The 122185-nt window shown below is 38.6% G+C and overlaps 4 protein-coding genes across 4 annotated transcripts in view; all 4 read left to right on the top strand.

Annotated features, from left to right (window-relative positions):
* The first annotated feature begins 8983 nt into the window (after positions 1–8983).
* LOC130238130 (uncharacterized) lies at positions 8984–36715 on the top strand. Its single transcript, XM_056469035.1, has 25 exons — positions 8984–9029; positions 9115–9141; positions 11881–12282; positions 12784–13173; positions 13272–13343; positions 15924–16313; positions 16471–16860; positions 16948–17034; positions 19768–20148; positions 20230–20304; positions 22785–23186; positions 25131–25520; positions 25614–25685; positions 28669–29055; positions 29163–29555; positions 29651–29734; positions 30669–31049; positions 31131–31217; positions 34181–34306; positions 34383–34567; positions 35033–35190; positions 35324–35569; positions 35734–35896; positions 36111–36213; positions 36581–36715. The coding sequence occupies exons 1-25, from the start codon at positions 8984–8986 to the stop codon at positions 36685–36687; spliced, it is 5544 nt and encodes a 1847-aa protein (XP_056325010.1). The 3' UTR covers positions 36688–36715.
* Positions 36716–43424: 6709 nt separating this feature from the next.
* Positions 43425–67037, top strand: LOC130238128 (uncharacterized). Its single transcript, XM_056469034.1, has 17 exons — positions 43425–43470; positions 43557–43583; positions 48546–48944; positions 49407–49796; positions 49899–49970; positions 50079–50468; positions 50587–50973; positions 51071–51148; positions 54497–54877; positions 54959–55033; positions 56581–56706; positions 56783–56967; positions 57621–57778; positions 65512–65757; positions 65964–66126; positions 66341–66443; positions 66739–67037. Exons 1-17 carry the CDS (start codon positions 43425–43427, stop codon positions 66843–66845), a joined length of 3333 nt encoding a protein of 1110 aa, XP_056325009.1. The 3' UTR covers positions 66846–67037.
* A 16377-nt stretch (positions 67038–83414) lies between these two features.
* Positions 83415–109504, top strand: LOC130238213 (uncharacterized). Its single transcript, XM_056469134.1, is given in 20 exon segments — positions 83415–83478; positions 83644–83704; positions 83794–83820; positions 88227–88625; positions 91419–91808; positions 91924–91995; positions 95772–96158; positions 96254–96646; positions 96741–96824; positions 98218–98598; positions 98680–98766; positions 105008–105105; positions 105107–105134; positions 105211–105395; positions 107527–107626; positions 107629–107685; positions 107819–108065; positions 108291–108453; positions 108669–108771; positions 109092–109504. Coding segments are annotated over 19 exon segments (3354 nt in total). The 5' UTR covers positions 83415–83478; positions 83644–83658; the 3' UTR covers positions 109199–109504.
* Positions 109505–118835: 9331 nt separating this feature from the next.
* The window catches only part of LOC130238127 (pancreatic secretory granule membrane major glycoprotein GP2-like), a 13699-nt gene continuing 10349 nt past the window's right edge, over positions 118836–122185 (top strand). The window contains 12 exon segments of the mRNA XM_056469033.1: positions 118836–119040; positions 119043–119123; positions 119220–119344; positions 119346–119459; positions 119544–119616; positions 121180–121202; positions 121205–121291; positions 121293–121430; positions 121432–121455; positions 121457–121565; positions 121646–121692; positions 121694–121733. Of these exon segments, the coding sequence (XP_056325008.1) occupies positions 118836–119040; positions 119043–119123; positions 119220–119344; positions 119346–119459; positions 119544–119616; positions 121180–121202; positions 121205–121291; positions 121293–121430; positions 121432–121455; positions 121457–121565; positions 121646–121692; positions 121694–121733 (1066 nt within the window).

The following is a 122185-nucleotide window of genomic DNA, read 5'->3' as shown; positions in this document are numbered from 1 at the left end:
CTATACTCAAGTAAAAGTACAAGAACTTGAGGACATTTTTACTCAAATAAAAGTAACAATCTTAAAAGTTAGAGTAAATAAGTATCTGGAAAACACTTGTACTTGTGTGAAATTTGGTATTATAGCAAGTTAAAAATCTACATAGTTATCAAATGACCATTAACAGGGTTCAAATAGGCATAATTTTGACACTACTACGTGTTTTTTTATGTAGAAGCTGGAATTCATGTACAGGTTGCGATGTCAGTTCAATGTTCAGCATAGGTCTCAAACTGGATTCCTGGAGGCCCACAGCTCTGCACAGTTTTGCTCTAAGCATAATCAAACACACCTGATCAAACTAATCAAGGTGTTTATGACTACTAGGCTGCATCCAAAATCGCATGCTTCCATACTATATAGTATGCTAAAAACAGTATGCGAGCAGAGTAGTCTGAATTTATAGTATTGGAAAAACAGTATGCCAGAAGTACCTGGATGACCTACTACTTCTGGTGAGATTCTGACGTGCGCATCTGATGAATGCTACACTATCCCATGATGCACCATGAGAGAATTCATGAATGTGAGTGAAGTGTCGCAATTGACGTGGGCAGGTCATGATGATGATGATGACAACATAACAGATGTACTGTAGTATGTCCGAGTATCATTCATACTACTCACATTCATATAGAACGCACTTTTCTAATGGTCATGTTGTAATTCAAATTGAAATGCAGTACCCGCTGAGTAGTAGGCAATTTCAGATGCAACCTCAGAAACTATTATGCAGATGTGTGTTGGAACTAAACTGTGCAGAGCTGTGGCCTTCCAGGAATTGAGTTTGGGACCATTGACGCAGTGTGCATTGCGTTGTGAAACTATTCTGTTTGATATCTTGGAGTGAAAACAGATTGAACTTGAGGCCGTAGGTGATCTGGGGTGCGTTTCCCAAACAATGACGTAACTCGCAGCTGAACTATCATGGTACGATGCATCATTTGGGAAAAGAACGATGTAGTGACGAGTGTTTCCCAAAAGGCATAGTTTCTCTGTTGCAGATCCATCGTTTAAACCATGTTAGTTATAACGTAAAACACCCATAATGATGCTCTAAACGGGGCGCAGGAACTACTTCTTTAGAGAAAACCCTCCTAATTTCTTTGTGCAGATTATATTGTTTTACACAAAGATGCATTTAAAATAAAATCCTACAATAGATTTGGTAAAATCATGCACTCGCTTTCTATATTAACTGAAATATATGGCACATATAGAGCCTGTGTTTGCTTTACAAATATTATTTAGAATGATACACCTATTCTAATATCACATATTATTATATAAATAAATAATGAGGCGATTTATCAAGAAATGTTATAATTATTAGGCATTAGGCTATGTATTAGGAATGAAAAAAAAATCATACTTTAATAATAATATTAATAATTATGATGACGATGATTATTATTATTATTAAGTAGGATATTGTTTATTTGTTTATTTTTAAAAAGTTTACTTTTACAATTTGACACTTGTAAACCACACACAGAAAGTTCTAACCAGCAGGCCCGTGTCATATATCGTACAGATACTTAATAAATAACCTACTATAAATTAAAAGAATATTGTTTTCACAAGCTTTGGAGACGTAACATAAATTCCGCTTTTAAATAATAGGTCAGCTTTCGCTATGAGTCTGTGTTCAAAATGACGGGTAGTTACGGGTCACCTTTATCAGGCTTGCGTTTCCACTACCACTACTTTGCTGGGCGTGGTGTGTGACAGAAAGTTTCAGTCAACGTCATTCTCGCTCGAGGAAATGTCTACAATAAAGCTGTACAGGTCGCTCACATATCATATGAGAAACACTTCTCACAAAACAGATGCTTCATACACATAAATACTTGTGTAGAAATGTTTATTACTAACTTTCTATGAACATGAGTTGATTATAACTGCAGATCAATGACAGTGCGAAACAGCCTACTGTAACGTCTGTAATTATATCAAATAACTAAATAAATGAACATATATAAACACATACAGCCCCTTACAGTCTCCGATATGTTCCCAACTACAGAAGAACTACATATAGCAGACATTTCGTCAGTATTTAGGTTAAAAACAACACAAATTATAGCCTACAGTCAGTGAAAACCTCTCATCTGTGTATGTAATCTTCAGCAGCACATGTAGCCTCTGTTAGAGAGTAATTCCATCATTCCCGGTTCATATTAGTCCAAAAGGTGAAGATAATAAGTTAGTTATACATGGCATTTTGTTCATGTTTGCTGAATAATAATGTGCTCCTTTTTTCCGGCTTCTCCTTTGTTTCTTCACGCTTCACTCTCGCGTTTGTCAGTGTCTGACAGGATCGGGTTTCAAAAGCACGTCAATAATCAAGCGCAGGTTATTATCATCAGCTCAAGAAGTTTGTTATTTCAGATATAATGTTAGACGCGCGCGAGCGCTAGCAAGAAAGAGAAACCGCTCGCGCCTCAGACTGGCTCGTAAAAAACTACGGGGCACAGGGTAAATCTGCTCTTCTTCTTGGCTTTGTGGCTGTTTATCAAGACGACGACAAGGTTTGTTTGAGCCCGGGTCGACCATGGCTCGTTATTATATGTATTTATAATTCTGCTAAAATCTCTCGCTGTGTTTTTCAAACATGGCGGGTTTTTTGTTTTCATTCTGGCTTGTTGTGTAAGCGAATGACGTATCTCTGTAAACCAATAGCGTTCAGCTGCGCGTGTGGCTCCGCCTTTAGGTACCCTTTCTCGTGTTTGGTACCCTTTCGAAAGGGTGCCGAAAAAGTGGTACGGTATGGTTCGGTTCGGTATGCTTTTAGACAGTGGAAACGGCCATAAAAGCGTACCAAACCAAACCGAACCGTACTGTACCACTCAGTGGAAACGGGCCATATGTTTCAAACTACAGCTCCAGAGGTGTAGTTGCGAGTGCTCAAGTTTGCGACGCAGTTTGCGAATGTTGGTTGGAGCGACGGATTTGGGAAACGGCAAATCAACAAACTATGTTTGTAACGACGGAACTTGCAACCTTAGTTGGCTAACGATGGTTTTGGGAAACGCACCCCTGATCTGATAAACTCACACGTCTTCAGCCATCATTCTAACACAGATGCTCTATAGCAACCTTTAATGACACAACTCTCCAACGCGACACTTTGCAATATTTGCAAACAAGTGATATGAATCATATTTATTATGACATTATTACAGCGGACAGCAAAGATTCTTAATGTAAAGTAAGAGCTAAGTGTTTTCTCTAAAAATGTATCAAAAAGTATGAGTTACCTAACAATTTACTGAAGTAAATGTAACAAAGTAAATGCAATTTGTTACTACCCACCTCTGCTCCCATGTGCACAGATAGGTTATGGCTCATATACGTGTAAGCAGGAAAGAATCACATGGATTATGATTTACTCAGATCAGATTCAGGCAAGGGCGTAGGTTTGCCCTATATGCTGCTATTTTTTATTTAACTGTGATTAAAATATATTAATAATCCTGTTTTCGAACAATTCATTAAGTTTTAGCTCTGTAGTCAAGAAGAGTTCAGGTGGTTTAAAAGACCATTATTATTATTTTGGAATTTTTCTTCTTATTATTATTTAAATAGGAAAGTTGAATATTCTTGCCAGTTTGTTATTTATTTAGATTAGATTAGATTAGATTCAATTTATTGTCATCACACATGTACAAGTACAAGGCAACGAAATGCAGGTAAATGGAACCCCCCGATCGTGCACAGACATCACAACTCCAGGGAAGACAGGTCACGGGAGGTGGAACAGGAAATAAAATAGACAGGAAAAAGAGGCAAAAAAAAAGTCCCTCTCACCTTGCTCTTAAGTTAGAGCACCGTGAGATCAGGGATAAGAAAAAGCCCCAGCAATCTAGCACAAAAACACACCGACAAGACATAACATTGCCACAGGGGATGGGAACAGGGGGTGTGGAAATAGTCCGGTAAGGGCGGGCAGCCATCAGGTCCTGCAGCCATGGAGGCGCTGGTCGCAGACCTGCTCACCCCCTCCAGTGGGTGAAAGCATACGAAGGCGTTGGATTGGGGCCAGGAAGTGTCGTGCTATGTATCTGTGTGTGTGTGTGCGTAAGCCTGTATAGTCCAACAGGTGTCCTTGACGGGGAGCAGGAATTTCAGAGCGTCTCCTTATCTTGCTATCCGGGAGAAGTTGTTTTCCTCCAGCCGAGGCCGTCTGGCAGGAGAAAAGAAAACACAGGGAAGCCGAAAGAGTGGAAAGATACTTCAACTTTAGGTCAATACCTGCCAATTTCACAGATATTTAATGTCCATCACATGTCTCCAGATCTGGCCAAATTTTGTTGCAAAGCTGCTAACTTCACCCCGATGTTTTCCAGTTTGCGATCTAATATTGCAGTCTGATTATTAGCAAGCCTGCCCATCAGCGCTTCAATCAAGCCGGCCAGCCTGGTGGGGTTTTGAGCAGCACTGACCGCTTTCATCATTCGTCGATACGCCAGGGCCCCGCATAAGCCCATCAGCAGAAACCCTGTTATCAAAGTTCCGAATAGGTAAATGTCTTCAATATCCTCCAGAGACAGAGCAGCCAGGCACAGGACGCGCCACTTCTCCCACCCGTCCATCACGTATCCAGCTGCAAACGTCCCCGCAGGACATGTGGGCTCTCCCGAGCCCAAACTTCTCGTCGAGAAGATGGTGTCAATCGCATTCAGAGACCAGTTGATCAAATCCATAATTCCTTACTTGTTTGGATAGCAGGGCACGGAGAGTCTCAGAGATAGAATAAGACAAAGACAAGAGGAGCTAGCGAGGAGAGATATGGGACGGAGAGGGAAAAAGTGCGACCGCCTTCGCCGAGAGCCAAAGAAGAAGATTGTTTCAACTGAAATTGGACATGCTACTCTGAGAGATTAGGAGAACTGGCGGGATCATACACTTCAGCTGTTTATTCTGCAGTTAGTTTTCAAGGGCATAATATTCACAGGGATGAGAACTTTATAAATAAAAAATGTTTTTAATAGAAAATATTTTTAATAGAAAATAAATAATTTTATTGCTAATAATTCAAATAAATGCATTGTATAATAATGGATAATAATGCAAATAAATCCAAATGTGTTTATCCAATAGATTGAATAAATAAATGAACATGCTGTCACTGCTGAAAAAAACCCAGCTTAAACCAGCCTAGGCTGGTTGACTGGTTTTAGCTGGTTCACCAGCCTGGTTTTAGAGGGGTTTTGGCCATTTCCAGCTTTGTCTTAGCTGCTCAGGCTAGAAAATGACCAGCTAAAACCAGCTTGAATAGCCTGGTTAGGCTGATCAAGCTGGTCATCTCCCAGCTAAGACCAGTCAACCAGCCTAGGCTTGTTTAAGCAGTTTTTTTTTAGCAGGGGTGCTATGTAGAATAAATAATTTGAGCTAAGTACTGAGGAAATATAGCTACTATTTAAAAGTAAAATGAATTTAAATGAACTGTGTGAAATCTGCCTTTTTAAGCACGTGTTATAACTAACCCTCTGACTGTTACAACCTGCCCCACTGGTGGGGTAAATAGTAACATTTTTACTCCTGGCACTTTTGGCAATACTGCACAGAAACCGAAGATCCAGAAGTCATACTTTCAGAGCTCATTTGTATTAGAGGCTTGTGTGTTGCTGGTGAAACAATTAGGTTTGTCTAAGCCTATTACTTTGTTCATACTTTGCACCATCCTCTTTTGTTCAAGTCTGCTATAACGACAGACTGTGCATTAAAGCACAGAGAAAACACAAGCATTAACAGCAAGATGGACTCATAACGAACTTGAATTTATGTGAGTTACACTTTAGTTTAAAAAAAAAACACCTTATGTACACCTTTTATTTTTGCTGCCACTATCCTCACTTGTGTGTCACCCAACACCTTATTCTTGCAAGGGAAAAAAACAATCCACTGCAATTGGCGCCGCTTGTATCTGAAGGAGCCACAGCCTCTCACATCACACAACCAATTTCTATGGTCGGTAGATATCGATGGGGACGTGTCCCCTCCATCACCCCTGGATTCAGGTCTTGTTCATATGTGGAAATGTATGCAATGTAAATCAGATAGGCCTACATGTCCTCAGATTTTCACCTCTCAATTGTCAATAAAAATGGTAGTGATTGATGTTGACTCTGATGCTTTCATTTCAAATCCGAGATCTGCACAAGTCCCAAACCTTAAATCTCATAAGGACACACAAAAAAAAGCTTTTATATTGTCTTGTAGCACAAGTTGATGTATTTAAGCAGTATTTAACAAGAGAGAAGGAGTGTGAGAGCAACATCCACCATGTAAACAATATAAACTAATAGACTGTAAAACAATTGCATGCAAAAATCACACCATGGACATGGCATTTAAATGGTTACAAGCTTTAAAAAAGCCTAGATTAAAGGGAGATGGCCAGATGATGATTCTGTATGTAACAGTATGTTTCTGTTTTCTAAATGTTGATGTACTGGTTGTATTGTTCTATGGTAAGGGTGTCCAAACTCGGTCCTGGAGGGCCGGTGTCCTGCAGATTTTAGCTCCAACTTGCCTCAACACACCTGCACGGATGTTTCTAGAAAGCCTAGTAAGTGCTTGATTAGCTAGCCCAGGTGTGTCTGATTGGGGTTGGAACTAAACTTTGCAGGACACCGGCCCTCCAGGACCGAGCTTGGACATGCCTGTTCTATGGTAAGGTGAAGTGCAGTTCAGTTGTTGCTTAAATCTACACAATTGATCTTGTATTGTTCTTGGTCTTAGCTGAAGAGAAAATGAAACCTAAAAGTTTCATTCGAGACAGATCTATTTTAAAAGTCATGTCAGAACAGTACATTATTCATTACTCAGAACAATGTTGGCTTTCATTGAATGTTGCTAAATCTTATGTAGTGTAATGGGAACATGTAAGAGAATTAGAAAGCAAAAAATTATACAAATAATTTGGAATATTTTTTGTAATTTCCTGAACGCACGAAAGTGAAGAGCTGGGGATTAGGGGCCCCTTAATAGTACCTCCTGGGCCCATTAGTTAGTGGCGCCCCTGTATCCTAACATGAGTAATGTGTACCTAATAAAGTGGCCACTGAGTGTACAGTATATGCAAATGACAGTGTATATGAGAAGCAGTGCTTCCTAAATATAACAAGTTCACAAAGGAAAATCAACATGGTGTCACCTCTAGATGAAATATGAAGCAATAAACCTTCTGCTGTTTATTTACTTACAATAAATTACGATTAAGGTTTATTCCAGCTTAACTCCAAAAAGTTGCTTGTGTTTTTTTACAATAATTAATTATTTTTAATGGTAAATACAATGGTAAACATGAATATAACACTATAGTGTTTCTTGCCTTAAAGGAACAAATGATGTTTAACAGAGCAAGGAAATTTTCACAGTATGTCTGATAATATTTTTTATTCAGGAGAAAGTCTTATTTGTTTTATTTTGGCTAGAATAAAAGCAGTTTTTAGAAATTTTGGAGGGAGCGGGGCTTGTCAGATACTGGAGAGCATCTGCTGGTCAAAAGATTTGATCAGAAACTGAAGAAAAATCGGTAAACAAAATCTGCAAAAACTGTAAGCTTTGGATGTTTCTAAATGTGAATTTTGTCACTTGGAGCACACTAGCTTATAGATTATTGCATTACTGGCTTATGATACTAAAATCTATAAGACTTTATTTTAATTTCACAGGACCTTAAAAAACAAAGGCCGAAGCTTATTATTCACCTCAAATTAATTGATCAGCACATTTGACATGAGCTTTATTCCATTCTGGCATTATAAATAATACGTCATGGATAATATTTGTAAAGGTTTCTGTTTTTCTTTTCATTGTTGGTACCGAATAATAGTTTTAATAACTAATAACTGACTTATTTTATCTTTGCCATGATGATAGTAAATAATATTTGACTAGATATTCTTCAAGATAGTAGCATTCAGCTTAAAGTAACATTTAAAGGCTTAACTAGGTTAATTAGGGTAATTAGGCAAATAATTGTATAACAATGGTTTGTTCTGTAAATAATCCAAAACAAATATTGCTTAATACTGGCCTTAAAGTGGTTTTAAAAATAAATTAAAAACTGCTTTCATTCTAGCCAAAATAAAACACATAGGAGTTTCACCAGAAGAAAAAATATTAGAGGAAATACTGTGAAAAATGCTTGCTTTGCTAAACATCATTTGGGAAATATTTGAAAATAAAAAAATTAGACTGTATATATTAAAAATAAAAAGGAATTACTGTACATAAAGTATATATTTTTTAATTTACACATCACACAAACATCATCTTACTTGCCTGATTGCATCCCTTTAGTGTTTTATAACGAATAACCATTCTTCACACAAATGAAAGTGTTTTGGTGTATTTACAAAAGTCTTGAGGTTCTATTTTTGTAAGGACGCCTGCGAGAAGGAAAGATGAAACTGGCTGGTCATCATTCCATCTACATTTACATCTGTTCAAGCACAAAGTGAAAGAATGTCACAGTGACTGCAGACAAATGCAGAAGTCAATCAACTTAAGTTACAAACATTCTGATCACAGATAAAAAATGAATAACTGGTTCAAGGTTGTTTTTCTAAATGTACTGGTTCCAGTAAACGTGCACCCACAGGTATTACTAAAGGCACGGACATGACTATTAGATCCATAGTTGATCATCATCATCATCTCTGTGTTGATCATCATCATCATCTGCCTGAGTTTGCTCAGCTGCAGCATCTGACCTCAGGTAAAGCTACTTCTCTTATTCAGACACTTTAAAGACTCTTCTGCTTTTATTGGGTCAAACTTATTGAGTGAAATATTCATTTTATTTATTTGTGAACATTAATTCAAATTGTTGTAATATTTAAAAATAAATCTACAAAAACATCTCATCTGAATGTATGTTGTGTGTGTGTGTGTGTGTTTGTGTGTGTTTGTGAAGGTGTCATTCGTCACTATGAAGTTTTTCATTTCACTGTGTGTGTCGCTGCTCCTGATTCATGGTGAGACTTTTATAAAACGAGACCTTTTCAATCTGAATTGACTTTAAAATACTTAAAAATAATTATGATATTGTTTATTTAACAGGTGAAATAACCAGTGGACAAACAACAGGTACAATTACTTTACTACTTTCTAATTTTGACTTCTCCCTATTCCTATCCTATTCTTTGGATAAAAAATAGAAATTAAAGAAATAAAGGAATTATATACTTAAACACTGGCAAATATCAGGTTGATAGACATTAGGGCTGCACAGTTAGTTAAAGTCTGAGTTAAAGTTACCTCTCTTTCAGAAACAGGCTTGACTTACCCTGCTTTCTCCAGTTTAACAAACCTGCCATTTTGAAACGGAAAACCCAGAGTTTCTCTCATTTCAGGCTTAACATACTCTGAGTTTTCACTCAACCTTTTTTCAGAAACAGGCCCCTGATCAAAATTAAACAGAGTTATAGTAACTCTTAAACGGATAATTCACCCAAATTGAAAATTCTGCCATTTACTCGTCTTCCACTTGTTCTTAACCTGTTTGAGTTTCTTTCAACACAAATAAAATCATATATATATATATCTTGTAAAAAAACAAGATAACACTGAAGAATGTTGGAAACCAGTATGACTTTTTATTTATGTACTTTTTATTTATGTACTGATGACTATTTCCAACCTTCAGTTTTTTAAATTTCACTCGACTGTTTCCAACATTTTGCTTTTAACAAGAAAATGAAACGGGAAAAAATAACAGGGAAATCAAAAACTCATAATCGATTGGAATCACTTGAGAGTGAGCAATCAGCCTGATCTCATGAGGAAACATAACTACTTCAAATGTTGTCATTTTAGTGGCTAATTTGTACAAAGTCATATAAAAAGTATGAGGTTCCATCAAAAATGTACGATTTTTAAAAGATGTTACCAAACCCTGACCCTAAACCCAACCATCACTGGGGGATGAGCGAAGAGTACTAAAATGTATGAATGAGATTGCAGAAAATTCATACGTAATAGCCACTGAATCAAAACTCTACAAATTGCTGTGAGATACTGTTGGAGTAATCAGGTAAGTTCTTCAAATTCTACTTGAAGCAAAAGACAGGACGATGAAGTGCATTTCATTTTTAGCTGAACTGTTCTATTTGATAGTATAACTGAACAGTATAAAGATGTGAGCTCTCTGTGCTTCTGTTAAAGGAGAGATACTGTCCTTTTATTTATGAATGTCGGCATCAACAGCAGCAATATAAGTGGTGATATGAAATATTGCTGCAATATGAACTAAAGAATAGCATGTATAGCACAAACACCATGCTTTGATGCAGTTAAAAAATGAAGTGACTGGTAATTACTTCTAGTATTTGAATTTTTAACAAGTTAAACAACAAAGGTTTCATGTTTTTGAAACAAGACAGATTTCTGGTAAAATGTAAGACTTTAATAGAATAGGGTTGAAGTGGAGTAAAAGTTAAGCAAAAACATTTTAAAAAGTCAATCTGAAGGCTGACTGCAACCTGAAGAATGGATATATACAATATATATATATATATATATATATATATATATATATATATATATATATATATATATATATATATATATATATATATACAGTTTAAGTCAGAAATATTAGCTTTTCTATTTTAAATATTTCCCAAATGATGTTTAACAGAGCAAGGAAATGTTCACAGTATGTCTGATAATATTTTTTATTCAGGAGAAAGTCTTATTTGTTTTATTTTGGCTAGAATAAAAGCAGTTTTTAATTTTTTAAAAACCATGTCAGCATCAAAACTATTTGCCCCGTTAAACTATATTTTTTCCGATAGTCTACAGAACAAACCATCATTATACAATAACTCGCCTAATCAGCTTCCAGAAATGATCAGATGTGCTCCAACATTAGGCACATTCAAATCAAGACTGAAAACACATCTGTTTAGCTGTGCCTTTACTGAATGAGCACTGTGCTACGCCCCACAGATCACACTATTGTATTTTTCTCTTCTTTTTCATTCTTTTACAACACATTTTATCTGTTTTTATGCTTATTTATTTTATTTTTTAAACAATTTTTATTATTTGTTTTTATTTTTCTTATACTTGTTTCTTTTATTCCTGTTTGTAAAAGCACTTTGAATTTCCACTGTGTATGAAATGTGCTATATAAATAAACTTGCCTTGCCTTGCCTAATTACCCTAACCTGCCTAGTTAACCTAATTAACCTAGTTAAGCCTTTAAATGACACTTTAAGCTAGAAGTGTCTTGAAAAATATCTAGTCAAATATTATTTACTGTCATCATGGCAAAGATAAAATAAGGTTATTAGAAATGGGTTATTAAAACTATTGTGTTTAGAAATGTGTTGAAGAAATCTTCACTCTATTAAACAGAAATTGGGGAAAAATAAACAGGGGGCCTAATAATTCAGGAGGGCTATTAATTCTGACTTCAACTGTATATATATATACTTCAACTGTATGTATATATATATATATATATATATATATATATATATATATATATATATATATATATATCAAAGGTTTAGTTCGTTTGCAGCTTTGATGATATTAGTGTCCGCAGAGAGGCTTCTCAAGGGTTATTTAAGCAACCAGAGGGTTTCTAAAATACTTTTTAAATACTCTTTATTTTCTATTTTAAAAAAAAGCTATTTTAAACTAGAAACCATTGACTTCCATCATATTCATTTTTTTCTAATATGGATGGATTTTTTAGAAACAACTGCTACTATAATAAATATGCAAGACAGTACATCACACACTATCATACACAGTGGTGTTTGTTTAGGTTAACACTGTATAACACTATCTTTATTGTCTTGATTCTCTCAGTAGGCCTATATACTACTTCCAGCTTTGACCCATGTTATGAATATAACACTCTGGATAATTTTTGGCGAACTATAAGACCAATGTACTTCAATGACCGTGATGACACACTACTTGAATGGAGCGGCTGGTATCGGCTGTATCTGAGTGGACAAAATGCCCAGATGTCTGAGTGGTGCGTGACTGATATGAGCTGTGGTGGTTACACCGGACTGTATCTCAACGGTTCTCATCCAACACTTGAGGATGGAGTGGTGACCCGTGACGTTTTGGGAAGTCATATTTGGTATAACGAGTGTGGAAAATACAGATCCACATCCATCCAAGTCAAAGCCTGTCCAGGAGATTATTACGTCTATGAACTCGTCAAGCCAGATTTGTCGATACCCAGACCTTCATACTGTGCAGGTGCAATGTGATAATTTTTAGATTTTAGATTTAGATTTTGTTTAATTGCTTAAAGAAATTAAAGGTTTAACCAGTTGTGTGCAATTCATTAATAATTCAGCAGATCACCCCATACACCTATTTATAATTTACCTAATGCTCAGATTATTTACTAAGCTTCTTAAAATCGCAGCTCTTACACTTTTTTAACAGTAAATATGCATACTGTATTTGATCATATTGAATTTTTATCACACAAGGCATTTAGATTTGAAATCCATGCTTTACCCTAAAATGCTTGACCATTTGGGGTGCAGTTAATTTAGTTTATCCAGAGATGCTAGCTCTTATTTCGCTGGGCTGTGAAGTGCATATACAATCTCCCGCTTGCCATCAATGATTCAAAATGAATTACTCAAAATCATAAAAGTTACTCATTATTGTGTTTTTGGTTCGAACATTCTAAACTTCCATGTGTGTGTACAGTATTTAATCATTACTTTTCCAAACTCTCCATGACAGTTGCTTTCCCAAGCATCAGCAGTGACCCCTGCTACAACTATGAGTCTCTGGATCGGCCCTGGAGAGCCAACAATGAAACTGTAGAATACATTTGTGATGAATCTTTCTCCTGGAGGGGCTGGTACAGGCTTTTCTACAATGGAATGAACATCCAGATGCCAGAGACCTGTTCTAGTTCATACAGCTGTAATGCATACATAGGTCTATGGCTTAAAGGTCATCATCCACAGATAGAGGATGGAGTGGTGACCAGAGAGGTCTGTGGTCATTATAACTGGGGTGGCTGCTGTGATTACAAGACAAAACCCATCAGAGTGAAGGCATGTCCAGGAAATTATTATGTCTATGAACTTGTAAATCCACAAATCTGGTGTTCAGGATACTGCACAGGTACTGTTCTTTCTTCCACAAGTCTTTAAAAGATTTAAATGATTGCAGTAACGGCTATGCAGTAATGTGTGTTTTTGTTCGTTTTGCTTTTTAATAAGACGTCAGCAACATTTCACAGGTGGTTTCCACTGCAAGTCCAGATATACTAACTGGATCCACTATCACCTTCAGTAAGTAGTGTGAATTCTCTCTCTCTCTCTCTATATATATATATATATATATTTATATATATATAATGCAAACGGCTGAAGAGTGAAAAGTACACAGGTTTGCAAACCTCACCTAAAGTTACTAATAATGGCGCAGATGACAGTGATCATGACATGAGGTAAATGTTGATCCGCCAGCCGAGATCAATCGAGTGTTTTTGGAGAAGGTGCCCTAATCTCGATGCGTTGCATTCACTGTGTGTTCATCGCAAATGTCCGCTAATTGTAAAATCTAATACTGTACACATCATCACCAAAGAAGCTCGCCTTTACTAAGTTTACACTGAAACTGCAGCTCATAACAAAGAGCGGTATTGCGCCGGTGGTCATCGCGAGAATTCTGCTCTGCCTGCTCATATATTAGTGCGGCTCACTTGCCAGCTTTCCACAAACACAGAAAAATGAAAATCAGCGCGAAAGGGGACTGAGAATTTGCAATGACACAAAAATTAAAAGTTTTAAAGAGTGATAGAAGTGAGACTTTACTTTCTTTTGTCCGTTCTTTCTTGAGATGTATATATTTTTTATTTAGTTACTGATGACTGCTTTGCAGCTTTCAGCATTGAATTGAATGATTTAGGATAGTCTTTCGTTTGTTTTGTATAGCAGAAATATTAATTATTAAATTGACATGCATATATAAAAACAATAGAGCAAAATATGTATTTCTTACTGCAATGCTTAATTTTTGTTTGATGCAAACCATAGATTTATTTTTCATAAAGTAACAGACTTTTTATAGCAGATAACTCGAATTCAAGCATATTCAAGGATGAAAATGAGTAATGTAATTCATTGTTAGTATTATTGTCATTTTCATCATCATTAATATTTAATAATTATTAGACATATATTTTGGAATTATTGCACACAAATATCAATGTCATCTCAGCATTAGTTAGATAGTTGTTTCTGTTTATGTTAGTCCTAATTGATGCTGTTTTACATTTAGACATTTACATTTTGTCATTTAGCAGACGCTTTTATCCAAAGCGACTTACAAATGAGGATAAGGAAGCAATTTACACAACTATAAGAGCAGCAGTGAACAAGTGCTATAGACAAGTTTCAGGTGTGTAAAGTCTAAGAAGCAAAGCATTAGTAAAAATTTTTTTTTTTTTTTTTTGAGAGAGAGAGAGAGAGAGGGCACAGCTAGAGGTATAGCCAGAGAGGCAGTTGCAGATTAGGAAGGAAAGTGGAGACTAAACAGTTGCGTTTTTAGTCGTTTCTTGAAGACAGCAAGTGACTCTGCTGTTCTGATGTAGTTAGGGAGTTCATTCCACCAACTGGGCAGATTGAATGTGAGAGTTCGGGAAAGTGATTTCTTCCGTCTTTGGGATGGAACCACGAGGCGACGTTCATTCACAGAATGCAAGTTTCTGGAGGGCACATATATCTGCAGAAGTGAGAGCAGATATGAAGGAGCCAAGCTAGAGGTCACTTTGTAAGCAAACATCAGAGCTTTGAATTTGATGCGGGCAGCAACTGGCAGCCAGTGCAAACGGGTGAGTAGCGGAGTGACATGTGCTCTTTTGGGTTCATCAAAGACCACTCGTGCTGCAGCGTTCTGAAGCAGCTGAAGAGGTTTGATAGAGTTAGCTGGAAGCCCGGCTAGCAGAGAGTTGCAATAGTCCAGTTTGGAGAGAACAAGAGCTTGAACAATGAGTTGAGCTGTATGTTCAGATAGGAAGGGTCGGACCTTTCTGATGTTGTAGAGTGCGAATCTGCAAGATCGAGCAGTTCTAGAAATGTGGTCAGAGAAGTTCAGTTGGTCATCAATCGTTACTCCAAGGCTTTTTACCATTTTGGATGCAGTGATGGTTGCTCCGTCCATCTGGATTGAAAAGTTATGGTGAATAGTCGGGTTGGCAGACACTTCAAGCATTTCCGTTTTCGTGAGGTTAAGCTGGAGATGATGATCTTTCATCCAGTGTGAAATGTCTGACAGGCAGGCTGAAATGCGAGCTGGAACCGAGGGATCGTCAGGGTGAAAAGAGAGGTATAGTTGGGTGTCATCAGCATAGCAGTGGTAGGAAAAACCATGTTTCTGGATGACTGTTCCTAAAGATGTCGTGTAGATAGAGAAGAGAAGTGGCCCAAGAACAGAGCCCTGAGGTACCCCAGTGTTTAGATGCTGTAGGTTGGACACTTCTCCCCTCCACGACACCCTGAATGATCTGTCCGAGAGGTAGGAACTGAACCATTGAATAACAGTGCCTGTTAAAATACAATATATCCCTTAAAATACAATTTGCAGTGGTGCTCATTCATTTTTGGTGGGTGCTCCCAAATTTTTTTCTGGTGCTCTTAAATATTTGAAGTTGGAGTTGGGAGCACCGGTGCTACCAAGTAAAAAAGTTAATTTCGAGCCCTGTGTGTATATATATATATATATATATATATATACACACACACACACACACGCGCGCGCACACACAATAAGATGAATATGGATGTTTATAACGGGTGGAGTCACAGGTGGGATGATCTATGGCTTCTTTGCAAGGTCCTAGATTTGATCTTATCATTTCTCACTAACAGATTATGACCCTTGCAGTTACTACAACACGATTGACAACTACTGGAGAAACACACATACTTCCTGGTCTGTGTATAATGATGTAAATGGATTTGATAACAATCATGAATGGGGTGGCTGGTACAGACTCTTTATGAACGGATTGAGTGCTCAGATGCCGGACTGGTGTGCCACTTATATGACATGTGGAGGATTTACTGGTCTGTGGCTTCATGGATCTCATCCTCGACTAGAAGATGGAGTTGTTACTCGTGAAGTTTACGGCTCCCGTGATGCTCAGTGCAGTCGCTACAGATCCAACCCAATCCAAGTCAAAGCTTGTGCTGGAGATTATTATGTCTACAAGTTTACCAGACCGCCTCTTTCAATCCCAGGTCCAAGCTATTGTGCAGGTATATTCTTATTTACATAAATTCTTATTTGTCAGTTTATTGTATGAACATTCATTTGACACCTACCAAACAGACCTTTTAAACATTATCCATTATCTTATATTTGGAAATCTATTCTTCAGTATTTTCTGCTTGATTTTTTTTTCTTGTATAATAGTGTCTTTTACCACGCCAAGTGTCGACCCCTGCTACAACTATAAGAGTCTGGATGAACCTTGGAGATCCACTGATTACTCTTACTATTATAACCCTAAATGTGATTGGAATGAGGCATGGGATGGCTGGTACAGGCTGTTCTACAACAATCAGAGTGCTCAGATGCCAGAATCATGTGTAAATGCAGGCATGTGTGGCACTTATTACCCAATTGTGCTCAATGGATCCCACCCTCAGCTGGAAGATGGAGTGGTCCTCCGTCAGGTTTGTGCTTCTGGATGGAGCAGCTGCTGTGCTTACACAGCTGAGCCTATAAGAGTCAAAGCCTGTCCTGGAGATTACTATGTGTATGAGCTTGTGAAGCCAATGTTTTGTGGAGCTTACTGTGTTGGTGAGCATTTCTTCATGTGCACTTCAGTCTTGTACTTTTTCTGGATTTGTTTGAAAATATCTTATTATGACATAAAAATGTTCTTAGTACCAAAAGTTACAAACCAGTCCAGCACAGAAGTGACAACAACCCAGCCAATCACATCCATAGACTTCATTACTCCACCAACCACTGGTAAATATTTCTTTCTTTCTTGTTTGCATTCTTCACAGACCTATTACATTATGTTGATCAATGCACAGAAATTAGTAGTTTCTTTGGAAACAAATTAGGTTTTAGTAACATAGATTACCCAAATCAAACACAGCTAACCCAACTAATCAAGGTGTTCAAGACTAGAATCTATTAAGCTGCAGTCACACTGGACTTTTCTCCCCATTGACTTCCATTTATACGCACGCGAATGTGTGAGACCAAAAACGCAAGGTCATGCGTCAAGTTTCGCAGTTTGCTGGGTTGTAAAGTTCAAGCTTGGTGAACTCTGACCTTCAAAATCGCATCACATGACTGCGTGAGACCAATCAAGGTTCAAAACATGACCTCTCTATACAGAAATGGAAAACATGGAACAATTTCTCGCTTTTTTTAATGTCTAATTATCTTGTTTAATCCCGCCTCTATTCGCAGCACCGCATGACAGAATTTCACAAGCTCAAACTCAAGTGTGACTGCAGCTTTAAGCAAGTTTGCATTGGAGCTGGTTGGAGCAAAACTCTGGAGAGGTGTGGTTTGAGTCCAAGGGGTGCTTCTCAATTCTTATTTGTGCATCCTTGTTTTCCCTCTCCTCGTGTCTTAGCTCCGCCCCCTCAGCATTCGAGGGAAGGACGCAAAAAAATGATGAAAGTGTAGTAGAGGTGACAGACGCTAGAGGCCATGGTCTTTAGCCTCCTGTTAGATTCACTGACTCCCATACGGAAGGTCGCCGGTACGATCCCAGCTCAAAGTGGGTTGGGTGGTGTAGGACCGGCAGGGTGCATTGGTGCCATGACCCGGATGGAAGTGAGGTTTAGGGGGTAAGTGTAGCAGAGGCCAGCTAGGGAAGTGCTGTGCAGGTAAACCTCACTCCTCTGATCTCTGAAGGTGCTCTAGTGACAGACGCTAGAGGCCATGGTCTTTAGCCTCCTGTTAGATCAACTGACTCCCATACGGAAGGTCGCCGGTTCGATCCCAGCTCAAAGTGGGTTGGGTGGTGTAGGACCGGCAGGGTTGCATTGGTGCCATGACCCGGATGGGAGTGAGGTTTAGGGGGGTAAGTGTAGCAGAGGCCAGCTAGTAAGTGCTGTGCAGGTAAACCTCACTCCTCTGACCTCTGAAGGTGCTCTAGTGACAGACGCTAGAGACCATGGTCTTTAGCCTCCTGTTAGATCAACTGACTCCCATACGGAAGGTCGCCGGTTCGATCCCAGCTCAAAGTGGGTTGGGTGGTGTAGGACCGGCAGGGTTGCATTGGTGCCATGACCCGGATGGGAGTGAGGTTTAGGGGGGTAAGTGTAGCAGAGGCCAGCTAGTGAAGTGCTGTGCAGGTAAACCTCACTCCTCTGACCTCTGAAGGTGCTCTAGTGACAGATGCTAGAGGCCATGGTCTTTAGCCTCAGTGTTAGAGCAACCGACTCCAATGCGGAAGGTCTCCAGTTCGATCCCAGCTCAGAGTGGGGTGGGTAGTGTAGGACCAGTGGGGTTACACAAGGACAGAGAAGTTAAATCAAGCTAAATGGTATATCCTTGATTCCTTTAGCATCATTTCAAAGCCTCAACATTTAATGAATACTGTTCACTGATTTTGCTTGCACATCCGGATTCTTGAATATTACAGATAATAATCATTTACATAGTAATAGTTTTAATCTCCATAAAACACCACATTTGTCTGTATTTTTTATTTTACTTACGATTATGAATTATGCCGTTATTAACAGCTTTGTGCTTAAAATTATATTAAATATAAAATGAGAGGAACTGTAAAAATAAAGCACATGAACAATAACTTTATACCTAATTTTCACATTAATGAGTATTGGATTTATTTAACTGTAGTTAGTTATTTTTGGTGCAGAAGTGACTGGGGAGGATGAAATTTACACGCGTCACTCATGCCTCTTCAGAAAGCCTCTTTTCTCCTTGATAAATTATCAATTAGGGGAACGAGATGTCCTAAAAGATGGCTGAGCTTGATCCGTTTCCGTGTTGGCGGACGAACGAGAGACGAGGAAACGAGGAAGGATATTGAGAAGCACCCCCTTGCTACACTGTTCATGTAGCATTGTTATAAACTAGTGATCATTATAGCCAATCCCATTCACATTCTATTAAGCACATAGACTCAAGTGCCAGTCACCAGGAGTCCAAATGCAAAGGAGAAATGCTGCTACAGTCACATTTTTATAAATTTCAATAAACACTTGTAGAAGATGGTAGCTCTGACAACATTACCGGTGTCACAACCCATTGTTAACACCTACTGCTTGATAAGAAACCCCAGTCTCATGATTAATAGACACCTATGCATCATCGCTACCGGGGACACGATATAGATATTTAACCCAGAAGTTTAAATTTGGGGAAAATCCCCCAATATTATATATATGTATATATATATATATATATATATATATATATATATATATATATATATATATATATATATATATATATATATATATATATATATATAAAATTATTATACATATGCAATCTTAACAGATGTTCCACAAACAAATCTGTTAAAATCTCAGGCAATTATGTCCAGGTTTGCTAACCCTTTAATGACATTACTCCATCAACACTATAGTGTAATTGTAGTTTGCTGTTCTAATCAGTGAGCATGAAATATAATGCTGCCTGTTTAGTGCTCTGTCATGGGATGACAAATGCCAAAACTACTATAACTAATGAATACGCTCCCAACAGCTCCCCCTGTTGACCCCTGCTACAACTACTTCATCCTGGATGATCCATGGAGATCCACCAGCAATCAATATTCCTCTCAGTTAATGTGTGACAGTGCGGTGAGCTGGAGCGGCTGGTACCGTCTCTTCATTAATGGTCAGAGTGTTCAGATGCCAGACACATGTGTTGATGAGTATAGCTGCGGCACTAATGCTCCACTGTGGTTGAGCGGAGGACATCCAACACTTGAGGATGGAGTGGTCTCTCGTAATGTCTGCGGACACTGGAGCAACAACTGCTGCTATTTCCAGTCCAATCCCATTCAAGTCAAAGCCTGTCCTGGAGGTTTTTATGTCTATGAGTTTGTGAGGCCGACCACCTGCAATTTAGCATACTGTGCAGGTACTGGACACACATTTAACTCTGCCTTCTGTTTATGTTAGAGATGATGGCTTCCTGTGTGACATTTATTTGTGTTTCTAGATGTGAGGTTTAACACTAGCTACACAACTGACATACCAGAGACGACCACAACAGAAACCACAACTACAACAACTGGTAATGTAATGTGCTGTATCACAATCAGGATTATTGAGTGTCAGAATTTGTTTGTGTACTTAGTAGTGATATATTTTGTAATGCAAAATAAATGTTAGCAATTATGCAAAACATAGTGAGCACAGACTACAAGTTTGTAGTCTGATAGTTTTTCAGATAGAATGTAAAGAATTACTTATGTTATTATAATATTAACAATTTGTCCTTTTAGGTGACAGAAATCCTAAGTATATTTGATAAATGTTGAATGATGATTCAAACTGTATTTCATTGGTAAAAGTGTAATATATATAGATACGGACTCAGGTTTTTAAATACTTTAAAGGGGTGGTCTACAATGATATCATATTTTAAACTTTAGTTGATGTGTTATGTAGTGAACATAAACAGCATCTCTGAAGGTAAGACGCTCAAAGTTCAATGCAAAGGGAGACATTGGTTTTTTCAGAGTTAGCTTAGCAAAGCCTACAATAAACAAATTTTGGGGACTACAAAAAATACTTCTGGGCCTAGTGAGATCACAAACGTACTTTTACTGCGCACACACACTGCGCAGCTAAGGGGCGTGGCCAGAGGTGCTGTAATGTTACAGCAGAGATAGAGCTAAAATTCCGTCTAAAGGCTGCTATTTCCACAGAGCTTCGTCTGTTTCTGTATTTGGGCTTCTAAAGGACACGACACAAAGATAGAAGTGCTTAAAGTTCAATATTAATTATGTTCCAGAGAATTATAAAACACATATCAAGCATGATGTGACAAAACACAGCTCCCAGAATCTCTCGTAGTTCAGTGCTGGATTCGATTAAAATCTCCTCAAAGAAGGAGCAGCTCCAACAAGCAAAAGCTGTAACTGTGAGTTTTTATTTGTTAAAATTGATCATGACATGTACAGTGTCTAGCGTTAACGGTATGTTGTAGCAAAGATGTAACAACGTGAAATGCTGTTTGGCTGTTTAGCTACAAATTCATATTTATCCGTCATACTGCTGTAAACACACACACACACTTCACCAGCGTGTGCGTGTCTCTCTATAGGCAGCTTTTCCTGCGTTTTACATCTCAGATAATGAACTCGCAAAAGATATGTGAACGATTCATATTACTTACACAGGCATATTCTGAATATATGTGAAAGACGTTGTGTAATGAGTTAAAAAAATACACAGGAGAGCTCACATAACTCATGTAGCAGCAGAAAAATAAATCAAGGCATCCCACATCTTGTGCTTTATTGTTCTGTCAATGTTCTATCATGCATTTCTCGTGTTACACGCGTCTACGGACAGTTCACACACACACACACACACACACACGCACACACACACACACACACACACACACACACACACACACACACACACACACACACACACACACACACACACACACACACACACACACGCACACACACACACACACACACACACACACACACACACACAAACACACACACACACAAAAAATCTCTCTTAAAGGAGCCGCACCCCATTTTCACTTGTTACAGACACTTGTCAGATGTTATTTTAGAGAGCGGGCAGGAGATTGACCGACTGTTTACACAAAACGCGCGTGCTTGTACGGGCGTGACGTGGAGCCGATTCTCAAATCGCAGCACATTATGACACATGACCAATCAGAGTCACTTGAGGGCGGGCCTTTCAGAGGAACTAGGAAAATGCCAGTCATTTTCATTTTAGCTGAGTAGCTGTGTATAATCAAAGTGAGATGTATAAAAAAAAATAACCTGATTTCCTTCAAGTGAAATTACATTCTGGAGCAGCCCTTAAATAAAAATGTCCTGATGTCAAAATCAGACAAAAATGATTTACAAACTAAGGGGTCCATTGCTATAATGCAGTTGCACACCGGATGCGAATTGCAACGCAGCGACAGGCATTTTTGAATTGTAACCATAGGTTTCTATCAGGGTACGCACACCAGCATAATACATGTGAATGTGCGCGTGCGTGTGTTTTGTTCCAACTGTCATGTGCACGGTGCATCCGCTGTGCGACCCCCTTAAACATGGAGTCTGATTTAGCTCTGTTGATCAGTGACTGCAGGATAAAGAACATTACGCTGGATGCCAACATTACCCACACTAAGGCCAAAAATCTTTATGAAGCTTTTGTTGACAGCGATGAATGCTTGTGCCTGACAGCAGGTTTTGATCTTTGGTTTCATTCTATAATACTGGACTTATTTTCTAAGAAGGTTTGAACTTTGAGAGTGTTTAAACAAGAGAGAAAAGTGTGAAAATGTTAATACCTGTCTGAGAAAAGTGTATAAAGTGTGTAGTGATGGGCTTTACAGCCTGAAAACATCTATAATAACTGTTAAAAAATAAAGCAGACTACTTCACAGATTTCGCCTATCGCAGGTTAAGTTTAAATTGTAACTCTGTGATTAACAGGGGACCACAGTAATGCAGTATCATCCTAGATTCATAGATTATTTTATTTTTGTCTCTATTCTCTCAGAAAGTACAACTTCCAGCTTTGATCCATGCTATGATTATAACATTACTGATGACTACTGGAGAGATATACAGCTAAATGAGTACCTTATTGACAACGATGACACTCTTATTGAATGGAGCGGCTGGTATCGGCTATATCTGAATGGACAAAGTGCCCAGATGTCTGAATGGTGCGTGACTTATATGGGATGTGGTGGTTACACTGGACTGTATCTCAATGGTTCTCATCCAACACTTGAGGATGGAGTGGTGACCTGTGACGTTTTGGGAACTCAAGCATGGTCTAACCAGTGTGGAAAATACAGATCCACGTCCATCCAAATCAAAGCCTGTCCAGGAGATTATTACGTCTATGAACTCCGCAAACCAGATGTGTCGATCCCCAGACCTACATACTGTGCAGGTGAAGCTGTAATTCACTTATCTTTCAGGCCGAACTTAACCTATATTTCAAAGGATTGCTTAATGATTTTAGCATTGATTCGTTAGTTAGTGATAGTGGTGTGTGCAGTCCATTAACCATAAGTCTTTCATGCTCCCATATCACTCATAATAACATCACCTTCCTTGAATTAATGACCTAAATTTCAACTGTATGTCCTGTTTTTTGCAAGCACTCATTGGATTTCAAGGTTTCATGAGATTGGAATGACATGAGGATGAGTAATTAATAACAAAAAGACATGGATACAATTCTACTCACATTAAAAAAAATTTCATTCATAGAACATTTTCATAATTCACCTGATCTCCCCCAGAAGATGAAATACCAAAATATGTTTGCTTAATATTAGTTGTATGTGTGCACTTTACATTGCTAAAGATCCTAAACTGTAAATTGCACACTATATAATGTTATATAACATTTTGTGCGCTAATAATCGGGATGCTGTAATGATTGTTGCATACACAGAGATAAGATCCCAAAAGCAGTTTTTTTGAACAAAGGAATGGTCATCAATGCAATGGTCAATGGTCAACACGAGTAAATAGGAACAACAGGGGTAATCCAAAGCGTAATCCAACAGAGCAGGCAAAGGTCAGGGCAAACAAACAATAAACCAGAAGACAGTCCAAAATCAATACGGAAACCAGGAACAAGAATAGGCTTTGGTAATGCACACACTACACCAGGGGTCACCAAACTTGTTCCTGGAGGGCCGGTGCCCTACAGATTTTAGCGCCAACTCTAATCAAACACACCTGAACAAGCTAATCAAGGTCTTACTAGGTATACTTGAAACATCCAGGCAGGTGTGTTAAGGCAAGTTGGAGCTAAACTCTGCAGGGACACCGGCCCTCCAGGACCGAGATTGGTGACCCCTGCACTACACATAAGGTGCGTCCCAAATCGCTTACTTATGCACTATTTTACGTCATTTTGTAGTATAACTAGAGTAAGTAGTGCGTTCACACTGACATAACAACTCTAAAAATAATAAGGGCACTTTTATTATCTGGATGATGCACTCATTCAACTGGTAAAATGAAGTGTGTAATGATGGATGCTTCACACACTCAACAGTCGCAGCTTTGCTCACGTAGTGGAAAGGGCGGAGCTATCGGGCGCGTATGTTGGATTATTTTATTTATTTTTGGATTGTGAAAGCAAAATTATCTTATGAGAGTGATTATAGCACCTACCGATGGTGACACGGTTATACTCAGGGCAGGTATTTGATAGTTTGGTCATTTATTTCACTAATTTGGCAACCATCAAACATCAGGGAAACGGTTTGAATTTCGGCTTATTAAAAAAACCCATTAGTGTTCCATTTGGGATGATACTACATACAGTAGTGAATAGTGCATAAGTGCATAGTGTATAGTGTGCCATTTGGAATGCAGCTATTGACAAGACTGAGCAAAGATTGTGTGTGGACCTGGTGCTTATAGTGTGAGTAATCATTGTACTGCTGCTCTATTTGTACTACAAAATATAGGTGAAACTTCGTGGAGCTTTGTATGATTTCATATGAACCACTGAGATCATATATGTCATATATCATTATGTTTTAGGTTATTGTCGAAACTGTAAAGATATCAGGACTGGCACTGTATTTGAAGGGTCAGAGAGTGCTTAGATTTAATCTACATGTCTTAATTTGTGTTCCAAAGATGCAAGGTTTCATGGGATCAGAATGACACGAGGATGATTAATTAATAACACAATTTTCATTTTTGTGTCCAATTACTTTTTACCATCATTGCACATGAATGTGTAATTATCTAAATAAAACATTACTGTATCATGTAATACATTCTCTTCACTGAGAATGTATCACATAATACAGTATTTTCTTCAGTGTAAGTACAGTATGTTAACAGTACTTTTACACCATCACAGTTGCTTTCCCAAGCATCAGCAGTGACCCCTGCTACAACTATAAGTCTCTGGATCGCCCCTGGAGAGCCAACAATGAAACTGAATATTTCATTTGTGATGCTTCTTTCTCCTGGAGTGGCTGGTACAGGCTTTTCTACTATGGAATGAACATCCGGATGTCAGAGACCTGCATTACTGGACCCAACTGTAACACAGGTATAAATCTGGTACTCGATGGTCCTCACCCTCAGATAGAGGATGGAGTGGTGACCAGAGAGGTCTGTGGTAGTCATTACTGGAGCAGCTGCTGTGAGTACAAGACAAGCCCAATCAGAGTGAAAGCGTGTCCAGGAAATTATTATGTCTATGAACTTGTGAATCCACAAATGGGGTGTTCAGGATACTGCACAGGTATCCCAACCTATCATTTTTTAAAAGAGGCATAAATACTTTTTAAATGATTTTTAAATAAATATTTTTCATTTGTTTATTTATTTTTTTTAGATGTCAGCACTATTTCACAGGTTGTATTGACTGTAAGTCCACAAATAATCACTGGATCCAGCATCATATCGAGTAAGTTTTAAACATATCTGAAACATGTTTAACAGAAATAAATGACAAAATAAGCACACCTTTAAAGGGGAAATGAAGCACTCAGTCAAGTTTACCTTATTTTGTACATTGGATTCCACTTTAATAAAAATATATTAAACAAACTTGATTATTGTAATTATTTAGCAGAAAGCGGCATGTTTTAATATAGATTTTAAACCTAGGGCGCCTCCATCTTGGAATGTCACTGTGTCTGACGTCATGGGGTTGGTTGAGTTTTGTCTGCTGAACGGAAACAATGGAAGTAAAGGAGACTGTAAAGCCTAATTTAACCCAATGCGTGAAGATGTGGACACAGAGCTGCTGCAAATACAACAAATACAAGCATTTAAGTGTCTTGAGTAGTGTATTTTTCTTTTGTTCTTTCGTTAGATGCGCTTTGGTCCACTCCCTCACGCTGCCCCAGCGCTGCCCCAGCGCTGCCTGACATTTACATTCAGACTAATGCAACAATTAAAGTCATACATGACTTCACACTTTACTAAGTCACATCTGTCCACAACTTCGTACATTGGGTTAAATTAGGCGGTCCAGTCTCTGTGTTCAAAATAAAAGAACAATAGAATAAATATCTATACTTTTGTATTAGACACACATCTGATGCTTGTATTTGCAGCAGCTCTGTGTCCACAACTTCACGCATTGGGTTAAATTAGGCTTTACAGTCTCCATTACATCCACTGTATCGGTTCAGCGGATGAAACTCAACCAACCTCGTGACGTCAGACACAGTGACATTCCAAGATGGCGGTGCCCTAGGTCTAAAATCAATAGTAAAACACGCCATTTTCTGCTAAATGGTTACATTAATCAAGTTTGTTTAATATATTTTCATTAAAGTGGAATCCAATGTACAAAATAAGGTAAACTTGACTTAGTGCTTCATTTCCTCTTTATTGCATGGACTTTTAGTAATGCATATTAATTAATAAACAAACTGAAAATTATGAAAAGAAGTGTACTTCAAGTTCATTTAACATTTAAGGAATGTTGGAATGTTTTAAATATATATATATATATATATATATATATATATATATATATATATATATATATATATATATATATATATATATATATATATATATATATATATATATCACATATTAACATCCATGAACTAGTAGTATAATTGTAAGTATGCTACTTGATTACCCCTTGAGACTAAATTGACAATCTTTTGGTATATAAAAGATAGACTTTTAAGAGTACTATAAGTGTAAAAGTAGTAAACAGCTATATCATGACATTTTTCGTTTGTACTGCAAGTGAACTGATGAGTATATTAGTAGTATTTATTTTTTAAACTTTATTTTTATTTCTTATTAAGGAAGAAAATGGAAAATAAAAATACAAATACAAATAAAAAAAACTCTACCATATTGGAACTGAAATGAACAGTTGACTGGTCATATATTTTCTTACAGGTCAAATTATCAAATACATTTAAAGATCAGTTTACACTGTATAAAGGTATTAGAACAATTACTTTCTCCCAATATTGCAGGTACATGTGTTTGTCTAATTGTAGTTTTAAAGAAAAAGTCATCCTCTCCATATGTTGAACATTAGAGACAATATCCAACCATTCAGATTGTGTAGGGGGGTCGAGTTGTAGCCACTTTCATGTTACAGTTTTCTTGCTGGTTGCTAGAAGTATTTTTAATAAATACTTGTCTTGGGCTGTCTCGTCCCTGTATGAACAGAGTAGGAGTCTGGTTCGCATTGTCAGCAATAAGTCAGACTTGTTTACAGTGCATGTTGGGCACCGGGAGGGCTGCCCTTTGTCACAATTCTGTTCATAATTTTTATGGACGGAATTTCAAGGCGCAGCCTTGGGCTGGAGGGGGTCCGGTTCGGGGACTACAGGATTTTATCTTTGTTATTCGCAGTAGATGTTGTTCTGTTGGTCATTACACAGGTGACACATTACTTGACGTAAGCACATTAAATCAAATAAACACAGAGGAGCACATAGAAAAGAAAACACTTGAGACAGGGGGGACAAAGAGTGCATAAAACGTAGGCCTGACATTATGAATAAATACATTTTAACATTTAGGCCTTAGTAAAGCATTTACATTACTACGGGCATTTAAAATACCCATGAAATCAAAATGAACTTTATATGTGTATATATATATATATATAAACAGAGAAAGTCTTATTTGTTTTATTTTGGCTAGAATGAAAGCAGCTATTAATTTAAAAAAGAAAAAACATTTTAAGGTCATAGTTATTCACCCCTTTAAGCTATATATTTTTTTCGATTGTCAACTGAACAAACCATCATTATACAATAACTTGCCTAATTACCCTAACCTGCCTAGTTAACCTAATTAACCTAGTTAAGCCTTTAAATGTCACTTTAAGCTGTATAGAAGTGTCTTGAAGAATATATAGTCTAATATTATTTACTGTCATCATGACAAAGATGAAAGAAATCAGTTATTAGAAATGAGTTATTAAAACTATTATGATTAGAAATGTTTTGAAAAAAAATCTGCTCTCCGTAAAACAGAAATTGGGGGAAAAATAAACAGCGGGGCGAATAATTCAGGGGGGCTAATAATTATGACTTCAACTGTATATACATGGGCGTTGATAGGCCAGTTTCAAAATTCTACTTAGCCCCCCTAAAAAAAACTCTCACCCCTATGACTTGGCTCCCTACTTTTCATCTCTAACTCACATAATATACCATAATACTATAAAAAATACTATAATACTAAATAAAAAAAAATCAAGTTTATTTAAGTGCAATATTAATTATATTTCTGAAAACTACTTTTCAGAGAAGTACTTGTAAAGTAGACTCAATGCATAATTTACTTTTTTTGTAAAAAAAATAAAAATACTTATACACTTGAATAAATTAGTGGTTCAGATTGTGAAGCTCCTCACTGAAATATAACTTGTTGGTTTTGATGTCTTATTAACACAGATTATGACCCATGCAGTAACTACAACATACTAGACAACTACTGGAGAAACACACACAATACCTGGACTATGTACATAGATAAACACGATGACACTCTTGTAGAATGGGATGGCTGGTACAGACTCTTCATTAATGAATCGAGTGCTCAGATGCCGGACTGGTGTGCCACTTATATGTCATGTGGAGGATTTACTTCTCTGTGGCTTCATGGATCTCATCCTCGACTAGAAGATGGAGTTGTTACTCGTGAAGTTTACGGCTCTGTTCATGATCAGTGCAGTCGCTACAGATCCAACCCAATCCAAGTCAAAGCTTGTGCTGGAGATTATTATGTCTACAAGTTTACCAGACCAACAGTTTCAATCCCAGCTCCTGTATATTGTGCAGGTATTACCTTATCATTAACATTAACATTATTTTATCCATAAATAATCTGTAGAATAATATATATTTAATCATACATTTTTTTATTATTATTTTTGTTTTTATGACAGCATCGTTCCTCACCCCAAGTGTCGATCCCTGTTTCAACTATACCAGTCTGGATGAACCTTGGAGATCCACTGATAATTCTTATTATAAAACCGGACACATTAGATGTGATTATACTGAGTGGAATGGCTGGTACAGGCTGTTTTACAACAATCAGAGTGCTCAGATGCCAGAATCATGCGTAAATGAAGGCATGTGTAACACTTATTACCCACTGTGGCTCAACGGATCTCACCCAGAGCTTGAAGATGGAGTGGTCCTCCGTCATGTTTGTGCTCCTGGATGGAACGGCTGCTGTGGTTACACATCCTACCCTATAAGAGTCAAAGCCTGTCCTGGAGATTATTATGTGTATGAGTTTGTACAGCCAAGAGTGTGTGCAGTTTACTGTCTAGGTAAGTATATACTTATATCTAATTTAGCCAGATATATTTATAGAAACATAATTAAAAAAATTTAATAAAATGTTCTTAATACCAAATATATGCAGTAAATCAGTCCATCACATCAGTGTCCAGAACAACAGCATCCATCCCACTCACTGAATCCATTACTTCACCAATCACAACTACTGGTAAAGTATGGCCTTGCTTCCTTTTCACAAATATTAGACAAATAAAACACAACAAATTGCTGTTAGGTGTAGCTTTAGGGTTGTGGTATGTGTAAATAAAACATGATAGGTTGAACTATGTGTCATGTAAACTCCAGGAAGTGTGTACAGCTCTCGTGGAGCTGGCTCTGACCTCTACTTACACGTTACATAAACTGCAATAGTTCTCTGTTCTAGTCCGCCATAGTTCACTTGGAATTAATTCCTACCACATTGAAAATTAGGTTGCACACACACACACAAATATATATATATATATATATATATATATATACATACAGGGCAGCATAGTGGCGCATTGGGTAGCACAGTCACCTCACAGCAAAAAGGTCGCTGGCTCTAGTCCTAGCTGTGTCAGTTGGCATCTCTTCGTGGAGTCGGCATGTTCTCCCAGTGTTGGCATGGGTTTCCTCCGGGTGCTCCGGTTTCCCCCACAGTCCTTACACATGTGCTATAGGTGAATTGATGAACTAATTTGTCCATAGTGTATGTGTGTGAATGAGTGTGTATGGATGTTTCCCAGTGATTGGTTGCAGCTGTAAGCGCATCCGCTGCGTAAAACATATGCTGGATAAGTTACCAGTTCATTCCGCTGTGCCAACCCCAGAATAAAAAAGGGACTAAGCTGGAAAAAAATTAATGAATGAATATATTTCTTGAGAGAGAGAGAGAGAGAGAGAGAGAGAGAGAGAGAGAGAGAGAGAGAGAGATAGATAACTCTGATTAATCATCTAAGTACTGAACTTTAACATGTTAACATTTCAGATTTTAACATTTTTGCACACCCCAGAAAATAGCATGCATAGCATGTATTTATGTGCATAGACAATGGGGTAAGAGTTAAAATTGATAGCATTTCTGTAATAATATAAATTATAAATGTTCATCTCAACAGCTCCCCCTGTTGACCCCTGCTACAACTACTTCATCCTGGATGACCCATGGAGAGCCACCAGCAATCAATATTCCTCTCAGTTAATGTGTGACAGTGCGGTGAGCTGGAGCGGCTGGTACCGTCTCTTCATTAATGGTCAGAGTGTTCAGATGCCAGACACATGTGTTGATGAGTATAGCTGCGGCACTCATGCTCCACTGTGGCTGAGCGGAGGACATCCAACACTTGAGGATGGAGTGGTCACTCGAGATGTCTGCGCTCACTGGAGCAACAACTGCTGCTATATCCAGTCCAATCCCATTCAAGTCAAAGCCTGTCCTGGAGGTTTTTATGTCTATGAGTTTGTGAAGCCGACCACCTGCAATTTAGCATACTGTGCAGGTACTGGACACACATTTAACTCTGCCTTCTGTTTATGTTAGAGATGATGGCTTTCTGTGTGACATTTATTTGTGTTTCTAGATGTGAGGTTTAACACTAGCTACACAACTGACATACCAGAGACGACCACAACAGAAACCACAACTGAAACCAGAACAATAATATCTGGTAATGTAATGTGCTGTAACACTGTGCTGTGATTGTTGCTCAGAAAAACAGACCACATGCATATGAGTATCCAGTGATGTAAAGTAACAAATTACAAATACTCAAATTACTGTAATTGAGTATTTTTTTTTTTCTCAGGAACAGGTATTTGCTAAGTAGTTTTAAAAATGTGTACTCAACTTCCCCTTGAGTACATTTATAGTGCTGTATCGGTACTTTTACTCCACTCTTTTCCTTCTACCTGCAGTCACTACTTTATTTATTCTCGTTTATGGTGATTGGCTAAAGTAGAAAAATCTGTCCTTCGATTCCTGTCCAATCAAATCGAACATAGAAAGTAAATTGCACTATACTGAACAATCTCAAGACATGGGTGCTTTATAAATGCAGCAAACCTTTTGAAAGCATTAAAAATGTCCTTTACATGCGTTGATCCAGAGACTGTTTATACAGTGCAACCAGAAAGTATTCATTCACCTTTTCCACCTTTTTAATGTTCAGCCTTATTCCAAAATGAATTAAATTAATTGATTTCCTCAACATTCTACACACAATCCCCCATAATGACAATGTAAAAAGAGTTTTTGACTTTGTTGCAAATTTATTACAAATAAAAAAGCTGTAAAATCACATGAACATCAGTATTCACAGCTCTAAATTGAGCTCAGGTACATTCTGTTTCCACTGATCATTCTTGAGATGTTTCAGCAGCTTCATTCGAGTTCACCTGTGGTCAATTAAGTTGATTGGACATGATTTTAAAAGGCTCACACCTGTCAATATAAGCTCGCAGGGTTGATAGTGCATGTCAAAGCTCAAACCAAGCATGAAGACAAAGGAATTGTCTGTAGACTTCCGAGACAGGATTGTCTCGAGGCACAAGGCTGGGGAAGGTTACAGAAACATTTCCGCTGCTCTGAAAGGCCCACTGAGCACAGTGGCCTCCATCATCCATAAGTTGAAGATGTTTGAACCACTAGGACTCTTTCTAGAGCTGGCAGGCCGTCTAAGCTGAGCGATCAGGGGAGAAGGGCCTTAGTCAGGGAGGTGATCAATAACCTGGTGGTCACTCTGTCTGAGCTCCAGCGTTCTTCTGTGGAGAGGGGAGAACCTTACAGAAGGATTGCAGCAATTCACCAGCAATCCACGAATCAGGCCTCTATGGTAGAGTGGCCAGACCGAAGCCACTCCCTGTCTGGAATTTGCCAAAAGGCATCTGAAGGACTCTCAGACCATAAGAAACTAAATTCTCTGGTCTGATGAGACTCAAATTGAACTCTTTGGAGTGAACGCCAGGCGTTACATTTAGAGAAAACCAGGCAACGCTCATCACCAGGCTAATACCATCCCTACAGTGAAGCATGGTGGTGGCAGCATCATGCTGTGGGGATGTTTTTCAGCAGCAGGAACTGGAAGACTAGTCAGGATAGAGGGAAAGATGAATGCAGCGATGTACAGAGACATCCTGAATGTTGTGCCAAGCTTGTGGCATCATATTCAAAAAGACTTGAGGCTGTAATTGCTGCCAAAGGTGCATCAACAAAGTATTGAGCAAAGGCTGTGAATACTTCTGTACTGTACATGTGATTTAGCAGCTTTTTATTTGTAATAAATTTGCAACAGTTTCAAAAACTCTTTTTTCACATTTTCATTATGGGGTATTGTGTGCAGAATGTTGAGGAAATCAATGAATTTAATCCATTTTGGAATAAGGCTGTAACATAAAAAAAGTGGAAAAAGTGAAGCGCTATGAATACTTTCCGAATGCACTGTAGACTGCATGTCAATGATAAGAAAATGAAGGATATTGACTGAATGATGACTGAAATCGCCAAACAGTCTTAAACAATCACTAAATGGAACAAAAAAGAATGGAAGGAAGGGCAGAACAAGGAATGGAAGTAAGGGTCGAATGAAGGAAGGAAGGACCAAATGAATGAAGGAAGGATTCAAGGAAGGACTGAACAAACAAAGGAAGGAAGGAATGAAGGAAGGAATAAATGGATGAACAAAGGACCCTAAGGAAGGAAGGAACAAAAGAATGAATGAATGAATGAATGAATGAATGATAGAATGAATGACAGAATGAATGATAGAACGAATGAGTGAGTAAGTGAGTGAGTGAGTGAAGGAATGAAAGGAATAATGAAGAAAGGAACTAACGAATGAAGGAAAAAACAAACAAACGAATGAATACAGTACATAATGAACAAACAATGGAAGGAAGAAAGCAAGGAAGGAATGAATATAGGAAGATTAACTCAATGCATTAAGACTGCTACGTTTACACATCTCTTCACAAACTGCATGTAAACGCAGCAACTTTTCACAGTGTAATACTACTCACTACTCTTGAGTACTTTTGAAAGGTCTACTTTTTACTCATACATTGAGTGATATTTACAACAGAAACTTTTACTCACAGTACAGTTTTGGGCAAATAATGGTACTTTTACTTAAGTATGATTTTTCAGTACTCTCTCCACCACTGTGTATCAGAATCTGTTGCTTAAATTTTACAGGCATTGTGTTTATATTTGTGGGCTTAATAGACTTTTTACATATTGCAAAATAAATGTTATGATTATGCTAAATATTGGGAGCCAAGTTTGTGTTAAATTTTAGGTAAACATTGCACTACCAAGATATTTTTGTAAATAATGTCATATGAAAGGAGTTTAGTAAGCTTTTACAAGCAGTAAAAGTCAAGTAGAAAACCAAAAAACAACAACTTTTGAATTTTCTTTGTATAGTGAATCAGAAAAAGTAAGGATTTAAACACATGCACAGTTAATATGGAGTTATATGATATAATCATCTTTTTGAAAATAGGGGATTTCTTTATATTTTACAGTGTTGTGAAACTGTTTTTTGATAACTGATGAATGGCTTGTAGCTTAAACTAATTAAGCTTTTGTTAAACTACCCTTCTTATAATGAATATTACCAACTTGTACTTCTAGATGTCAGAAAGCCCTGTTCTGAACTCAACTGCTCCAAAGAGGAAAGGTGTGGGATGAAAAATGGTGTTTATGGCTGTTTATGTAACAAAGGCCACCAAAAACAGCGAGCACCTCAAGACTCCTTTGGTTAGTGTGTGATTCTACAATAAAATGTGAAATAAAAGGTGTTTTTGTGTCATTAATGATCATGTGTTTCTCTCAGATTTCAATGAGACCTGTGAGAGCAGCTCTGGCTCCATGTCTGTGTCTCGCTGTCAGCTTTTTGAAGCTGGTTTTTCAGCTGAGCACTTACACCTCAATGACCCCAGCTGCAGAGGAACCGTCCAGAACGGCAGAGTGGAGTTTAACTTCGACAACGATCAACACATCTGTGGCACAAATCTTGTGGTACGATCAACTACCTGTGTGTTAAATCTGATTTCATACTACTGGGCTATTGAATGCTTGAGTCTGATTCGCTGAAGATCATTTTAAATGTACGTTTACACCAGATACGGATTAAGCGTCAAGTGTGAGTGATTTACATGTTAAGTCAATGCAAAGACACAATTAGACATCCTGGGTCGCTGTTCATGCGAATGAGGTGGCGAAAATGACGTAAAAAAGTTTATTAAAAATAGCCAAATATTAGGAATGGCCCAAACAGACTTGCTATAAACTTCTGAAAGTCGTTCATTCAGTGATGAAGAATGGAGAACAACATGCCACCAAATACACTGACACTTTTGCCCGCATTCTCCACCAATATTATATAACACACTATAATTTCACTTGACAACTGGTGTTGTTCTTTGAAATAAAATATTAAACTCAAGCTAAATAACAAATAAAATGTCTATGTGTTGTCCGCAGGCCAACGGCAGCCACTTCATCTACAGTAACTATATTGTGGGGACGCCGGGAACAGAAGGTCTCATCAGCAGAGTGAGAATCCTGAAGCTTTCTTTCAGCTGTGTTTATCCTCAAACACAAACACTTTCCATGAACATGGAGATCAACCCACTGCAGAGGTGCCACAATACACTCATTCTGGTTTCAGTTGGACTGTTTTATTATTTGTAATTGGTGTAGTTTGTCAAATTAGACAATTTTACACGCGTTAGTTGTTCATTATATATATATATATTTTTTTTTTTTTAACAGCAATGTGCACAAGGTCCTCCCCAGTGGTGAAGGGGTCTATCAGGTCCGGATGGTCCCGTTTGTAGATGAAGACTTTACTCAGCCCTTCACTGGTAGAGTGGATGCAGAGCTGGACCAGGAGATGCATGTGGAGGTTGATGTTGAGGGGGTCGACAGCCGCCAGTTTGCCCTGGTGATGGACACGTGTTGGGCTACACCTGTGAATGACCCTGATTACAGTCTTCGCTGGGATCTCATCACTGAAGGGTAAAGACTTTTGAATAAATAATAATCCATGTAACTCTTTTCAGTGTTTTTGACATTCAACATTCCAGTCGTTGTGAAATGATTGACCAGAAATTTTCACTTCTGAGTTGAATGCGTTTGATTAAATAATTAGGTTTGTTGATTGTGGTTGTTGATCTTGTCAGGTGTCCCAATCCTGAGGACGACACAGTGAAGCTGCTGCAGAACGGCGTCTCCACAAGCAGCCGTTTCTCCTTCAGGATGTTCATCTTCACTGCAAACTCCACTAAGCTTTACCTGCACTGTGCTGTTCACCTTTGCCTTCTGTCCAGTGAACAATGCTCAACGGTGAGTTTAAAAAGTCTTCAGAATCTCCCACTGATGTTTCAACACTAAACACACACAGGGAGATATTATGGTGTTGAGGTTTAATGATGAAGGCTGTTAAACATGTTTGTTCTGCCCTCTGCTGGGGATTTTGTGCACTCCTGTTGGTTTTGTGTTTGTTCAGTGATGTTTATCAGGGATTTGCACAGCTGGATTTGACTCTTTTCTCTTCTAGAGCTGTAACTCTGGACATCATCGGAGAGAGCGCAGGGCTTTGGATCTCCATGACAGTGCTTCACTATCTATGGGTCCTCTAGTGTGGTCTGGAGGAAACACAGGTCAGCATTTCATATGTCTGAGTGCAGTATTGGGGAAGCGGTTCTGAAACTGGAGCTCCATAACTAATAAGTAGCTTAAAGTAACTAAACTACTGTTAATCCACCCTTCTAAAAAGTTACTATCTAAAAGTAGCTAGTTACATTAAAGCTAGTTCTTCCCACAATGACATATAAAACAAATAAGGTAATCAATCAGTGTTAATAATAATGCAATACCATTCTGATGTCAAAGCTTATTAATCACACAGTTTTCAATCTTCTCAAACAGACAAAATGCAAATCTACAACAGATGCAACAAATTCATGTTTGATTCAGCTGTTAATAATCTTTTATTTCATTAGACTGAATGATATTCTCTGTTCACAGATGTTCAGTTTCTCCCAGACCAAGTGAAGGTTTCTGAGGCTTCTTGTCTGTGTGCTTCTCTGGTGCTGTTGTTCATTCCTCTGATGAGTTTCTTCACCCTTTCCTAGTTCATTGCCACATAAAGTGCAACATTTAGTTTGGCTCATTTAATTGATGTGGAACATGTTGTGGTATTTCTTATTTCATATTATTTTATGAGGGTTAGCAATGTACTTGACAATATTTTACATAGTTTTTTTAACAGGAGGTTATTTTTTTACTTTATTTAGGAGGATGTGCTATAGTCAAAGAAAAATAAAACATGCCAAAACATTATGGTTGATCTGTTGTTCTGTTTCATGTTTTTCAAAGTTTGACAAAATGTAATTAGTTAAGATAAATTGTTTTGTAATAACATTACATGTTAAATAATTCAGGCAATTAATACAAGGACAGAAAGATTCTGTAGGAATGAGTTTTAAAGCACAGCGGTTCGAACTGTAGTTCTGCCGAATGACTAAAAAGTTATCAGTATTGATGGTTAAAACTGTACATTCTAGTCAAACCATCCTTCTGTAATCTTATACCAAAAATAGAAATAAAGGCAGTATTAATAGCTGTAAATGTGGGAGAGCGTTGATATTATGTGATTGTATTGTGTTGTAATATGGAACAGTTAAGTGTTGATGTTAAATCAAAAGTAATTCACAAATACTTGAAAATGAAATGATTTAATGACAATAATTCTCTATGGTTACAACTGAATTCATTACAAAATAACTGTATAAAATGATCAAATATGAAATGATAAAACATATGATATTGTACCCAGCTTAAATGTAAAATTAAAGTTACCAGAGGTAGAAGGAGAGACACAGGGGGAGGGAGAGAGAGAGACAAAGAGAGCAGGCCCAGAAGTTAGCCTGATTGCAGTAGAGTCAGAGAAGATAGACTCCAGAGGAGGAGAGGAGCAGAGGAGGAAAGCAGACCAGGAAAAGACAGACCAGGCAAAAGAAAAGAGGCAGAGCAAAGTTTTACACCTATTTTGTATCTTTCTTGACCATGTGACTAAAGCCCAAATGCTGAGACATTCAAACTGACCAATCAACATGCGACCACATCGTAAAACCCCCAAAGTCCACACACCAGGCCCTGATCTTATCAGTATCTGCCTTTGGAGTCAGTATGGACCTTCTTGAGTCAAAAATACATGTTTTGTCATAAACAAATGCATATAATAATTTAGCCTCTTACAATTCATATAGTGAATGAGGAAAAATAAATATTGCAAAAATTTCATTCAGTTTTTAAGTTTTTAAGGCTCACTCCCATTGCAGAGCGAGAGGGGAGTTTGAGCTCTGGTAGATCTCCAAACTCCCCCGTCGTAGTAGCTAATGAACAGATAGTGATTGCTCTTAAAACATAACTACTTACTAGGTGCATGTCTATGGTGCAGATTTGGATTAGTCATTTAACTTAAGTTGCATGTTTGTGGACTGTGGGAAGAATCCGGGGAACCCGGTGGAAACCCACGTGAGCACGGGGAGAACATGTACAATCTGCAAAGAAACGTCGGCTGGCTTGGAAAGGACTAAACCAGTGATGTTCTTGTGGTGTGGCAACAGTGCTAACCACTGGGCCACCGCGTCTAGGAAAAAAGGAAGAGCAGGGGTGGAAGGGGGGATTCTTCAAAACGAAGATGGCTGTCATATGGAACTTATGGTATTTATAGTGGCTTAGGAATCATCTGGTATAAACGACAAGATTCAAGTTTCAACCAGCGTGAAACCATAAAAAAGTGCCATTTCTCTTCTGTGTTTTCTTCTATAACTTCCAAAACCATTAATATTGTCTGATCATTGCAAATATCTCAGTAACCACTGTAAAAAAAATGTTTTATGTACAGAAGAAATGGAAAGCACATTGGCTGTAAACCTGTGAGCATCTGTCCAAGCAGAGATAGAAAGAACATCCTTCTAAATGGCAGACGTATGCAAAAAAATAAAAATCTTAAATAAACCTGAAGCATACAATTTCTTGATCCACACACACCAGGATGCATTTACACTTCATGGTACAAGTGAGCCAATTCTGAATTGTTTCTCACATACAGGTAGGTAGAGTATCCAAAATCTATACTCAAGTAAACATAACAATCTTAAAAGTTAGAGTAAATAAGTATCTGGAAAACACTTGTACATGTGTGAAATTTGGCATTATAACATGTTAAAAAAATCCACATAATTATCAAATGACCATTAATAGGGTTCAAATTTTGCATTCCTAATTGTAATAAAAATGGTAGTAATTGATGTGGACTGATGCTCTCATTTCAGAACCGAGATCTGCACAAGTCCCAAACCTTAAATCTCAAATACAAAGGCACAAAAAAGCTTTTACATTGTCATGTAGAACAAGTTAATGTATTTAAGCATGTTAACAAAAGAAATCGAGCGCGACAGCAACATCTGCATGTAAACAATATAAACTAATATACTCTAAAACTATTGCATACATCACATGCAAAAACCACACCATGGACATGACATTTAAATGGTTACTAGCTTAAAAAAGCATTAGATTAAAATAAGATAGCCAAATGAGGAAGATTCTGTCACAAACGTAAAATAAAATAAAATCCAACCCTGTGAACAGATCAATGTAATGGAGAAAAAGAGTGATCTTTTATTATCTCCGCTATCAGTCAGCGCCTGCTCCTTTTTTTCCAGTTATTTGCGTGTTTGCTGTGTAAATGCAGACATTGGATACAAGTCATATTTAAAAGATGATAAAAGCGAGTCGTCATAAAAATCCGATACGGTCACAAAATCCGAACTGACCATAAAGATCGCCCTTGTAAATGTAGCCTAATATGATTGCAAGACCTGCAGTTCATCTAAATACTTTCAGCTGCTGAAGACAGAATGTGAAAGTTTGCTCTCCAGCAGCTTTAAGAGCTAAAGCTAATCATTTCACAGTGAGAAACAGAAGTCAGATGGCTTCATAATCTGCTTTTTGGTGCCACTTACTTCATTGCAGGATAAAAGAAAGATTACAGCTAGTGTAAAAGCCTTGCAATCGTTTTGATTATTTTTCATAATGTTGGTATTTAAATGTAATCAGTGTGTTTGTGTTTTCAGTTCTAAAGGTTGTGTAGAATGTTGATGTACTGGTTGTTCTGTTCTAGTTGTACTGTTTTAAGTCGTTGCTTAAATCACACAATTGTTTGTGTTGTTCTTGGTCTTAGCTGAAAAAGAAAGTGAAATGTAAAACTTGGGCGAGACAGATCTATTTAAAAAGTCATGTCAGAACAGTACATTATTCATGATTCAGAACAATGCTGGCTGTCAGTGAATGTTGCTACATCTTATGTAATGTAATGGGAACACGTGAGAGGCTGAAGTTTCAGCATGTTCATGTCAGAGCAGAAAAATTGTAATAGGATATATATATAAGCAGATTTGTTTCAGCACATTTCTAAACACATTAGTTTTAATAACTCATTTCTAATAACTGATTTATTTTCTCTTTGCCATGATGACAGTAAATAATATTTGACTAGATATTTTTCAAGACACTTTTATACAGCTTAAAGTGACATTTAAAGGCTTAACTAGGTTAATTAGGTTAACTAGGCAGGTTAGGGCAAGTTATTGTATAACGATGGTTTGTTCTGCAGACTATCGAAAACAAAAATAGCTTAAAAGGGCTAATAATTTTGGCCTTAAAATGGTTTTTAAAAAATTAAAAATTTCTGTTATTCTAGCCAAAATAAAACAGATAAGACTTTCTCCAGAAGAGAAAAAAATATTATCAGACATACTGTGAAAATTTCCTTGCTCTGTTAAACATCATTTGGGAAATATTTAAAAAAGAAAAAAAAATTCAAAGGGGGGGCTAATAATTCTGACTTCAGCTGTATATATATATATATATATATATATCTACAGATGTGCAGAGAGCAGTTTGTGACTGAAAAGAGCACATCTTTATCATAGCAGCAGAATCTCAATTTAGTGGAATATGCATTTAAGAAAAAACTGTCAAAATATTCATTTATGGCTTTCTAATTTTCCGTAAACTTAAAACACTTATTACAACTTGACCAACTAATATTATGTAACATTTTATGCTTGACCCTGGTTTATTTTTAATAAAAAATGCATTCCCTCAATTTTTTCAACTGATCAGAATGCTCTGAGAGGTGAGCACAGACTCCTCTGAGCACCTATGTTTCAGCAGTGGAGAACATTTGTTATTTACTCATCCATTTAAGTTTTTTAATTCCCCTAATATTTTTTAACAAAATACCATCTACAAGACTTTGCCATGGTCTGTAAGAGTCAAATGAACACAAGAGCCTTCAAATTACATGACCATGTCCTATTGATATATCTAATATATATTTGGGCGGAGTTAAAAAGTTTGAGCACATATGTGAAGTTTCACTGCATTGACCGCGGGCACGCGCGAGCGATATAGCGAAGTGAAATCGCATCTGTGAGGAAGAAACTAGCAGGAAAATTCGGGGTAGCTGGATGTCAGAAACACACAATACCTTGGCCCAGCTTGGACAGAAGAAAGTGTCTGTATGCCTGAGATTTTCACCATTGCAATGGCTCATCTGTCAGCGGTTTACATGACGCTGGTGCATGTCTGATGAGCCGCCATTACGGGAAGCACCACCTGGTGGTGGCTGGCTGTACTGTAGCTAAAGCGGTTATCTGCTGCAGTCAGTGTGATAAACTTATTAATTAATTCAGATGTCTTGTAAATTTAGATAAATATCTTGGCGCCAGAGTATGTATCGCAGTCAGAAATAACACGATAAATGGGCATATATTTTGTCCCACCACTCATCCACAACTCAACAAACTAAAACTTAAACGAAAGTCACCCAGTCATTTCATGCACTTTGGGGGGCCCCCTGGTGGCCACAGGGCCCTAAGCAGCCGCTTAGTTCGCTTCTGCCTTGGGCCAGCTCTGAATTAGGTTAACTAGGCAAATAATTGTGAAACAATGGTTTGCTTTGTAGACAAGCCCTACTGGGCTCTACTGACAAGACAAGACAAGCTCTACTGGGGCACGTACCCCCTTCCCATCCCCTATATATATACTATAATACACTATATATATATATATATATATATATATATATATATATATATATATATATATATATATATATATATATATATATATATATATATATATATTTATATATATATATAAGAATACTTTTATTTATAATAAATATAATATACATATGTATATTATATTTATTATAAATAAAAGTATTATTATTATACAATTATTCTTCAAAATAATCTTAAATGTAACTGGAAAACAATGTTAAGACAACTGGATTGATATGCTAAGATCATTTAAGAAATTACTTTTGCATAAATATTAATTTAATTTGAATGAAATTATATAGACAATTCAATAACATACAAAAAAAAAAAAAAAGATGTGTTATAGAATTATCTGTTGTAGGCTTGACACATGGGAGATAATTGGGTTTGTTAAGTTTTACCTCCCTGACTCGTCATCCCTCCTTTTTGCTTCATACAGGAAAAATCTATCATCTATCATCCATCATGCTTGGTAAGATCACCATTGTATTGTTTAAACTTTAGTTTTGTCCACTTCCAAAGCTAAAAAAGACCGTTACGCTGGTTTTACAACGCATGAGCGGCTCGTAACAAGCAGGTAGCCTGCTTTTTTGGCGCGCATGTTAACTACCGGGACTCTCAGAAGAAGAGCAGTGCGTGCCAGGGCAGCGCGTGCCAGGGCAGCGCGTGCGAGAGGCGCGCGTGTTCTCTGCGCACACACAGAGATGCCTCAGTTTGCTTTTTGATTACATTGCTTTCACCAGCGTTGGTTCGGTTGCACATAGAGAATAACGTCTTTATTTCGGAATTACCACTCTTAATAAATACACTTGCATATGAAGTAAATCATATCTCAATGCATTTACTGGGGCACTGGAGATTTTCACTGGGGCACGTGCCCCAGTGAATTGGGTCTAGCGACGCCCCTGGACAAGCCAAAACAAATGTTGCTTAATATTGACCTTAAAGTGGTTTTAAAAATAAATTAAAAACTGCTTTTATTCTTATGAAACACATTTAAATAAATAAAAAAAAATGTACTGTACATAAACTCTATATTTTTTAATTTGCACATCACACAAACACCATCTTACTTGGCCACCTGCATCCCTTTAGCGTTTTATAATGAATAACCATTCTTCACACAAATGAAAGTGTTTTGGTGTATTTACAAAAGTCTAGAGGTTCTATTTTTGTAAGGACGTCTGCGAGAAGGAAAGATAAAACTGGCTGCTCATCATTCCATCTACATTTACATCTGTTCATTTACATCTGTTCAAGCACAAAGTGAAAGAATGTCACAGTGACTGCAGACAAATACAGAAGACAATCAACTTAAGTTACAAACATTCTGATCACAGGTCAAAAATGAATAACTGCTTTAAGGTTGTTTTTCTAAATGTACTGGTTCCAGTAAAGTTCCACCCACAGTTATTACTAAAGGCATGAACATGACTATTAGATCTGCAGGTGATCATTGTCATCTCTGTGTTGAATCTGCCTGAGTTTTGCTCTGCTGCAGCATCTGACCTCAGGTAAAGCTACTTCTCTTATTCAGACACTTTAAAGACTCTTCTGCTTTTAACGGGTCAAACTTATTGAGTAAAATATTCATTTTATTTATTTGTGAACATTAATTTAAATTGTAGTAATAATTAAAAACACATCTACAAAAACATGAATGTATGTCGTGTGTGTGTGTGTGTGTATGTGTGTGTGTGTATGTGTGTGTGAAGGTGTCATTCGTCACTATGAAGTTTTTCATCTCACTGTGTGTGTTGCTGTTCGTAATTCATGGTGAGACTTTTTTATTATAAGACCTTTTTAATCTGAGTTGACTTTAAAAATACTGCAAAATAATTATGATATTGTTTAATTAACAGGTGAAATAACCAGTGGACAAACAACAGGTACAACAACTTTCCCACTTTCTAATTTTTATTTCTTCCTATTCCTATCCTTTACTTTGAATAAAATATAGAAATTAAAGAACTAAAGGAATAATATACTTAAACACTGGCAAATATCAGGTTGATATACACTAAGGCTGCACATCTGATCAAAATTAAACAGAGTTATAGGAACTCTTAAAATGATAGTTCAGCCCAATTGAAAATTCTGCCATTTACTCGTCCTCCACTTGTTCTTAACCTGTTTGAGTTTCTTTCAACACAAATAAAATCATAAATATAAGTAAAAAAAACTAGATAATACTGAAGAATGTTGGGAAAAAGTATGGCTTTTTATGTACTTTTTAAACACTTTTTATGTATCAGTTCAAATTTCACTCGACTGTTTCCAACATTTTGCTTTTAATAAGAAATTGAAACTGGAAAAAATAACAGGGAAATCAAAAACTCATAATCGATTGGAATCCCTTGAGAGTGAGCAATCAGCCTGATCTCATGAGGAAACATAACTACTTCAAATGTTGTCATTTTAGTGTCTAATCTGTACAAATTCATATAAAAAGTATGAGGTTCCATCAAAAATGTACGATTTTTAAAAGGAGATGTTACACCAAACCCTGCCCCTAAACCCAACCATCACTGGGGGATGAGCGAAGAGTATTTAATCGTATGAATGAGATTGCAGAAAATTCATACCTAATAGCAACTAAATCAAAAAGTGACAAAACGCCGTGAGATACTGTTGGAGCAATCAGTGAGTTCTTCAAATTCCACAAAGCAAAAGACAGGACGAGGAAGAGCATTTCAATTTTACCTGAACTGCCATTTTTATTTTGTAACTGAACAGTATAATGATGTGAGCTCTCTGTGCTTGTTAAAGGAGAGATACATATAATAGATACTGTATAGTATATAGTCCTTTTATTTTTGAATCTCGGCATCATCAGCAGAAATATAAATGGTAATATAAAACACTGCAGCGATAGAAATCAAAGAATATCATGTATAGCATGAATACCATGCTTTATTGCTGTTAATTGCTTCTAGTATTTGCACTTTTAGAAAATGAAACAAACAAAAAAAAGCTTTTGGAACAAGACAGATTTTTGGTAAAATGCAGGACTTTAATAGAATAGGGTTGAACTAAATAAAAGTCAGGCAAAAAAAAAAAAGATTTTTATTATTTTAAAAATCAGCCTGAAGGCTGGCTGCAACCTGAAGAACGAAGAAACATAAGCTAGTGGATAATGAGATGCTCATGAGCAACAGGTGAAATGGGTGGAGTCACAGGTGGGATGATGATTGACAGCAGAACAGTAACACTGGCTTCACCAGCGTGATCTCAGGAGAAAATGTAAGTATTTTACGTTTTGTCAGTTTAGTGGCTAATTCGTACAAATTCGTACGAGTTCAGTTGTACGAAATTGTACGATTTTAAAAAGGAGGCGTGGCACATAACCCCACCCCTTAACCCAACCGTCATTGGGGGATGAGCAAATCGTACTATATTGTATGAATTAGATCGTACTAATTAGCCACTAAATCAAAATGTTACAAATTGCTGTGAGATTGTGTTGGCTTCACCTGCTGGTCAGAGAACAGACTGGCAGAAAATGATATTATTTTCCAGCAACATACAGCATGTGCAGCTATACTGTCAAATCAAAATACAACAGTTTTAAATTAAATTTTACTTTATCAAAAAGTGTTTACATTTAAAGGTAGAGTTCACCCAAAACTGAAATTCTGTCATCATTTACTGTCCCTTCAATTGTTCTATTTTTATCATATAAAAGAAGATATTTTGAAGAAAGCTGGAAACGGAAAACCATTGACTTCCATCATATTTGTTTTTTCCTACTATGGATGTCAATGGTTACCAGTTTCCAACAATCTTTAAAATGTGTTACGTAGTGTTCATGAGAGAAAAAACTAAACAGAAACGCTTAAAGCTTTGTAAACAACTGAGGGTGACTAAATAGTGAGTTTTTTCTTAGATTTAAAGCCAACATGGTATTTTTTGAAACAACTGCTATTATAATAATCCTAATTTGCAAAAAATCCAGATAGTAGTTTCATAATACTGTACATTTAAATTCCAGCCTTGAAAAACCCTGAAGATGTTTAATGAAATGTTTGAGATATATTGGTGGTAACTCTAAGCGTACAGGCTGGTTGGTCAGGTTTTCTCATCCATCATCAGTCCATCATCAGTCTATCATCACAACCTTCTCTATAATATAAGAAATGTTTACTGGAAAGTACTTTACTCTAGGTTTGTTCCACTTAGGGTGATTTCACACCTAGACTTTTGTTTCGGAATCTGGCGCATTTTCCCAGTTAGCACAGTTCGCTTGGCATATGTGAATCCAGCAATCGCGCTCGGATCCACGCCAAAACAATCGGTCCGAGATCGCCTGAATGAGGTGGTCTCGGCTCGATTGAAACGAACACTGGAGCAGATCGATCGTAGTGAGAAAGCCATATGATGCGAGCCAGGCTATATCACAGTGTATTATGGATATGTCATAGGCATATATGGCTATTTGAAAAGAGAATCATGAGTAGGGTGGAATGTCCAACCGGTAAATGTGCGTTTCATGCGAAAGTGAAAGCATGTATTAACTAGAGCTGTTTATCTGTTAGGAAAACTGACCGAACAGGAGTCTTGGTATATCTGTTATTTCTCTCTATAATGTAAAGCCAAATAACAACTGCTCTGTATGAGAACGTCTAACCTCTGATTTATATCTGGTGATGATGTCTGTGGGTGTCACGTTTCAAAATTAATGCACAGCTTTTTGCTTATAATGTCTTCTTGCTCATCATCATACATTAAAATAAGAACGCATGACAGCTGAGCGGGACTCAAAATAAATCGTGAAACTCTGACCAATGTGAGGAGAGTTTATTCACATGTGACTTGTTTTAGCTCTTTTGGTCCATTTAGATACTGTACCGTGTGAAAGTGAACCAAGAACAAAGCAACATTGTACCAATTTTAATCCCTGTTCGGAACAAGAGAATTGATCCACAGTCACAATCAGTTTAGATGGATGATGTAATGCTTAAAAGTCCGGGGATAGTGACCTCTGCTGGCCAGTGAGGGGAATGACTGGGACCGAATCGGTAACAGAATGGAAGAAAAAAAACGTCTGCATTTCACGATGCAGGTGTCTGTGGTGTGCACTGACTCAGTGGTGCAAAGAGTATCAAACAGCCGTGGGTGTGTGCGTGTGTGTGTAGACTATCCTATCGCAAAACGCGGCAAAAAGTCCTACATGACTGTAATAGTTTGATTGTGGTATTTACATGTCTGTACTGCACTTCAATAATGCGACTAAAATCAGCATACTCTACATGTCTCAATTCGATTTCTCTTTAGTTTGATCATCACCTTAATCGGATTAAATTAATCAAAAATCGCTGTTTACATGGTTAACTCTTGATCAGAGTGTTATCTTAATCACATTAAAATCTGATTATTGGTGTCCATGTAAACGTACTCAATGACTATGTTTACATGGACATCAGTAATCAAATTATTTGCCTTAATTTGAATAAGACAATAATATGATTAAGGTGTTTACATGAGTTGCTTCTTAATGTTCCTTTCATGATCTCATTTTACATGTTATAGCACATAATTTGATTAACGTCATTGTGTCACCGTGCTATCCACATTTCCTCTGGAGTTTCATGTAATTTCGGGTGTTTCACTCTTAATTTGTCAACTTTAACTGCAGTTTGGCACTTTCACCTTCAATCAGGAATATTTCCTGCATGCCCCCCTTGACAAACAAAATATTGGATGCGAGGAAATGCTGGAAGAGTGCAGTTTTAATGGAATTTTTCATACCGCACATCGTATTGGAGAAAAAAAACCTCAGAATGTCTCAGTAGATGCAGAGACTTGGTAGATGCAGAGAATAGTGTCAAACAGCTATGATTGTACAGACAATCCTGTCCCAAAATGTGGTGAAAATCATACGCGGCGAAAATTCTACACAACGGTAATACTTTGATTAAGGAGCAGAATTTACAGAGGATCTTTCAGTCCATAATATTGTAGCAATATTACTGTAAACTTAATAACTAAATAATTTTGACTAAGGTATGTCTTTAAAACTGAAAGAGTACTGTTGAAGATGCTAACTAAATTTGCCATCTGAATAAACATAAACAAAGAGCACTGATCACACACTTACTGAATCTGTAGAGACAGGACAATCAACACCAACTGGAACCGCGTCTTTTTTAAAAGAAGATGAGTGGTAAGACTTCCAGATGGGAAAAACTTTCGGGTAAAAATGTTCCTTACAAAAATATTTTGTCAACCGGGGTTCTCAACATGGTAAAATGGAAACAAAACCTTTGTTGTGGCTCATTTATAAACCAAACACTGACGACCATGTATCTCCAAACAGTTCATCTTCTACTTGTTTTAATTACGGTTGGCTACACAACGTGGCGTCTCTCTGCCGTCTGAACACTGTAATAGGTAAAAACTATTTGAAGCTATCATGCATATTAGGGAAGTTGCACCTCATACACAATAGAGTGCGCTCACTGGTTCGAACCAACTCTTTCTCATGAATTAATGATGAAAACTCAAAGACGCCATGTTGTACCCATTGGTATACAGACATCCAGTCTCCACGCTGGAGATGAATTTACACAAGGATCTCATGGCCGTGAAACAGCTTCAAAATTTATTTTCAAACTGGAAGAACAAATTTGCTCGAAATAACACAAAAACAACCAATTTTCACTTTTTTTTGTGAAATATATGTGTCCTAATAGTGTTTTTAGCAGCATGGGACTCATATATGACTGTCAACAACTCCAAAAAATGTGTTTTGGTGTTTTGTGACCCTTTAAATAAATGTGCACATTATCAAGCACAGAGGTGTTCATTAAAACACTGTGTAACATTCACTTTTTTTCTCTCGATTGTCTCAGTATATACTACTTCCAGCTTTGATCCATGTTATCAATATAACACTCTGGATGAATACTGGCGAAACATAAGACAATGGTACTACTATCAACATGATGACACCATGGTTGAATGGAGCGGCTGGTATCGGCTGTATCTGAATGGACAAAGTGCCCAGATGTCTGAGTGGTGTGTGAGTTATATGGGATGTGGTGGTGATACTGGACTGTATCTCAACGGTTCTCATCCAACACTTGAGGATGGAGTGGTGACCCGTGATGTTTTGGGAACCCATATGTGGTCTAACCAGTGTGGATTATACAGATCTACGCCAATCCAAGTCAAAGCCTGTCCAGGAGATTATTACGTCTATGAACTCGTCAAGCCAGATCTGTCGATCTCCAAACCATCATACTGTGCAGGTGCAGCTTTAAATTTTTTGTGAATAATTTTTGATAAAACCAGTTAAAAGATGTTTAACCAGCAAACGTGCCCTTAATGCTCACAATGCTTAATGCTTAATTTAATGCTTAATTTACTTAATGCTCACAACTTTAAACCTATTAACAGTTTATGCACACTGTCTGTATATGACCATGCTGAATTATTATCACACAGTGCTATTGGATTTCAAAATTAATTCTTTATATTAAACTGCTTGATCATTCAGAAAGCACTTAATTTATTTTATTAAGAGATGTTACCTATTATTTCACTTGGCTTTGATGTGAATCTGCAAACTAATACTTGCCCCCTTTTGCCACAACTGATTACAATGCAATTACTCAAAATCATAAAAACATTATTGTGTTTTGAGTTGCACTACTCTAAATCATCCATGTGTGTACAGTATTTAATCATTACTTTTTAAAACTCCATGACAGTTGTTTTCCCAAGCATCAGCAGTGACCCCTGCTACAACTATGAGTCTCTGGATCGCCCCTGGAGAGCCAACAATGAAACTGGAGATTCCTTGTGTGATGATTCTTTCTCCTGGAGGGGCTGGTACAGGCTTTTCTACTATGGAATGGACATCCAGATACCTGAGACCTGTATAAACAGATTTAGCTGTAATGCATACATGAATCTGGTACTCGACGGTCCTCACCCTCAGATAGAAGATGGAGTGGTGATCAGAGAGGTCTGTGGTAATTATTACTGGAGCAGCTGCTGTGAGTACAAGTCAATGCCCATCAGAGTGAAAGCGTGTCCAGGAAATTACTATGTTTATGAACTTGTGCGTCCACAAATGGGGTGTTCAGGATACTGCACAGGTACTGTTCTTTCTTCCACAAGTCTTTCAAGCATTTAGAATGATTTCAGTAATGATTATACATTACCAGTAACGTTTATTTGTTTATTTGTTATTAAATCAGATGTCAGCACAATCTCACAGGTGGTTTCCACTGCAAATCCAGATATAATAACTAGATCCACTATCACCTCCAGTAAGTAGTATACACACACACATACACACGCACGCATGCATGCACGCACACACACACATGTGTAAATAAAGGTGCCAGTTTTGATCTGATAATCTCTCACTAACACAGATTATGACCCGTGCAATAACCACAACATACTCGACGACGACTGGAGAAGCACAAGCAGTTATTGGTCCATGTATAACGATGTAAATGGATATGATAACAACCATGAATGGGATGGCTGGTACAGACTCCTCATTAATGGACTGAGTGCTCAGATGCCTGAATGGTGTGCCTCGTTTATGACATGTGGAGGTGTTACTGCTCTGTGGCTTCATGGATCTCATCCTCGACTAGAAGATGGAGTTGTTACTCGTGAAGTTTACGGCTCCCATACTTATCAGTGCAGTCGCTACAGATCTGACCCAATCCAAGTCAAAGCTTGTCCTGGAGATTATTATGTCTACAAGTTTACCAGGCCTCTTCTTTCAATCCCAGCTCCAAGATACTGTGCAGGTATATTCATCTTTATACAGTGCACCTACCAATACAGACTTTTTAAACATTATCCATTATCTTATATTTGGAAATGTAATCTTCAGTATTTTCTGCTTGTTTTCTTTTTCTTCTACAGTAGTGTCTTTCTCCACCCCACGTGTCGACCCCTGCTACAACTATACCAGCCTGGATGAACCTTGGAGATCCACTGATAACTACAATAGCTACAATTGTGATTGGAGTGTAGCATGGAAAGGCTGGTACAGGCTGTTCTACAACAATCAGAGTGCTCAGATGCCAGAATCATGTGTAAATGCAGGCATGTGTGGCACTTATTACCCACTGTGGCTCAATGAATCCCACCCTCAGCTGGAAGATGGAGTGGTCCTCCGTCATGTTTGTGCTTCTGGATGGAATGGCTGTTGTACTTACACATCCCACCCTATAAGAGTCAAAGCCTGTCCTGGAGATTATTATGTGTATGAGTTTAAAGAGCCAAGAACTTGCTCAGCTTACTGTGTTGGTGAGCATTTCTTCATGTGCACTTCAGTCTTGTACTTTTTCTGGATTTTAATTGAAAATATCTTATTATGACACCAAAATGTTCTTAATACCAAAAGCTGCAAACCAGTCCAGCACAGAAGTGACAACAACCCAGCCAATCACATCCATAGACTTCATTACTCCACCAACCACTGGTAAATCTGTCTTTCTTGCATATTTCACAGACCTATTACATGATGTTGATCAATGCACAGCAGGGGCGTAGATTTAGAGTGGACGGAGGTGACGCGTCCCCACCAATATCCACCGACCATAGAAATGTCCCTACCAATAATTTAATCCACTTAAAAAAAATGTCAACATTAACCTAGACCATAGAGACCTAGACACGCAGAAAGACTTTAATTAGGTTCTCTCCTCGAGTCCTCCCTCCCCCAAAACACATATGGACATTTTGATTGGCTGTGCCTTTCCCTGCTGTCATGTGAGAGGCTGTGCCTGCCTTCAGATACAAGCAGCACCAAATGCAGTGAATTGTTTTTATCGCGTCCTAGAGTATGGTGTGTTGGGTGACACACAAGTGAGGATCACGGCAGCAAAAAAAAAGTGGACATAAGGTGCTTGCTTTCAACAAAAGTGTACGCCACATACTGTAAATGCAGATTCGCTACTGAATGAGTCCATCAAGATAATGCCGTTAATGACGTACAATCTATCGCTATATAGTAAACTGATATAGTCTAAATAATATGCCCTGAAAACTAACTGCAGAATAACCAGCTAACGTTAAAGTATTTGATCCTGGCCAGTTCTGCTAATCTCTCAGAGTAGCAAGTCCAATTTCAGTTGAAACTATTTGTGAGAAAAAATACAGCCTGTGTATAGGCTTAATACTGGTATATGAGACATGTTTCATTTGCATTATGGCTAGAATAAACAGAAGTCTTTATTAAACTCCCTCTTTATCAGTTTATAAACTTTTTTTAAAACAATACACTATCAGGCGTGTAGCCAGCTTATTAAAAGGGGTGGCTATTTTGTTTCTGAAAAACTAAACCTTTTTGCAGTTATTTGGTTAATTTTCTATTTACTTATGAGGTATAAATATTGCATTTTACTGACATTTTAAGAACTAATTTTGGCTGGATTATCTTGTCGGATGGTGGTCATAACCACGCTTTTTGAACTATTTTGTCAAATTGCTTACCATACTATTTTTAAGTGTGCATTTAATATAATAATAACAAACTGGCCAGAACATTCAACTTTCCTTAGTCAGAATTGGGCCATTTGAAAAATAAGAAAAATTCAATAATAATAATTTAATAATAATATTAATAACAATAATCCAATATTTGATCTTTTGAACCATCCGAACCCCCCTTGGCTACAGGCCTAAAACTTTAATAATTTGTGCAAAGAGAGGATTAATTATTAATATTTTAATAGCAGTTAAATAAAAAAATAGCATATATATATTTGCTTATTGGCAAATGTCTAATAATACTAGTAATTTACGTTTTTATATAATTTATACATACGCAATGAATGTAAGCCTGCTAACTGTGTGGTTCACATGATAGAATATAAACTTAGTTTATATATAATTAAATAATAATAATAAAAAGCCTGGGTGCAGGGCTTTTATTTTGAGGGCGACCTTACAGCTCAGATTTGGTTTTAGTTGACCAATGAGAGGAAAGTTGGTTGTGTATAATGAATTTTAAAGTCGTTTATCTGTTTTCCTAAAATATTTTTTTTTTAATTATGAGGTTTAAAACTTTTTACTCTTTTTATTATTTGGTTGTTAGCTTATTTTGTGATTATTTGTTGAAAATTTTAGCAGAAAATTTTATATAATTTTTATTAACCTTTATTCTAGATATTGAAATGTGAATTAATAAATGTTTGTTCTAGCTGAGTTACTAGTCTATAACCACCACTGATTTCTTAGTCAAGATTTACCTGCCGGTGTTGTTGCTACAGATGTTGAGGGTATAGATGTTTGTGTTCTGGCTGTTAAAGAGAGTGTGGTCATTAAATCCAGAAAAACAGATACCTCTCCAGCTGCAACCCATCACTGGGTAACATCCATACACACTCATTCATATATATATTGTTTGATTCACTCGTCCCCACCAATGTCAAGTGCAAACCTACGCCCTTGATGCACGGAAATGAATAGTTTCTTCAGAAACAAATTAAAATCTAGTAACATAGATTACCCAAATCAAACACAGCTAACCCAACTAATCAAGGTGTTCAAGTCTAGAAACTATTAAGCAGGTTTGCATTGGAGCTGGTTTGTGCATCCTTGTTTTCCCTCTCTTCGTGTCTAAGCTCTGCCCCTTGAGGATTCGAGTGAAAGACACAATAAAATGATGCAAGGACAGAGAAGTTAAATCAAGTTAAACTGTATATCCTTGTTTCTTTAGCATCATTTCAAAGCCTCAACAATTAATGAATAATCTTGAATATTACAGATAATCATTTACATTGTAATAGTTTTAACCTTCATAAAAAAACCACGTTATATCATTATTAACAGGTTTTTGATTGTGCTTAAAAGTATATTAAATAAAATGAAAGGAACTGTAAAAACAAACCACATGAACAATAACTTTATGCTTAATATTCACATTAATGAGTATTTGATTTATTTAACTGTAGTTAGTTGTTTTTGGTGCAGAAGTGACTGCGGAGGGTAAAATTTACACACGTCACTCATGCCTTCTCAGAAAGCTTCTTTGCAATTAGGGGATAGAGATGTCCTACATATATATAGTTCAGTCAGAATTATTAACCCCCCTTTGAACAGTATTTTCTTTTTTAAATATTTCCCAAATGATGTTTAACAGAGCAAAGAAATGTTCACAGTATGTCTGACAATATTTTTTATTCTGGAAAAAGTCTTATTTTTTTCGATAGTCTACAGAACAAACCATCGATATGCAATAACTTGCCTAATCACCCTAACCTGCCTAGTTAACCTAATTAACCTAGTTAAGCCTTTAAATGTCACTTTAAGCTGTATAGAAGTGTCTTGAAGAATATCTAGTCTAATATTATTTACTGTCATCATGGCAAAGATAAAATAAATCAGTTATTAGAAATGAGTTATTAAAACTATTATGATTAGAAATGTGCTGAAGAAATCTCCTCTCTGTTAAACAGAATAATTCAGGGGGCTAATAATTCTGACTTCAACTATATATATATATATATATATATATATATATATATATATATATATATATATATATATATATACATTGGGGGAATATAATAAATCTAACAGATGCTAACGCAATCCTAACTGATGTTCAACAGAAACAAATCTGTTAAAATCTCAGAAAATTGTCCAGGTATGCTAACCCTTTAAAGACATTACTTCATCAACACTAAAGTGTAATCAGTTTGCTGTCCTAATCAGTGAGCCTGAAATTTAATGTTGCCTTTTTTTTAATGTAAATTTAATGTAATCCCTGTCAGGGGATTACAAATGCCAACACTACTAGAACTAATTATTATGCACCCAACAGCTCCGCCTGTTGACCCCTGCTACAACTACTTCATCCTGGATGACCCATGGAGAGCCACCAGCAATCAATATTCCTCTCAGTTAATGTGTGACAGTGCGGTGAGTTGGAGCGGCTGGTACCGTCTCTTCATTAATGGTCAGAGTGTTCAGATGCCAGACACATGTGTTGATGAGTATAGCTGCGGCACTGATGCTCCACTGTGGCTGAGCGGAGGACATCCAACACTTGAGGATGGAGTGGTCACTCGAGATGTCTGCGGACACTGGAGCAACAACTGCTGCTATTTCCAGTCCAATCCTATTCAAGTCAAAGCCTGTCCTGGAGGTTTTTATGTCTATGAGTTTGTGAGGCCGACCACCTGCAATTTAGCATACTGTGCAGGTACTGGACACACATTTAACTCTGCCTTCTGTTTATGTTAGAGATGATGGCTTTCTGTGTAACATTTATTTGTGTTTCTAGATGTGAGGTTTAACACTAGCTATACAACTGACACACCAGAGACGACCACAACAGAAACTACAACTATAATATCTGGTAATGTAATTTTCCGTATCACAATCTGCAGGATTATTGCTCAGATTAAAGTGCTTTGAGTGTCAGAATCTGCTGCTGTTGGTCAAATGTTTACAATAGTAATACAAAAGAGGTGATGTGTGTATGTTTGTGTATCTAGTAGTAACTTTATATATTGAAAAATAAATGTTAGCGATTACACTTGATGTAGGAAACAAAGGGCCCTATCATACACCCAGCACAATAAGGCGCAAGACGTGTTTCCAGTATGTGTTGCTATTTTCAGACCAAGGCAACCTTAATTTTCTCATTTTCCATCATGTTGTTTAAATAGCAAATCCATTTTTGTGGACTCATGGGTGTTCTGGTCTAAAAGAGACGTGTGTTAAGGTGCATTGTTGACGTGTTGCAATTTTGAGGAACTAAAATAGTCTGCTCAATAGACCAGCTGAGAGCATGTTAGTTATGTGTCTCGCTTACACATTGCTTAAAACGTACAGGATGTACAGCAATACACAAATATTTCTACAAATGAAAAAGTATTAAAGGATTAATACTTATAAAATATTACAAAAATCATTATTTTCTACATAAATATAAACACCAGTGCCTCAATCATCTCCGGGGCTTTTTCAGTTTATTCATGACAATTTGCTTTTGTATAATGTTATTATTATTAGCAGTATTATTTATTATCTACATATTTATATTTGTTTTATTAAAAGCAAGCTTAGATTTGTCCACCTGTCAGGTTTTGGACCATATGGGGCACAGTACGTGTCTTTGGGCATAACTTTTTTGAGCACACTTCGTTATTATTGTTCATTTTATTCATTTGGTGTAAATTAAAACTGAATTTAGAAATAGCTCTGAAACAAATCTTAGTGCTTAACAAACGAAATTAGTTATGTAGGCTTATGAATGTCTTCAGTGAGTGCGTCCAACACAATTATTATTATCCACAAAAGAGAGAAAGTAAAAGTGAAAGTAAGGGTCAAATGGAGGAGGCTTTTTCCTAATCCTTGCTTTGCAGATGTTCTGTTTAACTGTTTTCTCACTAGTGAAGCGTTCAGTTTTTCCACTTACAAAGTCCGTCATGTAAATAGCAAATGCACCATGGCGCAACGCAACTGACTCTTAAAGGGAATTTGAGATGAGACTCTGATTGGTTTACTCTCAAAACACACCTATAACTCATCAAGAGAATAAGCTCAACCTTGTTAGCTTCAGACTATGGGCCGTTATGGGCCGTTAAAATAGAGCCCATAGATTGCAAGTTTGTGTTTAATTTTAGGTAAACGTGCATATGGAGCTAATTTATATGTGAGTTGCTTAGAAGGCATTTAAACGTAGTAAAAGTGCAGTAAAACAAAACATTTGAACTAAATTCATGTCAAGTGTATTTGTTTTGCGCTTTTCACAATTATATTTGTTCCACAGCAGCTTTACCAAAGGTGCTCTTAATTACATTACAGTTAAAATCACAAAATGTTAAGGTGTTAGCTTTATTTTGTGTACAATTGTCAGAAAACCTTTTAATAATGAATATTAATAACTTGTCCTTCTAGATGTCAGAAAGCCCTGTTCTGAACTCAACTGCTCCAAAGAGGAAAGGTGTGGGATGAAAAATGGTGTTTATGGCTGTTTATGTAACAAAGGCCACCAAAAACAGCGAGCACCTCAAGACTCCTTTGGTTAGTGTGTGATTCTACAATAAAATGTGAAATAAAAGGTGTTTTTGTGTCATTAATGATCATGTTTTTCTCTCAGATTTCAATGAGACCTGTGAGAGCAGCTCTGGCTCCATGTCTGTGTCTCGCTGTCAGCTTTTTGAAGCTGGTTTTTCAGCTGAGCACTTACACCTCAATGACCCCAGCTGCAGAGGAACCGTCCAGAACGGCAGAGTGGAGTTTAACTTCGACAACGATCAACACATCTGTGGCACAAATCTTGTGGTACGATCAACTACCTGTATGTTAAATCTGATTTCATACTACTGGGCTGTTAAATGCTGGATTCTGATTCGCTGAAGATTATTCTAAGCTGTGCCTTTTTTTTTTTGATAAGCAAACAGCTAAAGTAGCTCCAGGCAGGTTTTAAATGCATTATAATCTAGCTCCATATCACGACGAGCAGTTTGAGGGCGCCTGAAATACAAAATCTGAACAGAGGGTTACTTGGAGGAAATGTAGTATAAACCATATAATATAATCAACCCATTTAGTTATTAGAAAACATGCACATCTGATTCATGTCATGGCCACGTTACCACTTCAGGAATCCATTATTTTCTATAATTTCAATGGCCTGTTTTTATTTAACAACCCTGTCTGCCTAAGTAGTCTCCATGGCAGATCAAGAAAAGTTATGAAAATCGTCCAAATAATAAATATGGCCCAAACAGACTTGCCTATAAACTTCTCAAAAGTCTTTTAGTCAGTGATGAAGAGTGCAAAATAACATGCTACCAAAAACACTGGCCATTTTGCCCGCATTCTTCACCATTAATTTATAACACTGTTATTTCACTTGACAACTGATGTTGGTCTCTGCTATAGAAATATATATATAAAAAAAAGATATAAAAATGTCTATTTGTTGTCTGCAGGCCAACGGCAGCCACTTCATCTACAGTAACTATATTGTGGGGACGCCGGGAACAGAAGGTCTCATCAGCAGAGTGAGAATCCTGAAGCTTTCTTTCAGCTGTGTTTATCCTCAAACACAAACACTTTCCATGAACATGGAGATCAACCCACTGCAGAGGTGCTACAAAACACTCATTCTGTTTCAGTTTCTGTCACGGATTGGTCAGGCTCTCACGATCCCCACTCACGAAGATCACCATCACCTGACTTCTAATGAGCACACAGCTGCATCACATTCACGAGCACCAGATAAAAGCACAGCACTCCAGTCGCTCATTGTCCGGGCTCGTCTCGACGAAAGCGGACAACTGAGCGACCACTCAGCGTAGTCATCCTCAGCTAAAACAAACGCTTTACTTACCTGTTCTCTTTGTATTCCTCCTAGTCTTCCTGGTCCACCCGAATCGTCCTGTCTTCCAGTCCTTCCAAGTCTGTGTCATCCTCTGTCAGCTGTATCTGGTGTGTGCTGTCCATCCTCGTGTATTCCTGTTACCCAGCCACGGAGGAAAAGACCCCAACATCATTCCTGATCCTCCTGGCTATCCTTCATGTGCTCCTTGTTGTCATTTAATAAACACCCTAACGTTTCCTTACCTCTGTCTCCTGTCCGCTTCATAACAGAAGCCCGGACCTATAACGACGACAACATGAGCACCCCCGATCACTTTCAAGAGCTGGTGGACCAGTTGAAGCGGATTCTACAGCCACCAGCTCCACTTTCCAACGCACCACCAGCACCGAGCACTTCCGCCTCCACAGTTTCTTCTTCGGCCCTTCCTTCCAGTCCCATGGCCCGACCAGCGCCCTACTCAGGCGGAGCGGGGGAGTGCAATGGTTTTCTGTTACAATGTTCCCTCATATTCGAAATGCAACCTTCTCTATATCCCACAGATAAGTCAAAGATCGCCTACATCGTATCACTACTCTCTGGGCCTGCACTTAAATGGGCTGAGACGATCTGGAACCAAGCCGGGCCGGTCATGAATTCCATCACTACCTTCACGGAGTATTTCAAAGAGGTGTTTGGACGTTCTGATGGGGAAGTAGCCGCTGGAGAGCAGCTGTATCATCTAAAGCAAGGTACTCTATCTACACAGGAATATGCTCTCCGGTTTCGCACTCTAGCAGCTGCAAGTGGATGGAATGAGAGATCGTTGTTGACCACGTACCGGCTCGGCTTGGAACCCACTCTCCGAATCCAGCTGGCCACATTAGATGATACTATGGGTCTGGAGAGATTCATCCAACATTCTCTCCGATGTTCCGATCGTCTCCGTTCCTATCAACAGGACACCATCACCCCCTCGTCTGCACTCCTCCAATCGCCTGAGTCAACAGCCTCTCCAGAACCAGAACCCATGATAATAGAGTCTGGAAGACTGACATCAGCGGAACGACAGAGGAGGCTGACCCGGGGTCTGTGTCTATACTGCGGTGTCAGTGGACACACCCGTATGGAGTGTCCCCTTCGTCCCATTCGGACTTCAGTGAGTGTATTCAGTACGAATATTGAACAATGTAAACCACTTACTACCACCGTACAAATAACTACTGCCTCTATTTCTCTCCTTGTCACAGCCCTCATCGACTCCGGGTCAGCAGGGAACTTCATCTCCCAATCCCTCTGTCGTCAACTCCACCTACGTACTGAGGCGTCCTCGCATATATACCAGATACAACCGATAACCCAGTGCACTCGATCTTCGACCCGTATCCATCGACAATGCGAAGACATCCTTCTTCAAGTGGGGTTGTTACATCAAGAGAGGATTCAATTTCTGGTTCTGGAGGGTGCAAATATGGACATCATTCTAGGGCGCCCGTGGCTGGTGAAGCACGATCCCATCATCTCTTGGGGCACAGGAGAGATAAAGAAATGGGGATCTGGATGTACACCTACCTGTTTTCCAAATCTCCCTCTTCAAGGTCGGAACCCCATTTCTTTGTTTACAACATCGGTCGAGAGTCCTCCTGAGAAGCAGTCTATCCACATTCCTAAGGAGTACAGCTCCTTTCATGATGTCTTCTGCCCCAAGAGAGCTTCCCAGCTACCGCCGCATCGGCCATGGGACTGCGCGATCGACCTAGTTCCAGATGCCCAGTTGCCAAGAGGTAGGATCTACCCGCTCTCGCTTCCAGAGAATCAGGCAATGGAAGATTACATAAGGGAGGCTCTGAGTCAGGGGTACATACGTCACTCAAAATCACCAGCCGCCTCAAGCTTCTTCTTTGTGGCCAAGAAGGACGGAGGGCTGCGTCCATGCATCGACTACAGGGTCCTAAATAACGGTACAGTAAAATACCGATATCCCCTTCCTCTGGTACCAGCCGCTTTGGAACAGCTCCGAGAAGCTAAAGTCTTCACTAAATTGGACCTCCGCAGCGCGTATAATCTGATAAGAATACGTGAGGGGGACCAATGGAAGACAGCATTCGTGACCCCTACTGGCCACTATGAATATGAGGTCATGCCTTACGGTCTGGTCAACGCCCCCTCCGTATTCCAAAACTTCATTCATGAAGTCCTCCGGGAGTTTCTTCACCACTTTGTAATAGTGTACATAGATGACATCCTCATTTACTCCCGGAGTGAGGCCGAACATCGCCAACACGTTGCGGAGGTCCTACACACATTGAGAGAACATCACCTCTACCTCAAAGCGGAGAAATGCTCATTCCACCAGAAGTCGATTCATTTCTTGGGATACATCATTGACCAAACCGGTATACGTATGGATGGGAAGAAAATTGAGGCTGTTCTATCCTGGTCAGAACCCACTTCCATTAAGGAGCTCCAGAGGTTTCTTGGGTTTGCTAACTTTTATAGACGGTTTATCAAGGACTACAGCAGGATTACATCACCTCTCACTAATCTCCTCAAGGGTAAACCCAAAGGACTGGAGTGGACCAAAGAAGCAGCCGCAGCCTTCCGCCTTCTTAAGAAGGAGTTCACAAGGGCCCCACTCCTGACTCATCCTGACCCAAATCTTCCTTTCGTGGTGGAAGTGGACGCATCCACCACCGGCGTCGGGGCAGTATTATCCCAACATCATGATACACCGCCCCGACTGCATCCCTGTGCCTATTTCTCTCGGAAGTTGAGCCCGGCGGAGCAGAATTACAGCATAGGAGACAGGGAGCTTCTAGCAATCAAGCTAGCCTTGGAGGAGTGGCGTCACTGGTTGGAGGGAGCCAAACATCCGTTCCAGGTGATCACAGATCACAAAAACCTCCAATATATCAAAGAGGCCAAGAGACTATGTCCACGTCAAGCCAGATGGTCACTTTTCTTCTCACGTTTTGATTTCTCCATTTCCTATCGTCCAGGACCCAAGAATCTAAGAGCAGACGCTCTCTCTCGTTTACACGAGCATCACGATCATGAAGAACTCCCAACGAAGATTCTTCCCGAACACATCTCCATTTGTCCGATCACCTGGAACGCTCCTCCAGTCGTTGCCACTCCGGAAGCCCCTGCTCCGCCGGGATGCCCTCCTCATCGGCAGTTCATACCACCTGAACACCGGGTAGATCTGATCCACTCCTTACATACCTCGCTAGGCACTGGACATCCAGGGATCAACAATACTCTCTCGCTAGTATCCCAACGATTCTGGTGGCCAAACATGGCAAGGGATGTGAGGCAATATGTTCAGGGCTGTAAGGACTGTGCCCAATCCAAGAGCCCACGTCATCTACCCGCTGGAAAGCTCCATCCCTTGCCGATTCCGAACCGTCCCTGGTCACACCTAGGAGTGGACTTTATCACTGACCTCCCCTCGTCAGAAGGTAATACCTGTATTCTAGTCATCGTAGATAGATTCTCAAAGTTTGTCAAACTAATCCCTCTGAAAGGTCTTCCCACAGCCTTTGAAACAGCCGACAATATCTTTAATCAAGTCTTCAGGTCATTTGGTATTCCAGAAGATATTGTGTCGGACAGAGGTCCACAGTTCATCTCACGTCTATGGAAAGCCTTCTTCAAGCTCCTAGGTGTGGCCGTCAGCCTCTCTTCTGGATATCATCCCCAAACCAACGGGCAGACAGAGAGGAAGATTCAGGAGGTGGGACGGTTCCTGAGGACCTTCTGCAGTGGTCACCAGAGCTCCTGGAGCCAGTATTTGGGCTGGGCAGAATATGCCCAAAATTCACTGCGGCAACCCTCCACCGGACTCACGCCATTCCAGTGCGTCCTGGGCTTCCAACCACCGCTCTTTCCCTGGGATGGCGAACCATCTGATGTCCCCGCAGTGGATCACTGGTTCCGGGAGAGCGAGAGAGTCTGGGACGAGGCTCATCAACATCTGCAGAGGGCAGTCCGTCGAAGCAAGGTAACCGCCGATAGAAGAAGGTCTGAAGAACCCAGATACACACCCGGACAAAAGGTGTGGCTATCCACCCGGGACATACGCATGCGACTGCCCTCTCGCAAGTTAAGTCCCCGATTTGTTGGTCCCTTCACCATCGTGGAACAGGTTAACCCCGTCACCTACAAACTACAATTACCCTCTCACTACCGTATTCACCCTACATTCCACGTATCACTCCTGAAACCCTATCACGATCCTGTTCTTCCCTCCACAGAGCCTGACCACGAAGAGGAACCCCCTCCTCCACTGCTCCTAGAAGAAGGAGCCGTCTACGCAGTGAAGGAGATCTTGCGTTCCCGACGTCGTGGTGGCCAGTTGGAGTACCTGGTGGACTGGGAAGGGTACGGCCCCGAAGAAAGGACATGGGTTCCCAGAGCTGATATTCTCGATCCTAGTCTCATGGTGGAGTTTCATGAGAGCCACCCTGAGTTCCCAGCGCCTAGAGGCAGAGGGAGACCACCACGGCGTCGGAGGTGTCGGCCCTCAGGAGCGGGCCCTGGGGAGGGGGGTACTGTCACGGATTGGTCAGGCTCTCACGATCCCCACTCACGAAGATCACCATCACCTGACTTCTAATGAGCACACAGCTGCATCACATTCACGAGCACCAGATAAAAGCACAGCACTCCAGTCGCTCATTGTCCGGGCTCGTCTCGACGAAAGCGGACAACTGAGCGACCACTCAGCGTAGTCATCCTCAGCTAAAACAAACGCTTTACTTACCTGTTCTCTTTGTATTCCTCCTAGTCTTCCTGGTCCACCCGAATCGTCCTGTCTTCCAGTCCTTCCAAGTCTGTGTCATCCTCTGTCAGCTGTATCTGGTGTGTGCTGTCCATCCTCGTGTATTCCTGTTACCCAGCCACGGAGGAAAAGACCCCAACATCATTCCTGATCCTCCTGGCTATCCTTCATGTGCTCCTTGTTGTCATTTAATAAACACCCTAACGTTTCCTTACCTCTGTCTCCTGTCCGCTTCATAACAGTTTCATTAATCATGTAGTTTGCCAAATTAGACAATTTTTCACCTTTTAGTTATTTAGAATTAGTTGTCTTTAGTTCTGTGGAATCTCACTGGTTGCATTGAGGCCTTGTTTACACTATGATTAAGTTTTAAAACAATGTTTTAGATTGCAAACGATCCGCGTCCACTTTGGCATTTCACCCAGCCTTTCTGAACAACTCTCCGACCACACTACCTTTCTGAAAATGCACATCACGTGACCACAATCACACTCTAGTATGCACTGCAGTGATGAGAGCTGGGTACATTAGACTGTTTATGAAGGATCTACCGCTGGATCTAATCTCACTATATTCGTTAAACGTGATATTTAACTAATCTTGTCTCTATCCAATGACATATTCCCCGACTTTGGTATTTTGAATCTATTACTTGTTCTCAGGTAATGTATTCTGGCCGAACGCTAAGATAAGTTAGGTTAATATATTAATTTATGTAACCACGTGAACTGATTCTGCACATTTGACTGATCGCTTGCCTTTATTTCCATGTATAAACTTATTGTACGTTATACTTTTATAATAGCCATTATTGATTATTAAAACTGATATTCAGCAAAAGAGAGGGTATGTTTCATATATTTCAATGAAAAAGAAAGGCAGTGATGTTATAAGCAACGTTTTGTTATAAATATGCACAGTGAAGATGACGCTCATACAAATATGCAGCTACACGACGCCTCAACATTTTTCACATCTGTTAAGTTGCTAATAGGCAGTTCCTTAAATCATGCATTGATTTTATTGCTTTGAAAGAATCTAGCCAGGATGATGTAAATGAGGTTATAAAGTACCCTAATCCCTTTGAAAATTTACCTGACGTGTCCTAGGGAGTTTTCCACATTAAACTTGTGAAGTCTGACTTACAAGAAAAGGATGCAAGACTGAACTGTGTGTAGGCTAAATAATGTTGAGGAAAAAGCCCCAATCAGATGGTGAATGTCTGCAGCCATGCCTCCTTTTTCAGATGTCTCTGTTTTACCCCATCCACACTAACATGGAACAGCAGCGTTTTAAAGTGAATACGGCCTCTTCAGCGTTTTCAAAAATCTCAGTTTTAGGTGCTCGTAGTGTGAAAGACTGGCATAACAGTAGCAAAACGAATGTGTTTAAAACAAAAAACATATTAGTGTAAATAGGGCCTGAACCTGTCTCTCCAGTGTGCTTCTGCAGCGTGTCCTGCTGGGTTTATGAATGAACTCAGCAGTGGAGCGCAGTGGACTTTTAAAATGTTTCACAACACATTTACACTTGTACTCAGCATTGTTCACTTGTGATCGGATCATCAAAACACATGTTAATACAACAGGTGTAAATAAGGCCTAAGAGAGAAAGTCTTTTTGACTTTGGCCTGAGGAGGTCATGACAGAGTGACTGCATGAATGACAATAAAATAAAAGCCATGTTGTTGTGCAGATTTTAAGAGTTCACACTTAGCAGATGATTGATAATAAGCGGATTTGGTATGCTATCCCAGGAGAGAGCCCTGAGCTCTTAAGATCCTTGAGCCCGGGACTCCCTTCCGTTTAGTAAGGAGAGAGGGGAGTCTGAGCACAGGCATGTCTCTAGAACTACCCTGAATTATGCTAGGAAAGAGTGGAAAAAGTCAGGGTGGATGGGGGATTCTTCGAGAAGAAGATGGCTAAGGTAAAGAAATCCGGCTATTTATGTGCATTTGGATTCATCTGATTGGTGTATCATAGAATTATTAATCTGAGACCAGTCGTGGTCAATCATAAGCATGTGGTCCTCTCAAAATTGATTTCTAAAAAACTATGGTCAAACTGGTCTCGATTTACTGGTCAATCTATGTTCCTACTCTCACCTATGGCCATGAGCTTTGGGTCATGACCGAAAGGACAAGATCTCGGATACAAGCGCTCGAAATGAGTTTCCTTCGCAGGGTGGCAGCACGCACCCAGGAGCTCTGTCACCCGGGAGGAGCTCGGAGTAGAGCCGCTGCTCCTTCACATCAAGAGAAGTCAGCTGAGGTGGCTCGGACATCTGTTTCAGATGCCTCCTGGAAGCCTACCTAGAGAGGTGTTCCCGGAGACCTTCTCCCAGTGGGACATGCCTGGAAGACCCAGAACATGCTGGAGGGACTATGTCTCTCAGCTGGCCTGGGAACGCCTCGGGATCTACCCGGAGGAGCTGGAGGAAGTGTCTGGATAGAGGGAAGTCTGGGGTTCTCTCCAAAGACTGCTGCCCCCTTACCTGACCCCAGAAAAGCAGTAGAAAATGAATGAATGAATGAATGACTATGGTTAAACTGTTGATCAGCCAATATAAATAGAGATTTGTAAACATTACGTGCTCTCTATATTTTAGCACTTTTGTTTCTTCTTCTTTTGGTATTTTGAAGCAGTACTTCAACCATCCAGCAGTGTGAAATATGAATACTTGTCAATTTTCTCCTGGTCTTAAGATTTTTATCGGAAGTTTGTGTATCCATTATTCACAGCACCGTGCACAAGGTCCTCCCCAGTGGTGAAGGGGTTTATCAGGTGCGGATGGTCCCGTATGTGGATGAAGACTTTACTCAGCCCTTCACTGGTAGAGTGGATGCAGAGCTGGACCAGGAGATGCATGTGGAGGTTGATGTTGAGGGGGTCGACAGCCGCCAGTTTGCCCTGGTGATAGACGATTGTTGGGCTACACCTGTGAATGACCCTGAGTACAGTATCCAATGGGACCTCATCATTGAAGAGTAAAGACTTCTCTCTTCATTTTTTAAAATCTACTTCTGAATAAATAATAATCCATGTGTCTTTAGGAATTCTCTGAGTTTTGTATCTTTTCAGTATTTTAGACATTCAACAATCCAGTTTTTCTGAAACGATTGACTGAAAATTTGAGTTGAATGTGTTTGATGAAATAATTTGGTTTGTTGATTGTGGTTGTTGATCTCGTCAGGTGTCCCAATCCTGAGGACGACACAGTCAAGCTGCTGCAGAACGGCGTCTCCACAAGCAGCCGTTTCTCCTTCAGGATGTTCATCTTCACTGCAAACTCTACTAAGCTTTACCTGCACTGTGCTGTTCACCTTTGCCTTCTGTCCAGTGAACAATGCTCAACGGTGAGTTTAAAAAGTCTTCAGAATCTCCCACTGATGTTTCAACACTAAACACACACAGGGAGATATTATGGTGTTGAGGTTTAATGATGAAGGCTGTTAAACATGTTTGTTCTGCCCTCTGCTGGGGATTTTGTGCATTCCTGTTGGTTTTGTGTTTGTTCAGTGATGTTTATCAGGGATTTGCACAGCTGGATTTGACTCTTTTCTCTTCTAGAGCTGTAACTCTGGACAGCAGCGGAGAGAGCGCAGGGCTCTGGATCTCCATGACAGTGCATCACTATCTATGGGTCCTCTAGTGTGGTCTGGAGGAAACACAGGTCAGCATTTCAAATGTCTTAAATGCAGTGTTGGGGACGCTGCTCTGAAACCGGAACTCCAAAACTGATGAGTAGCTTAAACGAATCCAAACTACAGTTAAATCACTCTTCTAAAGAGTTACTATATAAAATCTTGTTACATTAAAGCTACTTTTCCCCATAATGACATTAAATTGTTTTTTAAACGTATCAGGCTAATCATTGATCCACATGTAGAGCCGCTCCTCAACACTGTTTGATTCAGCTGTAAATAATCTTTTATTTCATTAGACTGAATGATATTCTCTGTTCACAGATGTTCAGTTTCTCCCAGACCAAGTGAAGGTTTCTGAGGCTTCTTGTCTGTGTGCTTCTCTGGTGCTGTTGTTCATTCCTCTGATGAGTTTCTTCACTCTTTCTTAGTTTACTGACGCAGAAAGTGCAACATTTAGTTTGGTTCATTTTAATGGACGTGGAACTGGTTGTGGTATTTCTTTATTTCATAAATATTATTTCTTGAAGCATAGCAATTTACTTGAAATAATATTATACATATTTAATACACCAGGTTAATTCTATAATTATTAGGGTGTATGTGCAATAACAAAGATCAGATAAATCAGATATATTTTCAGTCCTAAAGTTTAAATAATGTATTTAAAGAAACTGTGATCTGAAAACATTGTGAGATGTTTCAAGAAATTAATATAAAGATTTAAAAGGTGTATGGGAAAAAATAAATAATAATAAATAAATAAAGTGATGTAATATTCTGCATTTTGTCCTTTTGTTGTAATTTCTCTCAGTCAATTTAAGAAAGATTACAGCTATCTTTAAAGCTGTTTGCTTATTATGGATACACAACACATGTACTACCTATAGCGCATATGTTTGGACTGTGGGGGAAACCGGAGCATCAAGGGGAAACCCACGCCAACATGGGGAGAACATGCAAACTCCACACAGAAATGCCAACTGACCCACCCGGGGTTCGAACCAGCGACCTTCTTGCTGTGAGGGGACGATGATAACCACTGAGCCACCATGCCACCTTTTGCATCAACAACTGATAACAATTCTGATTTATAGTTATTAGATTGTTTAATTTAATATGATCAAGAAATTCAATCGAATGAAGAAATTCATTAGGATGCAGCAGACCATCAGAACAAAGCAGATTCCTCCAAAGCCCCCTGAGGTGATGCTGAAGGCATGGGAGGAGAAACAGTTTTTATATTTATGTAGACAATACTATTATTTTACATTTGAATCCTTTAATTTCTCATATATAAAGATATTTCTGTGCTGCTGTGCATCCCTGAGTCTAGTAATAAGCATCATGTATGCACAGTTTGGATCCTGCTAGGCACACATATCACGAACATGCTCTGTTGCCTTTAGAGCAGCTTTTAGTTGGTCAATGCGCGGTCCGTTATGACCCGTTTCCACTGAGTGGTGCAATACAGTTCGGTATGGTTTTTATGGCCGTTTCCATTGGCCTAGCTTTTCTAAAGGGTACCTAGATGGTACCAAAAGGCTGAGACGTGAAATGTCACTAGCATGTGCAACAAACCAGGGGAATGAAAACAAAGGAAGCGTCATTTTTAAATACATAGTCGGAACATTACAGTGTAATAATATATACATATAATAACAAGCCATGGTCGAACCGAGGTCAAACAAACCTTGTCGTCGTCTTGGTAAACAGTCCCAAAGCCATGAAGAAGAGCAGAATCTGCCGTGTGTCCTGTTGTTGTTTACGGGGCTGTCTAAGCGAGAGTGATTTTACTTTCCTCAGAGAGCTCGTGATCATACGTCTATATTTGAAATAACTTCTTGAGCTGATGATAATATCTTGCACGTGATTATTGAAGTGCTTCTGACATCCGATAATGTATGAAACGGACAAATGTGAGAGTCACGTGCGAAAAAAACAAGGGAGAAGCTCAAAAAAACAAAGGAGCACATGATTGTTTCAGCAACCTAAAACATGAACAAACTACCATGTTTAACTATTATCACATATATACACACACACACACATATATATATATATATATATATATATATATATATATATATATATATATATATATATATATATATGTATATATATATATATATATAATCAGAATGATGGAATTACTCTCTAACAGGAGGTTACATGAGCTGCTGAACATTAAAGAAACAGATGAGAGGTTTGGACTGGCTGTAGGCTATATGTTGCTTGTTGTTACTGATCCCAAATAGGGACTAAATGTATGTTGTGTGTTGTTATCTCTAATAGGTAAAATATCGGACACCAGTGGCGGTTCTAGTTTGAATGGCACCTTGGGCGAACCCCTCATTTTTACCCCCCTCAAAAATAAAATGTGGGTGGAACACATGTAATTGACTCAAACAATTCAGATTGCATACAAACTGAAATTGTATTAATATTTCACTACATCTGAACCTATTTTGCCGTTTTTGCTGCAAAGTCATCTATCATATCGTCATCTAGTTCATTAAAGCAACCCAAATCCAGGGCGTTGCTTGACATAAAACTCACCTCTCCCCTACCACAAATGAATATATTTATTTATTTGTTAATTAATATAGCCATTTATTTACATTTATTATAAAAAATTGATATTATTATTAACTGGAAAACAATTTAAAGACACAACTGGAGTGATATGCTAAGATCACTTAAGAAATCTTTAGCATGAATATTAATTATGACAATTCTATAGAATATGAAAAAAAATGTTTTATAGAATTATGTGTTGTCCTAGACCCAAAACATGGCCGAGAATTAATGTTATCAAGTATTACCTTCCAAAAATAAGATCATCATCATATTAAATAAACTTCATTTCCAAAACTCTCTGCGTGCCGACACCTCTGCATAAAAGGCTGTTACTCCGGTTTCACAGCGCATGAGTGGTGTGTATTTCATTGTGCATGTAAACAACCGGGATTCACACCGGGAGCAGGAGAAGCATATGTGAAGCACATGGGAATGGTTTTCTGCATGCATGTGTCAGTTTGTTTTCACCAGCGTTGTTTCCGTTGCACATAGAGAATAACAAACTTGCGCTTACAAAAGACACCAAATGTGAATGCTCCCTAACATTGTTGTTCTGGGATTACCACTCTAAATTAATACACTTGCATGAAGTAAATTGTATCTCAAAGTTTTTACTGGGGCAGGTTTTTTTTTTTTTGTACCGTTTCCCCGTGACGCCCCCAGCAAGATGATGATCGCCCGTGTTGCCCATGCTTAAATCCGCCACTGTCGGAGACTGTAAGGGTCTGTATGTGTTCAACATTTATACACAAGTATTTATGTGTATAAAGCATGTTTTGTGAGAAGTGCTTCTCATATGATATGTAAACAACCCGTACAGCTTTACTTTGACATTTCCTCGAGCGAGAATGAGGTCGACTGTAACTTTCTGTCTATTTAAACAACATGCAAGCACTGGGCTGAAACTAGCAAAAATAAAATGCAAAAACTGCATTACTTTGTATTTCCTAAAAGCCTCTGTTGTAATTTTGGTGATGTAATTCATGCAGAAACTGTAATAAATCACTCATTGGATGATAACAGAGAACACACTAAGACTGACAGTGCAATGATGACGGTCATGTACTGTCAATACAGTAGATCAGGGGAATCTTGATCAACTGCATTTCAACATTTACTGAAAAAACAAGAACACTGACAACACTGACATGTGAACTTAAACAATGAACACACAATGAAACTGTAGTCACTGTTTGGTGGTTTCCAACCCTTATGAATTTACATTTCATCGGTTGACCATAAAACAAGATCTTGTGAAGAAAGTTGAAAATCTATAAATATTGACTTCTATTTACATTGAAATACTATGGAGATAAATGGTTATGGGTAGATTCCCACACGGAATCTGCGAGTGCAGAATTCCGCAGATTTTTAGCCCATCATTAATTCTGTTTATTTACTTGAGTAAATGTGTGTAAATCTATATTTATTCAGTTTTTAAATTTATTTCAGTAATATTATTGACTAATATGGAAATGTTCATCTGATTTATGTACAATGCAGTTTGTAAAGTAATGATTTCTGTCTTTCAGATATATTATATGAGAGACTTTGTTTACCAAATAAAGTGAATCTAATTGGATTTACATTTTAAACATTAAATAAAAGTTAAAAAGATATTATTTTTTATTTCACATCTTGAGGTTTTAGTTATGATACTCCCAAAATAATTGCACTGTCATGGATTGGTCAGGCTCTCACGACCCCCACTCACGAAGATCACCATCACCTGACTTCTAATGAGCACACAGCTGCATCACATTCACGAGCACCAGATAAAAGCACAGCACTCCAGTCGCTCATTGTCCGGGCTCGTCTCGACGAAAGCGGACAACTGAGCGACCACTCAGCGTAGTCATCCTCAGCTAAAACAAACGATTTACTTACCTGTTCTCTTTGTATTCCTCCTAGTCTTCCTGGTCCTCCCGAATCGTCCTGTCTTCCAGTCCTTCCAAGTCTGTGTCATCCTCTGTCAGCTGTATCTGGTGTGTGCTGTCCATCCTCGTGTATTCCTGTTACCCAGCCACGGAGGAAAAGACCCCAACATCATTCCTGATCCTCCTGGCTATCCTTCATGTGCTCCTTGTTGTCATTTAATAAACACCCTAACGTTTCCTTACCTCTGTCTCCTGTCCGCTTCATAACAGAAGCCCGGACCCATAACGACGACAACATGAGCACCCCCGATCACCTTCAAGAGCTGGTGGACCAGTTGAAGCGGATTCTACAGCCACCAGCTCCACTTTCCAACGCACCACCAGCACCGAGCACTTCCGCCTCCACAGTTTCTTCTTCGGCCCTTCCTTCCAGTCCCATGGCCCGACCAGCGCCCTACTCAGGCGGAGCGGGGGAGTGCAATGGTTTTCTGTTACAATGTTCCCTCATATTCGAAATGCAGCCTTCTCTATATCCCACAGATAAGTCGAAGATCGCCTACATCGTATCTCTACTCTCTGGACCTGCACTTAAATGGGCTGAGACGATCTGGAACCAAGCCGGGCCGGTCATGAATTCCATCACTACCTTCACGGAGTATTTCAAAGAGGTGTTTGGACGTTCTGATGGGGAAGTAGCCGCTGGAGAGCAGCTGTATCATCTAAAGCAAGGTACTCTATCTACACAGGAATATGCTCTCCGGTTTCGCACTCTAGCAGCTGCAAGTGGATGGAATGAGAGATCGTTGTTGACCACGTACCGGCTCGGCTTGGAACCCACTCTCCGAATCCAACTGGCCACATTAGATGATACAATGGGTCTGGAGAGATTCATCCAACATTCTCTCCGATGTTCCGATCGTCTCCGTTCCTATCAACAGGACACCATCACCCCCTCGTCTGCACTCCTCCAATCGCCTGAGTCAACAGCCTCTCCAGAACCAGAACCCATGATAATAGAGTCTGGAAGACTGACATCAGCGGAACGACAGAGGAGGCTGACCCGGGGTCTGTGTCTATACTGCGGTGTCAGTGGACACACCCGTATGGAGTGTCCCCTTCGTCCCATTCGGACTTCAGTGAGTGTATTCAGTACGAATATTGAACAATGTAAACCACTTACTACCACCGTACAAATAACTACTGCCTCTATTTCTCTCCTTGTCACAGCCCTCATCGACTCCGGGTCAGCAGGGAACTTCATCTCCCAATCCCTCTGTCGTCAACTCCACCTCCGTACTGAGGCGTCCTCGCATATATACCAGATACAACCGATAACCCAGTGCACTCGATCTTCGACCCGTATCCATCGACAATGCGAAGACATCCTTCTTCAAGTGGGGTTGTTACATCAAGAGAGGATTCAATTTCTGGTTCTGGAGGGTGCAAATATGGACATCATTCTAGGGCGCCCGTGGCTGGTGAAGCACGATCCCATCATCTCTTGGGGCACAGGAGAGATAAAGAAATGGGGATCTGGATGTACACCTGCCTGTTTTCCAAATCTCCCTCTTCAAGGTCGGAACCCCATTTCTTTGTTTGCAACATCGGTCGAGAGCCCTCCTGAGAAGCAGTCTATCCACATTCCTAAGGAGTACAGCTCCTTTCATGATGTCTTCTGCCCCAAGAGAGCTTCCCAGCTACCGCCGCATCGGCCATGGGACTGCGCGATCGACCTAGTTCCAGATGCCCAGTTGCCAAGAGGTAGGATCTACCCGCTCTCGCTTCCAGAGAATCAGGCAATGGAAGATTACATAAGGGAGGCTCTGAGTCAGGGGTACATACGTCACTCAAAATCACCAGCCGCCTCAAGCTTCTTCTTTGTGGCCAAGAAGGACGGAGGGCTGCGTCCATGCATCGACTACAGGGTCCTAAATAACGGTACAGTAAAATACCGATATCCCCTTCCTCTGGTACCAGCCGCTTTGGAACAGCTCCGAGAAGCTAAAGTCTTCACTAAATTGGACCTCCGCAGCGCGTATAATCTGATAAGAATACGTGAGGGGGACCAATGGAAGACAGCATTCGTGACCCCTACTGGCCACTATGAATATGAGGTCATGCCTTACGGTCTGGTCAACGCCCCCTCCGTATTCCAAAACTTCATTCATGAAGTCCTCCGGGAGTTTCTTCACCACTGTGTAATAGTGTACATAGATGACATCCTCATTTACTCCCGGAGTGAGGCCGAACATCGCCAACACGTTGCGGAGGTCCTACACACATTGAGAGAACATCACCTCTACCTCAAAGCGGAGAAATGCTCATTCCACCAGAAGTCGATTCATTTCTTGGGATACATCATTGACCAAACCGGTATACGTATGGATGGGAAGAAAATTGAGGCTGTTCTATCCTGGTCAGAACCCACTTCCATTAAGGAGCTCCAGAGGTTTCTTGGGTTTGCTAACTTTTATAGACGGTTTATCAAGGACTACAGCAGGATTACATCACCTCTCACTAATCTCCTCAAGGGTAAACCCAAAGGACTGGAGTGGACCAAAGAAGCAGCCGCAGCCTTCCGCCTTCTTAAGAAGGAGTTCACAAGGGCCCCACTCCTGACTCATCCTGACCCAAATCTTCCTTTCGTGGTGGAAGTGGACGCATCCACCACCGGCGTCGGGGCAGTATTATCTCAACATCATGATACACCGCCCCGACTGCATCCCTGTGCCTATTTCTCTCGGAAGTTGAGCCCGGCGGAGCAGAATTACAGCATAGGAGACAGGGAGCTTCTAGCAATCAAGCTAGCCTTGGAGGAGTGGCGTCACTGGTTGGAGGGAGCCAAACATCCGTTCCAGGTGATCACAGATCACAAAAACCTCCAATACATCAAAGAGGCCAAGAGACTATGTCCACGTCAAGCCAGATGGTCACTTTTCTTCTCACGTTTTGATTTCTCCATTTCCTATCGTCCAGGACCCAAGAATCTAAGAGCAGACGCTCTCTCTCGTTTACACGAGCATCACGATCATGAAGAACTCCCAACGAAGATTCTTCCCGAACACATCTCCATTTGTCCGATCACCTGGAACGCTCCTCCAGTCGTTGCCACTCCGGAAGCCCCTGCTCCGCCGGGATGCCCTCCTCATCGGCAGTTCATACCACCTGAACACCGGGTAGATCTGATCCACTCCTTACATACCTCGCTAGGCACTGGACATCCAGGGATCAACAATACTCTCTCGCTAGTATCCCAACGATTCTGGTGGCCAAACATGGCAAGGGATGTGAGGCAATATGTTCAGGGCTGTAAGGACTGTGCCCAATCCAAGAGCCCACGTCATCTACCCGCTGGAAAGCTCCATCCCTTGCCGATTCCGAACCGTCCCTGGTCACACCTAGGAGTGGACTTTATCACTGACCTCCCTTCGTCAGAAGGTAATACCTGTATTCTAGTCATAGTAGATAGATTCTCAAAGTTTGTCAAACTAATCCCTCTGAAAGGTCTTCCCACAGCCTTTGAAACTGCCGACAATATCTTTAATCAAGTCTTCAGGTCATTTGGTATTCCAGAAGATATTGTGTCGGACAGAGGTCCACAGTTCATCTCACGTCTATGGAAAGCCTTCTTCAAGCTCCTAGGTGTGGCCGTCAGCCTCTCTTCTGGATATCATCCCCAAACCAACGGGCAGACAGAGAGGAAGATTCAGGAGGTGGGACGGTTCCTGAGGACCTTCTGCAGTGGTCACCAGAACTCCTGGAGCCAGTATTTGGGCTGGGCAGAATATGCCCAAAATTCACTGCGGCAACCCTCCACCGGACTCACGCCATTCCAGTGCGTCCTGGGCTTCCAACCACCGCTCTTTCCCTGGGATGGCGAACCATCTGATGTCCCCGCAGTGGATCACTGGTTCCGGGGAGAGCGAGAGAGTCTGGGACGAGGCTCATCAACATCTGCAGAGGGCAGTCCGTCGAAGCAAGGTAACCGCCGATAGGAGAAGGTCTGAAGAACCCAGATACACACCCGGACAAAAGGTGTGGCTATCCACCCGGGACATACGCATGCGACTGCCCTCTCGCAAGTTAAGTCCCCGATTTGTTGGTCCCTTCACCATCGTGGAACAGGTTAACCCCGTCACCTACAAACTACAATTACCCTCTCACTACCGTATTCACCCTACATTCCACGTATCACTCCTGAAACCCTATCACGATCCTGTTCTTCCCTCCACAGAGCCTGACCACGAAGAGGAACCCCCTCCTCCACTGCTCCTAGAAGAAGGAGCCGTCTACGCAGTGAAGGAGATCTTGCGTTCCCGACGTCGTGGTGGCCAGTTGGAGTACCTGGTGGACTGGGAAGGGTACGGCCCCGAAGAAAGGACATGGGTTCCCAGAGCTGATATTCTCGATCCTAGTCTCATGGTGGAGTTTCATGAGAGCCACCCTGAGTTCCCAGCGCCTAGAGGCAGAGGGAGACCACCACGGCGTCGGAGGTGTCGGCCCTCAGGAGCGGGCCCTGGGGAGGGGGGTACTGTCATGGATTGGTCAGGCTCTCACGACCCCCACTCACGAAGATCACCATCACCTGACTTCTAATGAGCACACAGCTGCATCACATTCACGAGCACCAGATAAAAGCACAGCACTCCAGTCGCTCATTGTCCGGGCTCGTCTCGACGAAAGCGGACAACTGAGCGACCACTCAGCGTAGTCATCCTCAGCTAAAACAAACGATTTACTTACCTGTTCTCTTTGTATTCCTCCTAGTCTTCCTGGTCCTCCCGAATCGTCCTGTCTTCCAGTCCTTCCAAGTCTGTGTCATCCTCTGTCAGCTGTATCTGGTGTGTGCTGTCCATCCTCGTGTATTCCTGTTACCCAGCCACGGAGGAAAAGACCCCAACATCATTCCTGATCCTCCTGGCTATCCTTCATGTGCTCCTTGTTGTCATTTAATAAACACCCTAACGTTTCCTTACCTCTGTCTCCTGTCCGCTTCATAACATGCACAGAAATCCACAGATTTTGTCACGGTACATTGAAAACACAGATACAAAAAGGCAGGATCCAAATGCATTTAATGAAAAAATAATCGTGCAGCTAACAGAAAAACAACAGGGCATCCAAAAATCAAAGTATCAAAAGAACAATAATAAACAAAACAAGAAACTAAGGCAAGGTACGGGAACACAACACATGAACAACATACCACACAAAAACAAACGACTCAGTAACAACAAACGGGTGCAGCGTGTATAAATAGTCCAAACAATCATTAGTGACAGGATTCAGCTGTGTGTGTAATCAGTGGAAGTGAAACCTGGTGTATGTATAGTGGAATGAAGGGATCTGTAGTTCATGACTGAATTGTAGTTCACCGGCGATCTCTGTAGTCCTCAAATCGCTAGTGAACATGACAGATTTTTAGCAAAATTCTCTGCAGAAATAGCAAAAAACGTCCGCAGATTCCGTCTGGCCCTATGGGTTACAGGTAAATGAGTCATGTAAGCATTTGCAAATTAAAAAAGTAAATAAACAGATTGAATGTTGAACCATTCAAAAGCATTTGTAGCAGCGAAATGTTTCTAGATCTTTCAGTTCAGCTCATGAAAATTGGGAATATTGTAAAAAAGTATTGCTTTTATATTTTTGCTGAGTTTACCTATTGTTTCAGGCACGCTCCACACACATGTACTAATAAAGAAACTAATAAACTAGTTTTAAACTGAAACTCGGCGACGCAGTGGCACAGTAGGTAGTGCTGTCGCCTCACAGCAAGAAAGTCACTGGTTTGAGCCTCGGCTGGGTCAGTTGGCATTTCAGTGTGGAGTTTGCATGTTCTCCCCGTGTTCGTGTGGATTTCCTCCGGGTGCTCCGGTTTCCCCCACAGTCTAAAGACTTGCGGTACAGGGGAGGCTAAATTGTCCGTAGTGTATGAGTGTGAGTGAGTGTGTATGGATGTTTCCCAGAGATGGGTTACGGCTGGAAGGGCATCCGCTGCATAAAACATGTGCTGGATAAGTTGTCCATTCATTCCGCTGTGGCGACTCTGGATTAATAAAGGGACTAAGCCGAAAAGAAAATGAATGAATGAATGAAACTGAAACTCATCATTTCACATTGAAGGAATGAGAGAAATCTTTTATAAAGACATCAATTAAAGTTACTTTAAGCAAGTTGTTTTCCTTGTTATTGTTATTAGACTAATAATTTTACTGAACATGACTTGTTTTAAACTTGAAGCAAGACAGCTTCATAATCTACATTTTTTTCGTCAATTACCTCGGTTCATAGTATAAAAATAAGGATTATGAATAGTGTCAAATCTTTGCATGGTCACACTTTATTTTGATGGTCCGTTCCTTGAATGTTACATTGCATCTACATGCCAACTAATCCCTCCAATCAAAGCATCATAAGTTCCTATATATATATCCTCTTTTCTCGTTGCAACTATCTTCGTCTTGAAGAAATCCCCCCCCCCTCCCCTCCTTTCACCTTTATCCAGTATAGGTGGCCCAGCGACCAGCAGGAATTCCATCGGCTCTGGCTCCTTGCCATAGCATCCGGCATTTCTGGGTGGAGCTGGCACGCGTCCACAGGGGTTTTCCCGGGGTCCCCCATTTTTTTTTTCAAAGCCAAAATAGGCTCCACATCATAGACCACCCAAACTCAAGTCTGTTCTACTAGACATCTCGCTTTAAGGGAGTTCATCTTGGCCTTAGCTGCGGGGGAGCCTTGAGATCGCCCTGAGCTCAATTACCCCTCGCCCCACAAAGGGAGGGAGCCCTGGACTCGAGGATCCCTTGAGCTCAGGGCTCTCTCTCCCGGGACAGCATGCCAAACAAGCTTCGTAAGTCATGAGCTAAGTGTGAACTCTTGAAATGTCTGTTAAATCTCTGTATTGACTGATATTAAGCAGACAGTCTACTATTACTCAAATGGACCATCAAAATAAAGTGTTACCCTTTGCAATCCTTTTGGTTCATTTTCCATGTGTTATGATTATCAGCTATCTAGCGGCTACATATTGCTAACGGACTACAAATCCACCATTTATGGACTACAAGATCCAGTCATGCACCACACACACACACAACTGGTTCCTAATCCTGACTGATTAAATTCACACAACCGGAGGATTGTCAAAGACTGATTACATAAACTATTTATAGAGTGCACACACATACATCAGTGCTGAGTCTTGTTGAACATTATGACGTGTTTTCCTTGTTTTGCCTTGCCGTGTTAAACCCTAGCTTTGTTTTGTGCCTCCTGCCTTTTTGACCATCTGCCTGTTTATCGACCACAACTCTGGATTTCCAGTATACATCTGTTTGCTCCAGTGTTGACCATTGCCTGTACTGACCATCTCCATCGAATAAACCTGCATTTGGATCCGCACTCCCTTCGCCCAACGTAACCCCATGATGTTGGTGCTGTGACTTTCAAGTGTAAAACTGTGTTTGTTTTCAGTTCTGAAGGTTCTGCAGAATGTTGATGTACTGGTTGCATTGTTCTCTGGTAACATGAGGTGAAGTTCAGTTATTGCTTAATCACACAGAATTGTCCTTGTATTTTTCTAGGTCTCAGCTGAACAGAAAGTGATATGTAAAAGTTAGATGAGACAGATATATTTGAAAAGTCAGAACAGTTTATTATTCAGAACAATGTTCACTCTCACTGAATACTTTTACATCTTTTCATCAGGACTCTCTAACTACTAGGCCATGCTTTCAGAAAACCACCAGCAGTTTTATACTGCAATCTTTAATGATGTACGCTTAGTTAACTAGTAGTTTTCTAGTGTTTTACTGCAAGTTTACTGTAACTGTTCTGTTAGTGTACTCATAGTTAACTAGTAGTTTTCCAGTGTTATACAGTACTGCAAGTGTATTTAGCACAGTTTTTTTTTCACATAAGTACAGTTTGTTCTTAAAGATTTTTTCAAGAGTTCACAGTTAGCTGATGATTCATCAAAAGCTCGTTTGGCATGCTGTCCCGGGAGAGAGCCCCGAGCTCAAGGGATCCTCGAGCCCGGGGCTTCCCCCCGTTTGCAGAGCGAGAGGGGAGCCTGAGCTCGGTGGATCTCAGAACTCCCCGTCTGCAGTAGCTAAGGGAACACGTGAGGAAAAAAGGGGGCTAGACAAATGCTTGACTGTTATGCATGATGTATATATTTGGATGGTGGGAGGAAACCGGAGAACCCGGGGAAAACCCACGGGGAGAATATACGAACTCCTCACAGAAACACCTACTGACCTGGCAGGACCAGGGCTGGCAGTGTTCTTGCTGTGGGGCTAACAGTGCTAACCACTGGGCCTCCGTGCCGCCCGATCTATAGTGAAGGAGGAGAATGGGGAGGAAGGGGGGTTTCTTCCAAACGAAGATAAAGAGGACTGAAAACTGTGGTTATTTATAGTAGCTCATGGCTCATATGATTGGATGATACTGATTAGCTTAATACGTGACCGGCTGTGATAAATCATAAGCACGTGATCCTCTCGAAATTAGTTTATGAATAAACCTCACTTATTATTATTGGTAGTAGTCAATTTGGGATAAACTAGGAATAAAGTTATTATTGGGAATGTTTTGAATCTTTACATACACTTTAATGTCATTAATCACTAGTGTTGGGGAAAGTTACTTATGAAAGTAATGGATTACAATATTGAGTTGCTCTCCAAAAAGGTAACTAGTTGGTTTACTTTTTATGGTAAGTAATGTGATGCGTTTTGAGTTACTTTTTTTTTACATGGCTGAGAATCTCTTTCGGGACTTGCAGATTTTTAAAAGTTAAACTTCATTAAAAAAGCACACATCAAAAAATTATAATGTAGGATAATATAATCTTGAGAACTTCCTGAGCCCAGAGCAATAATGTTAATTTGCTTCTTTGTACTTTGTCTTATAAGTACAATCACAGTGCATTGAGACAATCCCCTTTTCTTTTTGGCATTCAATATAATAGGAATATGTCCATTTCCAGAAATCTAAGGCTCTGCCATCTTGGTTTCTGTCTTTTCCTGAGAGCTCATTCTCTCATTGAGAGGGGGATTTAACATGACTATTTGTTTTTTTAATTCAGCGATTTATTTTTTAAAAACCTAATTAATTAAATTAAAAAGTAACTCAAATTTGATTATTTTTTTGAGCAATCTGTTACTTTGCTCGTTAATTAGAGAAGTAATATTATTAAATCACTTCATACAAAATTATTACATCACTAATATAAATATATAGCAAAGTTAGCTGATCATTGACTCATTTGAAGTAGGCATATACTGACAATTAATCTGGCTGTAAGAATACTGAGCATGTTTGTTTTTACCCCCACTAGGGTATGCCTCAGCTATGTGTTTTAAGCAGCTTTTATAAAAAGGAATATAGAAAAACCCATTATTGGTGTTACAAAACTAGTTCGTCAGTGGAGTTGAGGATCCACGTGCATGTTAATTTAGGAGAAAAGCCAGGTAGGCAATGGTCAAAACAGGTACAAACTGGAGCAAAGAGACTATTTAAAGAGCATGGTCAAAAGCAAGCAAGAGATCAGTGCAGGTGGCAAACATGATAAACAATAAACAAAATACTTTGAAATACTTACAGAAAACAAGAAATTTGTGTGAAAGTGTGGTGTGTGTGTGTGTGTGTATATATATATATATATATATATATATATATATATATATATATATATATATATATATATATATATATATATATATATATATATATGGGATAATCAATGGCTGGCAGTGCGTTAAAGGATTTTGATGCACGACGTGGAGGCGAAGGACCACACGATGCACAGCGGAAAATATATATTCAGTTCAAACAGGTTAAACATGCAGTTAAATCTAGGACATTCCTTCAGCCACATTAAAAGAGTAAAAACAAATACAAGCCAAGTATACTTAAATTGCATTACAATACATTTTGTATATGTCAATAAACAAGTATAGGCCAAATGTACTTAGACTTTTTTGTCAGTATACTTGAAGCACAATAAAAAAAGTATTCCTGAAAATGACCTGAAGAATATTTTAGTGACTTAAAAATAGAGTGCAAGAATTCTTTCTTAGTTTTAGTTAACAAGAAGTATATTAATAGCACACTTGATTACTCTTTTTTTCAAAAGGGTAGTGCCACATCAAGAAAAATCGCAATGATTGTTTTACCTGACCTCGAAATGTCGAACAGCATAACTCGAGTTCTTGAATAATAAAAGGAGGAACGTACAAAACGTTGCTCTGCAAGAATATATCACCACAGTGTTCATTTCCTTGAACAGACACCAGACCAGATTTTTACCTCAAATTAACTTATTGGCACACTTTACATGAGGCTCTTTACATTTGGGCCTTTATAAATTCATTCATTAATTTTGCTTCAGCTTAGTCCCTTATTTATTAGGGGTTGCCACAGTGGAATGAACCGACAACTATTCCGGCATATGTTTTAAGCAGCCGCAACCCACTACTGGGAAACACACACTTTTTCACACACACACTCAAAGTACAGCCAATTTAATTTTTTGGCCAATTCCCCTATAGTGCATGTGTTTGGACTGTGGTGGAAACCGGAGCACCTGGAGGAAACCCACACCAACACAGAGAGAGCATGCATTCTCCACACAGAAATGTCAACTGATCCAGCCGGGACTCGAACCAGTGACCTTACTGTGAGGCCACAGTTCTAATCACTATGCCACCATGCCACGCCTTTGTTCATTTATTCATTTTCCTTCAGCTTAGTCCCTTTATTCATCAGGGGTCGCTACTGCAGAACTGCCAACTTATCCACCATATGTTTTACGCAGCGGATGCCTTTCCAGCTGCAACCCAACACTATAGGAAACACCCATACACTACCAATTTAGTTTATTCAATTCCCTATAGCGCATGTGTTTGGACTGTGGGAGAAACCGGAGCACCCGGAAGAAACCCACGATAACAAGGGGAAGAACATGCAAACACCACACAGAAATGCCATCTGACCCAGCCAAGACTCGAACCAGCGGCCTTCTTGCTGTGAGGCGACATTGCAAACCACTGAGCCACCATGCCGCCACACACCTTTGTAAATTCCATCATTTGTTGCTGTGTTTTTTGCCCCTTTTCAATGTTGATAACTAAATATTAGTTACCCATTCCAATGCCTTCACCATCAAATCCTTTTCCCCCCAGCTGCTTAATAAGAATTCTCAATCTTCGGCTTTTCAGATTAATAAGAAAATATGAATGACAAAAATAATGGTACAAATATATGATTCATGAGATAAATATAATGGACAATCATGTTTATGATGGATTTATGACGTGTTTTATGATGGGTTTATGTTGAGTATAAGTAGATTGTTACCAATTATTTCAACTTGATTTGTCGTAATATCCTCGAGCCCGGGGCTCCCTCCCGTTAGAAGGGCGAGAGGGGAGTTCGAGCTCAGGTAGGTCTCGAGAACTCCCCTGCTTGTCGCCGCGTGAGAAGTGTAAACTAGGGTTGTTTTCGGTGATAATTTGGTTTAATCTATTGCTATGGTATATGTTATTGGACGGTGGGAGGAAACCGGGGGACCTGGGGGAAACCCACGCGAACACGGGGAGAACATGTAAACTCCGCACAGAACCACCAACCAGCCTGATAGGAGGTTGGACCAGCGGTGTTCTTGCTGTAAGGCAACAGTGCTAGCCAATGGGCCACCGTGTCGCCCTATCTAAAAAAGGGGGAGGAAGTAGGGGTGGAAGGAGGGGGAAGTTTTAAGACGAAGATAACTGGAGTGAAAAACTCTGGTTATTTATAATGCTTCCGTAATCATCTAATGGGTCAGATTACGGAGCTAATGAGGAGCCAGCCGTGTTGATCATAAGCACGTGATCCTCTCGAAATTAGTTTATAAATAAACCACACATAAAATCAAGTAAGTTTTTTGTATTTACAAAAGTTTTAAAGTTCATTCATTTTCTTTTCGGCTTATCGCTTTATTAATCCGGGGTCGCCACAGCGGAATGAACCACCAACTTATCCAGCACATGTTTTATCCAGCGGATGCATCTCTGGGAAACATCCATACACACTCACTCACACTCATACACTATGGACAACTTAGCCATCCCAATTCACCTATAGCGCATGTGTTTGGACTGTGGGGGAAACCGGAGCACCCGGAGGAAACCCACGCGAGCGCAGGGAGAACATGCAAACTCCACACAGAAACGCCAACTCACCCAGCGGAGGCTCGAACCAGCGACCTTCTTGCTGTGAGGCGACAGCACTACCTACTGCACCACTGCGTCGCCCAGTGTTAAGGTTATATTTATGTTGAGCTGCCTGGGAAAAAGAAAGATTGAACTGGCTGGACGTCATTCCATCAGCATTCGCATCTGTTCAAGAAAGAATGCATCCATGACAGCTGCCAAATTCAGCAAAACAATCCATTCAAGTTACAGATATCCAAATCACACATCAAAAGTGAAAAACTGGTTTATGCTATTGTTTATGGTTCCAGTAAAGGCCCACCCACAGGTATTAATAAAGGCCAATTTTGAGGATTGCAGTTCAGTATCATCTGCTGAAAAGAATCTGAGTTTGCTCTGCAGCAGCATTCCAGGTAAAGCTACTTCTCTTATTGTAACACTTTAAAAACTCTTTAAACATTTGGATTTTATTAAAGTAATTTTTGCTCATTTTATTTTTTATATTTTTAAAAAATATATAAACCAATTTCCAAGCAATAACAACCAAAATAATCAATGTATGTTGTATGTGTGTGAAGGTTTTATTCGTCACTATGAGGTTTTTCATCTCATTGTGTGTGTCGCTGCTCCTGATTCATGGTGAGTGCTTTATCATGACTTTATGTGACTTGACCCCCCGCCCCCTCCCTAAATATTAAATAACTATACTTATATTGTTTATTTAACAGGTGAAATAACCAGTGGACAAACAACAGGTACATTCATTTTTTTTTTTACAATTTAATTTTCTTCCTGTGTCTATATTATGCTTTTGTCTAAAAAATTAGAAATTAAAGCACTGAAGGAATAATTCACATTTTAAACAAAACAATACAATTAAAACTAAATAAAAAAAACCTATGTACTTTTTTAAACCGTGCACCCTAGTGCTAATGCAACAAGTTTATACACATTTTTATTTATTTATTACAAAATAGTTTTGCTAGCTATGACTCTTATTCTTCAAATGGGATCAGTTTAAAGCATTTAAAACCATTGAGCACCATAAAAGTTCTGAAAAAAAAAGAAAAACATTTTTATGTTATGCAATGACATGCTTTTTTGAAAAGATTGAAAAAAGCTATCTGGGAGTTTAAAAAATGGCTAATTTTGAGTAAAAGAGAAGGTTCTGATCAAGTAATAAATGAAGAGCCATTTGGGAGCTGTAAAAGAGCTAAAGGAGAAAAGAGACATATAGCAAATGAAAAAAGAGATGTTTTTGATCAAATGTAGACGGTAACAGAATAATATTGCATGATAGCCAGGGGAAAATACAAATGAAATTAAACAACCTGAAAGCTAAAGTAATCTGGTTGAAACTTGAAGAAAGCAGGTACTTAGGCTGTTTCTCAAGGTGCGTTCTTCAGCTGTCTTGCGTCCTTGTGTTCTCGTGTAACGTCATCATCAGCTGTCAAAGTTTAGTTCCAATACTCAAGACCGCAAGAACAGAGGACGAGTGAAACTTGCTGGATGTGTTCTTGATATCGAGGACACACTGATGCAGATTTCAGCACCGATTTCACTCTAGAAGTCCCAGAAGTCATTGCAACTGGAGGTAGGAAGCGCAGCATTTTATATAGACTTATTATTAAAGTTCAGAGATATTACGTATTTACCTCAGGAGTTTCCCTAAATGAAACGGTGAATATAAACATTACCTTGGACATCTTAATAAAGGCATAAACACATTAATGGTGTTTGTTTTCTGAAACTCGTATTAAAATCTGTTTTATTTGTATTGTACAACGTATATTTATAATGTTTTTTTGCAGAGTATATATTTTGAAAAGGGGAGAAACAATAAATCGTTGTATAAATGTTGTAATGTTTAAATAATTTACAATTAAAAACGCGTCACATGACCATCAGGAAGAACGCAGCATCTCATTTGTCACAGGATGCGTTCTCTGTTCTCGTGGTCTCCAGAGTTCGATCTTCCGAGGACACCTGGCAAGACCGGTCTCCACAAGAACGCAAGTCCGTTCTGTTTTCTTGGAACTCAGAAACAGCCTTAGTTTAAGAGATGCTAATGAGCAACGGGCAGATGATTGACAGCAAAACAGTAACACTGGCCTAACTTGCTGGTCAGAGCAGAAACCGCACAGACAGAGAGAATGATATTAGACTGGCAACAAAAGATATTGAGCAATTCCAGAGTTATGGATGTGACATTTGCAGTAAAAACTCAAATTCATAAACGCACAGAAAAAGTATATGTCAACACCAAATTGAAACATCTCTTTATATTGTAACGAACCGAAGAAGCCAGGAAGCATTTAATAGTTCCACTTGTCTTTTTAATCAACTTTTGCACGTTCAGACAGAGTAAACAATGTGTTCGCTCGAAAACCCACACAGTCACTCACACAAAATTAGCATACCTGTCATATCCAATGGGAAAACCCCTCCCTCCCTCTCGAGTGCGCAGACTCGCTTTTCCCCCAAAATCTAATCCCTTACAACCCCGCATTGCAAATACAGATTCACCCCAAAATGAACACAGAACTGTCTTAAACCTTTTGTAACATGCTACAATATTTTCTAAAACAACTATACACAGAATTATCAGATCAGAAACATATCAACCTGTAAAACAAGTTTTATACTTTTAAATGAGGAAAATAAACATGCGTTATGGATGACAAAAAGAAGTTTGCAAGTTTTACAGCATACTTTGTATAAATTTAGTGAGTTAAGCTACGGTCACACCGGGCTTTGTGTGTGCGAAATTCTGTCATGCGGCACTGCGAAAAGGGGCGGGATTAAACAAGATGATTTGACATTAAAAAAGAGAGCCATTGCTCCATGCTTTAAATTTCTGTCCAGAGAGGTCCTGTTTTGATCCTCGATTGGTCTCACGCAGTCAAGTGATGGGATTTCGCAGGTCAGAGTTCACCAAGCTTGAACTTTGCACCGCAGCAACATGCGAAACTTGACGCATGACCTTGCGTTTCCAGTCTGACGCATTCGCGTGCGTATGAATGGAAGTCTATGGGAAGAAAAGTCAAGTGTGACCGTATCTTTAAACTGCACAACCCAAAAGAAATAATGCTAATCAAAAAGATAAGAGTTGGCTCTCTATAAAACAAACATGACTGATTTTATTTTCATTTAAATTTTTGCATTTATGAGGAAAAAGCTCCGTTATGGATGTGACTGATGTGAAACTGACATTTTTGTCACTTTGGTAAACATGTTTGAGTATTTCTAAAGTACTGTAAAATACAATACACAAAAAAAAAAATTGAAATGGTTTGCGCTATTTTGGTGACAACTTAATTTTTTTTCATGGCAAGGTTGACATTTGCATGGAATTGCTCTATTGTTATTTTACAGCAACATATTTGCAGCAATACTGTTAAATAAACAAAGCATGGTATAGGAGAATTAAAAGTATTGTTAATTAAACAAACTTTTACATTTAAGGTTTAAGTGAATACTTTTAGTAAAAGCCACTGTATTATGTTTAGAGACATCTGTGTTATTTATATGTACTCATTTACAATCTGCTTTCATCCAAAGTAACTTACAAGCTCATAGTAAAGTCCAGTAGAATAGTAGTAATAGAAATCCAGATACTACTGTCCATTCTAATTCATCACATCTTGAAAAACTCGTAAAGATAAATGTACTGTACACTCAAAAAAAAATCAACTAGGCATGTATTGGATTTACAAAATAAAAATTTGTCAGATTGAAAAGAACAAATCAAGTTTACGTATGTTAAATGATTAATTCATGTTATTTGAAACTGAATCAAGAAATAATCAAATGAATTTGATCAGAACATGTTGATTCAATGAGACTGAGACGCTTCAAATCGACAACTCTCACTCTGGAGAGTCACTTCGCGCATATCAGTAGGTGGCGGTAGTGCGTTTGGATGTCACCATATGAAAACAACAAGAAGAAGTATCACCGTATACACAGTGGTGGATTGTTTTTTTCCAAATGTGAATGTTTTCATGTGATACAACAGCAAGCTTTTTGCTAATTCATATTTGTTAAATATTTAATACTAAAATATTGTCACGCAATGTTACTGTATTTGTTGGTTTGTTTTTATTAGGCCAAGGTTTGCCTTACATATTCCCAATAAGATTAGTGTCCTAAAGCATAGTTTGGGAATTGGTTTTCCCAAGAGCTTGAATGTTATGCATGTTATGTTGTTGGCTATATGTTTCCTATACATTTTATATTACATATTACAATTTTGGATATTACATAACATTTTGTATCAGAATATTGAAGAAGAAATTTGTTTAAATGTGATTGGTGCCTGCTAAATGCTATAATAAAAGATGTATATATATATATATATATATATATATATATATATATATGTATATATATATATATATATGTATATATATATATATATATGTATATATATATATATATATATATATATGTATATATATATATATATATATGTATATATATATATATATATATATATATATATATATATATATATATATATATATATATATATATATATATATATATATATATAAAACATGTTTTCTGTCCTTTTGTGTTGAATTACTTAATTTTAAATCTTGCTTCATAGTATTGTCATTTAAAAAATGTAATTTAAACAACAATATTGAACAAGAAATTTACTAGCTGATTTAACAAGACATAATTTTGTTAAAGTAAAGCTTTAGTGTTACATTGAGTAAATTAGGATATTTTTAATTAGAATAACACAATACAAACATTTTGAGTCAATTAGTTGCAAAGAAGTTAGACTGACATATTGAAACCATGTTTTATCTACAAATGTGCTTTGCGTTCATACAACATGTTCAAAGCAGTTCACGTTTACTTGATTGGATTAGATGCATAAAGGGTGCCACGATTAAATCATGTTCATTCAACAATTTTTTTTTTTTTTGAGTGTATAAGAAATATTGGCGGTAACTCTGAGAGAGGAATAAAGGACACACTGTTCATCAGTTTATCTCAAGCATCTTCAGTCAATATCTTCTCTACAGACATAGATGTTTACCTGTAAAGTACTGTACTCTCGGTTTGTTCCACTGACTCAAACAAAATCTGTAAGAGTTTTAGTTTAACACTGTAAAACATTGACTTATTTTTATCTTGATTGTCTCAGGACGTACAACTTCTAGTTCTGATCCATGTTATGCATATAACACTCTTGATGACTACTGGAGAAACATTCAACAATGGTACTACAGTGGACATGATGACACGCTTATTGAATGGAGAGGCTGGTATCGGCTGTATCTGAGTGGACAAAGTGCCCAGATGTCTGAGTGGTGTGTGAGTTTTAGGGGATGCGGTGGTGACTCTGGACTGTATCTCAACGGTTCTCATCCAACACTTGTGGATGGAGTGGTGACCCGTGATGTTGTGGGAACTCATAAAAACTCTAACCAGTGTGGTTTATACAGATCCACATCCATCCGAGTAAAAGCCTGTCCAGGAAATTATTACATCTATGAACTCGTCAAACCAGATCTGTTGATCCCCTCACCTTCATACTGTGCAGGTACAGGTTTAACTCTTTATAGGATATTTCAATGACAATATAAGGTCACTGGTTCGAGTCTCGTCTGGACCAGGATGCTTTTTTTGTGTGGACAAACTAAGTAGATGTCTTGTTAAACCTTTTCAACTGAAGTGGTAGAGAGATTTATTTTAGGGTGGGTGTGATTTTTGCCAAGTAGAATGCAATGCAGGTTTACATGTGATTTATATGATTCTGGGTTTAATTAATCAATCAATCAATCAATCAATCAATCAATCAATCAATCAATCAATCAATCACTATTGAAGGCTGTTTTAACCGAACTCTTCAAATATCACAGCTTTAAAAGTTAAGCTTATCCACATGGGTTTGATTCCCACGGAAAGCAAGAGTTGATTAAATGTTGACCTACAGTAAATCCAACGCAAGCCACTTTGAATAAGCATCTTCTAAACCTTATTGACTAATCTTAATGAATGTTAACACTTTTACAGACAGTGCTTGATCATATGGAAGGCACATTTAGTTTATTCAGACGTGTTACCCCCTATTTTACTGGGGTGTGATTCTGTAAAATAGTAATGTGCGGATCAATACTAAAATATCGATATCCCAGATACCAGCTTTGTGTGTTCTAGAATCGATTATCTTATCAAAATATCGATATTTCAGTAATTTGGAGCAAATACGTAGTTTAATTAAAATAGAAATACAGCGGAAAGGAACCACAATTACCATAGTTTATTTGACTAATACCAACTTAGTCAGAACTACTTGTTCTTCCGCCTGCCAAGTCATGTGCATAATATGACACTGTACACCTGCAGAGCGCGCTAGCTAGCCACTCAGTCCACTGACACATGTTGTTCAGTTCAACTATCATTGGATATGGGTGACCGCAAGTGAAGTTATGTGTGGAGCTACTTCACTTCCATAAACTCAAACGATGCGGTTTGTGACACGTGTAGCAAACCAGTGAGGTACTGTGGTAATACCACAAACCTAATCAAACATCTACACATAAATCACAAGACAGAATATGACAACATCATGATTAGGTGGTCAGAAGAGGAAAAAAAGGAGAGGCAAAGGTGCTGCCAGGGCAGGATAGACATCGCTTTCGGAGTCCTTAACGTACGTTCACACCGAAAGCGACGAGAGCGTCAAAGTAGTCATTCATTTTCAATGAGAGCGCGTCTTTGACGGTGTGACCGTCAAGGAGAGCTGAAATCAAGGTAACTTTATGGTAATGAGCTATGACGCGGTTCGCCGGCAAGCAATCAGATTGAAGAAGTCCACCGCTTGAGAGGAGGTCAGAGAACACAGACCTGTGAACTTTGGTTCCGACCACAGTTGTTCCCAAGGGTTTGATTACGGTTGCCGGATTTTCAATTATTATTCAATTATATGCATTAATTAAGTTACTGATGTGCATTAATGTTGTATATATTTATCTTTAAAAAAGCGGGAATCTCATGCGACAGTAGAAAACAGTATTGCTGCTTCAGGATATTTCAGACATATAGACACACTGGATAATTAAGTGGAGCAAAGCCACACCACATGACACTTGATCTTCCATTGTTGAATGAATTTGATAAGAAGTGTGCAGCATTTTCACATTAGAAAGCATGTTTTATGCAGGAATGTAACTGATATGATATGCTGCAAGAACCCCTTTAAGGGGTCAATGTAGCGAATTTTGACGCTCTCGCCGCCGTAGCTGAAGGCAGACAGCGTTGTTGCCAGGGCGGCCAGAGCGACCTTGGACGCTCTCACTGCTTTCGCTGTGAACGCACAGTGAGGTGCAGCAGGCAGGCACTTTTCAGGTACAGAGGGAGAAAATGTGGCGATGTGGCTGTATTTTGGGGGCTTGGGTTTCTGTTACAATGATAAAACAATGGTAGTTCCCAGAATTCTTAAAACTTATTTGTTTAGAACTTTGGTTATGAAATAAGTAATGAAATAATTAAATGACCAAAATGTCTGCAATAGTTCAGCTTGGAGTAAAATGTGTCCCTGACCTAATTCATTCATTCATTTTCTTTTCGGCTTAGTCCCTTTATTAATCCGGGGTCGCCACAGCGGAATGAACTGACTTATTCAGCACATGTTTTTTACGCAGCGGATGCCCTTCCAGCCGCAACCCATCTCTGGGAAACATCCATACACACTCATTCCCAATTCACCTGTACCGTATGTGTTTGGACTGTGAGGGAAACCCGAGTACCCAGAGGAAACCCACGCAAATGCAGGGAGAACATGCAAACTCCACACAGAAATGCCAACTGACCCAGCCGAGGCTCGAACCAGCGACCTTCTTGTAAGGCGACAGCACTACCTACTGCGCCACTGCGTCGCCCAGACCTAATTATAATACAAAATAAATAAAAAGAGTCAATGTTTATTGTTTTAATGTTAAGATGTTCAGGCAGGCGTTTTAAGATATACAAGCTCAGATGTTGTCAATAAATATGTAAGTTGGCTCTTTTTTTGTATGATAATTCTTCATCGATAAGCAAGAAAAACCCATAATATGTCTTGTATTAAGTATGAAGTGACACTTTTAAGCACACTACTTGTTACTTTAATAATTATTACTTGTTAATTAACTGAATTAAGTATCAGTATCGGATTGGTATCGCCGATACTCACCTTCATTTTACTTGGTATCGGATCGGATAGGAAACCAGTGGTATCGCACATCACTACTGTAAAACCCTAGCCCTATGATTGTGTTTTGTATTGTATTACTTTAAACAGTCTTCTATGTGCATACAATATTTTAATAATACTTTTTCCACTCCATGACAGTTGCTTTCCCAAACATCAGCATTGACCCCTGCTACAACTATGAGTCAGTGGATCGCCCCTGGAGAGCCAACAATGAAACTGGAGATTCCAATTGTGATTTTTATTTCAATTGGAGTGGCTGGTACAGGCTTTTCTACTATGGAATGAACATTCAGATGCCCGAGACCTGCACTTCTGGACTCAAATGTAACACAGATATTAGTCTGTTCCTCGATGGTCATCACCCTCAGATAGAGGATGGAGTGGTGACCAGAGTGGTTTGTGGAAATTATGACCGGAACGTGTGTTGTGATTACAAGACAAACCTCATCAGAGTGAAAGCGTGTCCAGGAAATTATTATGTCTATGAACTTGTGAATCCACAAAGCACATGTGCAGGATACTGTACAGGTACTGTTCACAATTGCACAAGTCTTTAAAAAGATTTTTTAAAAATTCAGTAATGACCCTCTGGTAATGTGCTTTTTTAAAGTCACTTATTTGATACTTTTTTGTTTTGAATCAGATGTCAGCACTATCTCACAGGTGGTTTCCACTGCAAGTCCAAATGTAATTACTGGATCCACCATCACCATCAGTAAGTTTGTGTGTGTGTGTGTGTGTGTGTGTGTGTGTGTGTGTGTGTGTGTGTGTGTGTGTGTGTGTGTGTGTGTGTGTGTGTGCGTGTGTGTGTGCATATACAGTTGAAGTCAGAATTATTAGCCCCCCTTTGAATTTTATTTTCTTTTTTAAATAGTTCCTAAATTATGCTTAACAGAGGAAGGAAATTTTCACAGTATGTCTGATAATATTTTTTCTTCTGGAGAAAGTCTGATTTGTTTTAATTTAGCTAGAATAAAAGCAGTTTTAAATTTTTTAAAAACCATTTTAAGGTCAAAATTATTAGCCCCTTTAAGCTATATTTTTTTCCGATTGTCTACAGAACAAACCATCTTTATACAATAACTTTATATTGTCATAAATGTCACTAGCTGTACAGAAGTGTCTTGAAATATATCTAGTAAACAGGGCTTGACATTAACTTTTTTTGATCACCAGCCACTGTGGCTAGTAGTTTTCCAACAATACTAGCCACTTGCCATTTTCACTAGCCATAATTTTATTGCTGGGAAAATATATTTTATACACATAAATATGACTTTGACGTGCTAAAATTACTTGTATTTAGATTTTGCGTTATCTCCACATGCCTCCTCATTCATTTCACTTTTTGCGTGTCGTGTATGAGCTCAATAATCATGAGCAAATGGGTCATTTCATAGCATTATTACTTGTATTAATTACTTGTATTACAGTACTATTACTTGTATTTTTTTATATATATATTTATAATCTGTTTTTTGTCCTGTCTCTGTAATCCTGTTGCACTGTAGAAGCTCTGTCACCAAAACAAATTCCTCGTATGTGTGAACATACCTGGCCATAAAGCTCTGATTCTTTCTGATTCTGATTCTATTACAATTAGTTTTTATTTTACATAATTTTCAGAGCTCAAAATGAAGGGTTTATCAAATTTATCTCTGACCACACCAAACTTAAACAATTATTTCTTAGCCACAAATTTTAAATGTGTCAAAAGAAGCAAAATATAGCTGTATACTATACTTTTTATTTAACAAAACATATGCACAGTAATCTGCCCTGGCTAAAGGTTCCAGATCACCAGTTAACTACACATAAATGGGGAGTTGATCTCCCATTAAAGCCATGTTATTGTAAAAAAAATGATAATTAAACCATAATAACACAAAAGAAAGCAGGTAAAAAACATACCATGTGATAATGAAAGAATGATCACACACACACGGTTAACGTTAGACCCATAAATAATCTGTTCAAAGAATGGTCAAAGCGAAAGCAACTGCTGCTTACAATAAGTTAACTCTGGAAATCTTGAAAGCAGCAAGACTGTAGGTGCATGTTCATAAATTTTTGTCTTGTCTATTTGAAAGAGAATCGATCGCATCAGTTGTGTTTCCAGACACAGTTGACTCACGAAAGGAAACGGGAGCGCGCACGCGTTATGAACAGTCGCGCGCATCACCTCAGCTGTTATTAGGTATTCACCTGCTTTCTATAGCTCACGCGAACGCAATTATTTTGGTCAGTCGTGTTGCTTCTCAATTCTAAGATGGCCTTTGCATGCATATTGGACCATCCTTATTGTCGAACCCTGCTTTTAAGAATTATTATCCGGAAAATTTATTTTCAACCAGCCAAAGTGGCTAGTGGGAGTGTCTGTCTTACCCGCTACCGCTGAAATCTACCCACATTTGGCGGGTGTTAATGTAAAGCCCTGCTAGTAAAATATTATTTACTGTCATCATGGCAAAGATAAAATAAATCAGTTATTAGAAATGAGTTATTCAAACTATTATGATTAGAAATGTGTTGAAAAAACTCTTCTCTGTTAAACAGAAATTGGAGAAAAAATAAACGGGGGGTTAATAACTCAGGGGGTTTAATAATTCTGACTTCAACTGTATATAATTCTGTCATGACAACTCTTGGAAAGTTTTAGTATGGAATTAATAGATGTATAGTGATCAGTGCTTCCCACATATAGACTTTACTTTGGCGGGCCGCCCATATTAACTTCCGCCCAAGTATATTGGCGGTGACACATGAATAACCAACACAATCTCACGGCAATTCGTAACTTTTTGATTTAGTGGCTAATTCGTACGAATTTGTACGATCTAATTCATACAATTTAGTACGATTTGCTCATCCGCCAATGACGGTTGGGTTTAGGTGCCACGCCTCCTTTTTAAAATCGTACAATTTCATACGACTGAATTCGTACAAATTCGTACAAATTAGCCACTAAACTGTCAAAACATAAAATACTTACGTTTCCTCGTGAGATCAGGCTGGAATAACACTATTGTTATCATCCTTTTATGCTTTTTTGCATCTGCACAAGAAAGCCAAACAAGCCAAGCGATCGATTAACCAGTGGAAAATCTCTCGTTCTGTATGTTTTCTACCACAGGTTCCATGAGTGCGCGATCTGTCACTCACACAGACATGCCCTTTTCCACCAAAATGCGTCTGACTGTAGTTTCTGAAATGAAATCTCCTAAAATGTCAAGGATTCGGGATTTACTTGTGCTTTCTAAAGTTGCCGTTATTTGTATGTAATTTTGCATCACCTTTTTGTAGCTGGCTGTGCGCACAGCCGTGAGAGAAACAATAAATTAATAATCATTTAATGAACGACTCAGTCAAACTTTACTATATACTCAGAGAGAAAAAAATGACATCTAAAATGGCTGCAAAATATTTGTGAAAAATGGCTATTCAACTAGTTTGACTAAATTAAAATAATCTACACTTTTTATTCTAGTAATTATTATAATTTTTAGCAATAATGTCAATTTTTTATTCACTTTTTCCTGATATTTATTTCTCATTTGCTGTATATTTTATTAATTTAATGATGTTAATATATTACATACTTTATACATATATAAAATGCTTTAAGCAACTTTAGAGAGAGAGAGAGAGAGAGAGAGAGAGAGAGAGAGAGAGAGCCCTTTACCTGTCAGTTGGTGCACATGGGTCCTAAATAGCATAAAAGTAAGATATAATGGATTTCTTTCATTTCAACAGCTTTTTTTAAAATAACTTTAACCCATTGAAAAGAAACTGTGCATTACAGTGTCATTATACATTAAAACTTATTTTACATTAAAACTTAAAACTCACATAATTTTTTTGATTTGTCACATGTAGTTGACCATTTATGTGCTGTGGGTAAAAGATGTCTTTCAATCCAGCTACCTATATTTCAAACCTGTGGGAAGCACTGGTGATTTTGATGTGTTTGGTCTTGGTGGAATAGACCTGCTACGCTGCTGCTGCTTTGATTATTAATGCAGAGCAAGTAAGAAGACTTGCTTCCGTCAGTATATTCATAGACATGTAGTCTGGGAATCCAAAAAAAAAACAAAACAAAAACAACACTGCTGATGCGAACATAATATACACGTAATCCATGTTGTAGATCTAAACACAGGTAGAGCTGGGCTGGAGAAGAGTCTATGAAATTGCAACAACAAACAACACTGAGCATTTAAAATAATGAGGAGTAAGCTCATTGTCTGCTGAACGAACAGCAACCAATCATTTGTGCAATGTCGCCATGTCGTTGATGATGTAGTAGGAGCGGATTAGATATGCCTATCAGTCTGTGCAGCTGATAGAGTTTAATAACTCAACTGTTTAAATTGGCACCTGCACAAACTTGTAGCATCATTGGATCATGTCATGCGCATGATATAAATATTTCACAATTATTAGAACATTTAACTGACAAAATTAACTTTATCTCATCTCCCACTAACACAGATTATGACCCATGTAGTAACTACAACATTCTTGACGACTACTGGAGAAGCACACTTAACTTGGATGTGTATAACAAAGTAAATGGACATGACAACAGTCATGCATGGGATGGCTGGTACAGACTCCTCATGAACGGATTGAGTGCTCAGATGCCTGAATGGTGTGCCTCTTATATGACATGTGGAGGATTTACTGCTCTGTGGCTTCATGGATCTCATCCTCGACTAGAAGATGGAGTTGTTACTCGTGAAATTTACGGCTCCCGTAATGATCAGAGCAGTCGCTACAGATCTGACCCAATCCAAGTCAAAGCTTGTCCTGGAGATTATTATGTCTACAAGTTTACCAGGCCGTCTCTTTTAACCCCAGCTCCTGTATATTGTGCAGGTATGTTCATCTTTATATCAGACATTTTAAATATTATCTCAGATTTGAACATTTAATCATTAGTATTTGCTGTGTGTTTTCATTTTCTTCTACAGCACCTTTCACCACCCCAAGTGTTGACCCCTGCTCCAACTATAACAGTTTGGATGAAACTTGGAGATCCATTAATAGCTCTTTCTTTGATTACAAAAACCATGTGTGTGATCATTATGACTGGAATGGCTGGTACAGGCTGTTCTACAATGGTCAAAATGCTCAGATGCCAGAATCATGTGTGAATCAGTACATGTGTGGTGCAATTTATCCAATGTGGCTCAATGGATCTCATCCTCAGCTGGAAGATGGAGTGGTCCTCCGTCATGTTTGTACTTCTGGATGGAATGGCTGCTGTACTTTTAGATCCCACCCTATAAGAGTCAAAGCCTGTCCTGGTCATTACTATGTGTATGAGCTTGTCAGGCAACGGATTTGTTCAGTTTACTGTGCTGGTGAGCATTTAGTCATGTGCACTTCAGTCATTTACTGTTCTGGATTTTGTTTGAAAATTAATGATTTTGACATAAATATGTTCTTTAAAAAAAGCTACAAACCAGTCCAGCACAGAAGTGACAACAACCCAGCCAATCACATCATCAGACTTCATTACTCCACCAATCACAACCACTGGTAAATGTTTTTTCTATCTTTTCTCAGGTCTATGATATAATGGTGTTATACAATACATAACAATTATTAATATTCCAGAAAATAATTAGAATGAAATATAGCTCATGGAAAAGAGCAAAAAATATTCATGTTATAACAGCGTCATTAATATTTAAGGACATTTAAAGACATTTTAATGACAAATTAAATATTTAACTAGTTGAGGTCAAGAAAAATATTAATGACACTTATAAAATTCATGACAATTATAATGTCCTCATGGCATTCATGTTTATGACAAATTTATAACATGTTGTCTTTGTAATGTTATGATGTATTCATTTGTCAACTTGTCAAACAACGTCTTATTTGCATTTAAAATGACATAACTCAATGAATGAAACTTAATGACAGCTGTAATAACCATGTAATAAATATCCTTCATACTCACAACACATGTCATGTAATTATAAATGTTTCATGACTAGGCATGGGCTGGTATAAAATTCTGACAATATGATAACCTTTGATAAAAATATCACGGTTTCGCGGTATTGTGATTACAGTCTGAATAAATGTCTGGGTCAAACAACAAAGACAACTTTTTTCCCCTTTGAAAAAAACATATTTTATTTTTTGAAAGATTTGTTTAACAGTAAACATGTCAGGCTAAATAATTCTAACGATTAATTGACTTCTGCTGTCTTCATTAGTTTCAAAAACACAGATTTCTTTACAATTTAAAACAGCATCTTTGGATATTTTTTATCTTTGGATACTGCTGTCCTAAAAAACAAAAAAAAGTAGATAAAAAATCTTACACATAACTTAGAAACGGTATTACCAGCCTGATCTCACGAGGAAACGTAAGGTTTTTACGTTTTGTCAGTTTAGTGGCTAATTCGTACGAATTCGTACAAGTTGAGTTGTATGAAAATGTACGATTTTAAAAAGGAGGTGTGGCACCCAACCCCACCCATAACCCAACCGTCATTGGGGGATGAGCAAATCGTACTAAATTGTACAAATTAGATCGTACAAATTCATACAAATTAGCCACTAAATCAAAAAGTTACGAATTGCCGTGAGATTGCGTTGGTAATACAGAAAATTTGGTGGTTTTAGAACCTTGACTTTTCCAATCCACGGTATACCTTAAAATGGTTATCGTCCCATGCCAATTCAATACAGTCTTATGATCATCTCTTAAAGTAAAGAGTTACCAAAGACTCTTCTGCATGACATTTTACATTAATAACATTGGAGCGTCAATTCTTTGAAATACAGTGAAAAAAGTTTGCTGTCCCAATCAGTTAGCTTGAAATTTAATGTTTCCTCTTCAGTGCTTCGTCATGGGACTACAAATACCATAACTAAATAATGAATATGCTATACAATGTTTCCATTTCAACAGCTCCCCCTGTTGACCCCTGCTACAACTACTTCATCCTGGATGACCCATGGAGAGCCACCAGCAATCAATATTCCTCTCAGTTAATGTGTGACAGTGGGGTGAGCTGGAGCGGCTGGTACCGTCTCTTCATTAATGGTCAGAGTGTTCAGATGCCAGACACATGTGTTGATGAGTACAGCTGCGGCACTCATGCTCCACTGTGGCTGAGCGGAGGACATCCAACACTTGAGGATGGAGTGGTCTCTCGTAATGTCTGCGCTCACTGGAGCAACAACTGCTGCTATTTCCAGTCCAATCCCATTCAAGTCAAAGCCTGTCCTGGAGGTTTTTATGTCTATGAGTTTGTGAGGCCGACCACCTGCAATTTAGCATACTGTGCAGGTACTGGACACACATTTAACTCTGCCTTCTGTTTATGTTAGAGATGATGGCTTTCTGTGTAACATTTATTTGTGTTTCTAGATGTGAGGTTTAACACTAGCTACACAACTGACACACCAGAGACGACCACAACAGAAACTACAGCTGAAACCAGAACAATAACATCTGGTAATGTAATTTGCTGTATCACAATCTGCAGGATTATTGCTCGAGGTGCTATTAGTGTCATAATCTGTAGCTGTCGTTCAAATGTTTATTTAAGTATTTTAAAAAGATTCAAAGTGTGTATGTTTGTGTGCTCAGTACCTTTTTACATATTGCAAAATAAATGTTAGCGATTACGCTAAATATAGGGAGCATAGGCTACATGTTCGTTTAATTTTAGGTAAAAATGCTACTGAGCTGCATTAGCTAATGATTTTATATGCAATGTGCTTCAAACCCTACTGAAAAATCCACCTTAAACCAGCTAAACCAGCTTGACCAGCCTAGGCAGGCTGGGAGCCCACCCAAAACCAGCTATGTCCAGCTTAAACCAGGCTGACCAGCTAAGGCCAGGCTGGAAATAGCTGGAAACCAGCCTGGAAATGGCCAAACCGCCTCTAAAACCAGGCTGTCAACCAGCTAAAACCAGCCAACCAGCCTAGGCTGGTTTAAGCTGGATTTTTCACCAGGGAAGGCATTTAAATGTTGCAAAAAGTACAGTAGAAAAAACAAAACATTTCTCCACCACATCAATGCGCTCTTCTCCCTCTAACCACTGGCTGTCTGATGTTCTGAGAGAACAGCGCTCAGGTCAACAGAGAGAACATGGTGCAAATCAAAAACCCCTGATGACCTTAGCAGGTACCAAGCTCAGAAGGCATCAATTGCCTCCCATCTCAATTTGACCAAATCCCTATAATACACGAACAAAATGTACAACTTTTCAGATAGCCACACATTAGTCAGAATGTTCAGTACTCTGCTCTGTCCCCTTCCAACACCTCCTTATCACCTGATAATTTGGCCTAATCTATTAAACAAAGAACCACTTACTGTAAATGACCAATCTGTTTCCCAGCACGTCCAACCCAATTCTCCATCAAACACCACCATCTGTTGAAATTCCTCACTCCTTATGGAGGAAAAACTATTCAAACTTCTCCTCTCCACCCATGCCACAACCTGCCCTCTACACGCAATCTCCTCACAAGCATCATTAACACTTCACTCCGCACCGGCCATGGCTCGACAATAAGGACTGCCTGATGGCCTGGAACCAGCGTACAAGACGCTCGAGTCAGTGTACAGAATGGTTACTGGCCTGATCGGGCCAGTGCTGCCTTGTCACAAAAGTTTGGCTGCGACTGTCTATCAATTGCGTACAAATACAATCTTAGGGTGCTTTCAAACATAGACGTTTGTTTTGGAATCTGTCTTGTTTGCCTCGTTAGAGCGGTTCGTTTGGCATATGTGAATCCAGCAATCGCGCTCGGATCTGTGCCAAATCAATCCGTCCGAGATCGCCTGAATGAGGTGAATGAGGTGGTCTCGGCTCGATTGAGTTGATCGATTGTAGTGAGACAACAAAACAATCCAACAAACTAACGACCCAGGCTATATCACAGTGTATTGTGATTGTGTAATAGCCATATATACGGCTATATGAAGAGAGAATGATGAGCAGGGTGGATGTCATTCCTACCAGTAAATGTGCGCTTCATGTCTAATACGAAAGTAAAAGCATGCTGAAATATTACCGAGAGCTGTTTATCCGTTTGGAAAATTGACCGAAGTTATCTGAAAATGTTTCCATATTTTAATCTTATAATTTGTTGTATTAGGCCTATTGTGTTGTTCATTTCTGCACTGATAGCTCGAAAGAGAGATCGATCTTGCTTCATGATCTGATACATCTCAGTTCATCTGTTATTTCTCTCTATAATTTAAGCCTATAATGCATAATTCTAGCCAACGTTTTTTTAATAGATTGATTAATTAAATAGATAGATCAATTTTTACAAAACTTGACAACTGAAATGAGGCTCTGTATGAAACTGTCTGACCTCTCTGATTTATATTTGGTGACAATGTCTGTGGGGTGTCAAAATTAAAGTGCACATTTTTACTTTTAAAATATTGTATACACAACTTCTCAAACGTTTGGGGTCAGTATGATTGTTAAATATGTTAAAATAAGCTTCTCCTGCTCACCAAGGCTGCATTTATTTCATCATAAATAAATTACACATAGTAAAATTGTGAAACGTTATTGCACTACCAAATAACTGTTCAAAAGTAGTTTATCATTTAATTTAATTATTTATTCCAGTGATTTTAAAGATGAATTTTCAGCTTCATTACTCCAGTTTTCCCTTCAGAAATCACTCTAATATTAATTATTCTTGTTATTATTATTATTATTATTATTATTATTATTAATAGTAATAGTATTAAAAGCAATAATGTCCGAAATAATAATTTTATTTGAAACTACATACAATAAGAAAGCAGTTATTTAAAATTGTAATAAATATTTAACAATTAACATTTTTTTTAATACATTTAATAAATGTCGCCTTGATGAACTGAATAATTTTCCTTTAAAATATGAAAAAAAAATGCTAAACTGACCCCAAACTTTGACTAGTACCATAAATATAAATAAATAAATTATATATGTAACCCTCTTCATTGGTGTGCTTGCCCAAAATGTCTCGGCGTTGTGTATGTGTGATGGAATGAATAAGAAGAACACCAAGACCGTGGTTGAGCCAAAGAGAGCAGCTTTCTCTTAATGAACTCCTCTCTTCATTTTGTCACTCGCACAGCAGAAATGGCTCTGCAACATCTTTTCCAAAAAGAAACATAACTGAGTACATCACAAAATAACTTTAAATATTACAATGTGTAAAAAATTATCACAAATAAATTATGTAAATGTGGCTGCAGCTAATAGTCAGCTAGCTGTTCACAAACTAACTTAAACACTGAAAAGATAAACTACAACATATGACAGGCAATACTAAAAATGAAGAACCAATCAAATAAAATGCACTTTCAAACATAAAACAACATAAAATATGCTCTGCCGCATGGAAACATCTAACATATCAGAAATATCAGAAATATAATCTATCTATCAAAAATAAGCATCTCTACACATTAGTTAATGACCTAACTATAGCATATCTTTTAAAATAACATAGATGGCAATATTATTGACAAAACTAAACAGATTCTGTGTAGAGCTGGATCAATCCTCCTTACCTTTCCCACAAGGAAACACAACCGAGGCCAATCTCCCTAACGCAACACACAGCTCCCCCGGAGGAAAGGAAGAGATATAACATCTACAAACACATACATACATACATATATATATATGTTGTGAGGTATTGGTATCGCGGCTGAAAGTGAAGACTGGGAGGGGGGGGTAGTTGGTATCGCGGTTGAAAGTGAAGAGCGGGGGGATGGGGAGGGGGGAGGTTGTGGTTTAGGAGGGGGGGCGGGTGGATTGGCGCGGGCCCTTGATAATGTCTCTGGTGCCCCAATAAAAGCCCTTAGAATCTTCCTAACTCCCCCCCCCCAGTGGCCCCCCTGTGTGTGTATATACTATATATATATATATATACACACACACACACTATCAAATTTAGTTACATCACAATTGAATTTTTGTAAATTGTCAGTTGTATTATAAAAAAGGTTATGCAGAATAAGAACGGTAAGTATTACAATTATGTTTGGCTTTTGAAACATTTAAAATACTGTATGTGGCTAAGAAATAGCTATTACCTTTTTTTTCAGTGAGGCCAGTGAAAATTTTGGCAAGGCAAGTAATAATCTGAACCACTGGCCCGATCGGGCCAGAAGAAAAAATACTTAATGTTGAACCCTGCTGGCACATTCTCAACTACTTTTAAGCAGTCCTGTGAAACCCAGCTGTTTGGTCAAAAAAACAAAACAAAAAAAAAAAAATAGACAGTCTCTCTCCTTCCTTTCATTTGCAAAACACTGGAAAGAGTTGTTTTTAACCAAATTTCCCAATTTTTATATCACAATAACCAGCTGGATGCAAACAAATCAGGCTTTAAATGAGTACATTCCACTGAGACTGCACTACTTTCAGTCACTGAAGCCCTGCGTATTGCCAAAGCAGGCTCTAAATCATCCATTCTGCTTTTACTGGACCTGGCTGCTGCTTTTGATACAGTGAATCACCAAATTCTACTGTCCACCCTCTCCTCAATTGGCATCACTGGAACCCCACTCTGCTGGTTGGAGTCTTACGTCATTGGCAGATCATTCAGGGTTGCCAGGAGATAAGAGGTATCCACAGCTCATTTGCTGGTCACAGGGGTACCTCAGGGAGCTGTTTTAGGTCCCCTACTATTTTCTATTTACACCACATCGCTGGGAATAATCATCCAATCACATGGTTTCTCTTATCATTGCTATGCTTATGACACACAGCTCTCTTTCAATTCATCCGAATGATCCCATAGTAGCTGCAAGGATCTCACACTGCCTGGGGTATATCTTGGCTTGGATGAAAGACCATCACCTACTGCTTAACTGAGCAAAAACTTCTTGTCTTCCCTGCAACACCACACATTGAACATGATTTTTCAATCTACCTGGTATCATCCACCATTACCCCATGTAGTTCGGTAAGGAATCTTGGGCTGATCCTGGATGATCAGCTTTTCTTCAAAGAGACTGCTAATACAGCTCGATCATGCAGGTTCGCACTCTTCAACATCAGAAAAATCAAACACTTCTTAACGGATCATGCTTCACAACTTTCAGTCCAAGCTCTTATCATTTCAAGGCTAGGCTACAACAATCCTCTTCTAGCTAGACTCCCATCCTGCACCCTTAAGCCTCTACAGATGATCTAGAATGCTGCAGCTTGTTTGGTCTTCAATGAGCCCAAGAGAGCCCATGTAACACCTTTCTTTATCTGTCTGCATTGGATACTTGGATACCGGTCGAAGCTTGGATCAAGTTTAAAGTCATTGATGTTTGCTAACAGGAGAGTCACTGGCACTGCACCCTCTTACCTCCACCTGCTCCTGAAGGTCTACATGCGCTCTAGGAGCTTCTGGTCGGGGAGTGAGCATTGCCTTGTGGTACCATCACAGAGAGGCTTGAAGTCACTTTCCCAATCCTTTTCATTCAATGTTGCATGCTGGTGGAATGATTTTACCATACCCACAGACTGTGGATTCACTGCTAAATGGCAAATAAAACCCATCTTTTCCCAGAGCACCTAATCCCCGATGAATAAAACCAAAACCTCTATTCTCTTCCCCACCTCACTACACACCAACCCCAAATACTATTAATTCATGAAGAGTGCTGACAAGGCACATGAAGAAACACTCTCTCTCCCTCTTTCTCTCTCTCTCTTGCTCAAAAAAAAACCTCTTACACTAGCAAGTTAATTTATATAACTAGCATTACATGAGCGCATTGTCTGTTCTTGCTGAATGCCTCCTAGATTTTAAGTCACTTTGGACAAAATATTTCTTGTAATAGTTACAAAGCCAACCCAGGCTCATTCTGAAAATGTAGTCCTGAGGACATTTCTGGAGACCGCGAAATACGTCCCGGGAGGTACGTATTTTTGCAGTTTTTGGTTTTCCGAATCCGCGAGAGGTCGCTGTGTGCGCCTTTTTGGCTTCTCGGACGCCTCCCACGAGTACCGTTCGCGCCCGCGCTGTTCTCGCGTGAACCCACCAGAGGCCGCTGTCGAACGAACGTCTGTCTGTCCGACTGGCTGAATGATTGACTGGGCGACCCTCCTCCTTTCCTGAACCCAACCGATTTTTACCGATCGACCCGCCTGCCCCTAAGCCTAACCAACGATTAACAAAAGCCGTCCGGTAAAAGAAAAAATTTTTTTACCACGTTTTCAGATTTTACCACACTCTCACCCTGTTATGAACTTCTTTGCTTTATTTCTTGGATTCTGTTTTAGTCTTACCTGATTTCTGGAACCGCACTTCCCCGGACTCGAACCCGGTCTTCGTCATCATAGTTAGCTCCTCTCTGCATCTCGAGTCCGCCGACGCACAGGACGAGCTAACCGGACAAACTGGTTGCGGTGGGAAAGCCCTCCACACGAAGGTAAGCGGTCAGCCGGCAAGCGCTAAAAGGAACGGCGTCATACCGCCCCGCAGCGTTCGCTTAAAAAACTAAATGCAGCCATACGTACCTCCGGCTACATAATTCACGGTCTCCAGTAACTTCCTCGGGACTACGTTTTCAGAATGAGCCTGGGTTGTACAGAGCAGTTTCACAAAAGGTGGACGTTATTACATCATAGTTAAAATCATAAAAAAATAGTGTGTTTTTTTTGTGGTCTATTGGTCTGTTAGAAAAACTTGTAATAGTCAATAATAACAACTTGTCCTCCTAGATGTCAGAAACCCCTGTTCTGAACTCAACTGCTCCAAAGAGGAAAGGTGTGGGATGAAAAATGGTGTTTATGGCTGTTTATGTAACAAAGGCCACCAAAAAACAGCGAGCACCTCAAGACTCCTTTGGTTAGTGTGTGATTCTACAATAAAATGTGAAATAAAAGGTGTTTTTGTGTCATTAATGATCATGTTTTTCTCTCAGATTTCAATGAGACCTGTGAGAGCAGCTCTGGCTCCATGTCTGTGTCTCGCTGTCAGCTTTTTGAAGCTGGTTTTTCAGCTGAGCACTTACACCTCAATGACCCCAGCTGCAGAGGAACCGTCCAGAACGGCAAAGTGGAGTTTAACTTCGACAACGATCAACACATCTGTGGCACAAATCTTGTGGTATGATCAACTACCTGTCTGTTAAATCAGTTTTCTACTACATTCATTATTTTCAGATATACACACAACTACAGTTCCACATCACTACTTACTTCACAGCTACGACAAACAAAATCAAAACACAACACAAAGCTTTGGCTGAGATGTGTAAGAAACTAGTCCTACATACAGGTGCATTTTGAGGATAAAAACCTGACAAACATATGAAATACAACTGAACAGTGGCTTTAGCTACAGGAACTGTGGTATAAGCAGAATATTAATCAAGAACTTACAATTTTTTGAAAAAATAATGCACATCCACTTCGTGTCATGGCAATGCTACCACTTTATTTTCTACAAGTTGAATGGCATGTCATTATTTGTCATCCAAACATTTATAGTGACTGTAAAACCAACCTATTTATTGATGACTATTCTGTTTATCCCTCTAAACCAGTGGTCCTTAACCTTTTTTATCATTGCGGACTGGTCAAAGCTTGACAATTTTACAGCAGACCAGGGGGATGGGGGAGCGGGTGGTTGCTAGGACTATTAACCGTTTTCTCAGAGGATGGCAAGCTGTTACAAGTTTCAGTTATGGACAAAATTACAAAGAACAGCAGTGTTTGGGTGTTCTGAGATAACTGTTTGAGATATGAAGCTGATCGCTCAGGTCTTGTCACGTGACTTGCAGTGCGCATCACGCCGCTTGTGCGCGCAAGCCGCACACCTCCATTGAAAATAACAAACTTGCATGAACTGTAGAAAAGCGCAACTGAGAAAAACACAAACAGCCCCTAAAGGCTGCCGCCATTTGCAATCTCAAGCAGTTGATCTTCATGCACAGCTATGAAGCAGCCTGATTTGTTGACAAATGGGGTTGTGGACCTATTCTTTGGCAGTTCACTGGGTCTTTTCCCCTTAGCAAAGAAACATTCCAAAGACGTCTGCTTCTTACTCATTTTTCTGCTTTTGGGTTATATTTGGGCGCTCAAGTGACCCAGATGTAAGCAAGAGAATACTGGTAATTATTTCAAATAAAAGATTTTTAAAATAAAATGTTCAGAATGAAAATAATTCATGATTTCTTGTGCGGCCCAGTACCAATTGATCCATGTACTGGTACCGGTCCACACCCGGTGATTGAGGACCACTGCTCTAAATAGGTCAAGAGTGTGGGAGTCATCTTCGATAACTTCTCTTATTACCTCACATCAATGATATTACCTGGTCTGCTTATTTCCACCCATGTAACATTAACCAACTCTGCTCTTCTCTTACCCCTCACGCCACTACTGTTCTTGTTCATAGCCTTGACACGTCTCGATTAAATATCTGCAACTTGCATTGCTTTTGGTCTAACTCCCAAATCAATTCAATTCAATTCACCTTTATTTGTGTAGCGCTTTTACAATGTAGATTGTTTCAAAGCAGCTTCACATAAAAGGTCACAGTAATAGGAACAGTGTAGTTCAGTTTGTAGTGTTTAAGTTCAGTTCAGTTCAGCTCAGTTCAGTGTGGTTTAATAATCACTACTGAGAGTCCAACACTGAAGAGCAAATCCAACGATGCGCAGCTCTACAGATCCCGAACCATGCAAGCTAGTGGCGACAGCGGAGAGAAAAAAATAAATGAAAATGAATCACTGATGAAGAAAAATCCCTTCATATGCTTCAGTTGGGTTCAGAACTCAGCTGCTGGTATCATAGCCAGAATCTCTTTGTTCTAATCACAACACCCCTGGTTACCCTTTCATTTTTGTATTGATTTTAAAGTTTTGTTGTTATCATTCAAAGCCATCGACAGTCTTGCCCCTCCATATCTGTCTGCCCTCATTCATTTTGCTGCTCCCTCTCGTACCCTGAGATCTTCTTCCTCCCTCCATTTGTCTGTTCCCTCTGCTCATCTGAAAATATGTCAAAAATAAAAATGGCCCAAACAGACTTTCCTAGAAACGTCTCAAGTCTTTTATTCAGTGATGAAGAGTGGAGAACAACATGCTACCAAACACACTGACACTTTTGCCCGTATTCTCCACCAATAGTATATAACACACCGTTATTTCACTTGACAACTGGTGTTGTTCTTTGAAATAAAATACTAAACTCAAGCTAAATGACAAAATAAAATGTCTATGTGTTGTCTGCAGGCCAACGGCAGCCACTTCATCTACAGTAACTATATTGTGGGGACGCCGGGAACAGAAGGTCTCATCAGCAGAGTGAGAATCCTGAAGCTTTCTTTCAGCTGTGTTATCCTCAAACACAAACACTTTCCATGAACATGGAGATCAACCCACTGCAGAGGTGCTACAAAACACTCATTCTGGTTTCAGTTTGACTGATTTATTATTGGTGTAGTTGCCAAAATAGAAATTTTCACACTTTTAGTCATTGACTATATGTTTTAGGCATACAATAATATATCTATAATTTAAACAGCACCGTTGCACAAGGTCCTCCCCTCTGGTGAAGGGGTTTATCAGGTGCGGATGGTCCCGTATGTGGATGAAGAGTTCACTCAGCCCTTCACTGGTAGAGTGGATGCAGAGCTGGACCAGGAGATGCATGTGGAGGTTGGTGTTGAGGGGGTCGACAGCCGCCAGTTTGCCCTGGTGATGGACACGTGTTGGGCTACACCTGTAAATGACCCTGATTACAGTCTTCGCTGGGATCTCATTAGTGAAGGGTAAAGACTTCTGTTCATTAATCATCAGTGTTAACTCACATTTTAAAAATATTCTTCTGAATAAATAATAATCCATGTGTCTTTAGGAATCCTCTGAGATTTGTATCTTTTCAGTATTTTAGAAATTCAACTTTCCAGTTTTGTGAAATGATTGCCTGAAAATCTAAGTTGAATGCGTTTGATGAAATAATTTGGTTTGTTGATTGTGGTTGTTGATCTTGTCAGGTGTCCCAATCCTGAGGACGACACAGTGAAGCTGCTGCAGAACGGCGTCTCCACAAGCAGCCGTTTCTCCTTCAGGATGTTCATCTTCACTGCAAACTCCACTAAGCTTTACCTGCACTGTGCTGTTCACCTTTGCCTTCTGTCCAGTGAACAATGCTCAACGGTGAGTTTAAAAAAGTCTTCAGAATCTCCCACTGATGTTTCAACACTAAACACACAAAGGGAGATATTATGGTGTTGAGGTTTAATGATGAAGGCTGTTAAACATGTTTGTTCTGCCCTCTGCTGGGGATTTTGTGCACTCCTGTTGGTTTTGTGTTGGTTCAGTGATGTTTATCAGGGATTTGCACAGCTGGATTTGACTCTTTTCTCTTCTAGAGCTGTGACTCTGGACAGCAGCGGAGAGAGCGCAGGGCTCTGGATCTCCATGACAGTGCTTCACTATCTATGGGTCCTCTAGTGTGGTCTGGAGGAAACACAGGTCAGCATTTCATACGTCTGAGTGCAGTGTTGGGGACGCTGTTCTGAAACTGGAGCTCCAAAACTGAATAGCGGTTTGACTGCAGCAGTTAAGAAGCTTAAACGAATCCAAACTACTGTTAAACCACTCTTCTAAATATAAAAGTTACTATATAAAAGCTTGTTACATTACAGCTACTTTTCCCCATAATGACATAAAATTCTTTTTTAAACGTATCAGGCTAATCATTGATCTACACATAGAGCTGCTCCTCAACACTGTTGATTCAGCTGTAAATAATCTTTTATTTCATTAGACTGAATGATATTCTCTGTTCACAGATGTTCAGTTTCTCCCAGACCAAGTGAAGGTTTCTGAGGCTTCTTGTCTGTGTGCTTCTCTGGTGCTGTTGTTCATTCCTCTGATGAGTCTCTTTACTCTTTCTTAGTTTATTGACACAGAAAGTGCAAACATTTAGTTTGGATCATTTTAATGGATGTGGAACTGGTTGTGGTATTTCTTTATTTCATAAATATAATTTCATGGGGCTCAGCAATTTACTTGACATACTATTTTACACTGATTTAACACACTGTGTTATTGTTTGGGTGTACCTGTTATAGTTCTGTAACATCTTTTTTTTTTTTTTTTTTTTTTTAATACACCTTTAAGTTTAAAAAATCTAATTAAAGAAATTGTGTAGAGAAAACATTGTGTGTTTAACAGATGATTCAGGCATTTATTATAAGGTGTATAGGGTTATACTGATTCAAAAAATAAATAAAGCATAAATAAATAAATATATTCTATGATTAAAGTGACATACAGTAACATTCTGCCTTTTTTCTTTTCTGTAAATGTAAAAAGTTTGATTGCTCTCTCTGGAAACACTTTATAATACAGGTTTACAAGTATGCATTAAATCAGGTTTAACTAATGCACAGATAATCAAGGATCTAAACCAGTGGTGTAGTCCTAAAAAAAGGTGGTGTACTATTAAACTCGACCCAAATGTTAATAAAAGTAGGCAAAGAAACAACGAAAGTCAGTGTTTCTTTGATTCATTAGCTATATATATATATATATATATATATATATATATATATATATATATATATATATATAAGCTAACTTGGCAATTGGCTTGTATTTATACAGTATGTATCTAATAATTTTAATACTGAAAAAAGAGTCAATCAAGATAGTTACAACAATTTAGTTAACTTTTATTTAAGTTAACTCAATAGGTCTGTGCATACATGGAAAGACAGCTTTTTAACTTACTTTCTTTACTGGCTTATACTTTACATTTAATAGGTTCCTTTAAATATCAATCAGCCATTAGTTTTGAGTGAATGCTTGTTTTAAACCAAACTATTAGGACTCTGGCTTCTGTTGTCGCTATTATATACTAGTAGTTACCCTTTTAAATTGCATGTTGTTACGCAATTTAAGAGTAGTCTTTGCCTCATAAAAAACATTTATTATATATATATATTATATATATATATATATATATATAGTTTCTTTCCCTGTAGCGGTAGGCACGATTAAGACAATGTGAAATACTGTTGTACAGAGGCGATTATAGGATTTTCATTTAGAGCAGATCAGGAACAGATCCTTTTGGGGTAAACAAAGAAAAATGTATATACATTTACACACATATGTAACGCCATGCCAGCAGAGGGAGCTCTCGCCCGACTACTGACTCAGCTCCGCTCCCTCTGCAGTCACTTCCTATTTGTGTAGTATTTCAGCGAGAGCTAAGGTCATGCTTCTTTGCTAAGTATTGCCAGTCTACCTGCACTACCAAGCGTTTTCCAAGAGACTTTCATGACTGCCTGCCTGTGTATATGACCCTGCCTGCCTTGATCAAGTACGTTCTCTGTCTTTGCCCTCTTGCTCTGTTTTGGACTGTTTGGTGTTATACTGAACCTCTGCCTGCACTCTCACTACGTCATCTGGATTTGCCTAGTGATGGGCAAAGCGAGGCTTCATGAAACATTTGAAGCAAATGTGTCGAAGCTTCGAAACGTTTCGAAACCCCACTCTACAGTGATGCCTAGTGGTCATGTTTTATGTATTGCACTGGTTCAGTGCACTCAACAGCTTCAGCATAGAACAGTTGAGCAAATTGAGGTATTAAACCCCACTTTGTAAGACCAAATCCTCAAGTGATATAGTGAAGTGGTTAGGGTTCCTGACTACCATGCGGTGATTGTTGGTTCAAATCCAGGCTGATACAGTTATTTTGAAATGCTTTAATATCAGTTTGAGATGCTTTGTTCGTGCATCGTTCTGTTTCAACATTGGTCTGACATCCGAATGAACACTTTGTGAATAAATATGGCTTGTTTTGGTCATAAAACAGGGTTGTTTCTAGATCAGATACAGTTGTGAACAGAAGTTAACAAGAATTATTTATATTATTCATAAAATTTCCCATTTATTGTATTTTATTAACTTCTACCCCAACCCTAAACCCAACCATCACAGTACAGTAAAATATTAATTTTTGTTTGTTACAAAAATTGTTAAATTGATGGCGTATCTGCAGCTGTATCCTATCTAGACTACACCATAAACAGTAGCATGATTAAAATACATAAAATCACGATTTTGGAAGTATTTGTACAAGTCGGATTCGAACCCAAAAGTCATTTAAAGCCTCAAACAACACGCACATGCATGGTCCACTAGGCCATACGAGACAGACACTTTCATCTGACCCTGTCAGTCAAATGCAGATTCTCCAGGTCTCGAAAGTGCTTCTGAACCGATCAATGCTTTGAATCGCTTTAGGTCACGTGACCAGGTGTTTCGAAACCTTTAGTCACGTGACCTGGGTTTTTCGGATCATGCTTCGGTACAGTGTCTCGTAACACTTGCGCTTCGGGATCTCGACACTGTGTCGAAACGTCAGTTTCACATCAGCCATCCCTAGATTTGCCCCTGTGTTGTTGACTGGATTGGACCTGCTTATGTGTTGCCGACTCTCCGCCTGTTTACTCACTGATGTCTCTGCCTAAACCCTTTAATAAAACTTCTGCATATGGATTCTAATACTGTCTCAGACCCCACGTTACAACATATACATTTTGAGTAGAATTAAAAATATACACAACAAATTAGGGAATTTTAATAAGTGAAAAATAAGTGAGTATACTGAGGGTATACGCCAATTATTGATCCTCAGAAACAGCTCGTGGAAAAAAGTAAGCATACTGAGTATACGTGCGTATAAGGACTACACCACTGATATAAACTATTATTTAGTAATTATTGCATCAACAACCGAAGTCTGAATATTTAGATTTAGCAGTCATAGCAGTTCATATATTATGACAATCTCTTAATTATGTAGACTTTCATTTATTGCATAATTATTAATAATCAATAATAATTCAATAATCATTAATGAAAATCTATTCTTTATGAGTTGATGATAAATCGATTGCACATAAGTGCCCAAATTGTTTTACACCCGTATTGTATTAAGTGCTGCCTTTTATTTTGAATAGAGATGCAATGATAAGGATAAAAGAGTCTTGCTGGTTTCACTTTCTGTCTGAATGGCTGAAGAATCTGCAGCACTGGTTCAGTGTGGTGAAGTTCAGTCGCTGATCAAATGACAGAAAAATCCTTGTACTGTAGGTAGGGGGAATAGTGGACATTTTAAAAGTGGTGTGTGGTGGGGGGTCATGGGGTAGGGGGAGGGGGGTTGTAGTCAGCTGTATGAAATCCAGAAGTTTACATTATTAATCACCTGTTTCTAAATGGTCGGTCTCTAAAGGTGAGGGGGACGTATCCCCGTCCCCCCGGTTGTAACGCCCCTGATTGTAGCTTTAAGTGAAAAAGGTGAAAGAGAAACTGAAGTGGAGAGAAACTGAAATTAAACAGTCCAGCAGTATTTAGATCATACTGAAGTGCACTTAAAGTAGTTTGAGAATGCGGTGCATTAGAATTTACCTTGAAGACTTTTTATTTGATCAAAAGCCATCTTTAAAGGAGTCAGCAAACATTGATGATGTGTGATTCAGATGAAAATATACGGTCTATAGTTGATTGAATCAGCTTACTGGTACAGGTTATTAAACAACAAGTTCGTAATGTGTTCTAGAACATATTTTGTATTTATATTTTTACACAAACCAGCAAACTCAGAACAAAGCATCTGACAATTATTAAACTGTATTGTCATACTATAATCCCTTCCTTATTAATTAATAAGTAATCATGATATGTATTTTTTTATAGTTGCTTTTAAGCTGTTATTATTTTTTACATTTCCCAATACTGTCTAGAAACCATCCACGCTGTCATTGCATCACCGTAGATACAGCCTATTTTACACATTCAGGTTCAAGGTAAAATTTATTGAAAAAAATTTAGCAGTTCAAATAATCATGCCAGACAGTATGTCTATTATGACTTACATTATATATTTATATTAGAATCTGGATCTGAATCTTGTATTTAATTTTATTCTGAATTGATCATATAGAAGGATCTTAACTAAAGATTTGACTAATCATTTTTAGATTTGTGATCTCCACATTTTCGGCTTCTTTGCGGCCTATTTTCCATAGTGACACTATGATAACATGTATGAGAAGAGTCTTGCAATTCTACTTTCTGAGCCAAAGCTTTTGAAGAAGGTTGCTGCACTGGTTGAAATGTTCCTTGAAGGAAAGTTGGCATGAGTTTGTCATCAGAAATATTCATCTATTGTTCTAGCTCTGACAAGTGCAGTAACCAGTATTTAAAAAAACACACTAGACCTCAGTGTTAGAGCAACTTCTAAAACACAACTGCAGCCAATCAGCAGTAAGGGGGCGTGTCTAGCTACAATAGTTGAGATAGAAAAAGGGGTGTGGTCATGTTGGGTTATGGGCGTGTCTGTTTCAAATATCAACACTGTCAAAATTCACCACTTATTATTCAGCTATACCTAGGTATGTCCCAGATGGTCTCACTTTATATTAGGGTGACATTAATTACTATGTACGTTTTAGGATTTAAGCCATTTAGCTTTATAATTTAGTACATTGCAATTATTATGTACATATATGTTTTTACATTGTACTATTATTTAAAAACGGGATCTGTTTGAGATTAATTTCTGTAATTACATTTATAGTTCCAATGATGATGCATCCCTTACCTTAACGCAAACTTTAACCTACCCATACCAGCAGACCTGTCCCCTAACCTTACCCATATCCCACTTCAAGAGCACCAGAAATGTTGTGCAAAACTATGGGTCTGTTTACCCATGAGTTTTTCCTGATCTAACAGCTGTCTGATTTCTGAAACGGATCTACATTTGACCTCATGATGTATGCAACAAATATGATTCTGATCTTTAAATCCTGTGTTATAAGCAATTGTATCTATATGTTAATTGAAGAGTCAAACACACTACATTGATTAATTAATATTATTATTTACAGAAACATAAGCTATAAATATTATTTGGCATTCAAATTATTTCATATGCAGGCTGTAAAATATCCACTACAAGCACACATGCAGGCTCCGTGACTATTGTACACTCTCAGAAATAAAGGTACAGGAGCTGTCACTGGGGCAGTACCTTTTCAAAAGATACATATTTGTACCTGAAGAGTCCACAGTGGTACCTCAAAGGTGAATTTTAGTGCTCAAATGTTCCTAAAAAGTACCTTTGAGGTACCAATATGGACCCTTCAGGTACAAATATGTACCTTTTGTGTATAGGCTAAATGAAACATCTGTTTTTGTCATACAGATATGCGCAAGGACATCATTCAAAACTGTAAGTGTTGAAGTTAATTTGTGTATAAAACAAATATAGGTTTTAGAGATAGGCTACAGGTGTGTGCTGTGTCTCTGTTGTTAATGCTGCCATCTGATATGAAACTATTTAATTTCACGGTAAAAATGAAACTAAATGTGCATGAAAGAAACATCTTAAACTGTCACCTGTGGCCTTCTGTTGCTTAAGCATTTGCGCTTGTATATCTGATGGGCATTTTACTCACAACCCTGTGCTCTCATGTTTATTTTTTATTTTGGGAGGAGTAAAATGAAATATGTGGATTCAACCTCCAGATGCATTTAGACCAGATTAGTCTAGAAGCATCCCCAAACACCTCCTGAAGTGGTCTGAGTGCTCTGATTTATATTTGTCTCCAAATATGTTTTGGAGGGCATTTACGCTGCTCATATCATGACTGAATCACTACCCAATCAAAAATGCATGGAGTGGACAAGAGTAAACTATTTTTTTTTTGTTTTTGATTCGTGAGCACATTGTAAAAAATGCGGGGTTGATTTTGAGTTAGGACAACATGAATGAAATAAGTTACTTATTAGTTTTTACAAATTAAGTGGATTGAACATAAAACTATTAAGTTGTCCCCAAAAAACTTAAGTGTTAAGTTGTTTCAGCTCATTTTAAATAAGTAGTTCGAATAAGTATCAATATAAACAAGCAGTTGAAGTCAGAATTACTATGAATTTGTTTTTCATTTTTTAAAATATTTCCCAAATGATGTTTAACAGAGCAAGGAAATGTTCACAGTATGTCCGATAATATTTTTCTTCTGCAGAAAGTCTTATTTGTTTATTTTGGCTAGAATAAAAGCAGTTTTTACATTTTTAAAAGCCATTTTAAGGTCAATTCTATTAGCCCCTTTGAGTTATTTTTTTCGATAGTCTATAAAATAACTTGCCTAATCACCCTAACCTGCCCAGTTACCTAATTAACCTAATTAAGCCTTTTAATGTCACTTTAAGCTGTATAGAAGTGTCTTGAAAAATATCTAGTCAAATATTATTTACTGTCATCATGACAAAGATAAAATAAATCAGTTATTAGAGATGAGTTATTAAAACTATTATGATTAGAAATGTGCTGAAAAAAAATCTTCTCTCTGTTAAACAGAAATTGGGGAAAAAGTAAAACAATTCATGGGGGCTAATAATTCTGACTTCAACTGTGTGTGTGTGTGTGTGTGTGTGTGTATGTGTATGTGTATATGTATATATATATATATATATATATATATATATAGATATATATATATATATATATATATATATATATATATGTATATATATAAATAATATATAACCGCAAATGCATATCTGAAAATCTAGTTTCTGTCTGTTGAATGTAACTCAAGTGTAAAAAATCCACTTGTGATTGACCTCTTTGGTAACTTGATAAAGAGATATTCACTGTCCTGCATGGAATTCAGGCTGAGGGTTCCTAGAAACTGTAAAGCCAACATAATTATACTTGACGATCAAGTTGACAAAAAAAACTAAACAAAAACACACTGTACATCTCATGAGATGCAGTCAAACGGTACTGTTTCAATCTCAGTTCATGCTGTCCATCATTATATTACCACATTACCATACACATCATATCATCTTATAACCTTGATTTATGCATACAAGTATAATAACTATGTAATACATCAACCAGACTGAACTTTTGTTGTAAAAGGATTTTTAAAACATGCATATGCAAAGAATAGCACATTATAAATGTACAAATGTAACGTTTTTGCCTTTTCTCATTTATATATATTTCAGTATTCCCTCTTATGTTTATATAACCTAATACAGTACATTTACACAGGAGCCATTACTGTCAATTTCACAAGCAGCAGTCTGATTCTGGTAGGCCTGTTTTTTTAAAGGCCTAAAATGCATTTAAACAATTAACTGTGAATGAAATCATTTTAATTTTAAACACAAAAAAATAATACCGTTTAGTCATATGATCCGTGGTGCTATAGTGACAACTGTCTCACAGAAATATTTACTGCTGTGCACTGGCGTGACTTCACCTTCATACGCCTTAAAAATACTTGCTGTAAAACAACCTGCATGGGATTATTTAATTTTTTAGGGTCAACGGAAAGTGCAACAATGACTTTTGCATATTTTATTACTAAAAAAAGGAAATCCATCCACATTTGGTGGGATCCATACATAAAACACCCCTGCGGTCAGGAGGCCATAGTGCACATCACATGGTTAATGAGCTGTGAAAGAATGTAGAACATGCTCAAGAACATAAACTGCTGTCCCCTGTAAACGTGTGAATATTCTCTAATGTAGAACAGGATTATAACCAGAAACAAAATGATCAACCTATGGAACTCGTGTTTGTGTTCATCCTATTAAAGGAAATACATACATTAAATATATTTTTTGTGCAACTTTTTCTAATATGCACTTTTAATTTGTACAGTGTTACTTGATATTTAAGCATGATTTTCCACAAATGATGTTTAAGACTTTGCCGTTTTTTTACAAGCAAGACTTTCCATTTTAGGGTTTGCATTTGAGTTCTTAATGCATTAAAATGCACACCTCACAATACTGTATTTTTGCTTGACAACCTGCATTTCTCCAGTAGTCTAAGGCTTTTGGAGGGCACTTACACCTGCTATATCATGATCGTATATACCAAACACAATCTCACGGCAATATGTAACTTTGATTTAGTGGCTAATTCGTACGAATTCGTAAATCTCATACAATTTAGTACGATTTGCTCTCATCCCCCAATGACGGTTGGGTTTAGGGGTGGGGTTAGGTGCCACGCCTCCTTTTAAAATCGTACAATTTCGTCACGACTGAACTCGTACAAATTCGTACGAATTAGCCACTAAACTGACAAAGCGTAAAAAATTACGTTTAAGTCGTGAGATCAGGCTGGATATATACCTATCTGATTAGAAAAATGTATGAAGTGACCAGGTGTAAACAAAACAGCCCTTAAGTAATCATTAAATGCATTATTTAATATTACACACTTTAATAGGATAAACTAGCAACAGTATTTCCAATCACCCTTTGCTCACTCACTTAGAGTTTGTAGGTACTATATGATATTACTTTGGAAAAAAAAAACCTGCTCAAAAAGTTTGTTGTCGTTCCACTATTGAGCACAAACTAAAAGAACTGAAAGAATGTCTTTCTAACTTCACGTGCTCACAAGGAAGGAAAACGCTCAGCTTAATTAAGAAAGTCTTCATGTCACAAGAAAAAACGGGTTTACGGTATTGTTTCAAAAGTACGTCTGGTTCCTGTAAAAGTCCTCCCACAGGTATTAGGAGAAGCAGGAGAGAAGAGAGAGAGGAGAGAGAGAGAGAGAGAGAGAGAGAGAGAGAGCCCTTTACCTGTCAGTGGTGCACATGGCCTAAATAGCATAAAAGAAGATATAATGGATTCTTTCATTTCAACAGCTTTTTAAAATAACTTTAACCCATTGAAAAGAAACTGTGCATTACAGTGTCATTATACATTAAAACTTATTTACATTAAAACTTAAAAAACTCAACATAATTTTTTGATTTGTCACATGTAGTTGACCATTTTATGTGCTGTGGGTAAAAATGTCTTTCAATCCAGCTACCTATATTCAAACCTGTGGGAAGCACTGGTGATTTGATGTGTTTGGTCTTGGTGGAATAGACCTGCTACGCTGCTGCTGCTTTGATTATTAATGCAGAGCAAGTAAGAAGGACTTGCTTCCGTCAGTATATTCATAGACATGTAGTCTGGGAATCCAAAAAAAAAACAAAACAAAACAACACTGCTGAGCGAACATAATATACACGTAATCCATGTTGTAGATCTAAACACAGGTAGAGCTGGGCTGGAGGAAGAGTCTATGAAATTGCAACAACAAACAACACTGAGCATTTAAATAATGAGGAGTAAGCTCATTGTCTGCTGAACGAACAGCAACCAATCATTTGTGCAATGTCGCCATGTCGTTGATGATGTAGTAGGAGCGATTAGATATGCCTATCAGTCTGTGCAGCTGATAGAGTTTAATAACTCACTGTTTAAATTGGCACCTGCACAAACTTGTAGCATCATTGGATCATGTCATGCGCATGATATAAATATTTCACAATTATTAGAACATTTAACTGACAAAATTAACTTTATCTCATCTCCCACTAACACAGATTATGACCATGTAGTAACTACAACATTCTTGACGACTACTGGAGAAGCACACTTAACTTGGATGTGTATAACAAAGTAAATGGACATGACCAACAGTCATGCATTGGATGGCTGGTACAGACTCCTCCATGAACGGATTGAGTGCTCAGATGCCTGAATGGTGTGCCTCTTATATGACATGTGGAGGATTTACTGCTCTGTGGCTTCATGGATCTCATCCTCGACTAGAAGATGGAGTTGTTACTCGTGAAATTTACGGCTCCCGTAATGATCAGAGCAGTCGCTACAGATCTGACCCAATCCAGTCAAAGCTTGTCCTGGAGATTATTATGTCTACAAGTTTACCAGGCCGTCTCTTTTAACCCCAGCTCCTGTATATTGTGCAGGTATGTTCATCTTTATATCAAGACATTTTAATATTATCTCAGATTTGAACATTTAATCATTAGTATTTGCTGTGTGTTTTTCATTTTCTTCTACAGCACCTTTCACCACCCCAAGTGTTGACCCCTGCTCCAACTATAACAGTTTGATGAAACTTGGAGATCCATTAATAGCTCTTTCTTGTGATTACAAAAACCATGTGTGTGATCATTATGACTGGAATGGGCTGGTACAGGCTGTTCTACAATGGTCAAAATGCTCAGATGCCAGAATCATGTGTGAATCAGTACATGTGTGGTGCAATTTATCCAATGTGGCTCAATGGATCTCATCCTCAAGCTGGAAGATGAGTGGTCCTCCGTCATGTTTGTACTTCTGGATGGAATGGCTGCTGTAACTTTTAGATCCCCACCCTATAAGAGTCAAAGCCTGTCCTGGTCATTACTATGTGTATGAGCTTGTCAGGCAACGGATTTGTTCAGTTTACTGTGGCTGGTGAGGCATTTAGTCATGTGCACTTCAGTCATTTACTGTTCTGGATTTTGTTTTGAAAATTAATGATTTTGACATAAATATGTTCTTTAAAAAAAAGCTACAAACCAGTCCAGCACAGAAGTGACAACAAACCCAGCCAATCACATCATCAGACTTCATTACTTCCATCCAATCACAACCACTGGTAAATGTTTTTTCTATCTTTTCTCAGTCTATGATAATGTGTTATACAATACATAACAAATTATTAATATTCCAGAAAATAATTAGAATGAAATATAGCTCATGGAAAAGAGCAAAAAATATTCATGTTATAACAGCGTCATTAATATTTAAGGACATTTAAAGACATTTTAATGACAAATTAAATATTTAACTAGTTGAGGTCAAGAAAAATATTAATGACACTTATAAAATTCATGACAATTATAATGTCCTCATGGCATTCAATGTTTATGACAAATTTATAACATGTTGTCTTTGTAATGTTATGATGTATTCATTGTCAACTTGTCAAACAACGTCTTATTTGCATTTAAAATGACATAACTCAATGAATGAAACTTAATGACAGCTGTAATAACCATGTAATAAATATCCTTCATACTCACAACACATGTCATGTAATTATAAATGTTTCATGACTAGGCATGGGCTGGTATAAATTCTGACAATATGATAACCTTTGATAAAATATCACGGTTTCGCGGTATTGTGATTACAGTCTGAATAAATGTCTGGGTCAAACAACAAAGACAACTTTTTTCCCCTTTGAAAAAAACATATTTTATTTTTGAAAGATTTGTTTAACAGTAAACATGTCAGGCTAAATAATTCTAACGATTAATTGACTTCTGCTGTCTTCATTAGTTTCAAAAACACAGATTTCTTACATTTAAAACAGCATCTTTGGATATTTTTATCTTTGGATACTGCTGTCCTAAAAAACAAAAAAAGTAGATAAAAAATCTTACACATAACTTAGAAACGGTATTACCAGCCTGATCTCACGAGGAAACGTAAGGTTTTACGTTTTGTCAGTTTAGTGGCTAATTCGTACGAATTCGTACAAGTTGAGTTGTATGAAAATGTACGATTTTAAAAAGGAGGTGTGGCACCCAACCCCACCCATAACCCAACCGTCATTGGGGGATGAGCAAATCGTACTAAATTGTACAAATTAGATCGTACAAATTCATACAAATTAGCCACTAAATCAAAAAGTTACGAATTGCCGTGAGATTGCGTTGGTATACAGAAAATTTGGTGGTTTTAGAACCTTGACTTTTCCAATCCACGGTATACCTTTAAATGGTTATCGTCCCATGCCAATTCAATACAGTCTTATGATCATCTCTTAAAGTAAGAGTTACCAAAGACTCTTCTGCATGACATTTTACATTAATAACATTGGAGCGTCATTCTTTGAAATACAGTGAAAAAAGTTTGCTGTCCCAATCAGTTAGCTTGAAATTTAATGTTCCTCTTCAGTGCTTCGTCATGGGACTACAAATACCATAACTAAATAATGAATATGCTATACAAATGTTTCCATTTCAACAGCTCCCCCTGTTGACCCCTGCTACCAAACTACTTCATCCTGGATGACCCATGGAGAGCCACCAGCAATCAATATTCCTCTCAGTTAATGTGTGACAGTGGGGTGAGCTGGAGCGGGCTGGTACCGTCTCTTCATTAATGGTCAGAGTGTTCAGATGCCAGACACATGTGTTGATGAGTACAGCTGCGGCACTCATGCTCCACTGTGGCTGAGCGGAGGACATCCAACACTTGAGGATGGAGTGGTCTCTCGCTAATGTCTGCGCTCACTGGAGCAACAAACTGCTGCTATTTCCAGTCCAATCCCATTCAAGTCAAAGCCTGTCCTGGAGGTTTTTATGTCTATGAGTTTGTGAGGCCGACCACCTGCAATTTAGCATACTGTGCAGGTACTGGACACACATTTAACTCTGCCTTCTGTTATGTTAGAGATGATGGCTTTCTGTGTAACATTTATTTGTGTTTCTAGATGTGAGGTTTAACACTAGCTACACAACTGACACACCAGAGACGACCCACAACAGAAACTACAGCTGAAACCAGAACAATAACATCTGGTAATGTAATTTGCTGTATCACAATCTGCAGGATTATTGCTCGAGGTGCTATTAGTGTCATAATCTGTAGCTGTCGTTCAAATGTTTATTTAAGTATTTTAAAAAGATTCAAAGTGTGTATGTTTGTGTGCTCAGTACCTTTTTACATATTGCAAAATAAATGTTAGCGATTACGCTAAATATAGGGAGCATAGGCTACATGTTCGTTTAATTTTAGGTAAAAATGCTACTGAGCTGCATTAGCTAATGATTTTATATGCAATGTGCTTCAAACCCTACTGAAAAATCCACCTTAAACCAGCTAAAACCAGCTTGACCAGCCTAGGCAGGCTGGGAGCCCACCCAAAACCAGCTATGTCCAGCTTAAACCAGGCTGACCAGCTAAGGCCAGGCTGGAAATAGCTGGAAACCAGCCTGGAAATGGCCAAACCGCCTCTAAAACCAGGCTGTCA

This window comes from Danio aesculapii, chromosome 12 (genome assembly GCF_903798145.1).
Source record: "Danio aesculapii chromosome 12, fDanAes4.1, whole genome shotgun sequence".
In the NCBI taxonomy this organism is placed as follows: domain Eukaryota; kingdom Metazoa; phylum Chordata; class Actinopteri; order Cypriniformes; family Danionidae; genus Danio; species Danio aesculapii.
The sequence above is the reverse complement of the archived record's forward strand: the minus strand, read 5'-3'. Positions and strand labels throughout refer to the sequence as shown.

Coding starts and splice junctions, on each gene's coding strand:
- LOC130238130 (XM_056469035.1), top strand. CDS start 8,984: ATGAAGTTTTTCATTTCACTGTGTGTGTCGCTGCTCCTGATTCATG. Junction 9,142..11,880: donor AACCAGTGGACAAACAACAG/GTACAATTACTT, acceptor TTCTCTCAGTAG/GCCTATATACTACTTCCAGC. Junction 35,570..35,733: donor TGGGATCTCATCACTGAAGG/GTAAAGACTTTT, acceptor TGATCTTGTCAG/GTGTCCCAATCCTGAGGACG.
- LOC130238128 (XM_056469034.1), top strand. CDS start 43,425: ATGAAGTTTTTCATCTCACTGTGTGTGTTGCTGTTCGTAATTCATG. Junction 56,707..56,782: donor AGCACCTCAAGACTCCTTTG/GTTAGTGTGTGA, acceptor TTTTTCTCTCAG/ATTTCAATGAGACCTGTGAG. Junction 65,758..65,963: donor TGGGACCTCATCATTGAAGA/GTAAAGACTTCT, acceptor TGATCTCGTCAG/GTGTCCCAATCCTGAGGACG.